Source organism: Lepidochelys kempii, chromosome 3, assembly GCF_965140285.1.
Source record: "Lepidochelys kempii isolate rLepKem1 chromosome 3, rLepKem1.hap1, whole genome shotgun sequence".
Taxonomy (NCBI): domain Eukaryota; kingdom Metazoa; phylum Chordata; order Testudines; family Cheloniidae; genus Lepidochelys; species Lepidochelys kempii.
Genome location: NC_136382.1, coordinates 64,981,495 through 65,103,390, shown reverse-complemented (window position 1 = coordinate 65,103,390; position 121,896 = coordinate 64,981,495). Strand labels below are relative to the sequence as shown.

The window sequence follows — 121,896 nt, the reverse complement described above, 5'->3', positions numbered from 1 at the left end:
GACTCGTGATTCTGGATCTTTGAGGCTGCTTCTCCCCCCTCACATTAAAGCAGGCTCTCCCGGGAGCGGGGTGGCATCTCCCCGTCCCTAGAAATGTCCTGCCCGTGCTCATGACCCCTGCCGCAATGAACCGTCCCTGTGCGGGACAAGGGAGGGGAAAGCGCGCTGCCCTCGATGCCGGGCTCTGCACCGCCGCCACACACGCGCGCCCAGCCCAGCCTCGCCCAGCCACGCCCCGCCACGCGCACCTAGCCCCGTCAGCGGGGCCCGCCCTCTGACCCCGCGTGCCAGTCACACCTGGCTCCCTGCCCGAAGGCGCTGGCCGGAGCGGTGGCTACCGTCAGCCAATAGGCGTGCGGGATACACAGCGCTCCCGCCAATCCCGTGAGCTCTTGTTTCGATGTGGGCACTCAGCAGCCGTTCCCTCTCCTGCCCCTCGGCCCTGGGCTGTAGCCGTGGCTGCCGCCGCTCTGCTCCGCTCGGGCGGTCTGAGCCCTCTGGCAGCCTGGCCCTGAGTGGGAGGCACTGAGGATGAGTCCCCGCGCCGCGCAGCGCGCGTCCCGCCGACCCTGTCCGAGCCCTTTCATCTAGCGACTGGTGAGGAGGCGCAGAGTCCTGCCGACGTGTCGGGCGGGCGGCGGGGACCGGTTCCCGGGGCGGGGGGACGGAGACCAAGGCGAGAGACAGAGCGGGAGAGACAGGCGGGAGCTGGCCTGGAGGCGGACAAGGGGCCCGAGGGGGAAAGGGGCGTGAACTCTCCCAGGAGGCAGAGTCATAGGCGGGTGTGAGGGGGCGAGACTCGGGGACAGAGTCGCTGGCGGGGGGAAGATGGACAGACAGGCTCAGGGAGGGGCGGGGCCGCCGCACAGCTGGCGGAGGAGAGCGGCGCTGAGGCTGGCGGTAGCTCAGTCCGAGCCCTCCCCTGGCAGCCCCCTCGCCATAGGAGCCTGAGTGGGGAGGTGTGTGCACCGTGTCCCAGACACAGACCCCTGCCTGGCACTGACGCTTTGAAACGCCTTAAAGGGACCACAGGAAGGATCTGGGCAGCTGTCCTTATCCAGACAGACAGCCTCGAAAGTCCTCTTCCTTTCGTGGGCTCTCAGGTTATTTATTCTAGACCTTTTGGCAGTGGCCTCCAGTGATGTAGGCTTCAAACCCGGTGTACAGAAACATTCTTGGAGAAGTACCAAAGTGATGAAACTTTTTAATAGAGTTCGAAAAACCAGAGACCTTTCTGGGTTTTCTTGGTGCTCCACCACCTTTTCTTTAGTTTGGTCTCACTCCTCTTTCCACTGAGGAGATTGGCTGCTGCCTGTCTTATAGAATCATAGAATATCAGGGTTGGAAGGGACCTCTGGAGGCCATCTAGTCCAACCCCCTGCTCAAAGCACGACCAATCCCCAACTAAATCATCCCAGCCAGGGCTTTGTCAAGCCTGACCTTAAAAACTTCTAAGGAAGGAGATTCCACCACCTCCCTAGGTAACGCATTCCAGTGTTTCACCACCCTCCTAGTGAAAAAGTTTTTCCTAATATCCAACCTAAACCTCCCCAACTGCAACTTGAGACCATTACTCCTCGTTCTGTCATCTGCTCCCACTGAGAATGGTCTAGAGCCATCCTCTTTGGAACCCCCTTTCAGGAAGTTGAAAGCAGCTATCAAATCCCCCCTCATTCTTCTCTTCCGCAGACTAAACAATCCCAGTTCCGTCAGCCTCTCCTTATAAGTCATGTGTTCCAGACCCCTAATCATTTTTGTTGCCCTCTGCTGGACGTTTTCCCATTTTTCCACATCCTTCTTGTAGTGTGGCGCCCAAAACTGGACACAGTACTCCAGATGAGGCCTCACCAATGTCGAATAGAGGGGAACGATCACGTCCCTCGATCTGCTGGCAATGCCCCTACTTATACATCCCAAAATGCCGTTAGCCTTCTTGGCAACAAGGGCACACTGTTGACTCATATCCAGCTTCTTGTCCACTGTAACCCCTAGGTCCTTTTCAGCAGAACTGCTGCCGAGCCATTCGGTCCCTAGTTTGTAGTGGTGCATGGGATTCTTCCGTCCTAAGTGCAGGACTCTGCACTTGTCCTTGTTGAACCTCATCAGATTTCTTTTGGCCCAATCCTCTAATTTGTCTAGGCCCTCTGTATCCTATCCCTACCCTCCAGCGTATCTGCTTCTCCTCCCAGTTTAGTGTCATCTGCAAACTTGCTGAGGGTGCAATCCACACCATCTTCCAGATTATTTATGATACAAACCACCCACCTTTTAAATAATAACGCATTTCAGATAAAAGTTTCCTAATAGATATTTGGCAGCGTGTACTGAATTTATTTATGAAATTCACACTTTAAGTGGTAAATCCACCAAATAATTTTAAATTCAGTGAAATGTTGAAAAAGGTATTGTTGGTTCACCAGAATATATTATAAGGTGTGAACATTGTTTGACACATAGAGCTTAATCAAGGATCCAGCATATGATTCCAGTAAATGAGTGGGGGGAGCTGTAGTGTGTGTGTGTGTGTGTGTGCGTGCATGCATGCATGCCTGTATGTGTTTGAATACACAATATTAAGTCTGAATAATTTTGACCATTTCCAAATGTACCACATGCAACATTCCTTTTTATATTTAAAAGGCTTCAACATCTGTATTTCATTAGTTCTGACAAATGGGTTCAATTTGTGTAAAATGGAGTCATTTCAAGATACTTTAGTAAAGCTGGTTAATTAATTGTGCTCCATTTTGATGTTTTATTTTGTTATGAATTAAGTACAGACCTTTCTCTTTATGGTATTCATTAACAGTGATGAGATTAACATCGTGACTAATGAACATTGAACAAGTGGGCTAGAGCTGCTGGGATTCCTTTCCTCCATCTCCCTCCCTTCTGCAGCAGTAAAGGCAGAGAAAGGAGAAGTTATGTCAAATGAGTTGCATGGTGCCAAAAAATAATTGCAGCATGTTATCCTGGTGTTTTGGGTTATGATTTATTTGTATGTGATAGCTTTGAGTTAGAACACCTCTACATCATGATTAAAAAATGTTCTAATGTAATGTCAGGATATGCACTGTGATTTATTTATTTATTTTATGCCTGTTTGTGACTCTGGTCACTTACAAATGGGCTCTCTAATTTTTTTCCAGATTTGGTGTAGTTTTTTGAGGAAGTTTCAATTGCTACATGTGTAATGTTTGTTACCTGATGTTGTTTGAACAACCACTTATACCACCCTAAAGAGACCGGAAGGACAATGCTTCTGTGTAATGAAGCAGTTTTGATGGTGATCATACTACTATTGTATGGAAGACAATTTTAAAGATTATGCAAACACTTTTTAACATTAAAAATGGGCTAAACATTAAGACCTTTACTTTGGACCAGATAGTATCAAGGTATGTGTTGTATACATTCTGAAATCACTTTATTTGACCTTGAATTATTCACTGGAATAATGATTACTTTGGAAAGAGTTTACAATTATAGTGAAATACTAGAAAATGTTTTGAGAACTAAAACCTAGCTAAATTAAATAATAATAATAATAATAGAATTTTAGAAGTCTAAGACTCTTAAAAGCAAATTTATGGGCGTCTGGAGCCGTGAAGAATGAGTTTTAGGTTTGGGTCTTGATCCCTTTTTCCTTAGGTTGGTAGGGATTTGGAACATTGCAGAGGCTATCAAGGAGAAGAGCAACATGCTGCTGTTCCTTTCCTTGGAGCTAGGTGTTCTGCCTCTACAGCACTCCCAGTGTTTGCCAAAATAGGGAGAAAAATTAAACTACAGAATAATTAGATGCCAGAGTGAATGAATGTAATACATGTTTCATTGGTGTCTAGCCCAAAGTGCAATGATCTTAATCTTTAGTATACTAAAAATGTTTCTGCCATCTTCCAAATTATAACAGGTGTGCTCTCTATCCAAATTGCTTCAACTTTTTCTTCCTTCTCTAATGTTAAATTATAAATGACTTTTCAACACTTTGCATGAACAGGAAGAATTTGAAGAGATACTGTTTATCTACATGTAAGCTATTCATATTTTCTCTAATCATGACAGCTCTTAGATTAGTTCTGAAAGTCATCTTAAATATCAGACCTGAAGAAGAGTGCTTTGTAAACTTCAGTGCTTGTCTATTTCACCAACAGAAGTTGGTCCAATAAAAGCTATTACCTCACCCACCTTGTCTCTGTAATATTCTGTGAACAACAGAGCTACAACGATACTGCAAACAGAGCTTCAAACCTCATTTTCTGTTCAAGAATTTTAGTGCATTCATTGAAATATTGTTTGTAATGTTTCATCTATGTACTGTGTCTTGTTAGATACCCTGCAGATCATAAATGATACTGTAACTTGTGCCTAATATAAAACAGGACTTGAAATATTTACCTGACACTGCTACCCCAAGAACTAAGTTGTCTAGCTAATCTCTCTTTTTTGTTTTTTTAAACATATAGTGCTCATTGCTGTGTTAGTTTTCACCCTAGCTAGGAAGTGCTTAAATAATTGTGCTAGAGTACTCCCCAAACCATCTCCCTGCAATTCAAGAGCATAAAAGTTTGGTGATATATGTAATATTGTCAGTCACTTTTCTGATTAATACACTATAATAAAACCCCGATCTCATGGTTTTGATGTGCTTTCTTGCTATGCTTCACATGGTCCTTACTTTTCTTGAGTGATTTCCGGTATTTGTTTTTCTCTTCACCTACTTACCTCTCTCCTTCATACTCTGCATTGTGTTCTCTATGTTCTCCCTAACTTTCTGTCTTTCTTTTCCTAATCTCCCCTCAAATCTTTCTCTCTTAATATCATATTCTGTTTAATTTATCCCATCAGTCCCTACCCCACTCTCTCCTGCACATGCAGCCACCCCTTTTCCTTGTCACAGATTCTTTACGCTGCATATTAATATAGATGAATTTTGTGAATACCTTTTGGGGTTAAATTGCTTAAAGGCTGCTTTAAATTTACATTAAATTGTTACACAAGATTTAATTTATTGATAAAATCTTCTAGATCAGAAAAGATTATATTTGACCTTTATTAGAGCTTTTTGTGGTGAAAAATTGCCTTTTTAATATGTAAAGATAGTAAAGAGAGAGAAAAGGAAAAAATTCTGAATAGTGATAACCATGGCCTTGATCTTGCAAACACATACATAACTTTGCTCTCTTGAGCAGTCTCCCTGTTACCTACTTTGAGAAGTGACAGACAAATGGACCGGACTTTCTACGTGGGGTGTTAATAAAGAACTGAGTCAATTGTTGGCTGCAACTCCAGCAATTTTAGTCATCTTTTCCTCTGCCCAAAAAGTTCGGATGACATACAGAACTCTGCAGTTCAGGAGAAGAAACTGAGGTTGGGAGAATGCGCACCCATTAGGGTGTCTGATGTAAGATGGTGAATGAGGGTGCTTATGTGCTCCCTGATTCACAAGGCTTTGAAATAGTCCCATGTGCTTGTTGCCAATAGGCAACTCTTGAGGGGCAATAGTTGGAAGATCTCTCTTCTTCACGTGGGCTGCTGAGGAGTCTAGTGAGAGGATTTGTGCTCCTGGAGAAAGCCGGTCATATTTAAGGCCAGGTCTACGCTACCAACCCATGCAATATAACGATGTCACTCAGGGTGTGAACCGTCTACATCCCTGAGTAACATAGTTATACTGACATTCTATACACACACACACCTCCCCGTAAGCAGTGCTGTGTTGATAGGAGAGCTGCTCCCACTGACATAGCTACTGCCTCCTGGGGAGGTGGATTAACTACACTGTTGGGAGAAGTGTAGGAACATTTTCACTAAAGTGCTACAGCTGCACGGCAGTAGTGCTGTATGTGATGACAAGTCCTAAGAGTCTTTGTTGTGGGTAAGGATTTAGAAACAATCCTGCCGCAAAATGAACGATCAAACATAAACATCTTCATGATACTCTTGCTACTCCGTTCTTTTTAATTCCTCCTCTCTTTGCTGCAAACCATTTTCTGTAATGAAAGAGTATGTTAAAATTGGAAGTTGCTCTTCAAAAAGAGTTAACACTGACATTCTAGGCCTTTTGTAACAACAAAATTTTTTTTTAAAAGGCATGGAGTTTTAGTTCTTATTGAAAGAATAAAAAGCTCAATAATTACAGGTTTAAAAAAGAAAAAAGGCTAGTGTTATAACACAAATTAAAATAAGGGTTAATAATTACCAAAAGAGAAATATAGGCAGAGGTCATTGGACAGAAAGAGAAATAGACCATGGCTTATGCACCATACAAAAACAGAATTACAAAACAACACCACACGCTTGTGCTACTTCCCTGCCCTCTCTGTTAGATTCTGATCCCTTTCATTGGGAATCTATGTGGGTAGACTCCTGCATCTGTGCAGAGCCCCATTGAAGTCAACAGCGTTTCACATAGACATGAGGATCAGTTGCTGTATTGGGGCCTTAATTTATAAACTTTTTGGCTTGGGGACCTGTTATGTTTCTTAAAAAAAAAATTTAAATAGAATTGCTAACCTGTTTTTGAGCGCTATAATAATATGACTGTGTGCTTTAATTGATCTATTAATATTTGCCTTGGAGATATATACGACCTTGTGCCTCATAAAATGCCGGAAGAGGTGTATTAATGCGCTAATAGTACATGCAACCCTGTTTGTAATACTGTAATAAAGGAGGGCTGAACTGACTTACATGACAATAATTCTATCATGTCAAAATTCTACATTTGCTGCAAAAGTGCAATCAGAATGGAATTAGTTTATTGTAACTCACTGCTTGTCTCTTGGTTTCTTATTATGTAATATTGTACATGGCTTCCTAGCCATGTAGTTTTTGCATTTCCTTTTTAATACCTGATCTGTCTGTCCACAGTAAGTCTGTGTCTGTTTCTCTGTTGATTTTTCTGCCCACTCCCCTTTTTTTAAAAAAAATTCTGCATCTTTTCCTGTTTTCCTTACCCTATGTTCTTATCTCTGGAGTATCTCCAATGAAAGTGTCTTTGTAATTGGTGCTATTTGAGATTTGCTTGGTCAGAACTTTCCATGTGTGGGCTCTAAAATGAAAGCTGGCAATGACATTGTAATTAATGTCAATTTTGAATTGATGCCATCATATGGAATGCACTGCTGTGTACAGTCATAGCACTGTTATAAACTTTGAATAATTCTTGGGAGCATAGTGAAGGAGAGGGAAAATGCAGGGTTCTCATAGATGTGTCAAAGCTAAATATTTATATATGTATATTTTTTCCCTTTTTAATTTTTGAACCAAGGTCCGGTATTAAAGTGTGACAGATTATATGAATTATAATACTTAGCTTTTCTATAATACATTTAATCTGTAGATCTCAAAATGCTTTATAAAGGAAAGTAAATATTTGTAAGAGAGCACTTATCTCTGTATCTGTGCAGGGTGTAGTGTCATATTTCTAGTTTATCACTTTCGGCAGTTGTCATGGTTCTCAAACACCTCTTCCACTTCCTTGGAATAAGGAGGTAGGCTGGTGCTTATTGAATGATGACTTCCTTATCAATATCCAATACTGGGTCAGTTCTCTTTTGCATATCCTTCAAGAAAGTGTGACTGTGGAACACTCCCACATCAAAGAGAAGGACAAGGGGTGACTTGATCACACCCTATAAGTACTTATATGAGGAACAAATATTTGATAATGGGCACTTCAGTCTAGCAGATAGAGGTATAACATGATCCAGTGGCTGGAAGTTGAAGCTAGAGAAACTCAGACTGGAAATAAAGTCTATATATTTTAACAATAAGAAAAGGAGGACTTGTGGCACCTTAGAGACTAACAAATTTATTAGAGCATAAGCTTTCGTGAGCTACAGCTCACTTCATCAGATGCATACAGTAGACAATATAGTGGGGAGATTTTATATAGATTTTATATACACAGAGAACATGGAAACAATGGGTGTTATCATACAGACTGTAACGAGTGATCAGGAAAGGTGAGCTATTACCAGCAGGAGAGCCGGGGTAGTGTGGACCTTTTGTAGTGATAATCAAGGTGGGTCATTTCCAGCAGTTGACAAGAACAGTAAAGGGGGGAGAGGGTGGAATAAACAAGGGGAAATAGTTTTATTTTGTGTAATGACCCATCCATTCCCAGTCTTTATTCAAGCCTAAGTTAATTGTATCCAGTTTGCAAATTAATTCCAATTCAGCCGTCTCTCATTGGAGTCTGGGTGGACTCCTCCTGAAGGTCGAAACAACAGACTGGACTTCTACATAGAGTGCTTCCGCTGACCTGCACGGGCTGTAATTGTGCAAAAGCAACATCACTTGCCCCATAACCTCAGCCGTGCAGAACACAATGCCATCCACAGCCTCAGAAACAACTGACGACATAATCAAAAACGCTGACAAAGGAGGTGCTGTCGTCGTCATGAGTAGGTCGGAATATGAACTAGAGGCTGCTAGGCAGTTCACCACCACCACCACCACTATCTACAAGCCATTACCCTCTGATCCCACTGAGGGTTACCAAAATAAACTACAGCATTTGTTCAAGAAACTCTCTGAAAAAGCACAAGAACAAATCTGCACAGATACCCCAGGAATCCTGACCTGGGGTATTCTGTCTGCTACCCAAGATCCATAAACCTGGAAATCCTGGACGTCCCATCATCTCAGGCATTGGCACCCTGACAGCAGGATTGTCTGGTTATGTAGACTCCCTCCTCAGGCCCTACGCTACCAGCACTCCCAGCTATCTTTGAGACACCACTGCTTTCCTGAGGAAACTACAATCCATCAGTGATCTTCCTGAAAACACTATCCTAGCCACTATGGATGTAGAAGCCCTCTACACCAACATTCCACACAGAGGTGGACTACAAGCCGTCAGGAACAGTATCCCCGATAATGTCACGGCAAACCTGGTGGCTGAACTTTGTGACTTTGTCCTCACCCATAACTACTTCACATTTGGGGACAATGTGTACCTTCAAATCAGCGGCACTGCTATGGGTACCCGCATGGCCCCACAGTATGCCAACATTTTTATGGCTGGCTTAGAACAACGCTTCCTCAGCTCTCGTCCCCTAATGCCCCTACTCTACTTGCGCTACGTTGATGACATCATCTGGACCCATGGAAAAGAAAACCTTGAGGAATTCCACCATGATTTCAACAATTTCCATCCCACCATCAACCTCAGCCTGGATCAGTCCACACAAGAGATCCACTTCCTGGACACTACAGTACTAATAAGCAATGGTCACATAAACACCACCCTATACCGGAAACCTACTGACTGTTATTCCTACCTACATGCCTCCAGCTTTCACCCAGACCACACCACACGATCCATTGTCTACAGCCAATCTCTACGATAAAACCGCATTTGCTCCAACCCCTCAGACAGAGACAAACACTTACAAGATCTCTATCAAGCATTCTTACAACTACAGTACCCACCTGCTGAAGTGAAGAAACAGATTGACAGAGCCAGAAAAGTACCCAGAAGTTACCTACTACAGAACAGGCCCAACAAAGAACATAACAGAACGCCACTAGCCATCACCTTCAGCCCCCAACTAAAACCTCTCCAACGCATCATCAAGGATCTACAACCTATCCTGAAGAATGAGCTATCACTCTCACAGATCTTGGGAGACAGGCCGATCCTTGCTTACAGACAGCCCCCCAACCTGAAGCAAATACTCACCAGCAACCACACAACAGAACCACTAACCCAGGAACCTATCCTTGCAACAAAGCCCGTTGCCAACTGTGCCCACATATCTATTCAGGGGACACCATCATAGGGCCTAATTGCATCAGCCACACTATCAGAGGCTCGTTCACCTGCGCATCTACCAACGTGATATATGCCATCATGTGCCAGTAATGCCCCTCTGCTGTGTACATTGGCCAAACTGGACAGTCTCTACGTAAAAGAATAAATGGCCACAAATTAGATGTCAAGAATTATAACATTCAAAAACCAGTCAGAGAACACTTCAATCTCTTTGCCACTTTTAGGTCTGTAATCGAGTGACCAATTCAACAAAAGAACTTCAAAAACAGGTTCCAATGAGAGACTGCTGAGTTGGAATTAATTTGCAAACTGGATACAATTAACTTAGGCTTGAATAAAGACTGGGAGTGGATGGGTCATTACACAAAGTAAAACTATTTCCCCTTGTTTATTTCCCCTCCTACTGTTCTTGTCAACTGCTGGAAATGGCCCACCTTGATTATCACTACAAAAGATCATCCCCCCGCCACCCCCCTCCAGCTCTCCTGCTGGTAATAGCTCACCTTTCCTGATCACTCTCCTTACAGTCTGTATGGTAACACCTATTGTTTCATGTTCTCTGTGTATATAAAATCTCCCCACTATATTTTCCACTGTATGCATCCTATGAAGTGAGCTGTAGCTCACGAAAGCTTATGCTCTAATAATTTTGTTAGTCTCTAAGGTGCCACAAGTACTCCTTTTCTTTCTGAGGAACAGCAGTGGGGAAATAAATATGGGAAAATAGTCTTACTTTGTGTAATGACCCATCCATTCCCAGTCTTTATTCAAGCCTAAGTTAATTGTATCCAGTTTGCAAATTTAATTCCAATTCATCAGTCTCTCATTGGAGTCTGTTTTTGAAGTTTTTTTGTTGAAGAATTGCCACTTTTAGGTTTGTAATTGAGTGACCAAAGCAATTGAAGTGTTCTCCGACTGGTTTTTGAACATAGCTATGTTAAATTTGTTTCATATTGAGTTAATATTAACAGGACTCATTGATGTATTATTAATCAAGTTCTTGTGAAAACATTGTACTGGTCCTTTTGGGATTTACCACTCACGTTTCTAGGCGAATTTCAAACCCAGGTTTCATTCGTAAGCTAAAAAGTTCTAAATCCTACATATAGAGGGCCAAACACCATTCACTTTGTCACCCTGTTAAAGTGAGGGAGTTGCACACATGTAGATGAGAGTAGTATCTGGCTCAGAATGTGACGTTTGTGCTGGAGAAGGTTGATGTTTTAAAGTTTGTGTGTTGTGTTTTTTTTTTATTTTTTGTTTAGCTTGAATAGGAGTTCAAATTCAGATTGAACAGCAGTTTCAATTTTCCTGAGAGGTGTATGTAGGTCACTGATGATTCTAATTGATTATGTACTTAGCTGAATGGTTGGGATTTTTTTGGCTTTGAATGCTGGTTGTTTGTACTTCATTTAATGTGTGATTTGTTTGTTTTTTAAATGAATAAAACACAATACTATAGTGTCTGGCAGCCTAGGATATTTCCTATAATTAAGAATCCTTCTTAGTCTCATTGGTCAGACTTGAAAATGAATCATTAGAATCTTGAAATTGAAATGTTTTCCTTACCCAGATTTATTTTTTCCTCTGAGAGAATAAATTTTTTTGAGTTTTTCTAAAATAAAATTTTGCTAAAAAAAACACAACAATTTCCTCCCTCCCCCCAAACACGTTTAAAGAATGACGTGTATTTTGTGTGGGTGGGTGGGTGGATGTAGATTATGGCACAGTTTTACCTTTAAAGTTCTTACTGTCCTTTTAATCCATACATTATTTAAATCATTTGGATAATCAAGGGGGCTGTTGGGTGATTCAGTCAACTGGAGTAACTGTGGGGCATGACTGAGAAGTTTCATATTTTTACAGGAATCAGGTGGGGCTTTTATGATATATGGAGACATCAATGCAATAGATACCAAAAATTGGGCCTACCAAAATTCAATGTTTCTCATATCTATTAAAAAAACAAAACAAAAAAAAAAAAACAACCCCAAACCCACAAACAAGTACGGTCTTGGTGTAAAAGTCTATTGAATGTTGCATAATCCTTATTTGTCTCTTTCCCCTTTTATCCCTTTTCTTGCAGGTCTCCCTTGCAATTATGGAGATTTAGAAGAATTAGACAGTGTGGAGGGGGAGCCCCCCTCCCCACTCTTTTGATTCTTGGAATTTTCTATGGACAATAACAAGATTTTTGTTGTATAATATGGAGAAATAAGACTTTAAAATATAAATTTATATTTATAAATATTTATATTTTTTGATTAAGTGCCAAACATAAGTGCATGAAGATTCTCATGGCTGCTGTTTGAAACTGAATTTAAGTACTAGGAATCATGAATTTTCTCCAGCACTGTATTGTGTTGTAAAAAGGGAGTGCCTTAGCATTCTTACTGGCTGCTCCTCTTAATGAGGGAGCCATTTCAGAAAGGTGAGAATGAATTCTATCCTGCCTGACTGCACTCTGAAGTGTCATTCCCTGCAGCATGCTTTGGATATTATTTCTGTAGTTACCAGAGGAAGTGAAGGCCAGATCAAGGCCTTTCTTTCTTCTTACTGCTACAATGCAGCAACTCTAAAGGATACCTTTGGCAGGAATGTCCTCCATCTTGCTTCATCCTGTGGTAAGAAAGGCGTGCTAGATTGGCTGGCAGACACCAAAGGAGTGGATTTATTAGCAAAAGACAAGGAGTCTGGATGGACAGCTTTGCACAGAGGCATCTTTTATGGACACATTGACTGTGTTTGGTCATTGCTGAAGGTCAGTATCTGACTTCATGTATTGCACACTAATTTTTTTTTAATGTGTTTGTGATGTGTGATACATGAACTTGTATTGAAATGCCTTTTCCTATATCAAAATTTCACTCAAGGTGTGACTTTTAAACTGATTGAGCTAAACTAGTACAAAACGCTTTGTGGACACAGCTTAATTCAATGTAAACCTGAATTGCATTGATTTTAGTTTAACTTGATTCCTTATTTCTAATAACAATTGGGCCAATCTGAAGTTAAACCTGTGTAGCTTGGAATATAGACAGGATCTCAAGTGTTGATTTTGTAAGTGACTCCACAGGACCTGACCCCTGAGCCTGTGAGGAATCCTGTTGAAGTCAATGGGCTGCATGTGTTTCCATTTACTTGGAAACTCTTGCAGGGTAGAGATCTTAACAAAACAGTCTGGGTTTAGCTTTGGCACCAGATTTTTGAATTTCTGTAAAAATAAGCGTTTACCAAATATAGTAACGGAAATGTTTCCATGACACTAAAAATTGTTAAATGGAAACAGTACTTAACAAATCAGGTATCTACAGCTCAAAAATTTGTAGCATTTTATTAGTAGTACATGAAAGTGAAATTAATTAGAAGCTGATTGTAATGTTGGGCTTTAGCTCTGTCCCACTTGTCTCTTTAGCCAGTCACTGACCAGATAGCGGCCAGGGCGTTCTGCCCTTCTTACTTAAAGTATTACACTGTCTGATCATTGCTAGCCTTATCTGTTTTCAACTGGCAGATAAATAAAAATGGTTGTGGCTCCAACAGTTTTAATTTTAGAAGCATTGGTGTTTCTAAAATGCTTGTTTCATGTGCCACTTTACTTTCATCCTAAGCATTCTTTCCTTGGAACGTTTCCAAGTAGTATGTTTCTCAACACTTTCTAATGACCTCTTAACTTTTTAGAGTGTATGAGATTCATTACTGGAGAATTTTAAAACTTTTTCAGTATAGGTTGTGTCTCATATGTATTCACTCCAAGCTGCTGTTTCTTGTTGTTTTTTTGTGCGTGTGGTGACTTGCTTCTCTTTGCCCCGAGATACTATCTAACAATAGCTGCACTAAAAATATATAGACTTCTTCCTTTGACATCTTCTTTGGAACTGCTTCCAGGGCTAAAATGAACTCTTTTGGGGAACTAATCATGTTAGATCAGTCCGGCAAATATTTGAATAATTCATCCAAAGATGAATCTGTTAGTCTTCTAGTGTTAGAGGCTGCAGCCTCTGCAGGAATGAACAAAAGACCCCAAAAGACAGTTTGAAGTACAGACTGATGTCTGAAGGATTCTTTTAGTTCGGAGTCCAGATTGCTATGTGTTTTGAATGTGCACAGCAATCACCAAAAAAAAAAAAAAAAAAAATTACAGAGCCCCCATCCTATTAGTGAAAATGACTTAGTCTGCTATCCTTTAAATAAAAAATAACAACCAACAGTGTGTGTGTTAGCTTCTGGGTTAAGTGGGGTGGTGTATCTTCAGCCATTGTTTTCTTTCCTGTTTGTTTTTTCCTGACACATCTTCCTATTAGTAAACCAACATTCATAGAGAAAATATTCCAGTTAACAAGTAAACATACAGTATTTGTATATTATTACAGAGCAGCTACGCTTCTGTCACACCCCCTTGCTACCATTGGTGAAGGTGCCCAACAGTAGTAGTAATACCTCGCTCTTGTGTAGCGCTTTTTCATCAGTAGATTTAAAAGCACAATAGGGAGACCTGTTTGCCTATTTTCAACTGTGGCAGTCAGTGCCAGTTCCTGTGGTTTTTTTCACTGTACACAGAACAGTAGTTATTGTTGAAGCTTGTCCAATTAAGCCTCTTTGTAGACTTCTTTTGGTATAGTAAGTCCATGTCACTTGTCTCTGATTATTATTTACTGAGTTTAAATCCATCTTTAGAATGTCTTGGAATGCAAAGAATTTATTAGCTTCTCCAATGTAAAATTCCTCTGAGATCACCTAAGAATATTTATCATATTCATTTCTTTACTAGCTGTGAAATGAGGAGTGATAGTAATATTCATACAAGGTGTTTTTTCCTCTTTCAGCATGGGGTTAGTTTATACATGCAAGATAAAGAAGGCTTATCTGCCTTGGACCTTGTGATGAAGGACAGACCAGCCTATGTAGTATTCAAGAAAACGGGTAGGGCATCAAATTAATACAGAGATTCCTGTAAGATATGTACTGCTATCAACATATAAATGTGTGTGCATGCGTAGACAGTACTATCTGTTTCTAATTATGACTGTACTAATGGTGTAGTACTTACAGATGTTATACAAAAGATGTGAAGGCAACATGGTAAGTTGGTAAGAGCATAGAAAGAAAACCTTGTCTACACATACACATTCTATACCTTTTTGTCAGAAGAGAATGCAACAGCACTTAATGATGGCAGAAGTTTAAGTCCTAGGGTAAATAGGGCTAAATAATGTTCTGGAACATGTCTTGAGAACTTGTTTTGAGTTCAGTATTGGTGCTCTACTAACTGTCAGCAATGAATGAAGATGCACGTGCTACTGTAGTTACAGGTGAGAAATTCAAAGTACCTATGGTATTAAGTTCCAGGGTGGATTTGATTTAAATCAATTTGATTTAAATAATGATTTAAATTACTAGTCAGGATGACTCAATTTAATCCTGGTTTTCTACATAAAAGTGCTTTCTTGTTGGTTTGTATAACCTTAGTACATATGCTTCACAACTCAGAGAGAGATGTAGGTTTCATTTTTAGAAGGTGCACGCTATACATTTTTAAACAGTGATTTATTTTGAAAATTTTTCAGATTAGTTTTACAGCTATATCAGAAAATGAATGATTGTTTGGTTATTTCATTTACCAAAGGTAATCGAAGCAGATAGTTCACCTCCCAGTGACCTCATAAATATCTCCAATTCAACAGGTTAATCATGAATATTTGGAGGATTTTCTTGCCTTGTTGTATTAGGAGAACATCACCAGACAGACATTTAAATTGTTTTATTTAACTAAAACAACAACGTTAAGTATTCTTGATTTTTTTTTTCTTCAAGAGCAAACCTATAATGTTTTACCAAAACAAGTGTGTGTCCCTCGCTTCTCACGTTTATCTCCAGACTTCTTCTCCTTGTCCAGATCTATTCCTCCCTCAACAATCTTCTATTCATTGAACTTTTTGAGACTTTGCACTTTTAGAGAGACGTAAGGGATCGACTCTGTGTACACAAATTTGCAGAGGGACAAAATAGTTGAGGTCTGTTATTTCTCACCTCTATATATTATTTATTTATTTAAAAACATTTTTGCTGTTAACAAGCATGTTACCTATGGGGAGACACATCCGCAGTTTGAGAACTGCAAAACTAAGCATCTCTGATGGTACCTTTTAGACTTAGCACTGAGTCCCATGGGTAGATAAAAAGATTAACCTAAATAATCTATACAGAAGCCTATGGAACTCCATAAGATTAGATCCCTAATACATGAACTATTGGAACTCATTTACAAAACTTTTCTTAAACATTACATGAATATATTGTCTCATGCTATAGAATTAGAATTTATAATCCCTATTCCATGATGAGAGATCTTTGAGCTATAATAGGTATTTTTCATCAAAAAAATCTGATTTTAATTAAAAAAAATCATTGATTTTTATCCACCCTGGTCTTAACATTAGGTTAGTTAGGAGGGATTCTGTCTGATGTCCTCATCTTGGTTCAGCTATTTTTCAAGAGCCTGCCTAGAGTAAATTGATGGGATTCAGTGACTTAAATAAATCTGTTGACATTGAATTACATCCCTCATGGTTTTAACACCAGCATTAATAGATTAAATGAATTCCCTATATCTCATCGCAGCCAGTTTAAAAAAATTGGGATACAAAATTATAAATCTTCAAAACACTTTAGTGCAACTTTTATATGATTTTTAAAAAGTAAACTAATTCTAGTCACTGGCAAGTTATTGTTATATCTAAGTAATGTGATCTGCTAATTTGAGTACATAGGAACTTTCTTAAAAGACATTATTAAGTTTAAAATCTTCTTTGAATATACTTCCCCATCTGTGTTCCTAATATCCCTTTAAATTATTATAAGTGAATTTTAAAAATCTAACCTGCTTTTTCCTGTTTCTGCTCCACTTGTGCTTTTCCCCCCATTTCAATCAGCTTTTGTGCAATGAAAATAGTTTAGTCAGTTTCCTTTGCTAGTCAATTAAATTTTTGATTGCTGTAATATTTCGTTGCACAAATATAGTTTAGTATTTTGGTAGAAGAAATATATACATCCTAATTCTGGGCTGACATTACCTTATGTTCTATTTATTAAACACTATTTCATCATTGTTTTGATATTGATTTTAAAATGTATTGATTACTTTACAGTCATGCTTTGAATCTTTAGATAAAATATAAACTTAGTGTTGCATCAGAACTGATTTGACTTTCTTATCTGTTTGTCAGAGGGAAATAGGTTAAAGTTCACTTTCTAGTATCATGGTAATTACAGCTGAGAGGGTACTCTATTTCCACAGCTCTAATCTATATAACTTTAGCCAAAAAGAAAAGGAGTACTTGTGGCACCTTAGAGACTAACCAATTTATTTGAGCATGAGCTTTCGTGAGCTACAGCTCACGGATGAAGTGAGCTGTAGCTCACGAAAGCTCATGCTCAAATAAATTGGTTAGTCTCTAAGGTGCCACAAGTACTCCTTTTCTTTTTGCGAATACAGACTAACACGGCTGTTACTCTGAAACCTGTCATTTAGCCAAAAAGTCTCTCTTGTGTTGAAAGTTCTTGTGGTTGGTCTAGAATATAAATTAAATGGGAAGAGTTGAAGAAAATCTATTTAGCCGTTTGAGTCCAAGCATGATTTATTTTTTTTTAATATATGTGGAAGACAAAACTTTGCATACCAATTAAGGTAGTTCATGCAGTTTTGTATTGCAGACTTGACATGTAAATAGTTCTTACTGATGAATGTGTGCTCTGTGAAGTTGGACAAATATTGTGAGAAATATATGTGAACAGGGACCTAATGTACAGGACATGCAATATGATCAAATATTTCATGCTTAATAATCATTCTAAATTCTCAAAAGAATCTTAAAATATACCTTTAAAATAGAATTTACCTTGTTTCTTCAAATTTTATTTTTAATTGGAGTAACGTATACTGTTCTAGTTCACACTTATGTCAGAGGTGGAGTTAAATTAATGCAGCTCACACACAGATGTAGCAGATATTGCAGATGGAATTTGTCCTTTGAATTTTAGATCCCACAGATGTCTACACTTGGGGAAACAACATAAATTTTACCTTGGGTCATGGTGGTCAACAGAGCAAACATCATCCTGAATTGGTGGATCTGTTTCCTAGAAATGGAGTCTACATCAAACAGGTATTCTGAAAAAACAAAGATTAATAACCCATATACCATCATGAGTAAGATTTTTTTTTTTTCCACAGAGAAATAATCTCAATATTGGAGCTGATCTTGCTGCCCTTTCTCATATAACAGTACTATTTTAGTCATTGAAACTGCTCTGGGGATTAAGTGCTCCTGGACTATTTTCCCTTCAGTCCACAGATCAATGACTCCCAACTCTTTTTGGATGTATAGATACCCTTTTGGATGTATTTTACGATGATGTAAAATGTTGGATTGACTTCTGATTTGAAAGCCATAGTACATTCCTAGCTTTGTAAATGGAAACTATGTTTTGCAACAACAGATGATGATGATAAATAATTCCATGTAGGAGGATGGTGCTATTGTAGTTTCCAGTGCCATATAGACAATGAATTGAAGATGAACAGTGTACTAGTTTGATATACATTCTGTTGTGTCTTGTGTGGACAGACTGTATTTCCTCAGTGAAGGCAGCATATTTACAAAGTAATTTACAAAAAGAATGCTAAAATGCTACCCCTCAAACTGTAACTGTATATATTATTTTCAGGTGGTGCTTTGTAAATTTCATTCGGTGTTCCTTTCCCAGAAAGGACAGATTTACACTTGTGGACATGGTCAAGGAGGACGCTTGGGTCATGGTGATGAACAAACATGCCTGGTATCTTTAAAAATATTGTGTATAGTCTAGCACAAAAAAATCTTGTTTTAGATATGCAGTCTCAGAATTCATTAAATGTCTTATTTTGTTCAGTTGTAGGTTATTTTAAACAATGACAGTCTTTGTTCAGAAATTATTTACAAAGGAAGAATTTATATTTTAAATGGATTTGTATTGAAACTGATTAGTACCTATTTTTTCATTTGACTAGTACGTAGTTGCATTATGCTAATCGATGAATAAAAACGTTAAAATTCAGTTTGGTGCTGTGTGTAATAGTCTTCATGAAGACTTCAGGGCTATGTATGGACCACCAACATTATGTACTTATTTTACATGAAATGACATCATTTTTAAAATTTTATGAGAAACCTGAGAGTGGAGCAATTTATGAGAGAAATTGCAAGTATATGTATACGTATGTACATTGTTGTGGAAAACGAGTCACACCATCTGTTTGATTCAAACAGTTTGAGGTCCTTTATTGAATACAAGCATGCAGGGAGAAGGAGACCAAGATGGTCACATGCAAGTGCCACCCTGGTCTCTCTCTACCCTGCCCCTATAATACCAGACTTTTATATAGGTCCAAATTCAAGCCAAATGATACATTTCCTTACCACTCAAGCGTTATTAATAAAGCCTTATAACGAATTAATGGAAGGGCAGTTTAATAACTAGCACAGTGCTGACGCACCATGTTATTATCAAGATCTTATCAAGATCTGCAGTTTGCTGTGGCAGCATTTTGACTAGGAACTTTTGCAGTGTGGAGGGTTCATATAATGGACAGCTAGGGACTCTTCTGGAGGCCCTTTTGGCTCTTTTCTAGTTAGAGATTGGCCTAGTCCATTATCTCGGTCAAGTGCCGCAGCCTAGTATACGTAAATGCTTTAGCTTAAGCCAAGTCTTACAGGATACAGGCCTGTAGGCCTCTTGCATTACAGTTTTTGCGTATGTTGCATATAGTGCGTAGATTTTGCTGTAGAATGGGATGGGGTCAGTTTCAACAGCAAGGTTAACAGCAGTTTTCCCCCACAATATTATAAAGTTGTGTGCTGTAAAGACATTATTGGCTAGAATTTGGAATAACCATATGAATTATGTGAATGAATGCCAAATGAATGGCAAAGCCATAAATGACTGATTTAGGTCCCAAACAAGTACCAATACCATCATTTGACCACTTCACCTATATTCTGTAAATGTCACATTTAAAAAAGAAATAGCTGAGTTTTTTTGATCACTCCATTTATAACGCCAAGCTTCTTTAGTACTATGAATCCAATTTACAGATGTCCTGACGGAAAGCCATGAAGGCCTTGATATTATGGAGATTGATACTATTATAGAGAAACCTTATATATTTAATTGATTTTAAACAAAATCCCTTAGTGTGTGTTTGTGTGGTCCCCTCTCCCCCCACTTGAAAATTAGCTGAAACAGCATTTTTAATCAGGGCTAGAAGCAAGTGGCTTTTGGAAAGCTGTGATTCTCCTCTTTTCAGTGGAATTGAGAGACTGGACCTCAAACCCGTACTGCATCACTGTAATTTTGGAGGAAAAATACGTATTTAGGAGAAAGAAGGAAGCCTTTTTCTATCAGAGTAACTTCAGAAAACAAACACAAACACACCATTAATTGTGACTATTGAAAACTGCTCAGATGTTTTAGATTGAGTTTCTGAGTAGATTTCAGGTGATCTGTTCTAAAGGTACATGCTAAAAGTATTTTGTCATATTAATCTTCTTTCCATGTGATATGCAATGTGTTAATATATCAAACATTAATTACACAATTCTGTACCTTTTAAATGAGTTTTCTTTTGCATTTCTATTTTTGGTGTGGGGTTTTTGGTGTGATTTGGTGATGGGGGGTGTGTATGGTTTTTAAAAAAATTCTCTCAGTACAGAAATGAGTGTTTTTAATGTTTTCAACACTTGGTCGATCTGTACTAGGTTCCAAGACTTGTGGAAGGTCTAATTGGCCATCAGTGTTCCCAGGTAGCAGCAGCTAAGGATCATACTGTTGTTTTAACAGAAGATGGATATGTTTACACCTTTGGCCTAAATACTTACCATCAATTGGGTATTCTTCCTCCTCCTACTAATTGCAGTGTTCCCAGACAGGTAATAACTGCTTAGCTACTACTTGGACCTTTTCCTCACTGAGAGTGAAATGTTAAGATCATATTGATGTCTATATGTAAACTTTGTAGGGATAATTCAAGTGGAACATGGGGTCGAATAAAGCCATCTTCTCCAAGTCATTAGCACACAATCTCAATGTTAAATATTTGTGTAATGTAATCAGATGGTTTGCCTGTCTGTGCTCTGCTTGGATTCTAAGCTTATAGAACGGGGTCAGCAACCTTCGGCACTCAGTCCATCAGGGTAATCTGCTGGTGGGCCGCGAGACATTGCGTTTACATTGACCGTCTGCAGCCATGGCCCCCCGCAGCTCCCAGTGGCCGCGGTTTGCCGCTGCAGGAAGTGGTGTGGATGTGCCACACACATGTGCTGTGGATGTGCTGCCCGCTGCTTCCCACGGTTCCCATTGGCGGGGAATGGCAAACCGTGGCCACTGGGAGCTGCGGGGGGCCGTGGCTGCAGACGGTCAATGTAAACAAAATGTCTTGTGGTCCACCAGCAGATTGCCTTGATGGGCCGCGTGCCAAAGGTTGCCGACCCCTGTTATAGAAGTACTAAATCCTGTACTTGATGACTAGGCACAGTTGCAAGAAAAGTGCTGAAGTATATTACTCTGAAGTACTTCCTTTAGTTAAAGGTTTCTATTTCAAATGAGTGAAAATAAAAATACATATTTACTAAGTGGTATCCTTTTTCATGGATTGTTTTAGGCCGCTGGTTTGTGTCTTTGTAAGGTTAGACATGCACATTAAGTCATTGGCTTCCCCGCACTCCCTAGTGCACCCTTTCCCTGAAAGCCCTTTTAATGTCAGAGGTTGATAGTGGTTTGGGAAAAATAGTAATAGGGATAGTAGAGTGAGAAGAGGAAAAGAAAATTTTCTGCAATGACATTTCCTGATAGTTGTAGACAAGAAGCACAGGTTTCAGGGAGGAGAACTTGCCCAAGGTGATACCTCAGAATAAGTTATTTACTATCTCAAAGCAACTATACATGCAAGAATTGCTTTACCTACTACTGAAGGGAAGTGCCATCTGGAGTGAAATACAACTAACAGCATTCAGTAGCACAGCATTACACGGCAGCTAGCAAGAGGAAGTGAAGAGTAACAGGTCTAATTGAACCTGTTGAAAGATGTTGGGAGGCAGTCAAAGTTTCACCAGGGAATGGGATTACTTCTCCAATGACCACGAGTGGTCATTTTCTTAATTTCACTTGCCATCTGTTGGATGAAATCTAGCATCAAAATGCTCTCTTACAGCATGCTAGGACACTGGTACTTAAACAGAGTGAAGCTTTCCAATAGCCACTTTTTACAGAACTTGTATTTTTCTTTGGCTGTCTCACCTAAGAACTGAACTTAACCCTGCTTAATTCTGAGATCTGTTGATAGCCCAAGGTGGCATGGCTCTAATCTAGCGTGGTGGTGGGGCGGAGGAGGGGAGAAATAGGCTAACCCTTTCTGGATTTTTCTTGTTCCTCTTTGTCTTTGATGGAACAGTGTTTCACTTAAAAAAAGCAGGGTTCATTTCAAAAGCTAGTTATACTAAATCTTCAGTGAAACTGATACAACCATTAAGAGTTTAATTAGTATGGACTTCATTATTGCCAAATAAGAAGTTGATTTATGCACATCACATTTTATTTGCTTGGGATTTGATACTTATATGAAAATCTTTGCTTTTATATGTAGGTTCAGGCAAAAAATCTGAAAGGTAGAATGGTGATTGGAGTGGCTGCAGGCAGATTCCATACAGTGCTATGGACTAGAGAAGCTATATATACCATGGGACTGAATGGTGGCCAGCTAGGTAAGAATGTTTTGTTATACAAATAAAAATCGGTCTTTAAAAATGTTACTCAAAGTAAAAGCCGTCATCTGTATGAGAAAAGAAGCTTAATTAATGTTGGTTTATACTTGTCTTCCACTGGCTCCAGAACACACTCTTTTTTTCTTTTACTGCTGTCAATGATTATTTTTATGCTTGAGGATGAGTGGGGTAAGTCAAATGTAGCTTTACTGTTCAAATTTATTTGGCCAACTTTCTCTTCTGTGACTCTTGTGTGGCCCATCAGTGCAGACTTTCAGGATACAGAATGTCATTGTTTAAATTTAGAGAGACAAGGTGGGTGAGGTAATATCTTTTATTGGACCAACTTCTGTTGGTGAAAGACGCAAGCTTCTGAGCTACAAAGAGCTGCTCTTGCCTCTCACCAACAGAAGTTGTTCCAATAAAAGATTTTACTTAATTTACCTGGTCTCTCTCTAATATCCTGAGACCAGCACAGCTATAACAACACTGCAGACAACATTGTTTAAATTTGTAATTTCCCAAGGGGAGTGCTTGTGTTGTGCACAGCACTGGGCACGCTGTTGGCACTTTTTTATGTTCTCTATCCAGCTTTCCCCTATCTGTAAATATACTATTGGGAATTACCTCAATTTTTCATCCTTACTAACTTTTTAAAAGCAAGATACGTATCTGAATATGCATTGTGGGGTTTTTTGTTTGCTATTTTTGCTAAGCCATTACTAGAATTGTCTTTTATTCTTGCTTCCAGAATAAATCTTCATTTGACGAGTTAAGACGATAGCTTATTAAACATACCACATAGCAGTGAACTTCATTTATAGTTAAGGGTCTGTGTGAAATGAAATATTTTTGCCATTTTAACACTTTAGAACCTCAGACTGATATTGGTGTTTAGACTGAGTTTCTCTTTCTCTGGGTTTACATCTGTGCAGATTGAAAAGTTTTGTTAGCTAATCCTGGTGCTTTCTGTTTACGTGCACTAGTATGCTGACTCCATGAAGCTTAGGCACTTCTCTGGAAACTGTGCTTTTATCTCTCCTATGTTGGAGCAAGGCAACCGTGGTTAAATGTTTTATATTACTGTTGGGGAATAAAAAACAACCTTTATTGATAAGAAAATTGTCATTAATAGGAAATGTTTTAAAAATATCTCATGTTCTGTTCTTAAATTTAAGTTCATAGTGTTTCCATGCTATTTCATGGCCCTCTTAGTACCCCCTAATACAATTTCTGCTACTCCAATAAGTGGGATATACAGTAGGATTCTTGCTTCTGCTAGACCAATGTGGCTCAATCCTCTCTGTCACTCCTCCTGCGACAGCAGAGCCTGATGTCATAAGCCACATTTTCAGTACAGGGATGGGGGAGAATGTATGGTGGTTAAATTACAACAATGTTGTTGAAATGCAGCTTTGTGTAAATTCTCACTCTTTCAATAACTCTGTCTTCTAACCCCCGCCAGTACTGTAAAAACAATAAGACTGAAACAGTTATTTTGGGTGTATATTTTACTTTGTCAGTATTTATATTAATGTCTGACTTGCACAGGTTTTTATCATTTTAGACAATTTTTAGCATTTTAAATACATTTAAATCTATTTTAATAATTATTAACAACGTTTACTTAAGGGATTGTATCTGTCTCTGTCTCTATACAGTACACCTCTACCCTGATATAACGTGGTCCTTGGGAGCCAAAGAATCTTACTGCGTTATATCGAACTTGCTTTGGCCTCGAGCATTTCTGGTATTAATAGTCACTTCCCGCCCTCTGACCCCTCAGAACCCCCGACCCATCCAACCTCCCCTGCTGACTTCCCTCACCCCTATCCACACCCCCGCCCCCTGACAAGCCCCCCGGGACTCCAACGCCCCGTCCCCTGACTGTCCTGCCCCCAGAACCTCCGAAACGTCCAACCCCCCTGCTCCCTGTCTCCTGACCGCCCCCCCCCGAGACCCTTTGCCCCTTATCCAACCCTTCGGCCCTGGCCCGGCACCCTTAACACGCCGCTCAGAGCAGCGTGTCGGAGGCAGGCATGCTGACACGCTGATCTGCTAGAGCGTGCAGCCCCGCTGCCCAGAGTGCTGCTTTACTGCGTTATATCTGAATTTGTGTTATATCGGGTTGCGTTATATTGGGGTAGAGGTGTACTACCAAAGTCTTGATCAATTGAATTTGGAGCCTCTTAAGAGTTCTTCAGAAGGGGTTTTGGGTTCTGAAATGTTCTCCACACAGTATGGTTTGCCAAAGCCTGGATTTGTCTACCTGCTGGGCTTGATCACAAAATCCATTTCTTTTCTTGAGTATTTGGGGAAGAGGTGGGCTAAACAGCTGTGGAGGAAGTGGGATAAAGTATTAGTGAATATGATAGCACAAGGAATATTGTGGTGGGTATAATATAATATAAGGACAGTCAAATTAGCAATAACGTGGAAGACCTTTTTTTTTTTTTTAATTGCTACAAAATATTGTTTGAAAATAAGCACTTAGAGTTCTGTGTATATTCTGGAAAAAGTCAAACAGAAAATTAAAATAAATGTATTTATAATCTCTGAGGTGACTGGCATCAAGAATATGCTTAGAGATACCATGTGTAATTAATAGCTGACTTTTAGTAATTTTTATAAAAATAGTTTTCTTCTTAAAAAATAGGAAACAGGAATGGGATTGAGTGTCTGAATCCTTCCCTTTTATCTCTCCCCCCCCACCCCCCAAAAACAAAACAAAAAATCAAACCCACCCTACAACTAGGTACAAGAGCCTTTACAAACAGGCTTGTTCAGTTTCTGAACAGTCAGTTGATGCAGGAGGAGCTGGTTTGGCACCTGCCAATAACTAGTTATGGATATATGGAGGCTGTGTTCATGTGATGTGGCAACTAATATCACAGCCTTGCCACAGTCAAAGTAAAATTGAGTTTATACAGTGTAATCTGTCCTGCTAATGAACTTCCAGTTTAGTGTGGTAAGCAAGATAAATGCAGCTGTTGTTGTGTGATTGTAATGGCTAACCATATTTAATTATCTTTCTATGGTCTGTGATTGTGTAGACCAGAAATCCATTACCTTTTTTCAAAGCTTCATTTTTGTGATAATGTGACAAAAAATGACAAGTACCTTTTGATTCGTTTCTGCCTAATAATTGTGAAGATGAGTAACGTAGAAAAATTAAATTTTAATTGGCTTTTCAGCAATATTTATAGGAGAGAATGGGGAAGAGTTCTCAAAATCAAATGACAAATTATGGAATCTCAAATAACTAACATAAATGGGGGGTTTGTATTTTGTTGTAGGATATATGCTGGATCCTAATGGAGAGAAGTGTGTAACTGCTCCTCGCCAAGTCTCTGCTTTGCATCATAAGGACATCATTTTGTCCTTAGTCGCTGCAAGTGATGGCGCTACAGTATGTGTTACTGAAAGAGGGGATATTTACTTGCTCACAGACTATCAGTGCAAGAAGATGGCTTCCAAGTATGTATTTTTTCCTTTACAGGGAAGTACAATACTAAGTTAGTTTCACTGTTCTTTTTCTTTTTTCAAACTATTTTGGAAGAGATTTGGAGGGGGGATATTCGTGTTCAAGAAGTAATATATACCGGGTCACTTTTACAGTTGCTTCTTCCTGGACTTCTTGAGTTTGGCTTGATCTAATTGTTTGTTTAGTGGAGGCATTGAAGGCTGGGCTTGTTTCTTTACTAAATAGATTTATTTTGTATTTGGGAGTGTGTAAAATAGCCATATGCTAATAGCTGAGTTAAAATACAACTGTTAAAAAGGCTTCTAGAAATTAGAGTATGTATAATTGGATACTTTTAGAGTAGCAGCCGTGTTAGTCTGTATCCGCAAAAAGAAAAGGAGTACTTGTGGAGTACGTTTATTTGAACATAAGCTTTCGTGAGCTACAGCTCACTTCATTGTCCAATGAAGTGAGCTGTAGCTCACGAAAGCTTATGCTCAAATAAATTTGTTAGTCTCTAAGGTGCCACAAGTACTCCTTTTCTTCTTGCGGATACTTTTAATTACTGAATATTTAAATGAAACAAATCTGTGAGGGTTGCAGATGCAGGAAAATCAGATGCGGGGGAAAACATTAAGAGAAGCTTCCTTTTGTTCTAGCCAAATGGTTACTCTTAATTTTCTCTTCCAGCAGCTGTCATTTTTGAATCCTCAGTCTTATGTCTCAATTTGATGATGATGGAGAAACTTCCATACTTATATGTAAACCCTTTTAAAATCCCTTCTAATTTAGAACGGGGAGAAGAAAGTAGTTTAAAAATTTGTCAGGGTTTATTTACTTTAAATCAATTTAAAATAAGTGATTTTTAGTTATTTTCCTATAGAAAGGTTAATTCTCATTTGGTTGGTATAACCATTAAAAATGTAGATTTTCAACCAAATGTAGCCTTTAAATTATAAATTGGGTACTTGTGCTAACCAGGAAGTTTTCACTATATCTATACATATTTATTTAAGCAATTCTATAGCTTTAACATAGATTTATTCAGATTGCATTTAAAACTGATTTAATAAACAACAGATTTTTATAAACTTACTTTCCTATGTACTTGGCACATTAAAGGTCAAATAAAACTCTTAAAATATTGTTTGTGTGTATATAATTTGAATTCCAATGTCCGTCTAAATTTAGCTTGGCACAAATCCAAGTTAAAAAAAGATCTAGTAAAGAAATGTCATAAAGTGTAAAATTAACAAAGGAGGTATTAACTGTAGTTACTGTAGTTGATGGATTTTTTCTGGTCACCATGGGCCAGATTTGTGAAGTTTCTTTGCCTTAAAATGCACCTAAATCAATGGGAGTTACCTGTTAGATACCATTGGGATTTTCATCAGCACCTAAGAACCTTCAAAACCTGACCCATGGTGACTAGAAACAAAGAAAGTTAGGAGCCTAACTGGTTTAGGTGCATTTGAAAATCCTGTATTTTAAGGTGCCTCAAAACCTTGGAAAATCTGGATGGAATTGTTCAAGTTCTTAGAATTAGTGAATCTGATCCTCCACCATGTGGCTTTTATTAATATAGTGGAAGAACAAAACAAACTTTCCTGCTTTTTAAACTCTCAATTGGTTTCTCAACTTTAAACTATTGAAAATGAAGAAAATGTGATCTCTGCACCTGCTAGCTGAACTGAAACCAAAAGTAACTAAGGAATAAGCTTTTCTGCCCAACAAAATGAAAGACATTTGAAGAAATACATACTAGCATTCATTATGTTGTAAAAACTGAAAATAATATATAGATACTTAATGCAGTACATGATATTGTGACACATACATAAAGTTAACCTCAAAAGTTAAAGATGTTTTCCCCTGATTTTTTTGTATATAAGTAAAGCAACATCTTGAGGAGGACTTATTCATGCACAATATTTTTTTATTTACTTAAATGATTTTAATAAAATAAAATTTTAAATTATGAAAATTAAAACACTTCTTTTAAATTGAAATACTTTTCTTTTAAAAAATAATCTAATTTTTTTTTAAATCAATTTTATCCACCCAGAAACTTGATGAATTCTGTAAGGATGAAGTATGGATTTTTAAATAAATTTTATTAATGGGCCATGGGTATGAACTTTTGAAGCTCGAGGAAAATGGATCTTTCAATGTATAAAGTTTTATGTGTTGCATTCTAGTGTTTTCAGGAGTCTGTGTGAAAACTATAAGTAAGGCTACGTTTTAGTCACGGGTATTTTTAGTAAAAGTCGTGGACAAGTCACGAGTAGTAAACAAAAATTCATGGCCCGTGACCTGTTCAGGACTTTTACTAACTAAAACTTGGGCCAGGGTTGCTCTGGCGTGCTGGTGAGGGTGGGGGGAGCAGTGGCATACAGCCCAGGACCCCTGCTGCGGGGTTTGTGTGGGCAGTGCTGCATGGCCTGGGACCCATGCTGGGGTGGGGCGGCAGTGTGCGGCCCGGGACTCCCGCTGGTGCTGTGGGAGGGTTGGCGGGTCTGGCAGTCTCCCTACCTGGCTCCAACGGCATGTCCCTGCATCTCCTAGGGGGAGAGCAGCAGTCGGGGGGCTCCTCTGCTGCTCCCACCACATGCACCAGCTCCGCAGCTCCCATTGGACAGGAACCACAGCCAATGGGAGCTGTGGGGGACGGCATGTGTGGGTGCAGGTAGCGCACGGAGCCCCCTGGCCCTTCCACCTAGGAGCTGCAGAGACATGCCGGTCGGAGCCGGGGAGGCTTCCCCTCTCCCTGAGGTAAGTGTCGCCCCCTCACTCCTGCACTACAACCCCCTGCCCTAGCCCTGAGCTCCCTCACGCACATCCAAACTGCTGCTGCTAGCCCAGTTTAGTCATCATGTAGAACCTTTGCGTGCCAGTTTGCCTACTGGAGAAGGGTAGGGGGAGTCTTTTTTACTTCCTTCTGTCTGGGTGAGGTTGGTCATATGCATCAGTTTGTGCTGAGAAAACACACCAAAAAGGAAAGATGAATTGGTAACTAATTTTGTTGTTCTCATGTTGTGCTATGTGGTGGGTTGTTTTTTTTTCAACAGAAGTAACTTTTTTTATTATTATTATTATTTTTATTTAAAGTGTAATATGCCATAGCTGTACAAGGCAGCTGTAATTCTATCCTGGGGTCTTGAGCTTGAGGTTCATTTTAATCTTTTTTGACTTGTCCATCAGTTCTTTACCATAGGAGGGTATTCTCTCTGTGGAGATGAAGATAACCTATTTTGAAGAATGGATGGACATGAGACAACTACTGTATGTCTCAAGCCATGAGAATATTTTGTTTCTAAGGACTGGTAAATATACCACGAGGGAAAATTAATCACAATAACAATAAACTATGTATGTTACATTAGCTGCTTTTTAAAGTGATTCTCTAAATGTAAAATCTCAATTATATGTAAAAGAAATATTAATGTTATCTTTGCTTTTGTGTTCATTCAGACAGCTGAACCTAAAAAAGGTTCTTGTTAATGGGGGATATTTGGAATACAAGATGGATCCTCAACATCTCAAAGAAAATGGGGGTCGAAAGACTTGCATTCTTGCCCTGGATGAAGCTGGACGAGTAAGTTGTCTGCCTAATGTATTAATTCTTTTGAAACAAGAAGTATATTGAAAGGGCTAGGTAAATTGAGAACAGAACCACGGGGGCTCCCAAGTGTATTTTAACTTCTCTGAGTAGAATTCTCTTTTTGGTATGGGAGAAGGATGGCATCTGAATTCTGAGTGGGTGTCATCTGGCTGAAAAATTCATCAAAGTTAACCCAAAGAACAGTTATCTAAGAACTCCTCTGCCCTGGTTTGTAGTTTCTTTGCAAGCTGTCTTCTCCACTCCTGCCATCCCTTCAATTTCATCACAGAACTGTCTGCTTGTTCCACATCACTTTCATTCTGCTGACAGCAATGTGAGCAAGACATTGGAAAAAGAACCTGATGACCTGGGTATGGTACTGAGAGAATTAATGGTTACTTAAGTGTGGGCCACTGGTTTTTAGGTCCTTAGTTTTTTTTTGTTCTGTGTTCATTGTTTGCCACAAGTGCATGATGTTACACTTAATATTGGTCAGATGTTGGTCTAAATTGCCATGTTAAGAGAGGCCAATATCCTTATCTGAAAATGTCCATCCCTCTTGTACACAGCTGCCAGTGTTCCTCTAAGATACGGTTGATACTCTCACATGAACCACTGCAACAGTGTACAACAGGCTAGAACCTCTGTTTGTGTCTCTTCTGTTTCCGAGTGTGACTACAGCCCACTCTCAAACCATTACCTTAGAGATACAATGTACAGTATGTCTGACCACACTTAAAAGTTTATGTGCCATACCCAATGAATGGCTTAGTATATATGTTTAATTGCGGACAATTGTACCTTCTGGTTAGTATGACAATGCAGAAGAATTTACTAAAGCTTTCCATATTACAGCAACTCTTCTTAGAAACCCTGAAAACTCAAAGCATCCTAGAATTAGTTCACTGCAAATTCTAAACTTGCAGCACCATCTAGTGGTGTTTGTAAAATTTTTGTTTAACGAAAATGCTGCAGTGGAAGAGAAATCTAAAATTGTGCCAGCACATAAAGAATAAAGAGGACAGAACTGAACTGGTGTTCCTCTCTGCATTTTTCTGTCTTCACTTTTGCAACATGACTGAGCTCTTTTTATAGGATAAAGCAGATTTTTGATAGGTGCATCTAGTCTTTCAAATTAGATGGTAATATTTTGTCAAGAGGTTTATGTGTGCGCACATGTATGCTGTAAACCATGTGACTCGTAAAGTTACTGTGCCTGTGGGATCACCAGTGTGGCTGCAATAGCTTCTAATTCATAGAGTCGCTGGGCCAATATGAATCAGCATAGCTCTGTTTACTTCAGTGGTGTTTATGTCAATTTACACCAGATTGTTATGCCAATTTTACACAAGTAAAATGGAAACTGGTAGTTTTGTGAGTATCAAGGGTGTCTTAGGCATAAACATCGCAAATGACTGCTTGGAAGAGAGGGGACCCCCTTTTGCTTTTCAGTACTGAATCAACAGTTGGTGGTCTAGCCTTATCTCCCCTCTCCTCATGCAGTACTGAAGGAAAAGGAAACTTGCTGCGCAGTTTCTTCCCTCTATGACGTTACCCAGGGTACAATCTGGACCGATGAACAGCTGTATCCCCTCAGTTCTCCGAGGCTGGGGTGCATTTTACACTGCTTTGCTGTGAGAGCGACCACTTCTGGTCTGCTTGCACACAGCCTCCAGCATGTAAATTACTCCCAGTTATAGTATATTAGTACTGTTACCAGTCACTCTTGAATTACACTGTAGAGGAACACCAGCAAATTCCCAGTCCCAGACTTTCCCCAGAAATGTTCATCTTGTACTGCCCAGCTCTGCTGGACAATACAAGTTCATATGAAGTCTGTCATTTTATGAATAAAAAATGATATGCACAAATCTTGTTATCTCAAATGGAGTTTCCCAAACACTTCAATCCAATCATACTGGTTCAGATAAAACAATAAAACAAATTTATTAACTTCAGAAAGATAGATTTTTAAGTGATTATTAGTAATGAGGCATAAAAGTCATTATTGGTTACAAGAAAATAAAAGTAAAATGCAACTAATGCCTAACTTAACAAGTTAAGTGAATTCAGAACATAGATCTCTTTCAATACATGTTTCAGCAGGCTTACTGATGTGAATTTCTTGCAGTCAGGATCCCTCCCCCAATCTAATGTCGCTTAATTTTTCTTCAGGTGTTGTCGATGCCATAGGTAGCAAGAAAAGGAGAGAGAATTTAGGGCATCTAATCTCCCTTCTTATAGTTCTTTCTCTTCTTTTGAGAAACATTTCCACCTGAGGTTCAGGTGATAGAAAGTCTTTGTAGACGGGAACCCCAAGCTGCTTTTTTTGTCAAGATGCAAATTTTTTTTCCACCCACACACCCTCTTTTCTGCCAAACAATGGCCACTTAACCATGAGATGGTTCATTTGATTTTGTTGACACCTGGCTGAGGTTTTGTTGAGTCTTTTGTCTCTGGGATTTGTGACTGCTCCCCGGACTTGTAATATGTCTTAATACTAACGTTCAGAGGAATCTTATAACTTTACGTACAATGGGGCCACACACATTTTACCAGGACAATAATGATCAGCAAAATGAGTTTTTGAATTATACCTCACAAGCCATACTTTGTACAGAATTTATCATAGTCTTGTAAAAGAGGTGAACATAGGGGTACAGACTGTCACACCCACCCCTTTCCCCCACCTGCAGTTCTGTAAATCTGTCCTGCCTTAAATATGTTCCATGGGTGATCTTTGATCATAACCAAATCTCTGATTCTGCTTTGTAATCTTGGCCTGTGTAAAACAAAGCGTTTGTGGGGCCACTGAATGTTCAAAGTGCTGAAGAGGCACTCAAGGAAGAGAAGGTTGTGGAGAAGTGAAATGAATTCTTTGCATTAACCTTCACTGCACTGAATGTGAGGGAAATTCCCACACCTGAGCCATTTTTTTTTTTTGAATTGACAGATCTGAGGAACTGTCTCAGATTGAGGTGTCAATAGAGGAGGTTTTGGAACAAATTGATAAATATAACAGTAATAAGTAATAGGGACCAGATGGAATTCACCCAAGAGTTCTGAAGGAACTCAAATATGAAATAGCAGAACTATTAACTGCAGTATGAAACCTGTCACTTAAATTGGCCTCTGTACCAGATGAATGGATGTGAATGCTGACTTTTATAAAAGGCTCCTGGCAATTACTCACTTCAGTACCAGGCAGATTGGTTACAACTATAGTAAAGAACAGAATTATCAGACACATAGATGAACTCAATATGGTTAGGAAGAGTCAACATGGCTTTTTGTAAACAGAATCATGCATCAGCAGTCTATTAGAATTCTTTGAGGCAGTCTACAAGCATGTGGACAAGAGTGATCCAGTTGATATAGTGTACTTGGACTTTCAGAAAGCTTTTGGCAAGGTCCCATGCCAAAGGCTCTTAAGCAAAGTAAGCAGTCATAGAATAAGAGGGAAGGGCCTCTCGTGGATCAGTAACTGGTTAAAAGGGTCATTTTTCACAAAGGAGAGAGAGAAATAGTGGGGTTCCCCAAGGGTCTGTACTGATACCTGTGCTGTTCAACATATTCATAAATGATCTCGAAAAGGGGGTGAACAGTGAAGTGGCAAAATTTGCAGATGATACAAAATTGCTCAAAATAGACCAAATTGGCTGACTGTGAACAGTTACAAAGGGATCTCACAAACGTGGGTGACTGGGCAACAAAATAGCAGATGAATTTCATGTTGATAAATGCAAATTATTGTACATTGGAAAACATAATCCCAACTTTACATAAAAAACGTTGGGTAGCTGTTCCCACTGAAGAAAGAGATCTTGGAGTCACTGTGGATAGTTCTCTGAAAACATCCACTTGATGTGCACTGGCAGTCAGGAAAGCTAGCAGAATGTTAGGAACAATTAGGAAGGGGATAGATAAGACAGAAAATAGCAAAATGCCACTGTATAAATCCATGGGACACCCACACCTTTAATGCAGCTTGCTGTTCTACTTGCCCTATCTCAAAAAAGATATATTAGAGTGGGGGGGAAAAAGGACAACAAAAATGATTAGGCGTGTGGAACAGCTTCCAGATGAGGAGAGATTAAAAAGACTGGGACAGGTCAGTTTTGAAAAGAGACGACCAAGGGTAGATACGATAGAGATCTATAAAATCATGAATGGTGTGGAGGAGGTGACAAGGAAGTGTTGTTTATCCCTTCACATAACACAGGAACCAGAGGTCACCTAGTGAAATTAATAGGTAGAAAGTTTAACAAAAATGTAAGGAAGTACTTCTTCACTTAACGCACAGTCAATCTGTGGAACTCGTTACTAGGGGCTATTGTGAAGGTGAAAACTCTAATGGAGTTCAAAAAAGAATTAGATAAGTTCATAGAGGGTAGTCCATCAGTGCTATTAGCCAAGATAGTCAGGGACGTTATCCCATGCTCTGGGTGTCTGTAAGCCTCTGACTGCCAGAAGCAGGAATTAGATGACGGGATGGATCGCTCAATAATTGCCCTGTTCTGTTCATTCCCTCTGGAGCATCTGGCACTGGCTACTGTTGGAAGACAGAATATTGGCCTAGAAGGCCGTTGACTGTTCTGAGTCATATCATTCTTATGTTTTTATCTTCTTAAAGTTTAAAAAAGCATTGAGGTTTTTTTGGTGGTGTTAGTCTGATAGTTAAAGACAGGCATATTGTGTTCTTGAAATGTGTTAGACTATCTTTGTTCTTGTAAAAAAATAGATATATTTTGAATGTTGCCTGGTGTTAGAAGCAAAGGAACTAGAAGACAAATGTACTTAAATAACTAAGAGGTGGAATCTACTTGTCATTTGGTAGGCATTGCCCTCATTAAAGACTGGTATGCTTCTGGTTCTCCTTGAACAAGATATTTCATTTGGGTTCTATTGAAGTGCAAGAAGAAAGAGGGAAAGTACAACTGGAATCCTAATTGCTTCATAATCTAGCTACTTCATAGTAATTACTTCAGTTTTCTGCTGCTTTATTCTAAAAATGCAGATAGCAACAGTAGACTCCTACGTTTTTAGAATGGTACTTGCAACTAAACATTGTAGGTATGAACATCAAAACAAGGAAAGTTATCTAGTAGAAAGTGTTTAAGCCTTTTTTTTTTTTAATAGGCATGTAACTTTTGATATCTGAGCATCTTCCTTTACTGCTCACAGTGAAATAAATCATTCATTGCAAATAAACTTGCATTGTTAACAATTCATAATCTTCCCTCTGTTCCTCAATAATTTTGAGGTAACATGTGCTTCCAGTTTAATAAAGCTGTAGTGCACATCACTGACTTGCTTTTTTCTGTAGGTTTCTAAATTCTCTTTAACCCCTCCACCTCACCATTAATATTTTAGGTGTTTTGCTGGAAGTCATCCAACAGTCCTATGAAGCAGTGTCGATGGGTCTATGGCCGCCAAGTCTTCATGTCTGACGTTGCTTTAAATAGGAATGAAATAATGTTTGTCACGCAGGATGGTGACGCCTTTACAGGAAAGTGGGTAGAAGGAGGGAAAAAAACTTCCGAAAAGAAAGGTTAGTTCATGCTTTTAAGGTGTTTTTGAAAGTACATGACTACGTTTTATAACCGATTTCTAATTCAATAAATATCTTTACATTCCCTCTCTCTCCTCTCGCACCCAACATTTGTAATTTTTTTCAGGTTTTGTATTGGGAGAGGGAATTTTCCCTTATACAATCTGCCTGATTTATTGGTAGTATGTGATGGGCTATCTCTACTTCCTCCATGACTGACAGATAGATAAAAGAAATAGGAGAGAGTTGGCACTGTTCAGCTAGTTTAGTGTTTTTGCTATTGTTTTTTGTTTGCCCCACCATGTTCAGTTTAACTTGTCTTTCTCAGTTTACAGTGAGCTTCTGGTGCACAATCTGTATCCTGAATAACTCATGGTGAAAAGGGTCATAAGTGTCCAATGCTTATGTGAATGTTAGTGATCCTGAAATGTACTGGATGTACAGCATTGGGTCCTCCTGTCAGTAAAGAATTGATACAAGTGAAAAGAGTATGTGCTTCTTCACATTGCCCTGCTAGGGTAACTTTATCTTGTTTCATGGACACTGCTTATATAGATCAGCATGTAGTTCAGTTTCCAGAAGAATTCAATCCTTGTATTCTTAGCTGAATCTGCTGACTAAGGGTCCCAGCAGTAGGAAGTTGTTTTTTGTAATTGCAAACACCTGTTCCATAGGAATTGATTGAAAAAATCAGCTCTATTCACATGGACCAACTGAAAGTCCACAGATGGTACCTGCTTTGTTACCACCAAGCTGGATGGGTTTGGATTTTTATGGCCTACAGATGAATGCCATATCACATTTCCATGACCTTCATTTCCAATTTACTATTTCAGTTTTAAGCCTCCAATCTTGCATTCCTTCATTGCAAGGTGTTTCCTTCCCTCCTCAAAACACTGAGTTAACCCATCAGGTTTCCTTTTTTGCTTTTCTACTTTCCAAGAAGGTCACATGTCATGGTAATTCTTCCTCCTCATCTCTGTTCTTCTAGCTCTGTAAAGTGTCAGAACAAGGGAATCTGTTTAATTTGGACCTTCCACATAGCAACGTATGGTGCACTGGTCTTACTTACTGCTGGTCTGGTCTTAACAGTTCCATAATGCACTAAAATATCTTTATTCTTGAAAGACGTTGAACCAAAGGCCTTTGTAGTTTGGGTTCACTCTCCCTGGCCTTGTGCTGGACTGGTGACCCTATAAAGGTAGAAAGATTTTGGCTAGGCAGAAAGATTTTCATTTTGTTTGTTGCGTATTAATAGCGTTCTTGCATTCTGCCTAAGACTACAGTTTAAGAAGCACATAATTTTAATATCTTTTTAAGCAGAAATGGAATGAAATATTTTAGTAATATTTCCCAATGTTCATTATTCAGAATTCACTTGCCACAAATTTATAATTAATAAAATAATTTCTTTTAAGTTTTCCAAACTGAAGATATACCATGAAAATACTAAAGGGACATTTTGTGTACTATATCTTACTAGTGTTGTAACTGAAGTACAATAGAAAAAGCAGAGTATGCTTCATTTAATCCATAGCAATGCCATCTTGGGTGTGATATCTCACAAAATGAGGAGGGTTGGGTTGGATGAGTACTCATTGGGTGGGAGATCTCCCAAGTCCAGGGATCAGAATCTAGGTAGGCTTATCTCTTTAGGCATGCCATTCCTGATTGCAGTCAACGCTATTTGGGCCAAAGTCTTCAGTCTGATCTCTGTAACTCTGTTGACCTCAACTCAGTAGACTCACACCAGTAATTAATTTTGTCCTTTGTTTTATCAGTTAAATCTTAGTTTGACCCTTCCATGTTTTTTTAACAGAGGTTGTATCAAGTCTTCAGAATTCCTCATATGATGTGTCTTGTCACTATGATACAAACAGTGTATTTGAAAGAATTCGACTTGAGAAGCTTGCTTTTGTCCACAGAGCTGTTAGTGTTACCACAGATCCTAATGGATGTAACTTTGCTGTTTTACAGTCAGATCCTAAAACAAGGTATATTTCAGATATCTATGGCTGTAACTTCAATTACTGAAAGTACTGAGGGGGTTGTGGGTGTAAAGCATTTTTCTGTTCCATTAAGTCTTGTTTTGTCTTCATTTTCAATTAAAATTTCTACTTTACAGAGGACCATTTTTGGTTACTCCAGAGATCATAGTAAATATGGTCATTTTGGCTTAGCACTTACTTGTAGACAACTATGTAGAGGTTGTTTAAGGAAAAAGCCATTAATTAGGGAATGTCTACACTAGAAACTTTGCAGTGTAGACACATACTACAGCGACAGAAAGGTTCTTTCGTTGCTGTAGTGAATCCACTAGTCTTGAGATGGCAGTAACGAGGTTGACAAAATAATTCTTTCATTGGGCTAGCCACAGTGTACACGGTGCTTAGGTCAGTTTAACTGTGTTTTAGAGGTGTGATTTTTTTTTCCACACCCCTAAGCGATATAGATAGACCTAGCTAAGTTTTGGGTGTAGACCAGCCCTTAGTTTATCCAAAGGCAAAATGTTCAAGCCAAACACTTATAATCAAGTCCCCTTTAAAACTTACCTTCTAATGTACTTTTAACTCTCCATTCCATAAAGTGTCATAGAAATCCTTCTTAACATGCAGGTTCCTTGTTTCTCAGAGATGCCCTGTAATATAAGAAACTGAAAGACAGAAGTAGATCTGTTTTTTAAATTAAACAAAAACTTAAATCTTTGAAATAAAGTTGGAGTAAATGAAACATTGAAAGATGTACTGCTCCTTGCACTCTCTTTTTAGATTTTAGAATATCTAGCATATTGTTTAACGTGAATTTTTGTTTTGGACTTCAGTATGCAGCGTGTCAAAGATTCTTACATTTCTGAATTACTTCAAGCACTTCCTTGCAATAAAATGACATGGGTAGCATGCAAAGTACTAATACTGCTGATAACTTTATAAATATTAAGCCATACATTTTTGTATGAAGAGAAAAATGTTATCTTTATTTGGTGCTTTAGAAAAATGTCGCAGGATTATTTTAATATATATTTATATATGGAGTATTGTGTAATATCTAGCTTTTATATTGCACTTTTAATCAGTTTAGGAATTTTCTTTATATTAAAGAATACAGTATGAAACTTTGAATAGTAATGTAGAATAGTAAAAAATTGAGGTTCTTCATTTTAAAATAAAACCCTCATGATAGAATTTAAAATTCAACCAAATAAAAAATAACTGTTTGTCTTTATAGCCTATATGAAATTCCAAGTGTGTCATCATCAAGTTTTGTTGAGGATTTTGGCAAATTGTTAGGGGAAACAGATGAAATGGACAACATCCATGATGTGACTTTTCAGATCGGCACTAGGATGATCCCTGCGCACAAGTACATCTTGGCCATGCGTTCTGACTTCTTCAGGAAGCTGTTCATTTCAGATGACAATCGACTAGATTCTCCAGATGTCTATCGTAAAGATGAAGATGCTGTAGGATGTGATCTCTTTATGATAGAGAAGGTTCATCAAGATTTGTTTACATACCTTCTGCAGTTCATATACATGGACACTTGTGATCTTTTGACTCACGGTTACAAACCAAGAATGTTGTATAAGGAAAAAACAGAAGAATATCAAGATACCTTAATTTCTAACCTTAATAAAATGAGTTTCAGTGGAGATGTTAATGGAAAGCCTGCATTTGAAGTTTACAGAAGTAATCAAGTGCATGTAGTAAATCAAAGAGAGAAGAACAAACCCAAGTCTTCTAAAAAAGGCAAAGTTGTTGGTGAAGAAGTCAACCCCATAAAAATGTTGCAAGGTGCTGCAAAGAAATTTGGTCTCAGTAATTTAAGCATAAGGTGTGTTACAATTTTTTTTCTTTGGCAGCATCCACTTTAGTTGGTGCTTGCTTTTTGTCCCTTTCTGACCATATATAAGCTTGTCTAAAAATGGAAAGGTTTTAACTACCAATGTAGTTTGGGCAGACATGACTCCCAGTTTGACCCCCAGCAACTGAGGGTTCTATGAAAAAAGAGAATTATGAGATAGCTCTTCAGCTAAAGCAATGTGTTACCAACTGAGCCACTAGGCCTTCTCTGGTGCAGGAAGTGCTGTGTTTCAGCACTAGTCTCATCTTAATCCTATCCTGGGAATCTTCTACAAGATTCTACTCTGTTTTGAGATGTGGGGACCTCCTGTGTTTGAGTTTAGATGCAAATAATGTAGCTTTCCAGATTACTCCTTGCCTCAGACTGACCGTATGTTTCGTCCTTTGTGTGATACATATAAAGTCATGGCTCTTATCTGTGGTTGATGTTGATCTTTGTATGGATGATGCTGCAGACTTTGCATTAAACAGTATGAAACAAAGAACTGGAACCCTGTTAACTGATGCCTTGTGTTTCTGATAATATTACAAGACGAAACCAGTGGAGTTGAGATTAAACATCTCTGCTGTTGTACAAATTTCTGCATGATACTATTTTTCTGTCTTGTGTGTCTCTGTACCATCATCAAAAGGACTGAGGACAGTAAACCCTTGTAAACCAATTTCCCCCACTCTGCATTTTAACATACTGCTTTGTTGTTCAGCTTTCTCAGCCATTGTGTGGTGGTCATAAAAAGGAAGCAGTTACCACAGCTGGGTGCACATAAAAGAACAGCCAGGACAGAGCCCAGTAATTTTAAAAGCAAAAATGTCCCTCAGCCTTCTAATAAAGCCACCATATGTGTTCACCCAATTTACAAATTAACCCTCATAGCATATCTCTAACACTATACATCTCTCGACACTCAAGATAATCCATACCGCCTCAAAGTATGGCCCAGAAGCAGCAAACACCATGCGGATGGCTAAGCCTACCTGTATAGCCCACCTGTCAGTTGGACCAGGATACATAAATAGGAGTAATAAAGTGGTAGAGAGAAGCCTAGCAATCTGTTTTTATATCCGTTTCATATCTATGCTGAAGGATCAGTCTGTTTCTTAATAGACTTCCTAGGTTTCTGTGAAGTGCATTTGTTGTCCTTTCATTTGTGGTCACAATGTTAAGTGGTACTAAATTTCAAACCTATTTTTCTTTATCATTATAACTATCAGTAATGTATAATAATTGATGTTTGTAATATTTGTGCCTGCAGATTGGATGGAGTTAAACTAGAAAATGGAAAAATTAATGTTGTCAACAGGAAAAATGGAACCAAACCAAAGTTAAACCCCCAAAAATGGTAAGTTTTAAAATCTAGCGACGTCAAGTCTCTGCGTGTATCTGACCTTATTTTTTAGTACCTTTCACTTCATTTTGAATTAAGTAGACACTAAGCAGATGCAGCCAAAATTTTGTAACCTGAAATTTTTTGTAAAGTGTTATTACTTGTCAGGGGTGTATGTGTGTATTTCACAGTTAATGGTCATTGGAGAGCGATTCTTTGTATTTACCACACTTTTGTAATTTGAGATACTGGATTAGTACTCAGAACCAGATCTCAATGATTGTGTTTGTCTGTTGTGTATTCACATTTTCCATGGCTTCATTTATATTATAGAATAGTAACATCAGAAGAAAACTTGACTTTTCCAGTCTGACATGCTCTGTCTGTTGCAGGGCTACATGTTGTTGTTCCTACTAAAGCCATATAGATTTTGACTTCTTCAATTAGAAATTTACAGGGTTGCTTAATGAGAAGAATCTCTGAAATATTTTCCCATAAGGGGAAATTACCTGAATTTTTACCCTACTGCTATTTATATCTGAATTACTTGGTCCTGTTTCAATGCTTACAGTGGTACTAAAGCTTAATTCTTTAACTTACATTGGAATAGGCTATATTTAGGGCAAATTTAACGGCAGTGAAAAACATCTCATAGACCATGAAATAAGCCCTTCCCCATGAAATCTGATCTTCCCCATGCTGTTGAGGTGCCCCAGCCCAGGGGCTCCTAAATGCAAGTCCCAGCCAGGTTAGGGAGGGACAAGACTTGTCCTTCCCCTGCGCGGCTGCTCTTTGGGGGTGGGGGAAGGATAAGACCCACCTCTGAGTGCCTTCCCCGCTGCAGGAAGCTCTGGGGCTGGGCAGCAGCCTTGGAGGTTCCTGCAGACAGAGGAGGCTTGGTGAGATGGCTTTGATTTCCCCCATGCTGCTGGCAATGCCCCAACCAGGGGCTCCTAGCTGAGAATCCTGGCTGGGCTGCGGGGGCCAGGACTTGTCCTTCCCCTGCACAGATGCTTTTGGGGAGGACATCAGACTCACCTCTGTGTACCTTCCCCTGCTGCAGGAAGCTCTGGGACTGGGCAGAAGCTCCAGAGTTTCCTGCAGCCGGAGGAGGCTTCCGGCAGTGGAGGTGGGTCCAATCTCCCCTGTGCTGTGGGGGCCCCAGCAAGGGGTTGCTAGTCCCAACCGGCTGGGAGGGACAGGACTTTCTCTTGCCCTGCAGGCCTGCTGTTGGGTACCTCTCCCAGGTGCAAGTAGCTCTGCCCCCCTCACCCTCCACTTGCTTCCTTTCCCTATCGTTTTGCAGCTGTGGGGAGAGGGGTAATTGTACAGAGAACTGCCCTCCCCATCCTTCCAGATGCAATTGTTAGCTTGTTTCAATAAAAATAAAAAGAAAGATGAAGAACTGAGAATTTTTTGATTGACACTTTACAGCAGTGAATCACACTCGGCTCAACTCACTGATCGATAGATACGAACATTGGGGCAGTTTTGAAGCATAGTAATCTCAATTGGCATCCTACCGGAAGACAAGTGAAATTACAAGTGTAAAATGAGTGTCCAAAGTAAATCAAAAACCTCTAAAATCATTAATACAGTGGATCAAGTGAAAGAATTTTGGCTTCCAAATTCTACATGCTGATGGTGACAAACTACTTTGTACAGACTGCAATGTTTTGTTGGATCATACACGTAAGGCAACAGTTCAGCGCCACTTAGACTTGGAAACTCATCAAGGCAGAAAGAGGGCTGCGCATAGTGCATTGCTGGTAAACGAAAAGTTAAAAAAACAATTTCATCTTTTCTTTTTAAAGAAAAAAGAAAATGACAGAGAGCTCTGAGATCTGTCATTTAGCTAGAATGAAACTTGTGGATGTGTTTGCAAATGCTAATATCCCACTGGAAAAACGTGATCGCCCAAAATGCCAGTTGCTTACCAACTGCGAATAAGTTACAACAGGACTACCTTCCTAAGGTTTTTGCTACACATTTTGAGGAAGCGAAGTATCAAATTAACGCATGTGAGTCTTTTGCAGTTATTTCGGATGAGTCCACAGTTGAGCAAAACAACTACGTACTGCATGTTCTGTTTGATTTTATTTCTGACAAGGCCAAAGATGTACAGACAGAAAAGCTAACAGTGCTTGCCAGCTGCGTTTACTTCGATGCTGTTAACTATGGTAGAGTTTTTCAAGCGATAATTAAAACCATTTCAAAATATGGTGTGAACTTTGTCAAAGTATCTGCTTTCATAAGCGAAAATGCAACTTACATGATGAAATCTTTCAAATCTGTTCACCAAAGTCTAATGCCAAATGTTGTCCATAGTACATGTAATGCACATATAATTTGTCTTGTCAGGGAGCTGTGGAGATGTGAGTTAGGGAAAGTTGATAACTGGTCAGCTACATTAAAATATCTTTAAATGCTGCCCTAGCCACAAACTGTGATACAAGGCAGCACGTTGCACCAATGACTGAAATCAGGGGGGAAAAATGGAACTTCCCCCAGAGCCAATAATTACTTGTTGAAATTTCTGATTTGAGGCTGTACAATACCATGCAGCTCACCTGATGTACTATTTGGAGTTCATCTCAGAAGAGCTCACACTGACACCAAAAATGCAGGTTCTAAACAATGCTCAGCTGAATGAGGAAGTTCAGTTCATTGCCAAGAATGCCACAGGACTGATAGACTTAATCACTTGGTTGGAATCTTGACATGTCACAATCCTCCAAGCATACAACAAAGTAATGGATGTCCTGTTCTGGGCTGAAGCACAATCAAATGAAAATCACTCTGACAATGCTGAGTTAAATGCCAGTGCTCAGCAGGTGTTTTCTTGCATGGCAAAGAAGCTCAAACAATTCTATTGCTATGGGAAAGAGTCAAGCAATGCAGCAAAAACTGCTCAAAAGTTTCAACAACATTCAGCAGGGTTCCTAAAAGTTGTGTGTATTTTTGACCCTGCACAAATGCACCTGTTGATGGTGGATTTACCTGGCCTAATGCAGTTACTGGCTTTGACAAGAATTGTGGGCTGGAGATTCCTTCTTACAAAAATATCACAAAAGACGCGGACTGTAGTTTGCCTGTGCTACAGTTTTGAAACTCAGTGGAAAGCAGAATCCCCCATCTTGCAAGGCTAGCTCGGAACTGGCTGACAATTCCAACAAACTCCACGGATGCAGAGAGAGCTGTGTCTGAACACGAACAGGTGTTTTCAGACAGGGAATGAGGGAAGACACAGTTGCTGGATGCTCCATGTTGACGTTCAGTTAATAACATTAGGAACCAGAACTTTTTTTTTCGCTTGCTTTTGTTAACTTAAGGCAGTGGCTCTCCAGTATGAGGCTACCAATGGAGATCACTACCCTACAAAACCATATCAGATGCCCATATCTACCAAGCAGAGAGTTGAGCTCTGAGTGTTGTTTTGCTGCTGTAAAATGTCCATCAATAAATTCTGTCAAATTCACATGACCTTTATTTTATTGAAACAAGCTAATAATTGCATCTGGAAGGGGGGCAGCAGGGCTCACCCTGTACAGTGACTCCTCCACCTGCAGCTGCAGAGCAATGGGGGCAGGAAGTGTGTGTGTGTGTGCGGGGGGAGAGTGTGCAGAGCTTTCTGCAGCCAGGAGATGTACTCAAGAGCAGAAGAGGCGGCAGTCCTGTCCCTCCCTAGCCTGACCGGGACTAGCAGCTAGGTGTCTGTAGGAAGTTCCAGAGCTCCTGCCCAGCTCAAACCTTCCTGCAGCAGGGAGAGGTCCCTGGAGTTGGGTCTGGACTCCCCTTGAGAGGGCCCATGTAGGGGAAGAGGAAGTCCTCTCCCTCCCCAACCTGGTCAGGACTGGCAGCTAGGAGCCCCTTGCTGGGCCACTCCTGGCACCACAGGGGAGATCAGACCCACCTTCTGCATCTGCAGGAAGCTTGGCTGCTCCTGCCTTCAGAGCACAGTCTTGAGAAGCAATAACTGGAAGATAGAATTGGTTTTGGAGGAAATCCTCTTCACTAGTTAGCTTGCTTTTTGACTAGCTTGGCTTATGGTGGGTTGTTTTTTTTTTTTTAAATCCTTTTAAGACTGCTGAGAAGTCTTGTTTGGTATGTTTACCATCATAAAGGTAAATGTATTGTGTTTCTAGTTAAATATTTGTACGTTCCTTCCCCTCTTTGAGAGGACAAGAAGCCTAATCCTGTCAAAGCTGGTTTCAAGCACAAAAGAGAAATGAACTGTTTATAGTTTATATTTGCTAATAATTTCAGATTATAACTGTTCTAAATGTCTTGTAGTTCGGACCTCTGTGATGTGACCATGAAATCTATAGATGGAAAGGAATTCCCTTGTCACAAATGTGTACTCTGTGCAAGACTTGGTATGTATGTAATATCTGTAGATTCTTTTGTTCACAATAACTTGCTTCTCATATTATGTCTCAAAATGAGCTTGTTTTTTTTTTTTCTTTACAGACTACTTTCATAGGATGTTAAGCAGTTCTTGGATTGAGGTAAGCTTGCCAGTTAAAAATATGTGTGCCGTGTTAGTTGTTTCACATTAATGTAAGTGAATGAAGATTTTCCTGTTTCTCAAATGAGATTTTGCCATTAACTGGAATGTAAATTAAAATACAGTTTGTGTAAAACTTGTAGGAAAATGGGAAATTTTAGCAGAGAAACTAATTTTGAACCGTTCAGAAACTGTATTAAATAAAAAAAATTAAGCATAAATGTTATGAGACATGGTAATTTTATGTAAAAGCAGACTTTGAGTTAGTAAGTATATTGCTATCTTAGAAATTTCTACTGCAAATAATCTGTAGTATTATAACTCCCCCTCCCCCCAGTGAGTTTGAATTGCTAATATCCTTGGAGGTGTATTAAGCTTCCTTTCTGCAGTAGGTCTTAATAAATGACATGTAGATAATATTAGTCTTCAAGTAGTGTCCCTATGAGTGCTCCACTTCAGGTGCGCTCACGCACCATGTGTCTTTAATCAGAGATTTTTGATAGTAGTGCCTGTTTGGGCTGCATTTCCTCATGCCCTGCTCTGAGATTACTTATGACTATGCAAGCGAACCGCCCTCAGTTCCTTCTCACCTGTCTTGGCCTGAGACGTAGGGTTAATGTGCCTTACTTTCAAAGTCTCTTAGCCTAGTTTCCCTTCTTTATTTTATTATTTTTCTTTAGTTATTTTATTTTAACTTTTGTATTTTGGGATTCAGGGGGATTTTCTCTCTATCTCTTTCCTCTTTGGGCAAGGGGTGCCTTCCCCTGCTAGATGCCATTGCCCCAGGGTATGCCAGGCTCGCTTCAAGCAGTGCGTCTCTTGCTGGGAGTCCTTCCTGGTCAGTGACCGGCATTCCCATTTTATCCACTACTTGGGAGAGTCTCATATCCTGCAAAAGTGTTCCATCTGCTGTACTTTTTTAAGTACTGAGCAAGAAAAAATCTGGAGCTGAAACTGAGGTTCTTAATGATGGAGTGTTCCTTTCAACTAGCCTCATGTCCAGGCCAGGAGACACCCTTCTCGTACCTCCTGCTCCCCAACCCAAACATCAGTCACTGAATGAACACAGTGCCCTGTCAATTTCAGCACATTCACCTTTGTTTACCTGAGGTAAATTCATGAAGAAAACCCATAGAAAATGGAGTCATTGTCCCCAGAAAGAGTCCATCTCAAAAAGACCTCAGTCCCTGTGAAGACTGCTGAGGAGTCCTTGTGTCCCACCCTGGGTATGGCTGAGGCTGCAAACATTCTTGGTACCAATCCTGTGCCTGGGGCTCTGGGCTCAGCAGAGAAAAAGGACAACAAGCATGCCTTGTATTGAGACCTTTGGTGCTGCACAAGCAGAGCACTGCATCATGGGAGCATTCAACCACTAAGAGAACTATACACACAATTCCTGTACTGTCTACATCTAAGTTGACCACTAAGATGGCCTTGGTACCCGGAAGATGTCATGTCCCATATGGTCTCAGCGCCCCCCAAGTCATCCTCATAAGCATCGACTACTCTGATCAGAATAGACTTGCCAAAGCAGCATATAGCATCGGTATTGACAACTGAATAGGGTCCCATCCTTCAAACCCATCCAGTATTGCAGGAGTTCAGATTCTTGAGAGACCTACTTGTTTTGGAGGAACTGGAGTTTCCCGAGTAATTCCTTGTAATCACCTTTGATTTTTAAATGATCAGTTTTTGAAATTGTACTCTTCTTATCCCTTTTTCCTTTAGTCATCCTGTTGTGCAGCTCTGGAAATGCCAATCCATTCTGACATACTGCAGGTTATCCTGGATTACATCTATACAGATGAAGCTCCTGCAATAAAAGGTGCTGACAATATATTTGTTTCTGGAAATTGTAGAGTTGGGGGCATGAACAGCTGACAGCGAGTTTTTAAAAGGAATAAATTTCAGCTTGATCTCTTTCAAATAATTCTGCTATTTTCATTTTAATAAACAAGGAAAAGACACCTGAAGGGAGCAGAAAGTTTGGATATTATGCACTACAGTGTGAACTCTTTCAAATTAGAGACATTTGAGTGTTATGGGGAAGTGGTACTGTAAGTACCACAATTAGATTACCTTTTTTACTAAAAAGATATTGTATTGCCTTTTGAATCATATATGTTATTTGGTAAACCCCTACCAATATGATATCATTTTATACTTTGGAGTCAGTTGTAGTTTTACTGCAAGTGTTGTCTCCCGCCCCGACCTTCGTTTTGCTGAAGACACCATGATCAGCTGCTTTTTCCACAAGCACTTCTATGTTTTCTCTATGTTGCCCCTTTTATATATAAGAAAAACTCCTTCTCTACAAGATTTGCAAAGCCACTACCATCTTGTCCTATTTTAAATCCCACTTCATAAGCTACCTATGCCATGACACCTACAAAGCACAGTGGAGCAAACTGGCCTTTGTTGAAACTTTTCTGAAGCATTTTTCACGTAACCAGTCATCTTTCTCATGCAACTTTTCTTCATTTCCAGACTCTCAAAATGTGGAATTTATTTGTAATGTTCTGGTGGTAGCAGACCAACTTCTTGTATCTCGACTGAAAGAAATGTGTGAAGTAGCCATTACTGAAAAACGTGAGTGTTTTACTATGTTTCTTAATGAAATGGCTGCATTTTTTCATTTTGTTAAAATAAATCCAGTTGTTTAGAAGGTAAGTGTTTAAGCTTTTTTGTGAGTTGCAGTGTGACGCTGCTTAACTCTGGCTGTGGCTATGGGAATGAAGGCGCGAATCTCCAGTTCATGTCATAGTTCTCTCTTGCCTAGACATCTGTGGTCACCCCCCTTCAGACTGCCCAACATTCTAGAAATAAAATAATCTTCTTGGCCTGCAACTTCAATCATGTCACTTCACTTCAAGTATCTTTACCAGTTCTGGGTCTCTTACCTCATCAAATTCAAACTCCTTGTCCTCACTTTTTTAAGGCACTACACAATTTTTTTCATGTTTCTACCTAATTCCCATCTCATGTCCTTCCCTAACTCTTTTTTTGTTGCTCTTTTTGTGCTTTCATACTTCTCTTGACAATGTCTTTTTGGGTGGAAATGCCTCCCTCTTCTAGCACACCAATCATCCTCACTCTCCTTCATCTCTCTTCTCAGAATCTACTTGGCTTTCCTTGGTGACTTCCATTCCTGCCTTCTCTCACTACATCTTTTTCAGCTATAGAAAAATATTGGAGCTTAAGCTTTGTTCACAATATAAATTTATTCATGTTACTGTTGTTTTAACCTCTGTTTCTCACTCTCTTTGTTTGCTCCATTTTCAAAGCTGATCTGTGCTTAGATTGTAGGCTTTTCATAGCTGTGACTATCTTTTGTATTTCTGTAAAGAATCAGTCAAATTCACGCTACATAAGTATTTAATAATAATAGTGTTGCCTTGGGTGGAGTCAGGGCCACTTAAGCATTAGTGCTCCTGTCTAATGAAACAGGAAAAGGGTTTATTTTTATTCATTTTTCATAACCTGATCTCTTCTCCCCTCCCCCTCCAATTCATACTGTATATCTTGATGTAATAAGTGATTACAGAACAAAATTGCAGTATGTTCTCTAGTTAAGTCTGTGATGTTTCTTCTTTCCAGTCACTTTAAAGAATGCTACTGAGCTGCTGGAGTTTTCAGCAACATACAGTGCTGAACAGTTAAAACTGTCCTGCTTGCAGTTCATAGGACTAAATATGGCAGCCTTGCTTGAAGCGAGGTAAGAGTGGATGTAGGTGTTACAGTATGCTTTGAACCATAAAAGTGAAATACTGCAAAAGGGTGGAACTGTTGGAAGAATCATCAGGAAATGTTACCAGTGATAGTTGAGAATGTAACCAAAAATCCTCCGCTGCAGTGGTATACATTTGTGCTGAAACTCTGTGCCCTATCTTGCAAGTTATGTATCTGTTTCACCTGTACTACAACACATAATAAAGTGTTACTTCCGTAATCCTGAGGCAAAAAGAGCCTGTTCCAAAGCCCACTGAGTTAAGTCAGTAGGAATCTTTCCACTGATGTGGGCTTTGAATCAGTCCTAAGAATGGAGACCTGCAAGGTAGCTCTGGAAGACATTTCAAAATGGTTATAAATAGGGCTAGGTGAAATTTTTTCAGACAAAAATTTCAGTTTTTATTTATTCATGAACAACCCCAAATTTATCATTGTTTTCACCTGAGGTTTTTTTTTTCAGGATCAGCATCAGAAAACTGTTTGTCCTTCCATCGCCCTCTATAACTTTAGCCGAGGAGCTAGGGGCACTTGCCTGGGATGTGGGAAACACAGGTTTGAATCCCTACTCTGGAGCAGGGACTTGAATCCCTCCTCTGAATCAAGCAGAGAAGATTTGAATCCACATCTACTACCTCCCAGGAGAGTGCCTTAATCACCAGGCTATCGAATCATTCTCACTCTGTCCCTCTATTTGGCCCAATTAATATTTGAGTTTTTATACGAAGTGGAACACCTTTAAAAGCAGAGATTGAGAGCAACCTACCCGAGAATAGCCTAGCACCTGGCAAGGAGAGATGTGTGTTTAAATTCCTGTTTCAGAGTAGGGATTCAAACCTGAGTTGCCCACATCCCAGGCGAGTGCCCTGAGCTTTGGGCTACGTATTATAAGGGAGAGGGGGAGGAACATGCGTAGTTTCTTGAAGCTGGACCAAAACAAACTTTTTTCCAATTTGCTGACACAGGCCAAACATTTTTGGAACAGACTGTTTTCTGTGATTTTTTTTTTTTTTTTTTTTTTCCAATTTGCTGGTCGAACTAAAAATCCAGTTTGCTCAGCTCTAGCCATGAGCATCATGTTGGTATTTTTTACATACATGATTGCTGTTGCAGTTTCAGTGTAAACAATTTCTCTTTAAAATAATTGCTGTGTTCACACATGGTAGGTATATAATATGTTACAGGCAAGTAAATGGGATTAAAGCAAAGACCTCAATTTTTATTACCTGCAACAGTAATTTTACTTAAAGGGTTAATCTGCACCATATCCCAGACAAACTCTTTATGTAGCAAATTGATTAAAAAACTAAACAAAAACTTGCTTGTTAGAAGCTATGCAATGCCTTGGATTGTTAGACTGTATTGTAAAGGAGCCAAACAAGTAGGCAAAAGGTAGATGAGAAAGTAATTTAAGATTTGATGATCTAGCTAAAGTAGGATGTTAGTGCCCATCACCATAATATCTAATGCTATCACCTGTACATATGTGTACCCCTAAACTGTAATTATTTTAATCCTATTGAACAAATATCTTGCAGTTTGAATCAAATGACTTAAAGTATGGTAAATGAGACCGAGGCTATAACTATCTATCTTGTTTTAGGACTCTAGATGTCTTAAGTGATGAAGTTTTGAGGGACCTTTCTGTGTCTTACAGAAAAATGGTAAGCTATACCTAGGTCAGTGAAAATTGACTACTTTAAAAATGAACATTGAGTTAAGCTGATAAATGTGTGTCAGATGCTCATCAGGTGGGCAGTGGTCCTTTCAAAACATTAATCCAGAAATAAATTTAATCTATATTTTTTTTAAATTTTTCTTTACTTTGGAAATTTTCTGATAGTTACACATTTATTACCACTGCAACATGCATAATTCTGTGTTCCATTAAGACTATCAGTCATATGCATTTAATGGTATTAATGGCACCACAAAACATATGTTCTAAATTGGCTTTAGTAAACAAACGAGTGTCGGGTAATTCTATGCAGAGGAAGAATTTGTGGTGTGGGGGAAGAGGTAACACTCATTTTTAGTGGAATTGGTAGCTTCCAAGAGTATCTAATTCTGCTTTCCTGTTCTAATATCAGTAGGGCAGTGTAGGAAGAATTAATATTAAGTGAAACAAAAGAAATGAGTGAAACTTTGCCACTAAGCAAGGGAGAGTCAGCATACAGTATAAACTATTTTTCTTCTTTAATTCTTAAATGGTAAGAGACTGTGATTGGGCATAAATCTGTGCCATTCTTCTATGAAGTATCCTAGTAAGTTTTTAAATTAAGTTCTGAACCTCTACGTTTTCTTTAAAAGAATTAAAGAACGTGTAGATGTGGCAGTGTTTGTGTGTATGCTTTTTTTTTAATTATAAATTTCCTTTGTCTTGTAGGCTGTAATGCATAATGGTGATAATACCTGGATTCTAAAATTATGTATTCAAGTGATTATAATCTGGTACAGAGGTTCTCAAATTGCAGTCCGCGGGTCACCAGTGGTCCGTGAGCTCCATTCAGGTGGTCCGCAGATAGATCTCTCTAAAGTGTACACCTGGGTGGCCACACATGAGAGAATGAAGGGCCACCCACCTAATTAGCGGAGTCACACAGGCATGGCTCTGCTAATTAGGTGCCTGGATCCTGGAGAAGATGCACATGTATGGTGAGCTAGTGGCCTTGGGGGGAATAGGGGGTAGGTGGGAGGGGGAAATGGGGTGAGAAGAGGGAGTGGGGGGAATTCGGGACTTACAGGGCTGTGGTGGCCAGAGAAAGGGGTGACTTTCCCTATCTCCAGGGCTGCTGCTGCCAGGGAGAGATGGCCCTCCTCCACAGCCTCAGCTCTGTGGGTGCTGTGGCGGGGGAGAGACCTTCCTCCTTCTCAGTCATAGCTTGGGGGCTGCCATGATGGGGGAGAGAGGGAGAGACCCCCCTCTTTCCCAGCCCCAGCTCAGGGGCTGTTGCAGCAGGGGAGAGAGGGCACATCCATCACATTAGAAAGGGAAGATATGAAAATGAGTTGTGTGCTTTTATTTCTAGAACAAAAAAAGTTAATTATTATTAAGGTTTTTTTAATGAGGTACTTTTATCCAAAGCACGTTACAATAGTTAGCTAATGGTACAAACAACATTTGGAAAGATCGTTAAGTGGTCCGCTGAGACCCTCAGCAATTTTCAGGTGATCCGTGAAAAAAAAAATTTGAGAACCACTGATCTGGTACTTCTGCAAGAAATAGTTTGCTTTCTACTATACAGCTTAAGAGGATCAGTGTAACATTAACTCTTGATATTTCAGATTCCAGCTATGGTCAGGAGAGTGATTACTCCATATCAAGATGGACCTGACATTAGCTCTTTGGAGCCTGATGACAGAGAAAACTTTGTCTTTTTGAAAGAAGAAATGAATACAGAACTAACATCTCAGTAAGTCTTATGTTTTCTTCCTTTGATTGCTGAAATAGTTGGCCTCTGTAGTTCTTGGCATTCATCACTCCAACCAAGTGAACTACACATAGCAGTATCTTTCTTATAGGATACCGATTTATCTCTTTTCACAGCTAAAAGTCAAGAGCATTGGTGGCACCAAACTAATAGAGTTAAAATACAAAAATAGAAGAAATGCAGGTTCCAAAATCTTTTTCAAAGTTAAAATGAGGTGAGCAAAAATGGCAAAAGAAGCAGTTCAGAATGATGTTTAGGCTGAGTGGAGATGAGGCTAGTTATGTTGCTGAGTTATGGAGTTATAATGAGCTGAGTTATGGGGCTCCTTGAAACTAAAGATAAGCGTAAACTTTAAATGGAGTGGGGATAATCCACTGAAGTGATTTGAGGAGGAAGAGGAGATGATATAGGTCCTCAAAGAATCAATCCTGAAGCACTTGCATGAGAGGAAAGTGATCAGGAACAGCCAGCATGGATTCACCAAGGGAAGGTCATGCCTGACTAATCTAATCACCTTTTATGATGAGATTACTGGTTCTGTGGATGAAGGGAAAGCAGTGGATGTATTGTTTCTTGACTTTAGCAAAGCTTTTGACACGGTCTCCCATAGTATTCTTGTCACCAAGTTAAGGAAGTATGGGCTGGATGAATGCACTATAAGGTGGGTAGAAAGCTGGCTAGATTGTCGGGCTCAACGGGTAGTGATCAATGGCTCCATGTCTAGTTGGCAGCCGGTATCAAGTGGAGTGCCCCAAGGGTCGGTCCTGGGGCCGGTTTTATTCAATATCTTCATAAATGATCTGGAGGATGGTGTGGATTGCACTCTCAGCAAATTTGCAGATGATACTAAACTGGGAGGAGTGGTAGATACGCTGGAGGGGAGGGATAGGATACAGAAGGACCTAGACCAATTGGAAGATTGGGCCAAAAGGAATCTGATGAGGTTCAATAAGGATAAGTGCAGGGTCCTGCACTTAGGACGGAAGAACCCAATGCACAGCTACAGACTAGGGACCGAATGGCTAGGCAGCAGTTCTGCGGAAAAGGACCTAGGGGTGACAGTGGACGAGAAGCTGGATATGAGTCAGCAGTGTGCCCTTGTTGCCAAGAAGGCCAATGGCATTTTGGGATGTATAAGTAGGGGCATAGCGAGCAGATCGAGGGACGTGATCGTTCCCGTCTATTCGACATTGGTGAGGCCTCATCTGGAGTACTGTGTCCAGTTTTGGGCCCCACACTTCAAGAAGGATGTGGATAAATTGGAGAGAGTCCAGCGAAGGGCAACAAAAATGATTAGGGGACTGGAACACATGAGTTATGAGGAGAGGCTGAGGGAGCTGGGATTGTTTAGCCTGCAGAAGAGAAGAATGAGGGGGGATTTGATAGCTGCTTTCAACTACCTGAAAGGGGGTTCCAAAGAGGATGGCTCTAGACTGTTCTCAATGGTAGCAGATGACAGAACGAGGAGTAATGGTCTCAAGTTGCAGTGGGGGAGGTTTAGATTGGATATTAGGAAAAACTTTTTCACTAAGAGGGTGGTGAAACACTGGAATGCGTTACCTAGGGAGGTGGTAGAATCTCCTTCCTTAGAGGTTTTTAAGGTCAGGCTTGACAAAGCCCTGGCTGGGATGATTTAACTGGGAATTGGTCCTGCTTTGAGCAGGGGGTTGGACTAGATGACCTTCTGGGGTCCCTTCCAACCCTGATATTCTATGATTCTATGATGATATCAAAAAGAGAACTTCTTTGATTGGGAGTGGGGTGACAGTGTTTGAGTGGATTGTAGTTGGAACAGAAAGATGGGAGTGTAGGTAGCTGGAGAGGAGAGTGTTAAAGTAACCAAAGCATGAGAAATAGGGAGTAGGAGGGGAATTAACAAATTTTTAGAGACTAGAGCAGGGGTAGGCAAACTTTTTTTGGCCCAAGGGCCATACTGGGGTGCGAAACTCTATGGAGGGCCGGTTAGGGAGGGCTGTGCCTCCCCAAACAGCCTGGCCCCTGCCCCCATCTGACACCTGCACTTCTCCCCCCCCCCCCCCAGCCCACAATTGCCTCCCTCCCCCCCCCCGCTCCTTGTCCCCTGACCGCCCCCTCCCGGTACCCCCTTCCCTGACCGCCCCCCCCGCCCGGGACCTCACCCCCCTGAACCTCTTCCCCATCCAACCGCTCCCTGTCCCCTGACTGCCCCCTGGGACTCCCTGTCCCATATCCAACCCTCTGGCCCCCTTACCATGCTGCTCAGAGCAGCATATCTGGAGCCGCGCTGCCCAACCGGAGCCAGACGCACTGCCCTGCATGAGCGTGCAGCCCCGCCACCCAGAGCGCTGCCCACACAGCGGCATCACTACAGGAGAGGGGGAACAGCAGGGGAGGGGCTGTGGGCTAGCCTCCCCGGCTCGGAGCTCAGGGGCAGGGCAGGACAGTCCTGTGGGCCGGATGTGGCCCGCGGGCCATAGTTTGCCCACTTCTGGACTAGAGGAAGAAGTGGCAAGATCTGCTGGATCTTGAAATTGGAGAAGATTTTAAAATGATTCCATATTGTGGGGTTGTGTAGCAAGATGAATGGTGGTGCAATTAACAAAAAGGGTTCAAGAGCAGAAGGCTTTGAAGGAGACATGATAAACCCAGTTTTAGACTTGCTGGGTCCAGGAAGAGGTGTCAGAGGCAGGCACAGATCTATGACTAGATGGAGCATGAGAGATCATGGGTAGAAGGGGATGCATTTGGCAGTAATCCGTGTTCAGGTGGTAGTAGAAGCCATGGGAACAAATAAGATCACCAAAGAGAGAGGCGAGGACATCTATTTAATATTCTATGGAAAACCTGCATTTAGAAACAATGTTTAAGAAACCAAAATTAATGATAGTTGAGGGCTGGAGAAGTTTACATCTGCTGTACTGTATTAAAGTTCAATGTAAGAGAAATTTTGTTTGCAAATGAGCCTCATACTACACGCTTTAAAAAAAAAAAATTGTGGCTTTTTTCCCCTCTAAAAGGTTAATAAGCTTTTTCCCTCTGATGTCTGATCAGACTGACCTTCGCTTTTTCAGAGCTCTCTGTGCAGTGAAATGTGGTAGACCCCTGCTAGTTTCTTTTCTCCTACCACTCATTCTGACTGGTGGCACTGTTAGTAGAACTGTAGGAGGTGAAGTCAGGTGCATGCATAGAGTGCAGCTAGATCAGGGGTGGGCAAACTAAGGCTCAGGGGCTGCATCCGGCCCTCCAGACATCTTAATCTGGTCCTTAAGCTCCTGCCGGGGAACAGGGTACCTGCTTCACACCGCACCTGGAAGCGGCAGCATGTCTCTCTCTCCTCCCCCGCCCCCCCCCCCAGCTCCTATGCATAGGGGCAGCCAGGGGCTTCCACAAGCGTCGCCCCCCCACAGCTCCCGTTGGCTGGGAACCATGGCCAATGGGAGCTGCAGGGGTGGCACCTGCGGACGGGGCAATGTGCAGAGCCGCCTGGCTGCACCTCCATGTAGGAGCCAGAGGGGGGACATGCCACCACTTCTGGGAGCTGCTTGAAGTAAACGCCCCCCCAGAGCCTGCAGCCCTGATCCCCATCCTGCCCTCTGAACCCCTTGGTCTCAGCCCGGAGCACCTGCACCCCCAACCCCTCATCCCCACCCCAGAGTCCGCACCCCCAGCTGGAGCCTCTCCCCGCACCCCAACCCTCAATTTCATGGGCATTCATGGCTGTCATACAATTTCCATACCCAGATGTGGCCCTCAAGCCAAAAAGTTTGCCCACCCCAACCTACATGTATGGAGTTCTGTGCAGCCACTACAAAGGCATTGGGCTCTTATTATCCTATTGTAGCTTATGTAGCTTTCGTGTGCTTCAGTTAACTCCAGTATTTTTGCAAGTAGCAAATGGGAATCATGGGAAGAAGTGACTTGAGGCTGAATGAACAGAATTTGTGAATAATAAAAAAATAACACTTTTCAGCAGTTGATTTCAAAGTGCTTTACAGAGGCGGTTGGCATCATTACTACATTTTACAAAAAATGAGGAAACTGAGGAACAGAGGTGAAGTGACTTGTTCAAGGTCACCTAATAGGTTATTAATAGAGCTTGGTACAGAATTAATGTCTCCTGAAAGTCTTGTGCATTATCCACTAGGCAACACTACCTCCTACTGCATAACATCTTTTATGTATTTTCCAGCAGAGTATGTGGAGAAGAGTAGTAGACCTTTTATGATAACTGTAAGAACTGAGAATTCAAGAATTGTTCAAAAATAATACTAAGCATCTCTAAGTCACCTTCTGTCAGAGGGTTTCAAACCACTTACAGAAATGGATTTCAATGCCACAACTTTGAGATAAATATGCATACTCCCCATTTTCAATTTCTGGAAACTCGGTCACAATTAAGTGATTTGTGGAGCTGATTAAAAATTTTCAAAAATCAAATTTTTTTTATGCATTTCTGTTGGAAAATTTTGCTTTCTAAGTCAGCTATAGTTTCTTGTATGCAAAGGAAACTAGGAATAGAACAGTTCTTGTCTCCTAGTCCTATTTCTTTTAATCACAAAACCATTTTTCCTCCTTTGTCCCTCCTATGTCATTGTACTCTTCTTTGTATGTGATCTTTGACTGAAGAGTGTGTATGCATAACATCACTTGCATATCTTCCACCAGTCTTAGATAATTTTTTCTAGATTCCCTCTTGCTGCTTGCAGTATTCCACAGAAGCACTGGTAATATTAGCATATACAATGGTGTCAAATAATGCTTGATGAGGACAAAGCATCGGGTCTTTGGCAGACCCACTGAATCCTGCAGTACTCCATAGGGTCCCATGAACCGTGCTGTGAGAAACAACGTTTTTTTAACTGGCTGCATTATGTATATAGCTTTTTTTAAAAAGCTGCTGATCTAGAACGTTGGCAAACCTGTGTTCAAATAATTTATTAAACACCTGTTTGAATATTCTAAAGTTTTTCTCTTTGGAAAATACTTGTAGAAGAAGTAAGCACCACGGATGCAAATAATGCTGCAGCATACCACATTTAGATGGAAGAGGAACATAACAAATCTTCCAAGTTTTGACACATCAGAATTGGGTAGTTAGTGCTTTTAAAATTCATACTACACAGTTAATCAGTAGTCACATTCCTGATTATCTTCCACTTGAGGCTCCAGAAATGGTTTAATTAAACCCTAAGTCCTACCACCCAGTGCGTGTTTCAGGAGCAGTGAAGAAGATTAAAATTATGAATATATAATATACTTTAAAAATCTGTTATACGTCACTGTCGTGTAGGAGCCTGGATAAAATAGGCAATATAGGAAGAAGAATGATTGGCTAAGATTAAAACTGTATAATCCAGTGTAACAACAAAGGTATATTGCATTTGCTAATTGTTGCAACAGTGCAAAAAGTTTTGGCCCTTTTTGGGAGGCTTGACTTTTTGTCTTAAAGTCTCGCAAAGTACCTAAGCCTTATCAGGAGTCCACGACAACTGTTTCATTGTGTCCTTTACTTTATTTCATTCTTGGACCTTTTAAAGTACATTATTACAATTGTTATGTTTGAAAGAACAATAGAAATTCTATGAAATAGGAATACTGTAGTCAGTTATGGGTCACGTAACTCTTTAATTTTGGTACAATAAATAAAAGCTGTTTGGATTTTTTCCCCCCACTTTTTCCAGTTGTTTTGACTAAGGATAAGCATCCTGTCTACATGACTGTTTACAAGCTATACTACCAGTGTAATAACATTGTTATTTTGGAGACCATGTTTGTACTGGTTTCAGAGTAGCAGCCGTGTTAGTCTGTATACGCAAAAAGAAAAGGAGGACTTGTGGCACCTTAGAGACTAACCAATTTATTTGAGCATAAGCTTTTGTGAGCTACAGCTCACTTCATCGGATGCATTCAGTGGAAAATACAGTGGGGAGATTTATATACATAGAGAACATGAAACAATGGGTGTTACCATACACACTGTAAGGAGAGTGATCAGGTAAGGTGAGCTATTACCAGCAGGAGAGCGGGGGGGGGGGGGGGAGAGGAGGGAACCTTTAGTAGTGATAATCAAGGTGGGCCATTTCCAGCAGTTGACAAGAACGTCTGAAGAACAGTTGGGGGGAGGGGAATAAACAGGGGGAAATAGTTTTACTTGTGTAATGACCCATCCACTCCCAGTCTTTATTCAAGGCTAAGTTAATTGTATCCAGTTTGCAAATTAATTCCAATTCAGCAGTCTCTCGTTGGAGTCTGTTTTTGAAGTTATTTTGTTGAAGAATTGCAACTTTTAGGTCTGTAATTGAGTGACCAAAGAGACTGAATTGTTCTCCGACTGGTTTTTGAATGTTATAATTCTTGACGTCTGATTTGTGTCCATTTATTCTTTTACGTAGAGACTGTCCAGTTTGGCCAATGTACATGGCAGAGGAGCATTGCTGGCACATGATGGCATATATCACATTGGTAGATGTGCAGGTGAACGAGCCTCTGATAGTGTGGCTGATGTGATTAGACCCTATGATTGTGTCCCCTGAATAGCTATGTGGACACAGTTGGCAACGGGCTTTGTTGCAAGGATAGGTTCCTGGGTTAATGGTTCTGTTGTGTGGTGTGTGATTGCTGGTGAGTATCTGCTTCAGATTGGGGGGCTGTCTGTAAGCAAGGACTGGCCTGTCTCCCAAGATCTGTGAGAGTAATTGCTCATTCTTCAGGATAGGTTGTAGATCCTTGATGATGCATTGGAGAGGTTTTAGTTGGGGGCTGAAGGTGATGGCTAGTGGCGTTCTGTTATTTTCTTTGTTGGGCTAGTCCTGTAATAGGTAACTTCTGGGTACTCTTCTGGCTCTGTCAATCTGTTTCTTCACTTCAGCAGGTGGGTATTGTAGTTGTAAGAACGCTTGATAGAGATCTTATAGGTGTTTGTCTCTGTCTGAGGGGTTGGAGCAAATGAGGTTGTGTCATAGAGCTTGGCTGTAGACAATGGATCGTGTGGTGTGGTGTGGTCTGGGTCAAAACTGGAGGCATGTAGGTAGGCATAGCAGTCAGTAGGTTTCCGGTGTAGGGTGATGTTTATGTGTCCAGGAAGTGGATCTCTTGTGTGGACTGATCCAGGCTGAGGTTGATGGTGGGATGGAAATTGTTGAAATCATGGTGGAATTCCTCAAGGGCTTCTTTTCCATGGGTCCAGATGATGAAGAGGTCATCCATGTAGCGCAAGTAGAGTAGGGGCATTAGGGGATGAGAGCTGAGGAAGCTTTGTTCTAAGTCAACCATAAAAATGTTGGCATACTGTGGGGCCATGCGGGTACCCATAGCAGTGCCGCTGATTTGAAGGTATACATTGTCCCCAAATGTGAAGTAGTTATGGGTGAGGACAAAGTTCAGCCACCAGGTTTGCCGTGACATTATCAGGGATACTGTTCCTGAGGGCTTGTAGTCCATCTTTGTGTGGAATGTTGGTGTAGAGGGCTTCTGCATCCATAGTGGCCAGGATGGTGTTATCAGGAAGATCACCAATGGATTGTAGTTTCCTCAGGAAGTCAGTGGTGTCTCAAAGATAGCTGGGAGTGCAGGTAGCGTAGGACCTGAGGAGGGAGTCTACATAGCCAGACAATCCTGCTGTTAGGGTGCCAATGCCTGAGATGATGGGGCATCCAGGATTTCTAGGTTTATGGATCTTGGGTAGCAGATTGAATATCCCAGGTCGGGGTTCCAGAGGTGTGTCTGTGCGGATTTGTTCTTGTGCTTTTTTCAGGGAGTTTCTTGAGCAAATGGTATAGCTTCTTTTGGTAACCCTCAGTGGGATCAGAGGGTAATGGCTTGTAGATGGTGGTGGTAGAGAGCTGCCGAGCAGCCTCTTGTTCATATTCCGACCTCTTCATGATTACGACAGCACCTCCTTTGTCAGCAACAGCGTACTTAGCTGTTTTCCAGTCATGCTACTGTTTTAACAGAATTAAGAGTAGTTTTATTAAGACACCAAAGGTTACCATTTGGTTCAGTGTGCTCATTATTGTACCATTTCAGTAGATCACACGGATCTTGTTCAATGCTACCCTGAATATCTGCATAGGTTGCATATGCTTACTCAGTGGGGCTCTCTGTCTCTCACTAGTGGTGGTTTGGCCACAAATAGAGGTTTGAATCTGCTAATGGCTTTAAGCTCACAGACTTAGATGTTTTAGCTTAGGCAGTTGAGACACATAGTTTTCGATCTAGAAAGCTCAGCAGGGTAGATAAAAATCAGTGATTTCTTTAAAAAAAATAATTAAAATTAAAAATGGATTTTTTAAAACCAGATTTTTTAAAAACTTTTTAAAATTGTTTCTTTAAAAAAAAGTGTTCAAAATGAAATGTGAATTAAATACAAAATGTTAAGTTCCAAATTTATTATAGTCTCTCAAAACATTTTAAATAAAAAAATAAATATGCTGAATCCATGAGTCTCCATCAAAAACTTTGAGTTTAAAGGCTGCTTTTCTGTATAAAGAGAGAATCGGGGGAAAATGTCTAACTTGCGAGGTCAGGCTTTATAATTATGGTACAGTGGGGTCAGCCTAAGTAACGTAGTAGACAGTCTCTTGAAAATGAGACATAGATGAGTAGAAACCTAAGCTCTATTCACTTTCACTTAAATAAATTTGAAATTTTCCCCAGGCTGATCTGAAATAATCAGTTTAACTAACTGACTTCAGTTAATATCTGTTTAGTAAATTATTTAGTTGTAAATGTGAAACATGTTTTGCTGGGAGAAGTTTATGTATCCACAACATTTATGATGGTTTTGTTAAACAAACAAAATTTATTTTTATTAAAATTCCAGTTACCATTAGAATGCTGCTGGACACAAATCATGAGCAAAAAGTTAATTATCTAGTAAACAAGTGACATCACCATTTTCTAACCTACTAAAATGTACAGTTAATAAGAATCTGAAAATATTAAGCTATATAATTACTTAAATAAATGTATATACTTACATTATACCATCTAGGTAGCAAAAAGATGTACCAAATCTAGTGTAAAGGCTCTATTTAGTTGTAAATAAACATGTTTTAAAGGCGTTATCAACCAATGAGAAAGCACCTTTCTTTAGAAAATAACTGAAGAACAAATGGAAAAGTTGACTAATATCACCTCTTTAAATTGAGGTTTTCTCCTTGGTGATTTATATCACTTTGATTTAAATCAGTCAACTCTGAATCTGAGGTTCAGTCTCCATTGCTGTGACTCACCTATGGACATCTTTTGGCTCCAGTCAAGTACCTTTTCTTACAATTACTCTTTTACCATCTCCATTTACTTAGATCTTACATGTAAGGAGTGCTAAATCCACCACACGCTAGTTCAAAAGTCCATATCTGGTTTAATGAACATGCAAGTGTCAAGACTATATGAGAAGAAAAGCTTAATATTAATCTTGATATATCTACCTCGCCAGTACTGTAGTTTAGTTTGACTTGTCATGCTCATGCATACACTCTTGATGCAATCTACATAATCATAACTGCTGCTAACAACCCAGTCTATAAATAAGTTTTCATATTGTCTGAGTGATTTAACAATATTAACTTTGTTATTTCTAAAGACTTCTCAAATATAAAAATTTTCTGCATAGGGAAGCTCTTCTCAAAAAGGCAAAAATGAAGGCTAAAAAGAAGCCACGAAGACGATCAGACAGCTCTGGAGGATATAATCTTTCGGATATTATTCAGAGTCCACCCTCCACAGGTTAGTGGCAAATGAACTTTCGGGCATCACAAAGTCTAGCATCAACTTTAATATGAAATACTATACTCTGCTATCTGTTCATCTTTAGAAGAATTTCTTACTTAACACACAACTTTTTTTGTAAATGTTCAGTATGGATTATAATGGTTTATTTATTGAATTATAGAATTAAGTGATACTGTTTTTTCTTCCCTTTTTAAAGGGATATTTATCTTTGGCCCCAAACTTAATTTTTAGGAAAACAAGCCTTTTATAAAACTAAGACTAAAGGACATTTTTTCCATGGTTTTTTTGTTGTTGTTGTTTTGTAACTTAAATGTTCCCCTGTAATGTTGGCAGCCCAAACATTGAATCACTACTTGAAACCCTGAAAGAAAATGACTGGAATCTGATTAGCCTGTTGTTCATTGTCCAGTTGGTGAGAAATAGAAAAAGTAAATGCATGCATTCCTTTTTCAAGCACATAGTTTGTGTGAATCAGATTAGAGAAAGGAAGAGAAGGGGGAGCTATTTTATTCTGCTCCATGATGCTTGAAAATTGATGGTTACCTGCAACTGTATAGGATTATGTAATGAACTACCCTTTTTAGTTTTATATTTATAGTTTTATAATTGTCTAATGTTCAAAATATGATGCCACCTTCCAGGTCTGTATATTTTCTTATATAAGCATTGTATAACAATCCTGCTTTTCATGTTATAGTTCTATGTTATATTCTTATCCAATACATTTTAGGCTTAATAAAATTGGATAAGGCTAACTCTGTGGAGTCGCTTCCAGAATTGCTGACATCTGATTCTGAAGGTAGTTATGCAGGAGTGAGTAGTCCCAGAGACTTACAATCCCCTGACTTCACAACAGGATTTCAAGCAGATAAAACTGAGGTATTTTGGTTCCTAAAAATCTTTTTTTCTTTTTTTTTTTTAATTTTCTTATCTTAATGTTTTATTGCCTTTCTTTGTGTAATTTAAAAAAATTCAAACCTTGATTTTTTTGGTGCCTTTAGAAAGACAGTTTAGTCACATTCTCATCCTGAAATATTAAAATAAACAACAAAAATCCTCTGTGGTTTTAATAGATAGTGCTGATATTTTGTTTATGAATGGTATCAGGAGTTTTTAAACACCATGTTTCGTTTTATACCCCTTTTGTTTTTTGAAATTTTCAACTCTCTGATGTCTTAGACTTATATTGTTTAAAATCCCTACCTCATATTTATCTGAAAGAATAAAGGAACCTCAGATTTAGCAAAATAAAGCTAATTTTCTTAGCCTGATGTATTTGGTAAAAAGATTACTGGCGAGGATAATTTTAAGAGTGTAATTAAAGAGAGGATTTATAAAGAGAAATTAAGTTCACAAGAATTGAGACTAATTCATATCTGTGTGCATATTAGTGTCCAGTATCAAAATTGTTATTTTAGACCTGTAACAAATCTCTAGGAGTAGTAGTATACTAGTTTATCTAGTAATGTATTTGAACATAGTTCTAAGGTCATTCTTGTTTTTTGATGGATGCTGTCAATTAAAAATAATATAAATAATGCAGATTGAGCTGGGATTAATTAAAATACATCTGATGCTTCTGATATTACATGTAGAGCCTCTTCATGTATACTTTAATATTCGCAACTTATGTCACTTCTAACATCACCCTTTTCTAAATGGGGAAAAAACCCTGTTTCAATAGAATTCTTTTATGTTTCAGATGAAAGACAAAATGTATGTTCAGAGTATAAAAGCCCCACATTCTAATAAAGAGATGAAATTATGTGAGGGATCATCAGCTCTGAAACAGTCTGTTCCACAGTCTATTCCCAGTGTTAAAAACAACTCTGCAAGCTCTCCAAGTTGGGTTGCTACTTCTTTCAGGTACAATAAAATTTATTGTAAATAATTAGCTGACAAGTACTGTGCTTTCCATTTGGTAAAAGATAGTGAACATTAGTAGTTTAATATTCTTGCTTCTTTTCAAAGTGAAAAGTTAACTGTGTTTAAATTGATCGTATGATACCAGCAACACTTGACATGTTGGCTAAGGATGTTGGCTTTCTTTTTGCAAATTGATATGCTTGCTTTCTCTTGAATAATAAAGAACCATTAGATACATCTTAAAAGGGACACTGTCTCAAAGGGTTTTAAAATTTTAAAGTAGCTCTTTCTGTTAATTGGATCCTTTACTCCTCCATCCTTCAATTAAAAAATAGTACTACAGTATTGTGAGGTAACCATTCATTTTACAGTAGTGTTAGTGCAGCAATTGGGGTTGTCACTGTAGTGTACCCTTTTTTTGAGGGGATGTTTGACAAACAATTTTGAACATTATTGCGTTTATAGGCAGTTTAAGGTCAAATTTGTTAACTTCAGCCTCCTACATTAATAAAAATAGATTCCTAATGTAGTTCTTCTAGTATTTTATCTACATGGATCTCACTGTACGTGTGTGCGCCCTGTGTACATGAGCTTGGATTCTTTTGTTCAGCAGCATCTGTTGGGTTTCTGCCTGTGCCCCCCATCTTCCACTTCTGAGGAGGGCAGAAGGGGAAAAGCAGCTTCAGACACCACTTGTTTCCTTACCACACATGGCAGTGAGATGGTGTGTGGTATCTGACTGCTTCCCTGTAGCTTTCTTAGAATAGATTTAGTGGTTTTTTCATTCCCAAAGATGGGACTTTTTGTTTTGAAGTCTCACCTTGGCACCAATGTGGTGGTCTGTTGGCTTAAGTTAAGTCTCCAGGTTTTAAAATCTACCCTGCCTGTGAGGCAGCTATGCCTTTAAATGATGGACATACTAAATGCCTTTTTTGTCTAAGGGAAGGTCATAAATGTTCAATCTGTAGATATTTTTCTTGTGCAAAATGCCTGTGATGCCTGACTGGAATTATTTTTTATGGAGAACTCTGAGGAGTGATTCTGACTGAGGTCCTGCCTCGAAAGCAGTTGTTCTGAAGTCAATTTCAAATTAGTGCTCCAGCTACAAGAGATGCTATCTCAGGAGCTAAGGGTTCTTCTGGCACCAGGAGATCTTGTGTTTCAGTGAAGCGTTCTGGACCTTCACTGCAGTCCTCCTTCAGGTCAGTCAGTGACTTCTGCTGCCCAGGGTAAGAAGGTGTAGAGAACTTCAGCTGATGCTTGGCAACAGTCATTGTCCCTAATACTGGCCAAGAAGAGGCCATTCTTCTGACTTGTCCAAATCTGCTCCCGGTAAGCCTGACAAGCACTGGAAATCTTCAGTGACTTGACTTGCAGTCCTCTGCACAGGCCGGTCTCAATAACTGAAGATCCTATCTCAATACCAATGACATTTGGTATAGTCTGACTTAAAATCTTAAGTACTATGTTGTAGTAAAAATATTCCATCTGCTGATGGATAGTACTGTTTTGTATAGTACCATCTTCGTCAATACCTTATTCCTGTACATTCAGCTGAACGTGAGCTTCCAGGGCTACGCTGTGGCCAATAGGCCTAATGCATTTCTTGAATGCATAAACGGAGAATGTTTTATGTAGGAGTAGGGAGGTTATTTTACATCTATATTTGGCACTGGTGGGACTGCTGCAGGAATACCACATCCAGTTCTGGGATCCACACTTCAAGAAGGATGTTAAGTTGGAGAGGGTTCAGAGAAGAGCCACGGGAATGATTAATTATAGTGATACAAGGAGCTCAGTCTGCTTAGCTTAACAAAGATAAGGTTAAAGGATAACTTGATCGGTCTGAAAGTACATGGCAAGAAATATTTGATGATGGGCTCTTCAGCTTAGCAGACAAAGGTATAACAAGATCCAGTGGCTAGAAGTTGAAGCTAGATAAATTCAGACTGGAAATAAGGCATATGTTTTTAACCGTGAGGGTAATTAGCTATTTGAACAAATTTACCAAGAGCTGTTGTGGACTCTCAGTCACTAGCAACTTCTAAATCAGGATTGGATGTTTTATCTAAAAGATAAAAGGTTAGCCCAAATGGGAATTTAATTCCGGGAATGACTATGGCCTGGGTTATGCAGGGCAGACTAGAAGATGATCACAATTGTCCCTTCTGGTCTTAGAATCTGTGAATACCTGCTATACATGAACTGTGCCCTTTGTCAAAGGTATAGATTTTCCTAAAATTCAAGGTCACAGGAAAAAAATAAATACCCTGCAGGTACTTCAGAGTCTGCTAGTGAACACACGCTCAGTCTTTGAGTGTGCGTGTGCCTCATTCATTATCCATAATTATAAATTATTAAGGTATAACTAACAAAGCTCTTAATCTTACCGTGTAGCAGTTCTTCATTTTTATACTTCAGTATCATAATTCAGTATGTGTATTATCATACACACATAGAAGTGTAGGGTTGTGGTTTTAAAAGTGCCATGACCTCAGTGTCAGTATTTTATCTTCTTTAAACATGGGTTTTCAGAGACTTTTTCACTCAAAGTCCAACCTTATGTTTGTGAATCATTAGATAAAGCTTCATTAGTAATTTTCCTTATGTTGTGTTTTGAGGGGTGTCTTAATTTTAGGCCTTAATAATCATTGTTTCCCAACAACATGCTCACTAGAACTGCTTACATTAGCAATGTATATGTGGGACATAAAAGGATTTTACATTAAATAAAAGAGGGCGTTGGCCTATCACTATCAAAATACTGAAAGCTTCATTCCTAACCATATACAAATACAAGATCAGATTTCAGATCCACAATTCCCAGGCAAGCATGGTCTCTTGCTGCAGGATTGCAATGAGATGCACTGCCTCATGTCTCTGTGTGGCAGCATTGTCTGATGGAAGCATAATGCTGAAGACAGCCTACTTCCTCATTCAGTGGCATAGACTGTATCCCTGTAATATTTTTTTGTTCTTAAGTTAGTTGATATATACTCCCAACTGTAGCTGTATCTCAACATAGTTTTTCTCTGGGAATTACCTTGGGTTTTAAAAATTATTAAATTTTGTACATATTCTCTAAATGAGAAACTGAAAGAATTCTACCAAGTGATACTACATATCTTCAAGTCACTTAAAAATATCAAGCTTAAATCACTTTTTTAATTTTTTACCTTTTAAGGGCAGAGTCACTGAGACACCGAAGCAGCCTACACAAGCTATTAATCTGGTTTAAGCTGCCTTGCATTGCCAGAGGAGCACAAAGCAGCAAATTAAGGGTCACACTGACTTGCAGTTGGTTTGGAGTTTTGTATTAGACTATGCTGTCTGAAGGGAGGACAAGGAGAACTCTGTCCAAGGGTCCCGGTGTTTCTCTGTGATTTTAAATGCCTCCTGCATGCGCCTGCCTCATTTCCCCCGACAGTGATGTCAAAGCACAGTGGAACCAAGACAGCAGTGCCGTGGGGAGCCTTTCAAGCAGTAATGCCCTAGGTTATCCTGTGGCTTTGGAACTTTTAAGGAGCTGTGACAATTGGGCCAAGTAATCCTACCAACGAAAACTCTTCACCCAGGTGTCCAATTTCTTTCATACCACCAATTTCATTAAAACAGCTAGCATTGTTACATACAAATCAGCTGTAAAGGGATGCTGGTGGCTGAATTAGCCCATCACAGTGGCCCCACTTAAGAGTTACTTAAGAGTTGTAGCCTATATAATTGTAGCAGTTAAATTAGCTATGGTATGAAAGTTGAATTTGTTCAAATGTAGCATATAACAAGGTTTCAGTTTTAACTATAAGGAAAGTTTGAAGTGTCTGCGTTGTTTTAATAAGATCATTTGGAGAAACATGATATTAATTTTCTCTTATAAATTTAAGGATTTACTTGTAAATTCTTAGAAAATTCACACTGTACTCAGAGTAAGTGCTGTAATTTGGGAAGGGGGAGGGATAACAAATATTTTCCATACAAAACAATAAGGTTTAATCGCTTCTTTAAGTGCAAAGTGGAATTCTGCCTTAACTGTGGAGTTGTGACCAGTGTCTCCATAATATTTAAGTTACTAGCCAACTACTGAACAAGTTTCCTAATTTTAAATATCTTCTTTACAATGGCTTTTAAAAAGTAAATCACACTTTGCCTCTTGTTTCACATTGTAATGAATCTTGGAAGTATTTTTGTGTATTCTGTATATACACATATAGAAAGGTTTTTTTTTTGTCAGAAACATTCTATTTGAGGTTCGCCATAATTGAGGAAATAGACATACGATGGTACCCGGATGTATAATTTAAGTATGACGTAGAAGATTTCAGTGAAGTTTGGAAACTGTGGAATGTAAGTAAAAATGAATGCCTTGAAAGGTAACTTTTTATTTTTCATTCAGCCCTGCCAGCCCTCCTGCTGTGGATCTAAGAACCATCATGGAACTTGAAGAAAATATGCAGAAGTGTGGAACTATGCCAAAGACAAATGCAGGGTTGGTAAAAAACCAATATCTATAAAAAAGGAGAGATGTTGAAGAATAGGCCATTATGGATTTACTTAGCGGTTCAGATGGTTTGAGATTTAAAAGAAGAAGAAAAAAATCTTCTTGTCCTTTTTTGTGTTTGCACAGCTTTGTTTGTTCATTTTGTTATGGATTTCTGTGCATGCATTTAAAATGAACATCTCTGTCTGCAATGGACTGATTTATCTAGTTAGTGCAGAACCTTTTGTTGGACTCTGGAGACATAAATGGAAAGATTAATAAAATAACAGATCATATGTGGGATCAGTGGCCTAGCTGGCCAACCTTTCTGCTCTCTGTCCATCCCCACTCAAAAATAATCTAAATTTCCATCTGGTTGCTCTCCAGGTATCATTTGTTTCATACCACCTCCTCCAGCCTCCCCAGTTGCATGGTATTTTCCCAAAGAGTACCACTGGTGTGGATGGGGGAGAAGATTTCAGTGCAGACTGGACATTTTGCAGGATTTTTTTTCCCACATACTAGCCTGAATGACACCCATCTGTGGATTTTAGGGAGCTAACACAAGATAGAATGAAATAAGAAGACCATTTTGGAAACAAAACTCATGGTAAAGCAAGACATCAGACCAGAAACACTCAGCAAAACTGCACCTACAAAACCAAAAATTTAGTGTTTTTTTTTTTTTTGAAGAGTCATCGGCCACATGTGGCAGTGCTCAATGATTCTGCCTTCATCAGAGAAAGGGGAACATCCTGGGCAGCCTCCACCATCTCGCTATGAGGATCAATGTGACAGTGTAATGTCTGGAGGAAGTTCTCATTCCTTGTATGCCCAAGCAAGCAACTGACTTCCCTTCCACCCTAAAAACACGAAAACCACCCAACATATAGACTTCTAGTGTTTCAAGTGGCCTCTACATATTCCACTTTGTGCTATGCTATTGGCACTTTTGGTGCCAAGATGTAGAATCTTGTGAAGAGCAGTGTCCCTTGGGATGCATCCCACTTTCCCATCGTGGAGGACTCTGAAAGTACAAAAAGGGAGAGAGTCCCAATTACCCTTCAGTTTCTTAACGGCTGAAGAGTTTAGGATTGCCATGTCCTCACTGGAGAGATATAGATACATAAAATAACCCTGAAATGGCAGAGTTGCCATTTCAGGGTTATTTTTTGGTTAAATTATGAGTCAGCTGTCCTCTTTTTCTTTTAAAAAAAAAAAAAAAATAGGTGCCTGGTATCTGGACCCACACAAAGTGAGAGAGCTGCCTCCGACATCTCTGCTGATGAGGGGAGGATCCATAGGCCCAGTTAACTAAGTTTGGCATTAAGTCCAACATTGACTTAAGAGAACTGCTCACTTAAGTGGCTCTTTATCTGCCTTGAAGCAATGTCCAAGTCCCTAGATGACTCAGCTCAGTGATTTTCTAGCGTACTCAATGAGAAACAGAAGTCTCTAAATTAGTCTGGTTCAGCCTAATTTGGTGCTGAAGATTTTGCAGTTTACTCTAAACCACATGCTAGAAGTATTCTGGTGCCAGCATTGGCAGTGTTAGGTCCTCAGATCCATCCATGTCAAAAGTCCAGTGCTGATAATCCCACACCTTTGAGTACTAGTGAACTACTAGTTTTTAAGTTTTGCCTAATACCAAGAGCACTAATGTCCTTAGTTTCACCAGTTACTTTCGTGAACGGTTAGTTGAAGTGGCTCTCTACCCAGCTCTAGTGAAAATAGGATCTCCTGATCCATCTGAGTTAATGTAGCTTGTTGTCAACGGTACTAGATATTTGGCAGTCTGTTTCGCTATCACCTGTCAATGCTGGATCATTGGATCTGCATGCTTCTCCTATTTATGCATGATCAACTGCACATTGACAGGAGCCTCTCAATTTCCAGAGCAGCTTGTGTGTGTTTGGAGATTGTGGGGAGTGGACGCAACTCCTGACACTTTGCAATGGAAGTCTCCGTTCCAGTCATATTGGGCTTCCTGGTGCTGCATCTTTGGCCCTTCAGCCTCAAACCTATTCTGCTATAGTGCTAGAAAGACCTCTGTGGGCCTTCATCCTTTCTTGAACTTGGTCATCTGTACTAGATACCTCAAAAGGGTTCTCATTTTTTTTTTTTTTTTTTGTAAACTTACCTGAATGTGCACTCAGGTAGTCACAATGGCCAATGGAAAAATACTTAACGTGAAAGTTTCAGATTATCAACTGAGGATATATCCCAGCGAGTTTTCTTAATTCAGTGAACACCTATTGTCTCCAATTCTGCCTCAGGGTCAAACAAAACCCACTGTCATTGACCATACTCCTCTTTCTTACTGGAATCTGGAATTCTTCTGCCTTCCCTCTGATTCCATTGGTTGAGGAGGTCTGTCTGGGGGTCAGTCACAATGGATCCAAAAAGCTGTCAGTTGCCTTAATTGGTCTTGGCTCTTTCATCTTTGGACATCTTAGTTTTTTAGTACCACAAATCCTGTTTTCCATTCTCCTTGTTCTTTGTCTTAGAGCTGGGGTGAAAGTATCCATTTGAGCCTGAATCTTCTCAGGTTGACAGCCTGACTTCTGAATTACTGAGTTGCTTTATGGGGAGGTTTATTCTGAAGTCTAGTAGATCCTGTTGAAAAACCAAGCAGACAAAAACTTGCTGCAGTAAATATCGAAGTTTCCCCATTGCAGTAGCTGAAGAGAATGAATCTGAGATGCTCTTCTCTTACTTTTGATATATTACACTTCAAACATTTGAAGAACTGTTTTGAGTTCTACCGGACTGAATTGGTTGTAATGTCAGCAACTACTGTCACATGCATGGGGGAATGGTACAGTCCTCTAGTTTTATGAAAGACTTACTCCATGTACTAGTAATGCTACCTGGAAGTTGTGATATCTGAGACACAGCAAATTTGACTTCCCTTTTCAGCAATTCTGCAGTGGATGGATTTATTTGAGCTGTCCTTGGGTTATTCCCTCTGGTGCATGACTCTCCTTTGCCATGAGATTGAAATCTTTCGTTCACAAAACTCTTAGGATCTTTGCTCTGATTCACATGTGTATGTCATCTATGCCATGTAAAAGGGCATTCCTCATAGCTTTAAATATGGACAGGCTGTTGGTGAGATGCAGTCCAGAAGGCTGAGTCTGCATAAGCTCAGTTGGAAAAAGTGGTCCTATGCATATCTTCACCACAATTTCCAGTTTAAAAAATGTCATCCCTGGTTTAATCTTTCAGGCCCCTAGTCTGACTGTAGTCTGACAAGTATCTTTCTCATGCCTTTTATGATTTGGTAGGTATTTGGTCACCTGAGAAATCAAGGTGTACTTAACTAAATGAGTGGTAAAGCATCAGATGGATTCTGATTGTTTTCATCATCTTTTTCCAAAGATGCTACTTGGGCACCTATATGTGCTTTAAGCAATCTGTCTCTGTCTCAATCTCAATTCAGGAGAGGAAATTTCAGTCACTAACACTCTTGACCTGTTGTTTAGAGCATGTACATTGGCCAAACCGGACACTCTCTATGCAAAAGAATAAATGGACACAAATCTGACATCAGGAATCATAGCATTCAAAAACCGGTAGGAGAACACTTCAACCTCTCTGGCCACTAAGTAACAGACTTAAAGGTGGCAATTTTGCAACAGAAAAGCTTCAAAAACAGACTCCAATGAGAAACTGCTGAGCTTGAATTAATATGCAAAGTAGATACCATTAACTTGGGTTTGAATAGAGACTGGGAGTGACTGGGTCATTACACATATTGAATCTATTTCCCCATGTCAGGTATCCTCACACCTTCTTGTCAACTGTCTAAATGGACCATCTTGATTATCACTACAAAAGTTTTTTTTTCTCCTGCTGATAATAGCTCATCTTAATTAATTAGCCTCTTACTCCACCTTTTTATGTTCTGTGTGTGTGTGTGTGTATGTAATTTTCTTACTATATGTTCCATTCTATGCATCCAATGAAGTGGGCTGTAGCCCACGAAAGCTTATGGTCAAATACATTTCTTAGTCTCTAAGGTGCCACAAGTACTCCTGTTCTTTTTGATGTTCATTTTGTTAGTTCTGCAAACAGCGTTCACCTACACTCTCAGCCCACCTTCCATAGAATTGTACTGCTTTCGAGTCTTCCTCAAGTGGGACTATAGAGGCTGCTCGAGGGAGGGAGAGAAATTACTACCAGCAGCTGTTGCTCTTAGTATTGCCACTGCATATTGACACTTGCTGCTTCCCTTCCCCTCTTCTTTGGAGTCTTGGGAAAGAATTTCCTGAACTAGGGAAGGAACTGAAGGATGTCTGGGCCAGTCCTTACTTTTTATGCTCTAGGGATCCTTAAAAGGGGCAGGGAGGGAAGGGAGAGTATCCTCAAAGGGCACTGCTCTTCAGAAGATTCTGCAACTCGATGCTAGAGGCACTAGTGCTTCAAGTGTGAATATGTAGATGATACACTCGAATAAGGGGTGCTGGTAGATAACCTGTCTTTTGAGGTTAGTATTTTAAATGATCGGTTGTTTTCTCTTTTCCAATTGTCATTTTAATTCATAGTAAACCTGCTTCTCATGGAATCAGGCTTTCTCAGAAGCAAAGAAAAATGATTGCCATGGCGGCTAAGGATAACGGCTCAGTTACAAACAGCCTGGAAACTACTTCCATTACAGCCACACCACCCACACCTACGAAAGTTACAAAACCAGGGAGTGCATGGTATGTCATCTTAGTTAACTCAGTTTATTTATCTTTGTGTTGATGGTTCCTTTGGGGCAGTATTTTTTTTTTTTAGATGACACAACTTCTATTTAGTTACAAGAAAACAGTGGTGTTTCTACTTTTGTACATTTAGCTTAAAAATTTTAAACAGGAATTGTGGTTGGTGATTGTGGCTCAATGTTCTGTGACAAAGTTCCTGCTCTGCCTTGGTGGGGCTTGCGCTTACTGGTGGATTTGCTCGCCTGGGAGCTTCATGGCAGCCCTCAGCTTCGCCGTTTTTCTGAACCCACAGTCCAGGTCGACTCCTCCTGTGTCTGACCAGGAGTTGGGAGGATTTGGGGGGAACCCGGGTCCACCCTCTACTCCGGGTTCCAGCCCAGGGCCCTGCGGAATGCAGCTGTCTAGAGTGCCTCCTGGAACAGCTGTGCGACAGCTTCAACTCCCTGGGCTACTTCCCCATGGCCTCCTCCCAACACCTTCTTTATCCTCACCAGAGGACCTTCCTCCTGGTGTCTGGTAATGCTTGTACACCTCAGTCCTCCAGCTCAGTGTCTTGTCTTCTGACAGTGGCCAATGCCCAGTGCCCCAGAGGGAATGAACAGAACAGCTAATCATCAAGTGGGATGGGTTTTACCTAGGGAGGTGGTGGAATCTCCATCCTTAAAGGTTTTTAAGGTCCGGCTTGACAAAGCCCTGGCTGGGATGATTTAGTTGGTGTTGGTCCTGCTTTGAGCAGGGGATTGGACTAGATGACCTCCTGAGGTTTCTTCCAACCCTAATATTCTGTGATTCTATGATTCTAAGAAGTGATCCATCCATGAACTTATCTAGTTTTTGTTTTTGAACCCTGTTATAGTCTTGGCCTTCACAACATCCTCTGGCAAGGAGCTCCTCTGGTTGACTGTTGCCTATTCATTTCATTTGGTGACCCCCTAGTTCTTGTGTTATGAGAAGGAGTAAATAACACTTCCTTACTTATTTTATCTACACCAGTTATGATTTTATAGACCTCTATCATATCCCCCCTTAGTCATCTCTTTTCCAAGGAGCACTATAGCAGTATAGCAATTTAATATCATAGTCATTAGTTACTTGAAAAAAGGTTGTAATTATAGTACAGTAACTCCTCACTTCAAGTCATCCTGGTTAACATTGATCAGCAACTTAATAAGGAAACAATTAGGGAACATGCTCGTTTAAAGTTGCACAATACTCCCTTATAACATCGTCATTTGGCAGCCGCCTGCTTTGTCCACTGCTTGCAGGAAGAGCAGCCCGTTGCAGCTAGCTGATGAAGGCTTGGAACCAGGGTGGACCGGCAGCCCCCCATTAGCTCCCCACTCACCTAAGTTCCCTGTGCGGCAGCTGCCCAGCAGGCTATCGATTGCCTGCAGTTCAGCTGTCCCTCCCGCCACTGCCATGTGCTGCTCCTGCCCTCTGCCTTGGAGCTGTTCCCCGAGCCTACTGCTTGCTGTGCAGGGTGGGGGGAGAGGGCAAGAGGGGGGTAATGTCAGGGTGTCCCCCTCTCTCCTGCTCTTGCACCCGCTTACCCCATCTTCCGTAGAGCAGGGGACACACACGACGGCTCAGGACGGGGGGAGCTTCCTGGCAGCTGCCATCTCAGCTTGCTGATCTACTTAGAGTGGGGTCAGCGTACTTAAAGGAGCAATGCGGATCTCTCTCTCACACACATGGTGTGTGTCTCTGTCTGCCATGCTGTCTCCCCTCCCTCCATTCATGCTTCCTTGTAGAGTGTGAGGCTACACTAACGAGTTAACCCTTGAGGGTTCAGTCAATTACTAGTTCATCACTTAACCGTAAGGCATTCCTTGGGAAATATCCCACCCTCTGACTTTACCACCTCAACCAGGCTTCACAATCATCATCACTGTGTACCAGTATTAAATTGTTTGTTTAAAACTTATTGTGTATGTGTATGTGTGTGTGTGTGTGTATATATATATATATATATATATATAATATATATATATATAAAATAGTCTTTTGTCTGGTGAAAAAAATTTCCCTGGAACCTAACCCCCCCCCCCCCCCCATTTACATTAATTCTTATGGGAAAATTGGATTTGTTTAACATCTTTTCACTTAAGTTGCATTTTTCAGGAACATAACTACAACGTTAAGCGAGGAGTTACTGTATAACCTATGCACAGTATTTTAACTAATGTCAATTGAATGGAAAGTCTGAAGAATTTGTGGTGTTCCATTATTAATAATCATTCTGGACAAAGAAAATACTTGACACGTTACATTTCTTAATATTAATTTGAAAATCTGTCTTATCACAAAAAATTACTGTTTGTTTGCATTTTATCAAATAATTCTGGATTCAGAGTAAGTGCTGTAATTTTGGGGCAGATGCAGTTTATCTTTCGTACATACGTTAGTGAGCTTTAGCTCTGCTTTAAGATGGTACATCATGTACATTATGTCAAGCTGAGAGGTTTTTTTTTTCAAAACTTACTTTCCTCAGTGGTCCAACAAAGGATGAATTAAGCTTTGTAGGGTGTTTGAAGGCATCTGTTCATCCAACTTTTCCCAGAAATTGGTTTTAGTGGCTGAGGTTTAATTTATTGGCTAGCGGGAGCTGACTTTTAGTCAATTCTTTTGGTTAATTGGTGTCTTTTTATATTAAATGTATAAGCACCCAGAGATTGTTGGGCACATTTTTACTAAATCAGTCTTTTGAAATATTTTATATAGTGTGTGATGCAGGCCCAGGTATCTTAAGTGAAAAGGCCAGTGCATCTTCCACTGAAGGATAACTTTCTGGTTTAATTTTCATGTGGCCACATATGCCTATAAATGTTCATCTACAATATTCCTCTGTCTGTGCCTACTTAGATGGAAAATCTTGATTAAACCAAGAGTGAAAGCAGAGAATCAGTGAGAAATCTATAAATGTTTCAAATAGCCTAGCTGTTGGAAAGGGGAATTAGATAAAGTTTAAACTTCAACAGGCAAACTGTATATTACTATTGGTTGCTTGTGCTAGTTCTTTATAAAAAAAAAAAAAAAAAAAGTTGTATTAACAATTATCATCCACGTCATCTTTTTTTCTGTAAAAGTATAGAACAGTAAGCTTGGGTGCATCACTTACCCATGTGGAATGTGGATCTTTTTATCCAAAATGTAGAGTACATCTGATGACAAACTCTGCTTTCCATGCATGCAGTATATTGAGAGCTTATAGAGCTTTTGTGTTCCAATGAAAGGAGAAACTTGTCTTGGAAATTCAGCAGCTTTACTGGCAAGAACATTTGCCAGAAGGGTGTGGGACCTTCTGGCACTTTCTTTGGTTGATTAAAAGACACCATATAACTTTTACCGTTCTTTTCTTTTATGCCAAAAGAAACTTCCAATTTCACAGGTTGGGGGATTGAAGCTAAAATCAAGTGCTTTGAAGACTGGTAGAGAATAATAAACTTTGTCAGGAGTACTTTTATTTTGAAACACTCCCATGTCCCACAAGAAATTAAACAAAATATTAGCCTTATTTGGATTTTATATATAATGTATGGTTCAGATACGTATGTTACGTGTGTGTGTAGTGTATATATTATTTGGATGTTATATATATATAGTTCAGATACATATGTGTATATGGATCAGATACCCAGAATCTATCTGGAATGGAGGCTTACAACAATTAAAACTCGATATTTTAGTTGCAAAAAGTATGTTTTGTGTATCATAATATATTTTAATACTTTTGAAGTCCATACTGGTGCTCCATCTGTCAAAAGTGCCTTCAATAACACACCAGAATGTCAATAGCTCTTCTATAAAGAAACTTCACACTTGTTTGTGTACAGCCAAAATTCCAGGAATAAGATTTTTTTAAGTTTCTTCAATACAATTAAAACATCTTTTCTCTTAAAGACAGTCTGGTCAAATTAAATTAGTGTGTTACAAATTAGGTGGAAAGTGCAGTGCACAAAGCAAGATGAGTTTAGTGAAGATACTGCATTTAAGCCATTAGTTGTTTGTTGGCTAGGCTGTAACGCTTTCATAAGCTTCATTTTGTTTTTACTGAAAATGACAAAAAATAGTAATGCCGGTTCGCTGCTGTGCCCAGTTGCCATTGGATGTAGCTGTGGCAAGGAGGCGACATGGAGCAAGTTAGTTAGGTTTTCTAATTCTCTAGCGGGTTTTGCACTGGTCCCAGAAAAGGCTCCTGTAACATCTGCCAGCTAATAATGGACCACAAGGGACTGTCTGGGGATAGCCAGCATGTTCTAGTCATATCTTTCTAACTCTCATATGCCAAGACTGTAGTGGGAGTGGAGTAGGTGCACGCTGACTCTTCACATGCTACGTCAGGGGAATTCCAAGCTGGTGACTTGCTTTGCTCCCTTTGCACTGCTTGAATCATGCAAAGGAAGAAGAGTGCATTAGAGCATTTGTGAGTAATAGCTTAAATCACTTGTAGAGAAAAACTGAATTTGGCTGAATTTTGGCTGAATCCTGAGGTTAAGCGTACATCAGGTTGATGAAGTAGTATTAAACTGTTCAGTTCCTGATGTGTTTGAGATTTCCCTGAACAGTGCTTGCTGTTTGATTTTCTAGATGTTTAATTTTTCTTGCTTTGGTCATGATACAGGTTTATATTTCACCCAACATTGCCTTGGTGTAGATAGTATTCTGCATTAAAGAAATAATCTTTTTAAAAAGTAAAAAAAAATCTGGCTTTTTTTTTTTTTAAATGAAATTCACATGCTTAACACGACTACCATGAGTAGTCCCATTTAAAATGAATGGGACTACTCATGATAGTAGAGTTAAGCATGTGTTTAAGTGCATGCAGGATTGATGCCTGAGATCCTGACAGGAGGGAATCATAAAGTTGTGATAACTCTCTTTTCTCCTGTAAATAGAAATAGCTTTTGAGTAGAATGTTAGTCATTCTCCTCCCTTCCCTTAACTCGGGGATAGTCAGTAAGTGGACCACGGGCCAAATCTGGACCGCCAGACACTTTTGAACACACCCTGAAATCTTTTTATTTACTTCTTATTATTAATATTTATTTTTCTCTGGAGTCTGGACCTTGACTATATCTTAGACCAAGAAATTTGGACTTCAACAAAAAATAAACTACCTCTGCCTAAACTTATCTAGAAGGTTGATTCTTTATACTGCATTAGTTCTGGAGATCAGTAATAAAGGGGCAATGGACACATTGGGGTGAGCAGGGGGAAAATGCATGGATCTGGGTATTCATGGTAGGAATTTACTTTCCTCATCTCAGTTACTTTCCCATACTACACATCTATACTTTTCCTTAACAAAATATTTATTTTAGGGGAGTACCCAGCATAGCATATATAATGTAATGTAATAGAGTAAGGATTCTACTGAAACTTGTGGACCAGGGTTTGCCCATATTTGATATTGGGGTTTTACAAAACGAAGCCTTCTATCTTCAAAGGAGTCTGCCGTCTGTGATCTAGTAAAATTGACACTACAAGCATATAGCTACACTTGACGTTTTAGTCTCGTTTTAACAACGGTTAACAATCATGTTAGTGAACACGTTAATTATTTCTATTATTGACAGAACACAAATGTTTGTTAGTTGTATTTAACCCTAGATTTTAGCAATTAAAAATTATTAAATATTGTAATGTGTAGGTATACCCCTAAGTGAATTCCTTGAGCCATATTCACAGCAAAATTCCTGACAGATATGTTGATGAGCAAAAGTATATTTGGTGACATGAAAACATGTAGATCTCTAGCCCATATTTAATACAACTCACAAATATAGTCTTGAGAAATGTAAGTCTAAAATGTTGAGCTTTTTGTTGTTGTTGTTTTTAAAGGGCATCTTCATTACATTCAGCTTTGCCAAAGTCATTCCGTGATCTTGTACTGGAAGAAGAAAAATCTGTCAGTGCAGGTCATTCTCCGGGCATCATTGTCAAAAAAGTTTCTTTTAAAGAAATTGAGGATCCACAAGCTCAAAAGGCCATAAGGTAAGTGATATTTCTGTTGCAAAACTTCTCTCCCCAGTGATTACTCATGGGCTAATGCCTTCACCTGTGGAATATGGAGGCAGTCCAGTGGTGGTGCTGAAGGCTCCAGGACTAGGCTCCACTCTTCAGCTCAGGCCACCAGATTTTCTGCTTCCTGCTGTGGAACAAATTGGCAGTTCAGTGTCTCCTGACCATTTTCTTTTTAAAACCTTTGTTTTTATTAATTTTTGTGCAGCTGCAACTTTCTAATCCTCCTCCTCCCCCTCCCATTCCCTGGTAAATAGCAGCATGGTGGCTTCAACCACATGGATCTGCCACTGCGGCTCCTTCCTGCCAAACTCCTGTGCACCCACTCAGGCCTTACATGAACTGTGCTGCAGACGCCCAACTTATGAAGCCTTTGTGAAGCAGCACTTCAAAGCTCTGCAGAGTGTGAATTATGCCTCGCATGTTGTCAGTCACCCGACCCTTGCACTGCCAGGGTATGGGGCTCAGAGTCAGACCGGCATGTTAGGTCCCCATTCTGCCCCAGGATACGACGACTCTAATGCAGAAAAGACCAATCCAGCGCTAATGAACTTTCAGTGAGAGAATCAAGCCTGCTCAAGGGGTAAGTCCCACAACAGACCTGAGCTGGAGGGAGAAAAACCCCTGAAAGGATTGAAAGCTGTCCTCTTCTCCCTGTCCCCAGAAACTAAAGGGCCCTCAGCTCACAGGGGAGAGAAGGGCTCTAACATAGCTTCCCTTCTTCCCACTGGGAGTCAAGGAATTCTCATGATACTCAGGGAGAAGTCCTGCAAACGCCTGAGAGTCCCTAAAAGGCAAAAGGAAATGTGTCGTCCTTGCGGTAGTACAGGTGAGTCGCATGATACACGCATTTAATTTACGTGAATTCAACTGTACGCGTTCGACAAAAAAAAAAAAGATACCTGTAAATAGTGCAGGCAATTCCGCCCACCATTCCACTCAATGAGCGTAAGATGGGAGACATGAATCTGCTGTTCCCTCAATTGGTCTCGGTTCCCGCATGCCTCTCATAGTGCGCTGAGTGTGATTCTAGTGTTTAAAGATACGTATTTTTCATACAATGTGGCCCCTAAACGCAAGCCAACTACTTCATCTGGTGCTCAACCAAAGAAACAGCGATCTGTTTGAACGCTGGAGGAAAAAGTGGCTGTGTTGGACTTATTGAGAGATGGTACGTTGGTCTCCAACATGGCGTGTAAATATGGCCGCAACGAATTTAGCATCTGTGCCATCAAGATTTGAGAGAGAGAAATTCGTCAAGCTATGGCATCAAGTGCTCCAGTAACTTCTAAGGTGACGAGCAAGGTGCGTTATAAGACTTTAGTGAAGACTGAAAAGGCATTAAACTTATGGCTGGAAGACATGAACCGTAAACATGTGCCTATCGATGGCAGCACGTTGCGAGAAAAGGCTCTTAGCCTCTACGCGCTGTTCAAACCTACCACTGAAGAGGGACAGCCTTCCGATGAGAAGGAATTCAAAACCAGCCAAGGTTGGCTTAACAGTTTTAGGAACCATTTCAACCTCAAAAATGTCCAGACTACTGGTGAAGCTGCATCTGCCAATGAAGGGGCAGCAAAAGCCTACCCTGAACAATAAAAGAAAATCATAGACGAAAAAGGTTATCTTCTGGAACAAGTTTTTAATGCTGACAAGACTGGGCTCTTCTGGAGAAAAAGGCCCAACCACACTTACATTTCGAAATCAGAAAGACAAGCCCCTGGCTTTAAAGCAGCTAAAGACCATGTGACTGTGTTGTTTTGTGGCAGTGCAGCTAGGCATTTAATAAAGCCGGGCTTGCTCTACAGGGCTGCAAATCCCTGTGCCCTAAAAGGCAAGAACAAAAATCTCTTGCCTGTGTTCAAGGCAATCAAATAAAAAGGCTTGGGTGACGACAGCATTATTTCTGGATTGGTTCCACAAGTGTTTCATTCCGGAGGTCAAGCGGTACCTCGAAGAGAAAGGACTTGACTTTAAAGTGTTGCTGATCATAGACTATGCTCCTGGCCACCCTGAGGCACTCCGGTTTGCGCATAATGACGTTGAAATCGTCTTTCTCCCCCACAATACCACCTCCAACCTCTCGACCAAGGCGTGATTTGCTGTTTCAATGCCACGTACACAATTCTTACATTCTCACGGATATGTAGCGCTATGGATGCTGATCCCAAACTTAATGTGACGGAGTGTTGGAATTCCTTCAACATTGCTGATTGCATCCATTGCCCATTTAATATAAGTAATGCAATCAAGCCTGAAACAGTCAACGCACGTTGGTGAAACCTAATGGAAAGGATGTGTGAACGATTTTAAGGGTTTCCTGATGATTGACAAAGAAGTGAAAGGCATTGTTCAGGTGGCCAGACAAGTGGGTGGTGATGGCTTCGTCGACATCGTTGAGGAAGAAATTGAAGAATTAATTGAGAGCCATAGAGAAACATTGACTGACAAGAGTATGGGTAAATAAGAAATCCCTTCCCTTCCCTTCACAATGATCCTGATTTATTAATTAAATCCCCGAGTGGTACTAGGCTGCTCCTATGGTACTTACTATGGTACTGCAGGCAGGTTTGCAGGTTCCCAGGCACATCTAGCAAGCTGCTTCCACAATTGAGTCTGTGTACCAGTACCGCTCCTCTGTTGTGTGGTACCTGTGCTGGGAGGAGTAGTGTATCACCTAGACAGCCAGGGGAAGAAGTACCACACATGCTTTAAAAAAGAAAAAAATTGGTAGCTTGCCAGGAACTGATTAATATTAATAAAATATCTTTCCTTTCAAGTATTCTTACATATATTTTCCCATTATTGCTTCCTATGAGTGCATCATAAGATCCAAATGAGGACATCTGATTAAACCAAATGTTCAACTAATGTGTTTGTATAAAAATAAAGGCTTTTCATACATTTTGGGAGCCTAACGTTGGTGTAGCAGTAGCTCCACCAGGGAAAGACAAGTCACACCTTCAGAAGGGGACTGCCTTCCAAAACTCCCCTTAGACACTGCACTGCAATTTCGAAGCCTCACTATACCCTTTCAGACCATAGGTTTTTCACGTATTTAGTAAGGAAAGCCTACAGTGTGGCAAAAACTGTGGCTCGTTGTCTAGAGGTATGGTTTTTGATTGGACTGAAATGTCTTGGATTTTGTTTTGGTCAAGCCCTTGATGTGATTTGTGATAACTTGGTGGCTACACAGAAGCCATATTATACCCAGGAATAGCTTCACTCATTCAAAACTGATACCTTGTGCATGCAAACTTGTGAGTAGCTATTGGAGGACACATTAGAGAAATTAGTAACTGACATTGCAGAAAGGCATCAACCTCACTATCAAAGCCAGCATAGAAGTCAATTAGTTACTACCAATGCAAAGTGTATCCAAGAAGGGGCCATTACCCTGGCAGAGGGAAAAATCTGGAGTAGATGCATGCAAGGAAACTTAGATAAATTTTCCTCCAAATCAACAAAATCCTCATGATGATGAAGACAAAAATAGTTTTTGTGTATGAGCCACAGTGCTTGTACAAGATTCTTCCTTTTGATCTACCCTCTGTATCCAGAGTCGTAAATGGCTGGTGGTAATCGCAGCAAGGCACATGTCACACCCAACTTTCACTCTAGACCAGTGATACTCAGACTGAGGCTCGCGAGCTGCAAGTGTCTCTTAATATGTCTCCTGTGGCTCTTTGCAGCACATGATATTAAAACACTGTGTGCTTTAATTATTAACCAATCAGGATGCTTTTACTATGTTATTAACCAATTAAGCTATTAACTTGCACTAAGTAATTAACCTGTCATACTGTTTAAATATGAATATATAGTACTATAGTAAATGAAACAATGAATTCACACTACTGTGGGTCTTTTGGGTAACTTTGATCACTAATTTGGCTCCTGAACCACTGAGGTCTGAATATCACTGCTCTAGACCCTTGAATACTCACTGTGGAAGCAAACATACTTGGAAGATAAATTTCCAAGAATCTCATATCCTATATAGCTTTTAGTTAATATTGACACTTCTATCAGGGTGTGTGTCTTTTATTTAGTTTATTTTATTTAAAATAAATTAATTAAAAAAAAAAAGTAAAACCCACAAACATGGCCGTAGAGCATTGGACCTTTCAAGTCCAGTATCCTGTCTATGACAATGACCAGAACCAGCTGCTTCAGTAGAAGGTGCAAGAAACCTTAGGCAATTACAGTAATTGAAGCAAAAGCCTCCCCTTCCCTCCCGTTAGGGGTTGGCCTGTGATTGAGACATGAGTGTTGATATCTCTTCCAACCAGGGAGTAACTAGAGGTCAAAGTTTCTCTGCCGGCAATGGAAATAATGTCCTGGTTAGAGAAGAATCTACCTTTCAAGACAGTTCACATAAAGAATACAGGAAAGAAGAAAAAGGAAAGTGTGGTGTCCTCCTTGTCCTCCACTGGCCCGGAAGGCACTTTGGACTTGCTAGGTAGCCAATGATGCCACATTGTAAACAACAGACCTCTTGAAGCAGAGACTCTTTCATTCAGACCAGGAACAGTTAACAACTTGGGCATCAGAAGAGAAGTGTAATTCAGCATGGATTCTCTATTAAACTCTGATACAGTTTGGTATCCACACAACACTTGGGATTCATTGATCTGATCAAATTTACATTTCTGGTGTGAGGGGAAACCAAAAGCCCAGCACAATGGGATCATGACCTCTAGATACTATTGTAATACAATTATAATAATAATCACAAAGTTCTAGTGATCTCAGCTGCACTAAAGTTTCTTTGGGAGGCTTGGTTGTTGTCCTACAAGAAAACACCTTAGAAAGGTGAGTATCAGCCATAGTGGCATTTTGAAAATAGGCACTTTGGATCCTCCACTTAAGTATCAGGTGCCAAATTTAATTACAGTGACAAATTAGACAAGCCTGTGGCAGACCTTTCCAGCTGCCATTACCTCGGAAAGGCAAGCTTTAGAATTAGTTCTCCTATCCAGACAAGAACCACACTGCCTTTGTCATGGGGAAAAGGTTATTCTTACAGCTCCAGAACATTTCTGTCCTAAGTAAGTTCCTCTTTCCACAATTGCTGGGAAATAATTATCCTGTGGTTTTGTTCTAATCCTTGGAAGGTTGTGGTATAAATAAGCATGCTTAGAGTGATAAAGATACATACTCTCTATGCTTGAGATGTATGCCAGTTGTACTCTGTTCATCCCATTCTGTCCAAAATACCAAGGCCTTGCAGCTCAAAGTTGCTGCAGGCAAGGTGTAAAAATCTTACCAGTTGGCATACTAGGCATCTGGGAAACTATTCACAGAAGTCTCTAGAGACATTGAGGGAAAAGTTTTTGAGCCTCATCTGAAGAAGATCTTCAAGTAAGTTTCCTTTCCTCTAAAAAAGCATCCTTTAGTAGAGGGTTCTACTGGATTACTTCTCTCACAACTCCATATTTTATAAAGCTCTTGCTTTATATGGGGGGAACTCCCGTTCTTGCATTATTCTACTAGAATAATTAAACTCTGCTTTTCCTTTCCTTTCCTTCCCTACTTCTAGAATTCACTGCTCTGTACTTCCTATAAATTAGGAGAGAAGCTGTGCAACAGAATGTGTAATTTCTTACCTGATAATTTTCTTTCTCTTAGCAGCTTCTCTCTGAATTCAACCCACCATGGGAATCATATAAATGACCAGAATATAAATTTGAAAATTTTCATTAAAAGAAGTCCTAGACATATATTATCTTAAAGTTAATTTAGTGTGATAATTATGTCATGTTACCCTAATGTAGGGTTACCAGATAGCAACTGTGAAAAAACGGGACGGGGGGGGTAATAGATGCCTATATAAGAAAAAGTCCCCAAAAATGGGACTGTCCCTTTAAAAACGGGACATCTGGTCACCCTACCTTAATGCTACTAATTGGTTGCAAGAGCATTTCTACAACTGTGGACGAACTCTTCTGGTGGCCTGAGCTGAAAGGCGGAGCTTAGTCCTGGAGCGTCCAGCCGCAACTCTGGGCCAACTCTGAATTCTACAAGTGGTGCATTCCATAGTTAGCCCATGAGTAATTAATTGAGAGAGAAGCTGCTGATAGAAAATTATCAGGTACGAAATTTTGTCAATTTCTAATCTTAAATGTATAACGTAAGATTTTTGCTTTCTTAGTGATTAGGTAGTTATCCTAGAATAATACACTGATCTTTCCTTTTTAAAATCACTACATCAGGTTTTTTTAGAAAAAGCTGCTAGCAGTTTAGTTATGAATAGAAACCAAATATTCTTATTTATATGCATCAGATTTTCTTACCTGCCATGCAAGCATATGAACAGCATATGTAGTATTTATATTAAAATTAAAGAGGTTCAAATACTTACTATCATGTGGGCAGGACCATCTGCTAATACTTGTATTCAAACCAGAGATGAATTACAATATATATGGAGAAAGGGGTGGGGAGGTGCTGGTTTTGATAGCTCCAGTTTTTATTAATCACTATTCCCATTTTCAAACTGTCTTGTGGATTTTCTTGCTTGATTTCTCTTATGGGTTGGAATCAGTTTTCTTGGCGACTTGCTGGAAGTATAGTGGTAGTTTTGTGATTTATGATTAGGGCTCTGTGTCTGTCATGGAGTTGGCGGAAGTCATGGATTCCGTGATTTTCTACAACCTCTGACTTCTGCATTGGCAAGTGTGGCTGACCCCAGGGCCAGCTGCTCAGGCAGCCTCAGGGATAACCACACCGGTTGTTGTTGGAGCAGTCCTGGGGCCAGCCGCACCGGCCGCTGCTGAAGTGGCTCTGGGGACCGCCCTAGCAGCAGCTGGTGGGTTTGGCCCCGGGGACCCCCTAAGCAGTGGCCCCAGCAGCTGGTGCCTCTTTCCATGCCCCCCCCTTCCCCCAGAGCAGTACTGAGATTTAGTCAGGGGTATTTATAGTACAGGTCACCCATCATTAATTTTTGTTTATGGCCTGTGACCTGTCCAGGACTTTTACTATATATACCTGTGACAAAATCGTAGCCTTAATTATGAGGTTCGTGAGTTAGCAACTGGACTGAGGTGACCAAACTCTCTCTTGTTCACTGCCTCTGAAGTACAGTATCTGTATATAGTCATCTAGCTCAAATCCCTAGTGTGAACTGGTGAATGACAAGTGAAAGAATCTGTATCCCATTAATCCCCTATGTTTGGTTTCTTTAGAGTATTATACAAAGATTAAATAGCCCCATAAATCTCCATTGAAGGCAATGGCAAAATTCTTTGTCTGGGCCTAAAGTTAGTAACTCATAATTCAGGATTAAATTCCTACATCAGCCATTCAAGGAGGGTAAGCAGTAATGATTAAAGCTGATCATGCCAGATGTAATTTTCATGGCACTGTGACTTTTTTTCTCTTAGTCTGTTTCCATTTCTTCCTAACATAAAGATGTGTTTAGCAATTATAGTGCTATGAAAGTAGTGTGACTTAAGTATAAAATGTTTTATCAAAATAAGACCTACTTTAGTGACCCTTACAATTTTTTTTAAATGTTATAGCTGTTTTGCCATCTTTAATTGCTTTTAATCTATTGTCATCTGTTAGGATATTCAGGCCTGTCTGTAAAGGCCTATACTCTAAGAATTTAGGTGTATTCTTATCACTTAGCTAGTTACAGAGGTATAAAAGAATCAAAATCGCTGTCTGCCAGTGTAAAGTCCTCTTACTGTGACAGTCTGAGGCCGTTCTTCGGCTAAGGCCTTTGGCTAAGCAGCGGAGGCAGCCATAAGCTGGGAAGCGACCGGTCACACCCTCACATTCCAACCTAGTCACATTGAAATAAGGCGCTATTGGGCCATTAGGAATACAGTCCTGTCCTGATAATGCCTATCGCCTCCAGAGAAAGGGGAGTGCTGAGAAGATGTAAAAGGAAACTTTTAGTTTGATAGCATCCTGTCTGGCAAAAACTCACTTATCAATAGCTGGGATGTGAAATCCTCATTTCTTTGTTGTTCTATCACTGTAGTCCCCATTTCCTTATTGTTTGTCTGTATAATCTCTGTCTTGTTCTGTGATTGTTTCTGTCTGCTGTATAATTAATTTTGTTGGGTGTAAACTAATTAAGGTGGGATATAATTGGTTAAATAATCATGTTACAATGTGTTAGGATTGGTTAGTTAAATTTCAGTAAAATGATTAGTTAAGGTACAGCTAAGCAGAACTCAAGTTTTACTATATAGTCTGCAGTCAATCAGGAAGGGTGTGGGGGGGAAAGAGGAACAGGGAATGGGGGTGGGGAAATTGGAATCATGTTTAGCTAAGGGCAGGAATGGGAACAGGGACACATGTAAGGCTCTGTGGTGTCAGTTGGGAGGGGGGACACTAAGGAAGGAAACTGGACTCATGCTTGCTGGAAGTTCACCCCAATAAACGTCAAATTGTTTGCACCTTTGGACTTCAGGTATTGTTGCTCTCTGTTCATGCGAGAAGGACCAGGGAAGAAAGTGGGTAAAGGAGTAAGCCCCCTAACAACATCTATTTGACATAACTTTTCTTTTTTAAACTAAATTTTAACTTTCATCATTCAGAAGTGAATGCACCCAATTTGTGGTTAGGAAAATGATCAAATTTTAAGAGATTAGCTTTAAAAACAAATATAAAAGCAATCGGTGAAACACTGCAAAGGTGAGATATTGCAAAGCTTAGAAAAAATACAGATTTAAGTAGTGGGTTTTTTTTAATGACTGCAAAACTGCATAGCTTGTTAACTGAAATTGAAGTGATCTGAGTTGATTCTGTTCTTTCTAAACAGAGACTCTATTTAATGAATCTGGCATTGTATATACAGGGTCAATAGAACTGTGTTGAAGCACCACTTGATATACTAAGACTTCTGTGTCTTATATCAGTCAATATCCTTGTAGTATTTGCACTACATAGAAGGTCAGAATTTTCAGTAAGACATAGAAGCGTATTTGTGTATCTGTAATATATACTCGGAAAGGGATTTGCATGACTTTGGTGTATATGGATGTAGGCCGGTAGTGTTTGGTCACAGAAATTAGATGCATTCAAATTTGTTTACCTTTAACTTTAAAAGTCTGGTGCATAATATATTTTAACCAGAGCACTATTATTTTTGTGTGCTAAAAGTGTTAAGCATTCCACAAAACCTGTATGACTCTGTTGTCAATGGTATGAAATGCACACTGGGCAAGGCAGGGGCTTGCTTAACACTGCCCCTTTTCATGTCTATATATGTAGAATCATAGAAATGTATGGTTGGATGGGACCTTGAGAGGTCATCTACTCCATTCCCCCTGCACTGGGGCAGGTCTAAGTATACCTAGACAATCCCTGACAGGTGTTTGTCTAACCCGTTCTTAAAAACCTCCAGTGATGGAGATTCAGCAACCTCCCTTGGTAACTTGTTCTGTGCTTAACTACACTTATGGAAAGTTTTTTTTTTCATAATATCTAACTTAAATCTCCTTTGCTGCAGATTAGGCCACTTTACTACTTGTCCTACTTGCAGTGGATGTGGAGGACAATTGATCACCGTCCTCTTTATAACAACTATTTACATATTTGAAGACTGTTGTTAGGTTCCACTGCTCCAGTCTTCTTTTCTCAAGACTAAGCAAGCAGAGTTTATAAAAACAAAAAAAAAAACAAAAAAAAAAAACCAACACCCCCTGTCCCCTGCTCCCCCCCCCCCCCCCCCAAAAACCCAACTTTCCTCATAGTCAGGTTTTTTTAAATCTTTTGTAATTTTTGTTGCTCTTCTCTGGACTCTCCAGTTTATCCATATCTTTCTTAGACTAGGCATCTGGAACTGGAGACAGTACTCAAGGTGAGGCCTCACCAGTGCTGAGTAGAATGGGATAGTTATCTCCCATGTCTTACATATGACATTTTTGTTAATATGCCCCACAATATTAGCCTTTTTCTCAACTGCATCACATTGTTGACTTTTATGTTCAGTTTGTGATCCACTATATCATCCAGATCCTTTTAAGCAGTACCAGTGCCAAGCCAGTTAATCCCCATTTTATGGTTGTACATTTGATTTTTTTCCTTCCTAAGTGTAGTGCTTTGCATTTGTCTTTGTTGCATTGTATCATGTTGATTACATATTCCTGAGGGAATTCTGCACCCAAAAATGAAAAATTCTTCACCAAAAAATAAAAATTCTGCGCACACTATTTTAAAATCCTGAGAAGTTCTGCGTATTTTATTTTTCAATAGATAAATGTGGAGGCTTCAGCATGACAGTGGGGAGTACAGGCCAGTGGCTTCGTGGAGGTGGGAGATCACCCTGCAGACCCCTGCCCACCCAGGGACACAGACTCAGTGGTGAGGTTACACCTGACACAGCGCAAAGGCCAGGCCTACCCCAGAAACAGCCCAGGGCCCTGCCCCTCCATGCTAGGTGCAGCCGGGGAAGATTTCTGGGGGTAAATCTTATCCAGCCTGGGCACTCCTTGCAGGGGAAGAGGAAGTCCTGTCCTCTCCCGCCCCCAGACCAGTTGGGACTAACAGCTGAGCCTGGTGCACAGTAGGAGCCACTGGCGGGCTGTCCTCAGCTCCGCTACCACCATCCCCCCAGTGATTTACCTCTCCGCTGGCTGCTCCGAGGGCCTGAAATGACACACCCACACTGCTGAGGAGGGGCACGTGACTGCTCTTGTGGCTTCTCTTTGCTTCCTCATCAGAAAGTCATTTTTCTGCGGGGAAGCAAAGAAATCTGTGGGGGATATGAATTCTGTAGACACACAGTGTCACAGAATTCCCTCAGGAGTAATTTCAGACCAGTTCTCGAATTTGTCAAGGTCATTTTGAATTCTAATTCTGTTCTACAAAGTACTTGCAAACCCTCCCATCTTGGTATCATCCACAAATTTTATAAGTGTACTCTCCACTCCATATTCCAAGTCATTAATGAAAATATTGACAGACCCCTGTGCGACCCTACTAGATATATCTCCCATTTTGACAGTGAAGTATTGATAACTACTCTTTGAGTTCAGTGTTTCAACCAGTTTTGCATCCACCTTGTTGTAAATTTCATCTAGACCACATTTCCCTAGTTTACTTATGAGACTGTCTTGGAAAAAAATCAAAATATGTCCACAGCTTCCCTCCCGCCTGTAATCTGGTAGGCCAGGAACCCTGTCACAAAAGAGAATAAGTTTGGTTTTGTGTGCTTTGTTCTTGACTAATCCATGTTGGGTATTCCTTATAACCCTGTTATCCTCTAGGTGCTTCAAATTGATTGTTTAATAATTTGTTCCAGTATATCTCCAGGTATCAAAGTAAGGCTTGATTGGTCTATAATTCGCCGAGTCCCCTTTGTGTCATATCCTCTTTGTTCCCTGTTTTCAGGAGAAGGGCAAACTTAGTACCTATCTTTAAAAAGGGGAACAAGAGTATATGATCGTATACTATTACATAAGTAATAAAATATCATGTCATGTTTTTACTATAGCTGTCTAAGGTTCATTTTGAAAGTTTGGCCCCATTAGAGCCAAGCCTGATTCACTGTACTGCTTGTAAATTACTTTTTATTCTGGCTGGCTTGCTTCATAGTATATAGCACTGAAATGTGCTGCACGTGAATCTTAGCTTGTAGAAAAGGATCTGTTGCATATGATCATGCACAAAGAGTAGGTGCAAACTCAACAACTTTAATACTGGCATTTACTGACTTGAGTGTTTAAATGTGCCATCAGAATTGTCTCTAAACAAAAGCTTTTATGGAATTTTCTTTAAATTTAAGCTGCTAAGAGTGTTTAGTTCAAATATTGATGCATTGGTTGAACTTTCCCTATTTTAACTGTTCAAATGTTTTTAGTCACAAGGAGGAAGGGTGCAATTAAAAGTTATTCAGTTTGTTTTGCAAGGAAGGAATTTTACTAATCTGAACTAAACATAGCTAGTTTTTCAATTATGTATTCTTTTTAAAATAAAAGCTCTATAAAAAGTAAGATTACATTTATGATGAAACCTGACAAGCAAGTTTTAATATGTATTTTGTAAAATGAAGGCTTTTACATGGGAGACAGTGTAGTTCAACGTGTAGGACATTGAGCTGGAAGTTCTAGTCTTGGCACTGCCACAGAGCTGCTTTGTGTCTTTAGTCAAGTCACACTCTTTGTTTGCCTCCTTTCACACCCTTGGCCTGGTCAAATTGTAAGCTCTTCGGGATAGGATTTGTCTCTTAATGTCTGTACAGTTCCTAACACAGTGGTGCTTTGATCCTGGTTGGGGTCTGCAAACTCACTTATAATACAAATTAATTTGTAGACCCTTCAAAAATGCATTTGTAACAATCTCAAAATTTAATATTGTTGAAAGTAACTATTTAAAACCATATATTAAATATTTACAAAGGTAAAATGATCCATGAATGGGAACTAATTGCTTCAGAGGAAGGTATCCTTTCAGTTACAGTTCCTAGTCCTATATCCTGTCTAGGTTAGTTTTGTTCAAAAGTCATTATGGTCCGATGCCTCTTGAGTTGTCTGTATTAAATGAGTTGGTCATAGTCTTATCCAGTCTTAGTGGACAGGTAGTGACATCACCAGAATCACAACTAGCACTTTTGTTACCTGTTTCAGCAGAGATGACTTTTTAAAAAAAGGAGGTATTGAATAGATTTGGAGAGTGAGCTTTCAAGCTCAGTCGCACTGAGACGATCCATCTTGATGACTATAAATCAGCACCTTTTAAAAATCTTAAAACACATTTTAGACAACAGTTGGCCTGGAACTCATCTAGAGACCTTCCCACACAAAAATTCTTCTAAAACATGTAGATTTGACACTTCCATACAATCCTTTTTCACTATCCTCTAACCCGGTGGTTCTCAACCTGTTTACCATTGTGGGTTGCACTGTGTTATGTGGGCTGCATCCAGTTCTACCTGTATAGCCCTAAGGATGTCCCATGGGCCGTGGGTTGAGAACCACTGCTTCTAATCTATTATATGTACTTACCTAATTTCAGATTTCTTACCTTAAGACAACCTAGATCCAAAATGCTTAAAATGTAAAATCTCTGACAACCTCATTAGAACATGTAAGGGACACAATAGCACTGGAATAGATGATTGTTGTGCACTAAATACCTGTATAATTATCCTCTGCTTATCTTTTAATTGATCACTAGAGTGTATTGTGACATTACAACTGCTACTTATGATAAAATTGCTCTGGAAAGAACTTTGTTACTTACTATGATCAAGTTGATTTTTTTTTTTACTACTTTATATTGGTGATGTGAATACTTTGGGCAAGGGTAGGAGGGAGTGTGCATCTGACTTTCATCCAAAGTGTAAACCTCCTACATATATGACAGAAGGTTTTGTCTTTCTGAGAAGTCTAGGGGGTTTCTGTTTACATAGGTGTATAAAAGATAGTTTTTAAAAACGAGCCTCTGAGAATTGGGAATACTTGAACATCCCCCTAGCGTGGCAAAGATGATGCTGGAAAAAAGCCTACTTCTGCATTGTCAGTCAGGAATATTTACTTAAAGAAAGCTACCACATGCCCTTTGTGGTTCTCAAAAACGTTAATGATTTTACAGTTCTCAAGTACCTGAATCGCAGACACCGTTGTTTCAGCTCAGAAGATTGGACAGGATTTGCTGTGGAGGCCATCAGTGTTCTACCTTAGTAGAATGAAGGCATTGTTGAGCAACACAAGGCTCTTCTTTTCCATCCTGCTGCTGGAGCATGTATCTTCTATTCCTATTTCCAACTCCTGACTGATCAGAGTGAGAGAGACCCACAGTGAGAGCAAACAAGTCTGACACACAGGAATGTGGAATGCTACAACTGAGCCACTGAATCAGAAATAGCAAGGTTTTTATGAATGTTGAGTTGAAGGAATTATCCCCAATAGTGTCACACAAGCTTTAATGTGGCATCCATTATGAGACTGTAGGGTTTTAACTGATTCTACAAAGTGTGCCCTCCTTCAGCTCATGAGCCTAACTTTGGTTTAAGAAGGCATTTTTGTTGCTGCTTCACCATATTCAGTGATTCACCTAAGTTCAGATGAATGTTGCAGTTGAGATTTCATGATCAATAAATTCTGGTGTCTGAGTGGGAAAGATCTATCTACAGCTTTTTGGATCACTAGGTAATTTGTTGATCTTGTAATGTATTTCTGTTCTTTGGGGGAAATGATTCAGATCCTAGTGGGCAATTTTGAAACCACATCTTATGTCAAAAAGAAGGGCATAGTTAATTTGGATGTAGCCTTTGATGATAGATGTCTGCTTATTTATACTTCTCCCCCCCCCCCCCAAAAATCCCCTTCTCCCAGCAATAGGAGTTGTGCTGCTTGTTGTCCATGAAATTGTGTTCTGTGGAAGAAATCCCAGACAGAGAACTTGAGAACTCACCAGTCACTGGAGTTCTCCTATTAGGAATTTTTCTATGAATTTACTCTCAGACAATTTGTGGCTATTTAACTATAGCATGTTATGTAGAAATGAAATCAGTTGAGAGTTGACTATACCAACACATTAAAGCATGTAAGGTGCTGTAGAATAACTGAAAAATAAATGTTGAACTTTATTTTTTTAAAAATCTTGCTATAATACTTCTCCCATGCTTTTAAACTGCATGTTGTCAGAGGTTCATATAATTTAGAGAGGGCTTAATTACTCATTTTAGGACTCTTCCATTCCCCTATTAGTGCAGGATTATTCTGGTCAGCGCATTTTAGTGTTTCTGTCTGGTTTAGACTGAAATGTGCCAAATGGTGAGTTCTCTTGATAGATTATACAGGGTAACACATTTTACTGTCAGATTTTTTTTCTTGATATTAAGCATGTGGTTTTATTTTTCCTGTTTAGTTTCATTCCATGAATCCTATTTTTACGACCTTTTTATATATATTCATCAGAATCCAGATCATATATTTGTGCGGGAAGGTACTTGGGTATGTGTGCTGAAGGTTCACCATCTCTGGCAGTGAATAATCAATACCATACTCTCAGAGAAATAATACACTAGTGCTATTGACTTAACACTACAGCCACCTCTTTCAAGACAACGATTTTAGGATTGGAGAGCATATCATTCCTAAATTTATTGTGAATAGGCTTATATCCTGTGCTTATATTGCAATTACATTGCTCAAATCTTTAAATACAAAACATTACATGAACTTATTATTTAGGTTGCTGTCACAGAGTCCCCGGGCGATGCTCTGGAGCTGCTCTGGTGGAAGTCGTGTGAGCTTCTTGCTCTGAAGACAGGCTGCTCACAGAGAGGAGACTTCACCAGAGTCCTGACTGGCTTTGTAGGGAGCAGTTCCAGAGCATCGCCCTGGGGACTCCATGACAACAATGATTATAGGATTTGGAGATCATATCATTCCTAGATTTATTGTGAATAGTGGCAAAGTCAGGCACTCAGAAATTAGGAAATGCCGTAATTAAGGTTGCCTGTGCTGTAAGTCCATTACGGTTCTAGTAATCAAGAAGCCAACTTGAGAGCCTGTACTCTACCACTACATCACACTCAAAAATCTTCTGCCTAGAAGTCTTGGATTTAATATTGGAATTGCTACTATATTACAATACAGTGAATGTGCAAAGAACTTTTGTCTGAATTCATTTTCTGCTGGGGCACCTGTATGCTTCTTACCGAAGTAGTTATTTGAATAGGAACAATATAGGAATATGTTTTAGTAACTGTGTTCACTGTGGGCTGTCACACTGCAATTTGCAAAGGACGCTCATTTCACTGATTTTTTTTTTTTTTTTTTTAGTGGCTTGAGATTCCCCTCTCCAAGTTTTTCCTCTCCCCAAAGTAGCATGTTTAGCACAGTAGAATAAGTCTGAAGGTTGCCAACAGTCCTGTTATATTCCAAGAGAGTATTGAATGAGCAACTTTCATATTTTTTCTTCCCAGATGCACAATCAGAGAAGAAGATCGTGTTTCTGATTTACCACAACTGGAGAGTCATAAGTAAGTTTGATTTCTGACATATAAAGATTTTGGAGCATGTTTTCTGTTAGTTCTTTATACTGCTTTTGTTTCAGAATGTCAGTGATATACTTCACTGTGTAATGTATTACCTTGCAGTCCATGGTTAGTGACATCCTTGACTAGCTCTACTGCAATAGCACCTATCACGTTTGCAGCTATTATAGAGGAAGAGCTCCAGCAAGAAGCAGCTCTTATCAGGAGCAGAGAGAAACCTTTGGCTTTGATCCAGGTAAAGGAAGATGTATTTTTTTCACTACCTCTTTTAGAGATGACATTTTAGAATGAGCTATTCATATGCTGCATCGTGTCTACCAGCTGTTAAAACATAACTTCAGGCTCATTTTGGGAGGGTAGGGCTATCCCAGGGGTGGGCAAACTTTTTGGCCTGAGGGCCACATCTGGGTATAGGAATTGTATGGCGGGCCATGAATGCTTACGAAATTGGGGTTGAGTGTGAACTCTGGCTGGGGGTGCGAGCTCCGGGGTGGGGCCAGAAATAAGGAGTTCAGAGTGCAGGAGAGGTCTCCGTCTGGGATGGGTCTGGGGATGAGGGATTTGGAGTATAGGAGGGTGCTCTGGGCTGGTACCGAGGGGTTCGGAGGGCAGGAGGGAGATCAGGGCTGGGGCAGGGTGTTGGGTGCGGTGGGTGGGGGTGGCAGCTCAGGGGTTCAGGCTCCGGGTGGCACTTACCTCAAGAGGCTCCTGGAACCAGCGGCTAGTCCCACCTCCGGCTCCTACACAGAGGTGCAGCCAGGTGGCTCTGCTGCATGCTGCCCCATCCGCAGGTGTGGTTTCCGGCCAATGGGAGCTGCAGGGGCGGTGCTTGGAGTGGGAGCAGCGTGCGGAGCAGAGCTCCTTGGTTGCCCCTATGCGTAAGAGCCGGAGGGAGGACATAACCGTTGCTTCTGGGAGCCGCGTGGAGCGGCCCCTGACCCTGCTCCCCAGCTGGAGCGCCGGAGCAGGGCAAGCCCCAGACCCTGCTCCCCAACGGGAGCTGGTGGGCCAGATCCGGCCCGCGGGCCATAATTTGCCCACCCCTGGGCTAGCCTGACAGTATTTGGGGACTTTAACTGCTAGGGCTACGTTCTATATTCCCCAATTTTCTTTGCCTGCTCTCATGGTTTGGAGTGTGTTGCCTTCTCCCACTCAGCCAGTCCATGAGTGTTTTAGAATCTGTTAGGATGTATGGCCCCAGGACCTGCCCGGCTAACAGGTTTTTTTTTTTTTAAAGACCTAGCACGCAAAACATATCTGTATTTGAATGAAATGAAGAATATTCATTGATTACTGACGTGCAGGATGTATCATTATTCAGGGCCATTAAACCTTATTGGCAATGGTAATTTGTTTTAAAAGGTAACGCTGTTATACATTGAACAGTTTCCATCCCCCATGAGATGATTTCTTCTAGACCTGATTATAAAATGCTGACTTCCCCTTCCCCTCCTCTCTTTCTTTCGTCCTTCAGATTGAGGAGCGTGCTATTCAGGATTTGCTAATCCACTACGAAGCTTTTGACAACCCTGATGAGTTTGTTGTCGTTGAAAGGGCTCCACAGGGACCTATTGCAACACCTTTGTGGAACAAGCACTGAAGCTAATCCATCATGAATTTCATGAAGATGTGTCTACTTCAGAGTTTTTGACTTTTATTACAGGTAGAATTGGAGTGCGGGAGCAGTCTTGTAAATGTAGTATCAGTGTTTAAAATGCTGCACATAATCTGCATGCATCTGATTATAGTGGGGAGAGAATGCAGACTATAATTTGTTAGTGTCCATTATTCACACCATATGATGTATGTATGTTTTGACAACAAACTTTTTACCATACCCTGTGTTAATAACATTCTATATAAAATTGTAGATTGAAAATACATTTGCTTATATTGAGGTTTAGTCCATGTTAGGACAGTAAGGGTTTTTGTTAAATTCACAGGTGGTGGGGAAAAAGTAGGCCCTAATTTTGTGATTATTGTAAAACTGATGGTGCAAAATTATGCATCTTTTAAATGTGGGTGTTTTAATCAGGATTGACATGACAGATTAGAAATATCCCAAATGTATCTTTGCTTAAATTTAGTCTAAAAATACCATTTGAAAATGCAGTTTTTCATAACCTCTGATGTGTGTGTGTGTGTGTGTGTGTGTGTGTGAGTACTGGTTTTCTCGGCTATGGTGGCTAGTACTTTTGACTGTTAGTCTTCATGGTGAGCCTCTGTGCTGGACTTGATGTGCTCTGCTACTACCTGCTTCCAGTTCAGTTGTGTGTGTTTTTACACTGTTGTTAGATTGGCATTTTGAGCCGCCCAAGCTCTGTTATGGCTTAAAACAAGCACAGTTCAGTGGGATGTGGTATCACTAGTTGGATCATCCATGGTGTATTCTGGTAAATTGGTACAATTTTAGAACCACTGTATTAAAGTGCTGAGGAAATGCAAAACCTGTATGTTAAATATTAGAGCTACAAGGACGAATGCTTAACTGTGGATTTTGAGAATGCCTAACCTGCAAAGATTTCATGGCTGGCTTTTCAGTATTGTGTATTCAAAAAGTTCTTTGTGCCTGGTTTCTCTGAACAGATTTATAAAAATTGTTTAATAGCCTTATGTACAATATGCTGTCTTGTTGGGTTGTGTTGTGTTTGGGTAGTTAAATGTGGATTTACCAGTTTCAGTAATCTCAGCGTTTACAGATCCTGGGCAAACTGGAGAGGATCAAGCTTAGAGAAGGTATACCCAGATGGATATACAAAGCAATCACTATGTGATAAATTGAGTCTTGGAAAAGAATGTAGCTGCATCTAATGGCTTCAGGTGAGCTACATTTAAAAAAGAAACCCCATGTAAACAAATTCAATAAACATTAAAATCTTGATTCACACAAATTTGTGTACTTAAATTTTTGTGTGCCATTGTATAAAAATTGACTTTTGTGGCAATTAGAGTATTCTAAAAGTATTTTCATTTTATGTGGCGCATGAACAGTGTGCTTAATACAAGATAAAATGTCAAGTAAACCCCTACAAGGGGGAGGGGATTGCTGTGGAAGTGAAATTTAAAAAGCGTAATCTGAAGACAGAAATTCTTCAAAAACGTGTGAAATCCTTTATTTATAGATATGATTAAAGAGTTGTGACTGATAGGATAGACAAAAGCTAAAATGCCAAATTGTCCTGATACAAGTATAATGCCATTAGTCTGCAATATATTAATTTTCATGTACTAATTTAGGACTTTATTCTGTTTTCCTGATTGAGGTTCATGTCACCAAAAGCTTGCATTTAAATATTTAAGAAAGGTATTTTAAAAGGCCAGTCCTATTTTATCAAACAATTTTGTATATGAATGTTTTAATTTCTTGAACTAAACTATACATCAGCATCAACTCAGTGAAATAAATTTGAGGTTATCAATTCAATCCTTTTTTTAAAAGCATCTCTTAGGAAATACATGCATGAGTTTTCTCTTGAGAGAATTTTACCTCAATAATCTTTAAAATTAGCACCTTCTCTTTAACAATACTTTCTTTGGTTGTAATGAATAATATATTACTGCCCAAAGAAGTATTAAGAAATAGTTATATTAATGACAAACAAATTAGTAGCATACACGTATAAAACTTATTTAGAATGACAAATCCCAAGCCATGTTAAAATGTATGTTAACTAAATACATGTACATATTTTCATTCTTCCAGCAATAATTAGGAAACAATTAAACTACCCCATGGGAAAACTATCTGAATGTTATGAACTTGTTAACTGATAGTTACCAAAACTGATAGTAATTACCAGTTGCTATTAAAATTGGAGTTACTCTAAGCTGGGAGAACACAATTTGAGAATATAATTAACATATTACATACAAAAACCTTCATGAAAAGGACATTATTTAGGTTGCAAAGTTAAGCACTTGAAAGTTAGGAAATGTCAGATTTACAATTGCCTGTTTCAGAGTACCAGCCGTGTTAGTCTGTATTCGCAAAAAGAAAAGGAGTACTTGTGGCACCTTAGAGACTAACCAATTTATTTGAGCATAAGCTTTCGTGAGCTACAGCTCACTTCATCGGATGCATACTGTGGAAAGTGTAGATCTTTTTATACACACAAAGCATGAAAAAATACCTTCCCCCCCCCACTCTCCTGCTGGTAATAGCTTATCTAAAGTGATCACTCTCCTTACAATGTGTATGATAATCAAGGTGGGCCATTTCCAGCACAAATCCAGGGTTTAACAAGAACATCGGGGGGGGGGGGGGTAGGAAAAAACAAGGGGAAATAGGTTACCTTGCATAATGACTTAGCCACTCCCAGTCTCTATTCAAGCCTAAGTTAATTGTATCCAATTTACAAATGAATTCCAATTCAACAGTTTCTCGCTGGAGTCTGGATTCGAATTTTTTTTTGTTGTAATATCACAACTTTCATGTCTGTAATCGCGTGACCAGAGAGATTGAAGTGTTCTCCGACTGGTTTATGAATGTTACAATTCTTGACATCTGATTTGTGTCCATTTATTCTTTTACGTAGAGACTGTGTAACCTGAATTTGGCCCCTTTGTGCATCCGACCTCTGAACTTAATGAGGCCAGGTTCTTCCGGAAAAAAAGCATGTGATGACGTAATTAAAGATCATAATGCACAGGCACAAGGGTGCTAAATTATGGTTGCACAAACAACTGTAACTCTGGCATTTCCTAACTTTCAGATGCCTCATATCGCAAGAGAAGTTGTGACATGCAGAAGATCAAAAATCAAGCCGGTTGTAGAGCTGAATGTAGAACCCAGACTTATTGACTCCTAGTTATGACCATGCTCCCTTCTGCAAATGATTTAAAACACAATTAAGCAACAACAACAAAAACCCAATCAGAGCATTCTGTGAATACATGGCACCTATTCAAAACCATCAAAAACTTCAAGGCAAGAGTTTCCATTTTAGCACTCTGTGTCAAGATTCCCATGTAGCTAATTTTAATAACTTGAAAATTAATTCTCAAAACCCTGTTATACAAAGACAAATCCTCTATATGTATTGTCTATACAGTATACTAGCACTTAATTCCAATTCTTATCTAGCTATAGCAGGAAGGAATAGATTTACATCAGGGGTTTTCAAACTTCACTGCACCATGACCACCTTCTGACAACAAAAATTACTCCAGGAGGGATTGAAGCCTGAGCCCGTCCAAGCCCCACCGCTCTGGGCAAGCGGGGAGGGGGCAAAGCCCAAGGACTTCATCCCCAGGCAGGGGGCCTGTACCCTTAGCCCTGCCACCCAGGGCTGAAGCCCTTGGGTTTGGGCTTGAGCTCCGGGCAGTGGGGTCGAGCTTCAGCCCCAGACCCCAGCAAGTCTAACTCCAGCCCTGGTGACCCCATTAAAATGGAGTCACAACCCACTTTGGGATCCATAGTTTGAGAACCGCTGATTTAGATTAAACTGTTCCAAGCAAAGCTGCGGCAGTTCTGTCCTTTTCAGTGGCTCAACACTCTGTAAAAAATGCCTGCACTGTGAACTGTTAAGGGAGCCACTGCATCTGTTCATAAACAACTATGCCTTGTTTGAATTTGTGGTGTGTTTCCTGTAAAGATAAGCATAAAAATCCTACCTTTATGAAGAAATGAAATGCAAAATCTAATTATGATCAGTTCTAGTAACTTTTTATAATAACCTGCCTTAGTACAGCCAGGAACTTTGTAATTATCTTTATTACCTATTATGTTTTGGTAAAATAGTTATTTATCAAAAATTTGTCTAGTTCCTGGGTTAAATTTCCAGGACTTAATGTAAATTGGTATCTACAAAAGGCAGCGCCTCACTGTTTACAGTGAAATGAACATATGGCATCTTGGTGTGTAATTTCAAAACTCCTCACATTATGGCTTGTTGGCATAAGAATTGGGAAGTTAATAAAAGGTTTTTGATTCAATATATGCAAATATCCAGTTGCTGGGTGGGATGAGTGTTTTGAGAAGGATTAGCCGAAGTACTTTATTGATTTGTCTTCTCATTCATTATCTCAAACTTCAAAGCCACTTGCCCCCCCTCCAAAAAAAGGGAGGGGGAGAGGGGCTGATCTGAAAACAATACTTTCACTTCTAATGGAGACAATATTATGTTTAAACAACTTTAATTTGTCTCTTTTTATACTGCTGCAGTAACTCCAGGCTATTGAAGTTTCCGGCACTTGATACCATACAGCATTGTGCTATAAGTCACCTGCTCTAAGGCATTTCAGAAATATGGCTAATCTGTTACTTTGCAACACAGGATAGATTAGTTAGAGAGGAGACCAAATGAGTGATTTCAATCATTTAGTATAGCTGTAATTGCTGTAGTCTACAAGTAACCTTCATTGTTTATGAGCAGACTCCATGTGGAGCATGCAGGAGAAAATCTTATAATACATACTGTTGCTTTAATTTCACAGGAGGGAGACTACTGACCACATATGCTCATTTAACTTGTTGTAGGAACCTCTTGATGGCAGTAACCACTGTTGTACTACTTTAACTATACATCTGTAGTTAACGCAGTAAAACCCCTTTACTGTAGATGTACTTATACTGGGATAAAGTGCTTATACTGGTACAGTTTATTCCCATAGGGGAAGGGCAATAAGATTTATGGGGGTAAACATGTACTCTGGCATCACTGCATCCACATTACGGTTTGTACCAATATAACTATTTCAGTGAAGAATCAGACCCCAAACCAAAATAGTTGCACCATTACAAAAACCATGTGATGACTAGGCCTTACGGTAAGTTCAAAACACAAGGGGTGAAGTCCTGGCTCCTCTGAAGTCAATGGTAAAACTCCAACCGACTTCAGTATGGCCTGGATTTCACCAATAAATCTTATTTTGTCTCCTGAGATGTGCTAACAGATTAAGAAAATCTATTGTCAGTCTTTTTCTTTTCTGGAAGTGGAGGCCTCAGTAACAGTGAATAGTGAATAACACAAGCATAGTTACAGGTTTCAGAGTAGCAGCCGTGTTAGTGTGTATTCGCAAAAAGAAAAGGAGGACTTGTGGCACCTTAGAGACTAACCAATTTATTTGAGCATAAGCTTTCGTGAGCTAAGCTCACTTCATCGGATGCATGAAGCATAGTTGTTAGTAGTTCCTTAGTCTTTAACATGGAGGCAGTGGTGAGGTTGGGAAATAGCTCTCTAGAGACAAAAGTGGGGTACTGTATTTTTTTTTTCTTTCAGTTCTTAATGAATAGTTTACTTTTTCCTAAATATTTTTTATGTTGTTCATTGAATTGCTGTAGGAAAACTGATGGAAGGAATTTCGCTTACCTAGATAAGTTTGTTACCACAATCACTGTTTGAATCTGCATCTTTCACACAGCATCTTTTTGCAATTAAAAACCTTAGTTTATAGATGTATTAAAATTTCCCTATATAGCAATGAGTCTTGTATGTTAAGCAATCCAATAATTAAAACCATGCTTGACCACTTAAGCCATTCCATTGTTCTTGAGTGACTCGGGCAGCCACAAAATAAAGATGGTGCAATGTCTTCACATTGCATTTGGATGTTGCTGCTGATATTGCGATAGATATCAAATGATTTTATTTCTGACTCCAATGACTACAGTAGATTCCATTTTTAAAAGTTTTTTGCCAATAGTTTCAGCAAAGTAGTATTAATAGATTCTAAGGCCAGTAGAGATCGTGATGATCATCCAGTTTTACTTCCTGCATAACACAGACCATAGAATTTCATCAAGTGCTTCTGACTCTAAACACTCAGCACTGAAAAAGTTGATACTGCCCTCTTCTGCTGTTGCCTCTTCAGAACTGAAAGTGTTGGTACAGCAAGAGTCAGAAAATCCCATATGTTCTTCGGTACTATAAGCTTTAATATCCAGGACTCATCAAATATCTGCACAAATGCAGCTGATACCACAGGATTTCATATGCTCCAGAGATCTGTTTGTTTCTGAGGAACTAGAGTCTCCTGGGTTGAGCTCAAGACTCCCAGTACTGCAGCCTAACTTATCCCTGGACCTCACTTTTCACTACTACTGCCTGCCTCCCTGGTGTATCAATATGCACTGACAGATGGATAATTCCTCTTCCTCATATTCCGATAAAGGAGCAGACAAAGGAAGAGAATTTTTCAGGCTCTCAGATCTCAGTACAGGGCTCTGCTGGCTGGCTGACCACCTTTGATTACCAAGAAACTGCATAATCAAAGGATACTTCCAGGCTTTTTACCACCATGATCTGCCAAGTGTCCTCCCTGGTATGAGCAGTCCTGGCAGCCTCCTCCATTCCCATATTTCAGAACTTGATGAAAAGAGTGGCAGTCACTCTACAAATTCCATTAGAAGAAGTCCAAGATACCCAGCATAAATTGCTTGGTGTACATGCACCATTGTCAGCCTTTTCTACAAATAAGGTGCTATTAAAACCTGCCAAAATGATTGGGCAGACTCCTGCTGCTCCCTTACCCTGACAGCTAAGAGGGCAGATTAAAAAATATTATGCTCTGGCTAGAGCATTAGAAGTTTTATTTTCTCATCCTCCCCCTCATTCTGTGATTGTGGAGGCAGTGAATTAGCATAATAGGTAACACCATTCAAAGGTAACCCCACACAGTAAGGACCAGAAGTGCTTAGACTTTTTTGGTTGTAAAAATTTTTCGTCTGCAACCCTGTAATTCCAGATTGCTAATTATCAGGCAATTCTGGCAAAATATAACCACATCAATTATACCAAGTTTAGGTCTTTCATTGAGCATTTACCACAGGGAGCAACTTCAGGATATTTTTGCAGAGGGGCAGATTTTGATGAGAACCATCTTGGAGGCTTCTCTCAGCACAGCTGGTATGGCAAGTAGCTCCATCTCAACTGCCATAGTCATGTGTAGATCCTCCTTCCTCCAGTGCTTGGAATTTTCACAGAAGGTCCAAAGCACAGCAGAGGACCTTATCTTTGATGGTTTGAAATTGTTTAGTGACTCTCTGTTGGAATACTCAGTTTATTTAAGAACTGACTGGAAGAGCTCCATTGCAACTGCTCTGAAATGGAGAATACACATCTGGGAGTAAACCAAGTAGCAACAAGAAAAGGAGTACTTGTGGCACCTTAGAGACTAACCAATTTATTAGAGCATAAGCTTTCGTGAGCTACAGCTCACTTCCTCAGATGCATATCATGGAAACTGCAGCAGGCTTTATATATACACAGAGAATATGAAACAATACCTACTCCCACCCCACTGTCCTGCTGGTAATAGCTTATCTAAAGTGATCATCAGGTGGGCCATTTCCAGCACAAATCCAGGTTTTCTCACCCTCCACCCCCCCCACACAAATTCACTCTCCTGCTGGTGATAGCCCATCCAAAGTGACAACTCTTTACACAATGTGCATGACAATCAAGTTGGGCTATTTCCTGCACAAATCCAGGTTTTCTCACATCCCCCCCACCCCCATACACACACAAACTCACTCTCCTGCTGGTAATAGCTCATCCAAACTGACCACTCTTCAAGTTTAAATCCAAGTTAAACCAGAACATCTGGGGGGGGGGGGGGGGGGGTAGGAAAAAACAAGAGGAAACAGGCTACCTTGCATAATGACATAATGTGTAAAGAGTTGTCACTTTGGATGGGCTATCACCAGCAGGAGAGTGAATTTGTGTGGGGGGGGTGGAGGGTGAGAAAACCTGGATTTGTGCTGGAAATGGCCCACCTGATGATCACTTTAGATAAGCTATTACCAGCAGGACAGTGGGGTGGGAGTAGGTATTGTTTCATATTCTCTGTGTATATATAAAGCCTGCTGCAGTTTCCATGATATGCATCTGAGGAAGTGAGCTGTAGCTCACGAAAGCTTATGCTCTAATAAATTGGTTAGTCTCTAAGGTGCCACAAGTACTCCTTTTCTTTTTGCAGATACAGACTAACACGGCTGTTACTCTGAAACAAGTAGCAACAGTCTCTCCTCTTACTCAGCAGAAAACAATAGTTTCTATCTGCCTTGAAAAGTTCTCAAAGAAATGAGAAAGTAAGGGAAATGATCCTAAAAGTTTAATTTTTGGTGTTCAGTCCTATGGTTTCTTCCCATCTTTTTTCATTTCTTTGAGAATGTCAAAGATGAGGGAGGGGGAAAATTGAAGCATAAAGGTAAAACATTTGAGGCTGACTCCTCAACTGGTGTAAATCAATTGACTTCAATTGTAAATGAATTGGAGCTATACCTGTTTTATAACAGCTGAAGACCTAATCCATAGACTCAGTTAAGTGTAAATTGTATGGTTCAAATGGGCCTGCCTTCCTTTAGTTAAAAATCTCTTTTCCATCCTACTTCTAGAGGAAAGTGTCCAGTGCATCCTTCAGTCAGTGGTAGGGCTGAAAGAAAACTACTGCGTTTTCCATAGGAAACTCACTGTTGAGAAAACCCCTGATATAGCGTCATATGCCTTTAGCCTTAAACATTAGTTTTCCTGTCTCATTGGAGCTACATCTGATTTATAGGTCACTGTTTACTTGTGTTAGGATCACCTACTTTCCAGTAAAAACCCAAGTTATTTGCTCCTCTTTGTTTTCCTGCAGTCGTGACGAATCATCAGCTGCACTATCTTGCATTATGACTCATTTTTAGGGCTATTTTTTGTCTAATTTCATACTAGTAGCTTTGATCTGGAGAGCACCGTGCCACATCTGCTAAATGTCCTTGATCACAACCCAACTCTTCCTCAGAGAACTATGCTTGCCTCACCTGATGATAGTGGTTGAAACAATAAGTGGAGAAAATGGCACTTACAAAAAAGATTGAACTAGAGAAGTGTTTTTTTCACACACAGAGCTTTGATCCTACACTGTATTTTGTATAAGCCTTTATTGCAAAGAAAAAAATTACTGATCCTTTTCCTGTTGTCTGTATTTTAAGATGTTTTCCAGATACATACTCGCCCACTTGTACGTATGCAGAGGAGGTGAAATTGAGCTATAAGACTATAAACACAACAAAGGGTGCTGATCGCATCATTGGTAACCCTGAGTTTTATTTGTAACTTTACTAACCGGTTTTTGTGTGTGTGTGTGTGTGTTCATATAGTTTAAAAAGGGTGCAATACTGTTTGCAAAATATTTATATTTGTTTCTCTTTAGCTTTCTCTGTTTACATGGTACGTTTCTGTTTGCCGGAAAATAAGAAAGCAAATAAAATGATGTGTTTTTTCATACATATATTTTCAATAATGCTTTTCAATTAAAAATGCCTTTCATCATCTTTTGCAAACATTAATAAATTAGAGTGAGGCACAGTGGTAATGCACAATTAGCGTAGCTTCACAGATGGGGAAACAGAGGTTCAGAGATGGTAGCTGATTTACCCAAGATCAGACAGTAAATTCCTGGCAGTTCCAGAAAAAGAGCCCAAAGTCTCCTCTCTGAGCCTTCTGCTCTAACCACATGTAGCACTGCAGCTGTTTGCAAGATAAGCTACCCCAAAACCTAATCTTTGGACTGATAAGAATTTTTTAATTTCAGTGATTCTATTACTGTAACATTTTCTGCAGAAAAGGACCTAGGGGTTACAGTGGACGAGAAGCTGGATATGAGTCAACAGTGTGCCCTTGTTGCCAAGAAGGCTAACGGCATTTTGGGATGTATAAGTAGGGGCATTGCCAGCAGATCGAGGGACGTGATCGTTCCCCTCTATTCGACATTGGTGAGGCCTCAGCTGGAGTACTGCGTCCAGTTTGGGGCCACACACTACAAGAAGGATGTGGAAAAATTGGAAAACATCTAGTGGAGGGCAACAAAAATCATTAGGGGACTGGAACACGTGACTTATGAGGAGAGGCTGAGAGAACTGGGACTGTTTAGTCTGTGGAAGAGAAGACTGAGGGGGGATTTGATAGCTGCTTTCAACTACCTGAAAGGTGGTTCCAAAGAGGATGGCTCTAGACTGTTCTCAGTGGTAGCAGATGACAGAACAAGGAGTAATGGTCTCAAGTTGCAGTGGGGGAGGTTTAGGTTGGATATTAGGAAAAACTTTTTCACTAGGAGGGTGGTGAAACACTGGAATGGGTTACGCAGGGAGGTGGTGGAATCTCCTTCCTTAGAGGTTTTCAAGGTCAGGCTTGACAAAGCCCTGGCTGGGATGATTCAGATGGGGATTGGTCTTGCTTTGAGCAGGGGGTTGGACTAGATGACCTCCTGAGGTCCCTTCCAACCCTAATATTCTATGAACTCAAGTAAGTTAGTGTATGGCAAGTTTCTGCACCACAAGTTATACCACTTTTATTAAAACACTGGAATTAAACCGCTGTTGCATGCCCACACTGCACTCCTTGTGACGCTGGAGTGCATCCATATTAGCAGCTCTTGCAACGGGACAGACAGCAGTGCACTGTGGTAGCTCTCCCACTGTGCAACTGGCAGCAGGGTGCTTTGGGAAGGGTTTGCAGTGGGGTAGGCACAGCGTCCCATGATGCAGGTTTCCCAATCCCATTGTTCCATGGACATCCTACTACATTGCCAGCTGCTTTTCAACTGAAGTGCAGTGGGGTTGGGAGGGAGGGAGAGAGTGTGTGTATGGAGCGGGGGAGAGAGTGGGTGTCAGCAGGCTCTCTTGTAAGTTCCGACAGCAGCAGGAAGCAACCAATCCTGAGGCAGGGGGAGGGGGAAACACACACACAGCCCCTGCCTCTGTGTTCAACAGCAGGAGCATTCCACATTAATGATTTGCTTTGTGTCCCGGAGCAGATCAGCTGTCGGAATCCAGGCTTTGAAAGGGGAGGGGCGCATGACTCCAGGGCAGCCGAGTTCAAAACAATGAGCAGTGTGGTCACTTGAGGCATTATGGGGCAGCTCTGGAGGCTAATTACAGTGAAGAAAGCAATCAAGTGTCTACACGGGCAATAGAGCACTGGAGCCTCTGCGCAAATAGCCTGATGACTCTCGTTGAGGTGGGTTTTTTGCAGCGCTGCAACTGAGGAGTTTCTGTGCACAAAGTGGCTTGGCAGTGTATACACGTCTGCAGTTTGAGCGCAAAAAGCTGCTTTGCTGCACAGAAACTTGCCAGTGTAGACAAGCCCTAAGTTTGCTACCAGAATGCTATTCAATCAGTTGCCAAGCTTTCGATGAGATCTTTGTTCGTATGCTTGGGAGGAGGCATGAAGCAATTAATCTTGTCTTCATCCTATCCTGTATTCTCTATGCACCAGCAAGTGGTAGTCCCATAAACTTTGAGGGTTGTACTAAAAGTGCTTGGAGCTCTAACTATGTGCAACCCTGAGTCAGTTTACATGGTGTTAACAAAGCTTCATACAAATAAAGTTAAGGAGTGATTTGATTACAGTCTATAACTACCTACTTGGGGAACAAATATTTAATTATGGGCACTTCAATCTAGCAGAAAAAAAGTATAACACAATCTAATGGCTGGAAGTTGTAGCTAGACAAACTTAGACTGAAAATAAGGTGTACATTTTTGACAGTGCGAGAAATTAACCATTGGGACAATTTGCCACAGGTCAAGATGGATTCTCTGTCTCTGACCATTTTTAAATCAAGATTTGATGTTTTTCTAAAACATATGGTCTAGGAATTATGCTGGGGAAGTTCTGTGGCCTCTATTTTATACAGGAGGTCAGACTAGATGATCACAATAGTCCCTTCTGGCCTTGGAATCTACAAATCCTCAAAAAATTGACTTATATATATTAAATTGCAATGTTATCTCTTAAATAAGCCATCTCCTGGAGAACTTTGCCTAACTGCAGTCATGTTAATTACAAGACAAGGCAGTCCTTAAGTGATATATACTACCTGCTTGGAAAATGTGATGGTGTGGTGACTTTGAGTGAGACCCTTAAAAGTGAACTGCAAAGAAAGGAAAATGGAGTTTGTGCCCCTTTTTGCGTTTATGATTAATTAAAGAAGGTCTGAATGGGTTTATTTAATCCATTTCCTTTTCTGCATTAGAAATTCAGGTCTCCTGTTCTGATAGAACTACCAGTGAAAATAGGACTACAAGAAAGAAGAGATTGAAAGCGGAGTAACTGAGAAGGGAAGGGGTTTTTAATCACTGATTAGAGCTGGGTTTTTGTTTTGTGTTTAGGGTTAGGTTTTTTGGGGGTGAAGGCGTTGTTACTACCAATGGCTAATAAACAATTGGAAGAAAAAAAACTTTTGTTTAAAGATTCAGCATCCTTGCTCCTTTAATTAAGTGGTGAGAGCAAACAACAAATAGCACTGTGACCTCCAGGAAATCCTCCAGTAAAAGAAAGGAAGGCCTAACTTGAGATGCCTACTATTTTCCAAGATTAAAAAAAAACAAGCATTAATAAATAAACGTACCTTTCAGACATACTTCAAACATGATGACTAAAAGAGGACACAAGCACAATTTGTGTGTTTAAAAAATGTTGTATGCAGATCACCTCTAAAACAAATGATTCGGCCCCAATCTAGTCATTTGGCATGTTGGCCGGCACAGTGCCCTGTTGGGAAGGGTCAAAGGTGCATGCAGACAGTTTGGGAGAAACAGTAGTCCTAGAGAGTAACAGTCTGGATGACCGTTTGAACTCAGAAAGACTTCTGAAAGAGGTGCTACATTAGTCAACTACAAGCTGTATTTTGTTCTTGGCATCTAAAATTCCTGCTCAGCAGTAAATTCTGCGGCTGCCAACCTGCTGCTTTCCCCAGAGTAACTTACCTCTAAGCTTTACATCCCTCCTTCCCGCACTACCACCACTACTTGGCTTTTTGCAAAAATTTCCCACCATTGCAGCTCCACTGGTGGTAACAATAATAAGAGGGTTAGTGTAGATAAAATTTTGGAACCTAGTGGCATGTTTAATGCTGTGTAATTAAGACCTGCTCTGAACAGTGCTAGAAGACATGTTAGACAGGCTGGTGGCTGCAGGGGCGTTGTCTACACTAAGCCTCTCCACTTCTGCCACTGGTGGGGGGGGTAAGGATCTCTGATGTAGACACAGCCCTAAAGACCTGTCTTTCTTACTACTTGTATGCAGAGGCTGTAGCTCAGTGTTGCAGGAGAGTCCTCCAGCACTGTTATTGGTCAGTAAGTTTTGTGTGTTTTTCTTTTAATACTCTTCAGGACTGAGGGATTTTCAGGTGAGCACTTTTATAAACTGAAGCAAATAAGGTCTGAATTCACATAGCTCTGAAGTTGGATTTCATACTTGCTGAGTCAGGCTTTCTTTCATTCACTATGTAAGTGGCGTATATATGAAAATATTCCAAAAATTTCATTCACTGTTCTTTAAGAAAATGTAACTGAAAAAGTGTCCTGTGATTAGATGTAGTAGGTGAGATTTGCACATTCTGAAAAGCCCTTGCAAAATCAAAGTAGCAAACAGTGCACGGAGACTAGTGGCATTGTTATGGACCAGCTCTCAACTGTGCTTTTTTGGCTGCAGCACTGCTGTCTTGACAAAATGTCTGGTCTACTGGATGTTTCAAATTAGTTTAGTCAAGCTCTGAATATATTGGCTGTTTCTGAAAACTAGGATGTTTATATCTTAAAACAATAGGTTGGTTACCAAAGTGCAACTAAATTCTTACTGGGGCAGGAGAAAGGGAGGTTGTGGAATCTGGAGATTTGTAAGAGCAGGTTAGACAAACAACTGTCAGGAATGGTCTAGATAATACTTAGTCCAACCATGAGTGCAGGGGACTGGATTAGATGACCTCTTGAGGTCCCTTCCAATCCTATGATTCTATGAAAGAAGCTGATCAGGAAATGCACTGGTGAGATCAAAAGGCTTTAGCTGTTTGTGACATAATGCATACTAAGGTTGCCAGGCATCTGGTTTTTGACCAGAATGCCTGGTTGAAAAGAGACCCTGGCGGTGCTGACCAGGCTATTAAGTCTGGTCAGTGGTGCAATTGGCCTACAGAAGGCTCCCTCACTGCCCTGGCTCCGCTCAGCTCCTGGAAGCTGCAGGCAGGGAGGCTCCATGCACCTTCCCCAGCCCCAGCTCAGCAGCTCCCATTGGCCAGGAACCCCTCATCCCTAGCCCTACACCAGAGCCCGCACCCCTAGTCGGAGCCCTCACCCCCTCCCATACCCCAAACCCCTGCCGCAGCCTGGTAAAAATGAACAAGTGAGTGAGCATGGGGGAGAGTGAGTGACGGAGGGGGGATGGAGTGAGCGGGGCGTGGGGCCTCAGAGAAGGGTTGGGACAGGGGCAGGGTAGGGGACAGGGCACAGGAATTCAGTTTTCTGCAATCAGAAATTTAGCAACCCTAACACATACTTCTATATCACCTCTTCTAGAGGAAGGTAGAATGCTATTGGAAAGCTATCTAGTCCACCCCCTATCTCCTCACGTGCACTGATCTAGGCCTCTGTTCCATTATCCCAGGCAATACTGGCTGATGAGAGAGTGCTGCTCTCCTCTAAGCAGGAATTCAAACATCCTGCTCCTGTTTTCTGCTTGGGATCCAGGTGTGGGAGTTGTAAGGCTTTCACCTGTAACCCTTTTGTCCAGAGGTGGTGGCAGCAACAGGGGCCAGGTTCACAAGATCTAGGGTCATTCATGCCAAATAATTCAACAGACTCAAGCCCTCACTTAGAAACCTGGGGAAATGAAAGACAACCTCCCTAAGTGCCCTTAACAGACAGAAATTCCCCACTTGCAATCATTCCAAAACTGTACAAAGTAAAGAATATTAGGGGAAAAGGAACAGTCATAAATTTGGGGTGGGGGAGCAAAAGAGACTCTATGCAAAGAGAAAGTAAAATACCCTCCTCCCCCTTTTAGTAACTTTGACAGTTGTCTGTCTAACTCCCTTCCCATCCACCCAGCTGTGAGAGTGTCCTACAATCTCTTGGCCGCACCACCTCACCCATTCTTCATTTATAGTTATGGGGACTTCTCAGGTGTCACACGGGTTGCCAGCCCTCCAGGATTGCCCTGGAGTCTCCAGGAATGAAAGATTAATCTTTAATTAAAGATTATGTCATGTGATGAAACTTCCAGGAATATGTCCAACCAAAATTGGCAACCCTAGGTAGTCTATGCAAATGAAGCACTCTGTGGCGGTACCTTTCCCTCGTGTCCTTTTTCACCAATAGAGGGAGCAGACTTCTCCTACTCCACCTTAATCCTCCCGCAGTTGCTTCTGACCATAGGAATTACACACTAAAGTTTCATTCTAGGCTACCTTTGCCAATACAGGGCTTGCTCCTAAAGAAGCCAAAGGCAAAACTCCTATTGGACTTCAAGGGTACATCAACACCTCAATTAAACACCTGCAGCTGACCCCAGTCAGCTGACTTGGGCCTGTGGGGCTTGGGCTGCGGGGCTGTAACATTGTGGTGCAGCTATTTGGGCTCAGGCTGGAGCCCAGGCTCTGTGACCCCATGAGGGGGGAGGGTCCCAGAGTTCCAGCTCCAGCCTGAGCCTGAATGTCTACACTGCAATTTTTAGCTCCACAGCCTGAATCAGCCGGGTGTTGGTCCTTCTTTGAGCAGGGGGTTGGACTAGATGACCTCCTGAGGTCCCTTCCAACCCTGAGATTCTATGATTCTATGATCCAGGCCAGCCCTGGCCATGCTGCGGGTCTTTTATTCCAGTGTAGATGTACCCCAATAGGAGTATTTCCCTTCATACCAGCTGCTGTATCTTTAGCTCCCTTCAGTTAGAAAATAAAGCCAAAAAGGATGAAAGCTTTTTCAGTGTCACTGTATTTCATAGTTGTCGCTTCTGACATTTTGGGAAGATGCAAGAAGTGTTTTCTGTGGTTTCTGTTGCAGACGTTAACAATCATTCAAAGCAGCAAGCACAGGGGTGGGGCATGGCATGGCAGACAAATAACACCGCATACACTTTTATCACTGACAGACTTATCATGTAAGCAAAGCTGATTATCTTCTACATGGTGGCAGGTAATTACTTTCTATACTGGGAGAAGGAGGGTCTGATGCTGAAAGGTATTTAATAAAATAACTTCACAAATATAGAACTGTGAAGTGATTTTTTAATAAATATTTATTTTGAGTTTGCAAATAATACTTTGATCCCCAAAGGACTAAGGAATTAGCTGTTGGGCTTCACACCAGTCTAAATATTTCTAGCACATTTATTAAAACCCTTTTCAGATTCTAGTGCTGCAGCTGCCAGCCAGGAACAATGATTAGTTTCATTCTTTGGATGTCAAATTCCTTTTAGCCATGCTGGCCAACGGAAAGTTACAGGGACTGCCACTTGCCCTGGTAAGTCTGGTCTTCTGAAAGTATTTGAAACACAAAGAAGAGATTACAAATGAATCCACAGCTTTATTAATCATATTAAGTGATGTGTGTCTCCTTCCTTTTGTCTGTTGCTGTTTCAACCACTGCCGGCTGTAGAAATGCTGGGGCTACAGGCGCCAAGGTTCGTGTGCGTCTTGACGTCAAGCGTTGTACCAGGTCTTTTGTGGGAGTTTTTCTCCATTCAAGAATGGCTTGACATATATCTTATTTGCTTTTGGTAACTTTATTTAATAGGGTCTTAGCAATTTTAACTGCCAATTTGGCTTTCCCATTTGACTGGCTGTGATATGGTGATGAGGTGATATGACTGAATTCCCATTTCCAGATAAATTGCACAACTTATTGCAAGTGAACTTAGGTCCGTTGTCTGAAATCACACAGTCTGGGATAACACATCTGCTGAAATACTTTACTGCTTTGTCCATGATGGGGTTCTGCGGTAGCATCTGACAGTTAGTTTAGTTCCCACAAATCTGAATAGTAGTCTACAGTAAGTGAGAGAGTTTGTGTGGTTTGCAGTAAAAAGTTCATCCCTACTTTATTGGGAATGCTGGGTATTTTCACTGTCTCTCTTTGCTGCTTGGCTTGCATTTCTCCACATGTATCGCAACTGCTCACCAGGTCTCTGATATCTTTGGTCATTTTTGGCTAGGTTTCGGCATCTCTGTCATTCTGGTTTCACAGTGGTTCTGACGTATTCTTGAGAGAGTTTCTCTTCTCAGTGATCTGGGTATTATTATTTGATTGCCCTTGTGCATGATGCTGTCTTGTACACTCAGCTCACATCAGTAGTTTCAGGGTTCTTGAGAGGCAGGTGCGGCCTCACCCCTGGCATCTGGACATTCTGACAGACCGACCGGGGCACTTGTAAATCTTTGTCTTGTATAGTTTGTTCTTGGATTCTTTCTAGCCCCTGCTTTGAAACTGGCCCAGTACTGGCTTGGTTGTTGCTTTCTCTTAGGTTAAGGAACTCATTCTTGTTCAACTGCCAGATTTTCATGCTGCAAGGCTGCTCTGGATAAGAAGTCAGCTGTGCACATCTCAGTCTGTTTCATGTAGCAGATATCTAAGTTGTAGCATTGCAGTGTCAGTAGCATGCATTGGAAGTGTTTTGGGGCTGCAAGCAAGGGCTTTAAAAAATGCTCTCTAGTAGTTTAGGCTCACTTTCTACTCCAATGGTTGCTCGTCTTTGAACATACTGGTGAAACTTTTCACCTGCAAACACTAGTACAAGACATTCTTTTTTCAATTTAAGCGTCTCTCTTTTCCATTGATGATAGCCTTCATGTCACAGTCTCAATCAGCTGCCCTTTTTGTAGGTATAGTGCCCAAATCCTCATCTCACTGCTTGGCCTGCCTCTTCATTCTCATTGTACTAATTCAGAAAGGGATAGTTGGTCACCTGCTCCTTGTTCCATGTGATGGCTGCATTGTGTTGAGATAATCCTGTCATAGGCTCATAGAAGATTATGGAAGGGACCTCAGGAGGTCATCTAGTCCAACCCCCTGCTCAAAGCAGGACCAACCCCAACTAAATCATCCTAGCCAGGGCTTTGTCAAGCCGGGCCGTAAAAACCTCGTTTAGAGGCCCCCGTGCTTAGTCTTAGCATTTTCTTTGCTAGGTCAGTAGCTTCCACTGAGATCCTGTTCAATGATATCCCCACCACTGATGGGCCAGTCCATCTCCCTGTTCTGTCATTAAGGTTCTGTTGTTACATTCTTCCCAATGTGTGACCTTCCCATTCTCCACCAACATGAACTTCCGCTCTATTTTGGAATCTGCTGGTAAGATAACAGTGTCAGACCAGAACCCATCCTTGTCATACTTGAGTGGCACGTAGTTGTGCCACTGACCGAGACAATCATGGTCACTAGTGACAGCAATCAGCTGAACATCAGTGTTCACGTGGATATTCTGTCCATGCTGCATCTTTGTCCAGTACTCATCTCCGGGGTTCACATGCAGCTGAGAGGCTTGGAAGAAATTTTGGCAGACCCCAAAAGTATCTGAACTGATTTAATATCTTTAGGTGTGGACATCTGCTGTGTTGCTTTTACTTTTTCAGGTTCAGGGCACAGCCTTTGGGAGGCCAGCAACTGTCCCATGTATGGGACTGCAGTCAATCACAATTTCATCTTGTTTTTATTTAACTTTAAATTTTCTTCCCTAGCTCTTTCTGGAAAACAGATGAGATTGTGGTTGTGATGTACCACAGCTTTTTACTATGCTTTCTCCGTATCTGTATACCAGAATATTATCATTTGTGATGCCGCTCCTCAGGAATCCCTTTTGCTGGCAGCATTGATACTGTTCTGTGGGTTTGATCCTGAACGGCATTCCCAACCATCTGTGTCTACCTGCTGATGTCCAAAATGTGGTGAGATGGCTGCTTTCCTTAGCCAGTAGCACTTGTCAATATCCATCTTTGGCATTAAGTACTGACTCAGAATATTTTTGCTTTTGCTAAGTCAGGTAATTTTTCTTCAGTTTTGGGCACTTGGTAGTGTGTTGTTTAAATTACGTGGCTCTATGCAAATGTGCAGCTTGCCTGGCTTCTCAATAGCTGCCCTGCTACTTATCCAACTCATGGGCTTCTGTGACTTTCACACTGATGCCTTATTTGACCATATGCTTTATTGTTCCCATTATTTTTTCTTCTTATGCAATGGGTACTCTGCAAGGCAGCTGCTGGTTTGGCTGCATCATTTTATCTATTTCCAGTTGTAACATGCCTGGGAAACATCCCAGCCCTTCAAAAACATCTTGGTAACCTTTTAGCAGCAGGGATGCCATAATACGTTATCTGTTCTTGGGACGTCTTTTTGTTTTGCTTGTGCATTCCTTGTATGAATCTTTTTCCCCAGGTTTAGTATCAGTAGGTTCTCATCCATTCACTTGTTAAGCAGCAAGCAGTGACTTCACTGTTGTTTGCACTACCTGAAATTTCAACCTGTATACTTTTGAGGGGTATTTTGCTTATCATTTTACAGAGTCCCAGTGGTGACATGATCCAGCCATCATATAATTTTAATTTGGCTTTGTTGGGTTGCCATTTTATTTTCTTCTCTTGCATAATGCTGAAGGAATCGTTGGAGCCCACCATGTTCACTGATACGGCCTCTCTATTAGGCATTCAATTTCTTCTTTGTGCTTGCGTGCTGTGGCCTTCTCTTTGCACCAGGTGCTAATCTGAGCTTTGCAAACAATTTATTTTTGTTGTTTGTCCGCGCATTGTCATATCTGTGAAAAATCTCATCCGCTGAGTTGTTGCTTGCTTCCTCAATATGGTGCTATTTTTCTCTTGCTTTTCTTGTGTAGAAAGTTCGGCATAATAACTTTTCTTGCCATAATCATTGCATATGGCCCTATATACAGAATATTTTCCACTCCAGAGGTCTTCCTTTTAGATTTTCCTCTGCTTTGTGTTCATGCCTTTGCTTTTGCATAAATATTGGTGTGGGTTTTTTTGCTTGTATTTCCATGCTTTGCCTGTGCAACTTAATGAATTATCTCTGACTGCCCCTCTTACGCTCTGCATTTGGATGTGAGCTTGCTCACCAGATTTGCACCTCTATAGGTCTTGGTAGAGTGTGGGTTCTCTGAGCATTTTCCTTTGAATTCCTGCATCTTTTGTCTCTATTACTAATCTATCACAAATTAGTTAATCTTTTAAAATTTGATAGTCATGCGTCAGGCATTTTGTACATTAGCAGCATTTTCTTGATTACACTTGCTCAAAACGTATCTTTTGTATAGAACATATTTTGTGGGTTGAAAATGCTTTTGGAGTGCTGTCAGGATTTTACATGGATCTTTGAGTCTGCTGGTTACCTAAATTCCCTCTAAGCTGTGCGGCAGGCTATCAAGGGCCACGCAGGCGAGGAGAGGCTCTTCTCCCCCAGCCTGAGCCCCGGAGCTGCTGCGGTCGGGGAGAGGTGCCTCTCCCCCAACCCCAGACTGCAGAGGGGAGAGAGGGCTCAGGGGAGTCCTCTCTTCCCGTCACAGCCCCGGAGCAGCCTGCACTCCAAACCCCTCATCCCTGGCCCCACCCCAGAGCCCACACCCCCAGCTGGAGCCCTCACCACCTCACACTCCAACCCTACGCCCCAGCCCTGAGCCCCCTCCCACATGCTGAACTAGTTGGCCTCATCCCCGCCACACATCACCTCCATGTTGGTGCACATAATAAAATTCATTCCGCACGTGGACGTAAAAAAATTAGAGGGAGCATTGCTGGTAGCATATCCAGATGTTATAGAAGCGTGTAGCAACTTTTGCCCACTACAGTTAACAGTGGAGCTTCCCTTATTTATTTTCCTTTTTATCCAGTCCTGTTGCAATGTCATAGTTTTCCGATTATGAGCTAAAGAATGTCCATTAGCTAAACACATTCCCTTTCATAGCCATCTGCTCAGGGACAGGAATCTGCTATGCCGCCATGATTATTGTTTCCTCTTTATGGGGATTTTTTTTTTAATTTAGCTACATTCTTTGTTTCTGATTTCATGTCTCATTTCAGGGCCATTGAATCCAGACCTGAATTGTAGCAATGGTTCCGCCTGAAACCAGAATGCCGGGCCCTAGTTTTATTAGACCTAGATAAAAACATCTCTTGCTTAACCCATCTCTTATTCTTTAGAGACTAATTTAGAAACTGGAGCAAAGGCTTCAAGCTCAGTATATACCTACTGTTTCAAATTTAGACAGTCCTCTGGAAACAATTTTCATTCACAACGATCTTTGCTAATTATGTTGCCCTGCACGTTGGTGTGTACAAAGCTGCCCAAGGAAAATACCCCACTGATAGCTCCCTTTCCTAAACCACTTTTGTTCTAGACCACAAATAAGTTTCCAGCAGTTTGTGCTGGTGCTTTTAATTTGTCAGGGGTGGTTGTCTGTTTAGGAAATAATCTTAATTTAACTTTATAGCTATTTAATTAGGAGAAACCAAGAAGTGCTAAGTAAGAGCAAAGATACATCAATATACGAGAACTACCGGATATGGAACATAAAACAATATTTCATCTCCTTCCAGAAGTAGAGTATCAGCATAGAATCTAAGCCCTGGTCCCTGGCATTTGCAGCTCCTGTTATTTCCCACTACCTCACTGATTCCCCCTGCAGGAGATACAACAACACTAGTTGCACAGGGAATCTAGGTTTTCTCAAGGGCTACCTGGAAGTAATACGTGGAGAAAAGAAGCAGCAACGGTAGCCCGGATTTCCTCCCACCCCAGAATAGTCTCTTGCTATAGTGCAGGAACAGTAGTGGCATTAGAAATGACTGGAGCAGAGGGGACTCCGCTAAATTTTTCAGTTCTTATTTGAACTGTCTTTTCCTTTTGGGCCTGTGAGACTGTGCTGTAGAAGAGACTTCCGCACAAGATTACTGTGATCCTTCTGCTCTCTGACTGGGTGAGAAAGGCAGCCTTTTTTGTGGGTATTTGAGCACTCTTGGCCCCAGAAGGAAGCAAGAAGCACAGTGGTCCCAAAACACAAAGAGTAAACAAGCATCAACCAAACTTGTTTCCACTTCAGAAAAGCTCCTGTTTGAGCTCTCTTCATGCTTTGCGTAAAGGCTGGGGTCAACTCTTACTCTGTGATCTGCCTTTCCCGTCCCTGCTTGTGCCCCCCCCCCTTTCTGCTGCTGAGACATAATTACAGTTAAGATGGACAGCAAGCATCTCAGACATTTATTTTCCCCCCATCACTTGTGGTAAGCAAGAATTCTGCAGAGCTCCTTATTGTGAAAACATAAATGGTACTTTCAGTGCAAGGTGCATCTTTAGACTTTTCCTTCCCTCTGATATGCTGAATGAACAACTCAGCAAAACGCTCCATCAAAAACATTCTTGAAGAAGAATAACAGAGCAGTGAATAGTGGATTACTCCTAACCCCAAGCGGCTCAGCATTGCTTCAGATAAGTATCATGAAGTTTCTGAACCAGGAAGGCCGCATGACTTTTTCCTCACACGATCACCCTTCTACCCAAAATTTGGAATAGATTCTTAGATTTTAAGTCCAGGATGATCATTTAGTTTGACCTCCTACAATAGATGTGCTTTCACTAGAGCATATCCTTTAGAAAAAAATCTCAACTTTTAAAAAAATTTTTCCAGTGATGGAGAGTCCACCACAAGCCTTGGTAAATTGTTTCAATGGCTAATTACCCTCATTGTTAAAAATTTGCTCCTTATTTCTAGTCTGAATTTGTCTAGCTTCAACTTCTAACTATTGGATGTAGTTACACCTTTGTCTGCTAGATTGAAGAGGCCTCCAATGTGACATTACTGTTCCCCATGTAGATTCTTGTGGGCTGTGATCTAATTGCCCTTTATTCTTCTCATTAATAAGCTAAACAGATTGAGCTCTTTGAGTCTATCACTATAAGGCATGTTGTCTAATCCTTTAATCATTCTCGTGGCTCTTCTTTGAACCCTCTGCAATTCATCAACATCCTTCTTGAATTGTGGACACCAGAACTGGAGACAGTAGTCCAGCAGCAGCTGCAACACTGCCAAATACAAAGGCAATATAACCTCCCTACTGCTATTCTATACTCTCCCGTTTATGCATCCAAATATTCCATTAGCCCTTTTGGCCATAGCATGTCACTGGGAGCTCATGTTCAGTTGATCATCCTGCTTCCCATCCTGTACATATGGTCTACAGTATTTGTTCCTAGATATGTGACCTTACATTCGGCCATATCAAAATACACATTGTTTGCTTGCACCCAGATGATATTTGTGATCCTAGATCACTTAGGTTCTTTTGAAAATGCTAACAACTTCCTCCCTGGAGTTAAATGTGTTTCAGTAAAAGATGGTGGATTTGGCAGTTCTTGTAACCTTAACTGTGATATGCCTCAAACAGATACCCTGCTACTTAGAGGTTAGTCAAAAGTTATTATCAGCAGCCTGCAATGAAACACCCGCTGTCAACACTGACATTAACCTGAAGCAGGGACCTTTTCAAAGGCAGTTATTATGAACAAAGCTTCTGCATAAAAGGCTGTGATTACTACACTGAACTTTTAATATTTGTTGTGGTAAGTTCTTAATAACAGTTAATATTCATGAATCATGTAGCTAAGCACTCAGGCTTGTGACTTATTAAGAACACTGACAAATTTGTGAGGAGAAATTCTTTTAGAGTAATTTATAAAACCCAAGAGAGCTATCAAATCTCCACACATCAATTCTTGAAGTGAAAATAATTAAAGAACTAATAGACACCAAAACATAAATCTAGTGCAGCATGGTTGACTAGTAAGATTTGAGCAGACTATCAATTTTCACTGCTCTAAAGTTACCTTGGCTTAAAGTATGACCAGAAATGATTTTGATCTTATTTTATCAACAAGTCGTTTCTCATATGCATCTCCACTCTAAATGCTCTTTAAAGCTTCAAGAGCCTTGAATTGTTTGAGTGACACTAAGACACAGATTCTATACTCCGTGTGTATGCGTGTGCATGTATATGTAAAATATATACATTTAAAAAACATATTGAGCTCTTAAAAGCAATGACCAAGATTCTGAAACTTTGGTGCCTCAAGTTTAGCAGAAGCAGGTGGTTGGCACATCTGCAGCATAAATATGGATTTTCGGTGCCCATCTTCAGGCATTCAAGTTTCACAATTTTAGATTCAAACAAAAAGTTGGTCCTTATGAATGAAAATACACAGCAGTGCCACCCAGATGCAGCATACGCAGGAAGAAGAAACACAGGATAAAACAATTACTTTATATATCTGTTCTCTGTTTCACGTGGATTATAATAGCTAAATGAGCTCTCCCGCCCTCCCAACTCCTCCAGATGCTCGGAAACAGCCAGCCAATTCTCCCACATCACATCTGTTATTGCTCAGTTAACAGATACCTTCTTAACTAAGACACTTGGACTTGTGCTGAATAATATTCCGGAGACATATTAAGACTACAGCATGAAATATGCCCTGTAATGCCCTAATGTTTTAATAATAATAATAATAATAAATAATAATAAATAACCTTATAATATGTTGTCGTAATAGTTAATAATAAAACCCATTAGTCAATTATTTGACTTGGGATTGAATAAACTTTCCCCAGGTAATTAGAACGAAGGTAATTAGAACTTGTTTTTTGTAAGAAAGCATGAGGCCTTGTAGAGTTTAGACTTCACTTGGCATAATAATAGTTGACTTTGTAGTGACCTTTGCCTTAAACCCAGCAAGAAAGGAAAAAACCTTGTCTAAACCACAGTGATCAACACCCATCCAATTGTATTGTGATATTTTTAGTTTAACCATAGTGCTTGTGGTGATGGTTACCCGAAGCTTTTTCTAACTTTAACTGTTAGCATTTACGGTTAGTACAAACAGACCTATAGTTGCATGATCTTCTTCTGGATGTTATTACAGACATTACGAATGAATCCTAAGTAAAGGATTACATTTCCATGTGATGAGAAAAGTGAGAACAATGCTAAAACACTATTTCAATACAGAACCAACCAGCAGCACTTGCAGTTAGTGGCATGGGATCAGCTGTTAGACTGTACAATATATGTTTTAATCCAAAATTATTTGACCAGTTAGTACTTAATTTCAAAGAGGAAAGCTAGAAGGGGGAGGGAATAATTACTGCACAGTAAGAAAAGAACATTTAACAATATTACATGAAGCTGATACAGGTGAATTTCAAGATCAAAAAAGAAAGAGGTTAAGAGAAAATGCTGAAATAGCATAGGAGAATACAAGTTTTGACTGGATTTACAATGTTGGCTAAATAACACGTGCAAAATAAAGCAGATTAGATTTAGAGATAGAACCTTTCATACAAAATGCTCTCTCTCTCTG

The 121,896-nt window shown here is 40.2% G+C and overlaps 1 protein-coding gene across 5 annotated transcripts; it reads left to right on the top strand.

The window, feature by feature from the left end:
• Nucleotides 1–381: 381 nt before the first annotated feature.
• On the top strand, nt 382–97,681 carry IBTK (inhibitor of Bruton tyrosine kinase). Of its 5 annotated transcripts, XM_073336538.2 has the most exons (29): nt 382–597; nt 11,868–12,542; nt 14,608–14,704; nt 17,822–17,946; nt 18,509–18,619; nt 20,578–20,748; nt 22,461–22,578; nt 25,875–26,055; nt 29,513–29,636; nt 35,016–35,193; nt 37,013–37,187; nt 38,419–39,024; nt 40,307–40,393; nt 44,672–44,754; nt 44,849–44,886; nt 46,614–46,710; nt 47,373–47,474; nt 48,483–48,600; nt 50,215–50,275; nt 51,897–52,024; nt 61,638–61,750; nt 62,487–62,635; nt 63,459–63,622; nt 68,013–68,105; nt 72,644–72,802; nt 78,647–78,799; nt 94,719–94,775; nt 94,893–95,025; nt 96,265–97,681. In XM_073336538.2, the coding sequence occupies exons 2-29, from the start codon at nt 12,219–12,221 to the stop codon at nt 96,388–96,390; spliced, it is 4,071 nt and encodes a 1,356-aa protein (XP_073192639.1). In that variant the 5' UTR covers nt 382–597; nt 11,868–12,218; the 3' UTR covers nt 96,391–97,681. The 5 variants fall into 5 exon arrangements, with proteins under 5 accessions (XP_073192639.1, XP_073192642.1, XP_073192644.1 ...); XM_073336541.2 differs by lacking the exon at nt 20,578–20,748; XM_073336543.2 differs by lacking the exon at nt 38,419–39,024.
• The last annotated feature ends 24,215 nt before the right edge of the window (nt 97,682–121,896 follow it).

Bases quoted from the DNA above. Each gene is read 5' to 3' on its own strand.
- IBTK (XM_073336538.2), top strand. From the start codon at position 12,219: ATGAATTCTATCCTGCCTGACTGCACTCTGAAGTGTCATTCCCTGCAG. The intron at 17,947-18,508 runs GTATTCTGAAAA...TATTATTTTCAG, and splicing joins ATGGAGTCTACATCAAACAG to GTGGTGCTTTGTAAATTTCA. The intron at 50,276-51,896 runs GTAAGCTATACC...TTGATATTTCAG, and splicing joins CTGTGTCTTACAGAAAAATG to ATTCCAGCTATGGTCAGGAG.